General features: G+C 43.3%; 1 protein-coding gene across 1 annotated transcript; it reads right to left on the bottom strand.

The window, feature by feature from the left end:
* Positions 1-34,418: 34,418 nt before the first annotated feature.
* On the bottom strand, positions 34,419-115,509 carry LOC126484708 (G-protein coupled receptor dmsr-1-like; the record flags this gene model as incomplete). Its single annotated transcript, XM_050108304.1, has 3 exons — positions 34,419-34,835; positions 48,483-48,714; positions 115,145-115,509. Coding segments are annotated over 3 exons (1,014 nt in total), but the record flags the coding sequence as incomplete, so codon positions are not given.
* Positions 115,510-144,179: the final 28,670 nt, after the last annotated feature.

Genomic DNA, 144,179 nt, shown 5'->3' with positions numbered 1-144,179 from the left:
TACGCACTGCAAATAAATTTTGGCTTTTGCGTTACAGGCAATTGCGGTATAAATTCAAAAGCAAATAGTTGTATCCAAGTTAATTCTAGTTTCTTCGTTATAGGCAATGCTGTTGTAAATACAAAAATAAATTGTCGCATCTGGTTCAAAGCTAGCTTCTGCATTACAGGCAATAGCGGTGAAAGCATAAAAACAAATTGTCGTATACAGCTCAAAGCGTGTACCTGTGTTCTGTCATTATTAAATTCCTTAGATTTTCTTACAAATGCAAATTGCTCGAAATCTACGTTCTCGTCACTCAGTTTGATAACACGTTCAGGTTTGTGTGTGAATCTGTTCGTCTGTGTCGTTTCGGATTTCAAGTTGCGTAGCTTTTCAGATTTTAAGTCGCGTGGCTTTTCGGATTTTAAGTCGCGTAGTTGCTGTAAATTGCTCACATTATACACGCTGCGTAAGTCTGACAAATGTTCATAAAGTGGCGTCTGTTGTGGTATGTTATTAACTGAAATGTTTTTCATCTCTGTTACTTCTTGTTGTAAATTTGACAACTTCCTACGTAACGTGTTGTTAGATGAATCGATCTCATTAATTGTCTGCTGTAAATTTTGAAATTCAGGTGTTTGGATAAATGAAACCGGTGCAGTATCGTCTAATTTATTGTCGTTAGTATTTTCGATAACATCAATACGACTGGCCAATTCATCACATTTTTCAGTCAGTATTTTAACCGTATCATCGGTTTTAGAATCAGACGCATTAATCTGTTTTTGCAACTTACGCGTAGTTTCGCTCAGTTTTTTTACATCAGCTTTGATGACATCGCAATCCTGTGTTAGTTCTAATTGTTCGAATCTGTCTGTCATTGTTTGAATATTTACTGTGTGTGTATCTGTTTTTGATTTAAGATCAGAAATTTCATCCCGTAATTCCGCGTTCAATTGTTCTATGGTATTAATTTTGTCGGACACTGTAGTAATATTATTGTCTACATACGTTTTTGCTTTCGCGAACATTTTACGTTTGTCCTCTTGTCTTTGTGCAGTGATTGTTTCCATGACTTGTCGTTTTACTTTGTTTTGATCTTGAATAAATCTGCGGAAACGCGTATCACTGTTCTGTATGTGCTGATTAAAGCGCTCGTTAATCTGAGTATTCTGCAGTTCGAATTTCGCGTCTATCTTTGCGTCCATTGTGCGCGAAAGTTCTACCGTCATTACTTTAAACTCGTTCCGTAATTGTGCAGCTTTTTCAGAGCATTGTTTAGCGACTCTGCTAATTTCGTCTCTGAGTGTGTCTGTTGCGGCTGTTTGCATTTCTCTTAATTCCTGCGCAACAGACTTAATTTCTTCGCTATTTTTTTTTGAACAAGCCTCAATTTCCACGCGCAACTGTTCCTTAGTGTCATGGCACTGCGCGGCAACGTCTCTAATTTGTTCACTAAGCTGTCTGGAATTGTCGTCTAATTTTTTATTAAGTTGTTTGAGATTTTCGTCATTATTGTCTAGTTTCTCATTAATTTTATTAAATTTTTTATCCTGTTCACTAAATTGTTGTTTGAAATCTTTACTACTATTGTCTTGTTTTTCAAGAATTTGTAGCAACAATGCCTTAAGTGGATCCGACACAAAATTAGCATTTCTATTCTCTGTGGTGTTTAATGGTGGATCTGGAATTGTCTCGTTTTGCGTGACCATTTGGTCATTCTGCAATTTATAACAAGGTTTGCCAGTTAAACACACACTGTCAGTCCCTATTTCGGAATTAAATAAATCCGTCGTACCTTCACTACACTGACCATTTTCATTAGACAAATTTGTCTGTTCGTCACGTGAATTTAGTAAACCGGTTGTGTTAAGCTGGGCAGCGCTCATTACAATAGAGCGTTCCGCGTCATCAATTGTCGTCAAATTAACAGACGAGACAATTGGGTTCGTTTGTTCATCATTAAGGTAAAAGTCATCACTAGTGGTTGGAATGCATTGATTGTCAGTGAACGCAGGATTGTCATCATTACACTGCGTGTCACAATTACTATCGGTCACGTTGTTTAAGTCGGTAATTTCATTCACAATACTTTGCGATACACTATTCATAGTCTTTCGCGGCATTTTTGCAATAGTCACAATTATTCACAAAACAAATAAGCACAATGCAAAAGCAACACACAAATACAACAGAGCAACGAATTGCCGTTGACCTGTAGAAAGAAAGTCACAAGTTAATAAAAGCGTAGCGTTAAAAATCCTAATTATATCTAAGCAAATAAGAGCAGATATCTGACTGTCGCTCAAAAGACTCTCAACGAAATACGATCCTGGACTGGGTGTCGCCAAGTGTAACCTCCCCACAAAAATTTTGTAAGACAATATTTAACAGAAAAGGAGCCAAGTGGCAATATCGTCCCCTCAGAAATATTTAAATAAAAAAATATAATAATAAGTGGGACCCAAGAATAACCTCCCTGCAATCAAATGTACTGACAAAGGCAACAAAAATGTGAAAATCGCAATCTGACTCAAGTATAAGTTCTTCATAAAAAATTTAAGTCCATTCACTGACAAGAAAATTCAATTAAACCGAAATATCGGTCTTTGGCCCTGTCTAAAACAATCAGAATTAAAGTCTTACCTCATTGTAACTGGTAGTCAAATTTCTGCTCTTATTCTTGCGCACGGCTTGGAGGAACTGCATTGCAAATAATAATATTCCTTTTTTTTGTGATCTTACTGAAATTTTTCTTTAAGGGAAGTGGAACGAAATAGTTACTTCAATTAAATAAAAAATTTTTGTAAAATTGCTTTTGAAATCAAAATTATTATTGGGGGCATTTGTTGAAAATTAATTACAATAAATAAACTTTACATTATCCGATGATTATCTTAATTAACAGTATACCTCAATCAGCATCTTGACCAGTGTTGCCGACAGACTACATCACACAACCGCACTGGGCTGCTACCACTGACCGACCGCTCTTCATGACGACTACTAGCGTACTGCACGCCACTGAACAGAGCTACTGCTCGCGACCACTACTGACAGAGTACTGCCCTCAACTAGACAGAGCTACAGACTCGCAACGACTGACTGACAGACTGAGAACCGCTCGCAACACTCGCGCGGTCAAGCGCATACTCTCTGGTCACAGATGCTACAATGCCTCGCCATCGCTGCTATGTTACATACGTGTTTCAACACCTATGGGTTTGAAACAAAATGCGGAGGACTGCAAAGAAAACAATTATTGTTTGATGTATATTCAAGGTGTTGCGTTTGAAAATTTTATTTCGCCTTCGCTCCAGGACATCGCTAAGGAGCAAAACGAGGATCCAATCTAGAAGGACATTAAGAAGTGGAGGAGGAAGGAAAGCGTAGCGATTAGACAGTATTACTTAGTTCGCAATGATATTCTTTTTAAACGAAAATCGGACGACAACTCTGTTTGGTTAGTTTGCATTCCTAATGAGTGGGTTAATAAATTGATTTGGTATACACATTTCAGTTATGCACACTTTGGTCCCAGAAAATGCTTTTATAAATTACGAGAAAGTTGCTACTACAGTAATATGGAAAAACGTATTCGATCTGTTCTTGCCAAAAGCAAATAATGTCAAAAGGCTAAGCCGCCAACTATTTCTCACAGAGCACCGTTGTTTCCTATCATTCCAGCGATATTAAAGGAGATGGCTGCAGTCGATTTGTTCGGTCCAGTGGTTCGTTCTACTAATGGTTTTGCGTACATTTTGGTAGCAGTGGAATTGACATCTAAATATGTGTGTTTTACACCTTTAGGCAAAGCAACAGCTCGTTCAGTATCTAATGCTTTCATCAAACATTTTCTTAAAGAAGTGGGTCATGTTGATAAGGTTATATCAGATAACAGATCACAGTTTCGCTCTAAAATTTGGCTTCATACTCTACGGCGTAGTAAGATTACACCAATTTTCATTTCACTTTTTCACACTCAATCTAACACTTCAGAGAGATGGATGAAGGAAATCAGTAAATTGTGTCGTCTTTATTGTCATCAGAATCACAGAATGTGGGATCAGTAGCTTCATATTTTTCAAAACATTCTGAATGGACTCCCTAATGATTCCACTTCTTTACCGCCTTTATTGATATTAAAAAATAAAGCACCGACAAATCGCATTTCATAAATCGTTCCTTTTCCGCCTTCACGGAAACTGCGGCATTCTGAAGTTGTCAGCCTAGCTCTACAAAATATTGCATCTACGGCTGCTAGAAGAGAGATGTCAGCTAAACGTCCTGGTCATTTAAAAACCTTGTCAGTTGGTCAAAAGGTGTTAATTAAGTCTCACCATTTGTCTCACAAAGGAAAAGGCTTGTGTCGCAAATTTTTTCTGCTTTATAACGGTCAATATAGAGTTCGCAAAATCATTCATGACAACACTGTCGAAGTAGAAACTCTTAAATCTCGGCGTTCTAAGGGAATACGTCATATATCGAACGTAAAAATTTTTGTGGAATGATATAATTTTGAAAAACTAACAGGTATACGTAGACACACAGAGAATGCAAGGATACCGCGCCGTGTTCCGGCGGCGGCACATATTCAAAGCAACAGTCAAGTCTGCGCGCCGCACAAGGCAGTCGTTGACCGCAAACAATTACTTCCTACGTCACGCGTACGTACAGCTGATCGAGCGTTCACTGCGAATGCACTGACAGCCGTAAACAAATACACAGTTTAATTTCTCTGATTAAATTCAATATAAAGCTATAGTAACTTGACAAATTGTTATTAACGTTCAGTTTTTTTCAGGATACAGTTGTATAAAATATTTAAGAACTTCAGGTAAATTCTGTGTGTGTCCGACGTTAAGAAGACTTGCTATCGAGAAAATTTCAGGAAGAATGTAATTTCGAAGAAGAAAGTAATAAACGAAAAAGGTAACTATTAATTGAGTTTATTTTTCAGGCAACATATTTCCATTTAGGTACGTACTTTAGACGTAATTTGCTGCTCGCGATTACGTGATTTATACTTTGTGTTAACTGATTTTGACAATGATTGATTAATGAACAGGGTTGATACTTATGTATATTATGCATCGCTTGGCTGCACTGCTTTTTCACTGATGTCACTTTTTTTTATTATGTGCCTGCTATGCTTATTTATTTAAGTTATAATAGTCACCTGATTAGTTGTGCTGATATGGTTATGTATGTAAGTTGTACTTTGTGATTTATCTGCTTGCGACTTCATGTTTACTTATTAAGATTACATATGAACATTTATTTGCTTATGCTGATATGATGCTAATGACCTGTTTATTATGTAAGATATATGTTTGCTACTTCGCGTATGGATTGCATATTTACATATTTCTGTTTTGCTGTCATAACTACTCTTTAATTTGATATACAGAAATGCTGATATACGATGTACGAACATGGAGTTTAGGTCCCACTATGGTATTAATTATAGATTGTTCGCTTGGCACAGCCTCGTTATAGGGATTGTGCTACATCCACTTGTTAACATTCTGTTCTCTACTGGCATATTTACGCGCTGTTGCATTTTTGCTTACGCTCAGTGCCTTATATTTTAAGATAAGAAAATGAACTGCTATAATTCTACGAACAACATTGGTACAAGAAACTTCACTGAAGCCACATGAGCTGGAGGTTTTATGGAAGCTGTATAAATTTATGGTAATAGGAAGGAAGCTAAGGATATGACGTACCAAAACTAGGTTTAGACCATTGACAGTTATTACACTGCATTCTTCGTGAGCAATTGAAATAGCAAGTGACACTTGACACAAGAAATACTCCACATGTTTGCTTTTGTTTTGCCATGATTCTTGAAGTGGTGTACACACTGTGAAATATTACGATCATTCATACTCCGTACTCGTACTTACTTACTGAAAGTTATTCAAACTAAAGGCTGTTAGAGGTCATGTATGCATTTCTTTTATTTAATGATGGACAAGGTAACCAAGATGTATTTTATAATTCATAATGAGTAGAAGATTTGGGTCAGATGGATCACACAGAGGTTGTGTGTGGACATTGTGTCTTCAGGTTGTATGGGATGATGAATTGAAGTTTGCACTAGGATTTTATCTGTACTTGTTCGAGGAGATTGACTAGAGGAAAGAGTTGTTATGAAAGTGAAATGATATTGGCGATGAGGTTTATATGTATTGACGTATTGAAGAGGTATTATTGAGGTACTGAGATGGTGCAAAGTTGATGATTATTGGAGTTATGGTGGACAAGAAGTAAGGTAAATGATATTGATGATGAGGTTTATATGTATCGACGTAAGAGGTATTATTGAAGTATTAAGATTATGTGATGCTGATGATTATTGGAGTTTTGGTGATTAAGAGGTAAAGGAAGTGAGGAGCATATTTTTTTTGTTGGTTTATATGGAACAAGGAGGATGAAGATGGCAGACTAGAACACTCAAGTGGAAGGAAGATTGTCTACACACACACTGTTAAATCAGTAAGCAGTATATACTGTTTTTTTGGAGAGAGGAAGTATTTGCATATCTTGGCACACTGACAGTTGTTCAGCAACTGGACATTTGATTTGGCTTGGCAAACATTGGTCTTGACATGATGACTATGACATTCACTAACTATTATTGACTGTTATACACTGCTGCCACTACTACTTGATACACATGTTGAACATCAAATTTTTGACAGAATTGCATTTAAACAGTTAACACTATTCAATTAGAAAGATGAGTGAGTGTGTTTTGTGTGTTTTCCTTTCTTAATCCCAAATAATTGGTACCGACTTACCTCCTAAATACTATTTTACTTGTTTGTTGTGGCCTGCACTGACACCCACAAATATTATAGGTTTACTGATATTTGTGTATTTGTAATAGTTAATAAGACAATTTTCAGATATCATTTGTGTGTTTATTATAATTTGTATGTTTAGTGTAAGAGCATTGATAATAATTTTGTAAACGCAATTGTGTGTGCATTCAAACTGTTGTTCGTGCTTGCACATATCATCATTGATGGGTGCCATTTGGAAATGTTTAATTTCTGCTGATAAACTCTGAAGAGCTGTCTGATTAGTGATAGTGAATCTGATGTACTGTTACCTGCACTTGTTCAACATGACGGGTGCCACTTGGAAATGTTTAATTTCTGCTGATAAACTCTGATGAACTGTGTGATTAGTGATAGTGAATATTATGGACTGTTACCTGCAGTTGTTCAGCATGATGGGTGCCACTTGGAAATATTTAATTTCTGCTGATAAACTCCGATGAACTGTCAGATTAGTGATAGTGAATATTATGGACTGTTACCTGTAGTTGTTCAACATGATAGGTGCCACTTGGAAATCTTTAATTTCTGCTGATAAACTCTGATGAACTGTCAGATTAGTGATAGTGAATATTATGGACAGTTACCTGCACTTGTTCAACATGATGGGTGCCACTTGGAAATGTTTAATTTCTGCTGATAAACTCTGATGAACTGTCTGATTAGTGATAGTGAATATTATGGACTGTTACCTGCACTTCTTCAACATGATGGGTGCCACTTAGAAATTAATTTCTGCCAATGAACTCTGATGAACTGTTTAATTATTGATAGTGAATATTATGGACTGTTTACCTGCACCTGTTCAACATTGCTGGGAGCCACTGATGGAATGGCTACTACTGATGATGTCACTTGTTGCTGTCTGCACCTGTTCAACATGGCTGGGTGCCATTTATGGATCTGCTTCTACTGAAATAATATCACTTGGTGTCTGCACCTGTTCAACATTGCTGTGTGCCACTGATGGAACTGCTTCTACCGAAATGATGTCACTTGTTGCTGTCTGCACCTGTTTAACATTGCTGGGTGCCACTGATGGAACTGCTTCTACTGAGATAATGTCACTTGTTGGTGTCTGCACCAGCTCGCCATTTCAGGGTGATACTGCTGGAGCTGTTTAAATACTGCTGATGAAATGTTATGAGACTGCTATTTGCACCTGTTGACCATTGCTGGGTGCTACTGTTGGAACTGTCAATTACTCTGAAGAGTGCTACTTCTTTATTGAACTATTGAAAAGATTTTATGTGAATATTTGTATAAACTGATTTTTTGTGTATTTACTGTTTATGAAATGTTATGAGACTCTTACCTATACCTATTCGCCATTGCTGGTGCCATTGATTGAATGATACTTGTCTAAACTATTATGTAAAATCACATGTATGCAAGCATTTGTATTCCTTACTGTATTTTATATATTAGGTTATTGAAGGGTCATTGCAAAGCCTAAATTTATTTAGTTATGTGATATTTACTTATTAATATTATCTTTTATTTTTGTCTGTATTTTGTGGACGAATTTGGTGGTATTTTCACCACCAATGCTGGCAAAAATACCATCAAATTCTAGCCTGTGGAGGAGGGGCATGTGAAAGGTGGCTACACTGAGTCACAGCGCTAGAGATTGCGCCAAAGAGTATTTTTCCGCCGCCTCCACTGGGGCACTAGTAGGTCAGAGGTTGTCGTGGGCAGAGCTTGTTGAGAGGATGTCGATAGCAGTACTAGTTGAGGGCATGTCGTGTTCAGTTGCTCTGTTGGGCGAGATAGTAGATGCTGTTCGATTGGGCATGTTGTAATGATCACAATGTATTTTTAGTCAATATATACGAAAGTAAAAAAAATTTTTTTTTATTTCAAATTTCCTAAATAACAATGCCTCTAGGACACAGGTTCAGTCAACAAAGTATCTGGCTTGTGTTCATGTTTTAGACTGTAATTCTGGTTTCTATGTGCAATTATAATATTTCCGGTTTTTTTAATTACTTCACTGTAAATGGTGTTTAAAATATCTTGTCGTATTGAGGAAGAACCGAGCCAGATACGTGTACGTTGAGTCACACTTCCACACACAGAATAGTTACATTTGTGCTTTGTTGTTTCGTAGCTTTTATAGTTGCCGGCGACTTCATTAATCAATTGGGTTAACGGAAATTTCCTGTCACTCTTTATTGTTATTCAATGCAGTCAGATTGCGTACTACTACTACTCAGGGCCAACCGGTTACGAGACCTCGTAACCGGACATACAGCTACTAAAATTATTTGCATTTTATTTAATTAAGCCCCTATACAAGTGTATTGCGCAGATATGGTTCAGCCATAACCTGGGTGGTGCTTTTAGAATGAAAAGAGCACTTCTCCGCGAAAAGCAAAGATCCCATGTTCCAAGCTCACCCAAGCACATAGTTTTAATCTGCCATGAAGATTCATATCAGCGCACACTCCGCTGCAGAGTGGAAGTTTCACTCAGGGAACCTTAGCACACATTGAATCACATTTATTCGAGTTCAGCTACATACAAAACAACCGTTTATCTTAACAGTGAAAAAGGTCTGTGATTTTTCAGCGTAGAACAGAAAGAAACATTATCTAGAGGAAATCCACTTTGAGGTACACTGGAATACTATCTGAGAGGATTTACATAACAAAGTTCTATCATGCACTGCTAAAGCCATATGCTACATAATCGTCAACGGAAATATAGCAACCAACGAAAAATAATATGACATTCACCTGAGCACAAATTTCCCACGTGAAACTTTTGGTCTCGTTAATGCGTTAACTCCGAGGATAAGCCGCGAAACCGCATCTGAGATCTGGTCTTATGTCCGAGGGACACTTGCAGTCATAGATCGCACAAATCCAAATAATATTGACAATAATGCAAATGGTAAAGGCGCAAAAGCTGTGGGATACGCAATCCTAAAATATCGAAGCAATTCGGATTTTTTCATCCGTTATGAGTTTTAAGCCCTCAGATATTTTGGTCTTACGTAAAATCAGTATGGGGTTCGAAATTCTCTATTCTTTCATTGAATTACTATATCGGCACCGAAACGGAACATGACAGAGAGAAGACCAAAATACTGTATTCAGTCTTCCGAAATTGTTTCACCGCGGAAAATTGTAACACGGTCCCTCCTTTCAATCACTGTACGAACGCCGAAACGCAAGACATTCGATAACCGATCACGGAACAGAAAAACAATTGCAATCGTTTAGTAGTAGAAAGTGACCACGACGGCATGAGAAACCTACAAGATTATACAAAGACTATGCGAAAGAACTTGCTCCTCTTCTAGCAGCAGTTTATCGTAGTTACTGGAGTAACAAAGGGTTCAAGCGACTGGAAAAGAGAGCAGGTCATTACGGTTTTCAAGAATGGAAGTAGGACACAAACACATAGTTATAGGGCTATGTAGTTGACATTAGTCTGTTGTAGAATTGTGTAACATGTTTTATGCTCAAGAATTGTGACGTTTTTGGAGAACGAAAATTTCCTGTATAAAAATCAACATGGGTTCCGCAAACAGCGAAAATCAACTAGCTCTCTTCCTCCGTGAAATTTATATCGCTGTAGACAATGGCGCTCTGGTTGATGCCTTGTTCGGCATTTGATACCGTCTGGCATTATCGTTTAGCTAAAAAACTCGAGCTTACCGAGCATTGGACCAGACTTGCGAATAGCTGCAACACTTTCTTGTAGGTAGAACTCAACAGGTCGCTCTTAACGGAACAAGATCGACAAATGCTAATGTAATTTCCGGAGCACCTTAAGGAAGTGTGATAGGACCGTTGCTGTTTACTATATATATAAATGGTCAAGCAGAAAGGCTTTTAAGATTGATACGGCTGTCTGTAAAGAAGTAATAACGCCTTAAGGCAGTAGCTATTTGCAGGATTACCTGCAGTGGATTGACTAATGGTGCAGGCTCTGATGGTTGACCCTGAACTTAAATGTAACATTTTGCGGATACAGAGAAAAAGAAATTCACAACTGGACAACTACACTATTGATAACAAATTACTGGAAATAGTATCTAGTGTAAAATATCTTGGAGTAACTACTCAGCGTTACCTTAAGTGAAATGACCACGTAAAACAAAAAGTAGAAAAGAAGGCGCGAGACTGAGATTCATTGGAAGAATCTTAAGGAAGTGTAGCTCATCCACAAGGAAGTGGTATGCAAGGCGCTTCTTCGACAGATTATTGACTGCTGTTCATCGACTTGAGATCCTAGAAGAGATGCAGACTTTCCAAGATACGAATCCAATGGAGAGCGGCGCGTTTCGTCACGGGATCGTTTAGTAGGCGCGAGAGCACTACAGAGATGCTCAGCAAGCTCCAGCGGCAGACGTTACAAGAGAGTCGTTGTGTATCACGTAGTTTACTGTTGAAATTTAGAGAGAGAAGTTCCAGAGACGAGTCGGATAATATAGTACATCCTCCCGCATACATCTCGCGAAATGACCACGACGAGAAAATGGAAGAGGGAATGGGAGATTTGTTCATGATACCAGAAGTACCCTCCGCCATACACCGCTGCAGGGGTTGCAGAGAATGATGTAGACGTTGACTGGACACGCGGCTATTCACTTAATTCACCTTCCGTCAGCCGTTTCCAACGACTGTTGCTCATACATAAAATTAGAACGTCAAACAATGAGACGTCGTAAAATCTTTTGCAGAACTGTGTAGCCATTGACTAAACAGAACAACCACACCACCATACTAAGAAGAAGAGAAAGAGGAAGGAGGAGGGCAAGAAAGGGAGAAGAAGGAAAAATAACGAGGTTGCAATAATGGTCGGTTTAGAACGAGGTATTCCAAAGTGTCAAGCTTTCATTTAGTTGATGAAGGGAACTCCAAATACCTCATAAGGCAAAATTTGTATTATTCTTCCAAATGTTAATTTTTTGTTGTAATAGCAATATGCACAATAGTTTGTAAAATTATTGCTAGTGAATTTCGTTTGCAAAAAGAGGGAAAACCTATGCAATCAGTTAAAACGTCGCCTTCGGTCCAGACCCCAGCTTTCGTCATGCCGACCTTCTCCGCTTTCGGCTCTCGAAGAAACACAGGCTGCCAGTCCTCCACAGACCTGCAGACATTTAAATTAAATTTCCCGCAGCAGAGTTCAAGCTCTCACAGACGCGAAGGATGGGCGCAGGTCGTAAAATTGTTCACCAATAAGTGTCTGGATACTTTAGTTCACACAATGTAGTTCCTACATATATGGCTACATAGGCAGATAACAGTGAAACATGTATTTGTACACAGGTGTGACAATAATCATGGAATACCTCCTGATATCGTGTCGGACCTTGCGCTTGGCTTAGTTAGCAACTCGACACAGCGCGGGCTCTACAAGTCGTTGAAAGTCCCCTGCACAAGTACTAAGCCATGCTGCCTCTGTAGCCGTCCATAACTGCGAAAGTGTTGCCGGTTCAGGATTTTGAGAACGAACTGACCTCTTGATTATGTGTCATAGATGACCGATGGGATTCATGTTGGGCGATCCGCGTGGCCGAATCATTCGCTCGATATGTCCAGAATGTTCTTCAAACAACACGCAATCAATTATGGCCCGATGATGTGGACCGTTGGTATCCGTAAAAATTCCATCATTGTTTGGGAAAATGAAGTCCATGAATGGCTGCACGTGGTGTCCAAGTAGCCGAACATAACTATTTCCTGTCAATGATCGGTTCAGTTGGACCAGACGACCCAGTCCATTTCATGTAAACACAGCCCACACCATTATGGAACCACCATCAGCTTGCACAGTGCCTTGTTGACATCTTGGGTCCATCGCTTCGTGGGATCTGCGCCACACTCGAACCCTACCACCAACTCTTACCAACTGAAATCAAGACTCATCCGACAAGATCACATTTTTCCAGTAGCAAAGGGTCCAACCGATATGACTCAAAGAGAGACGTTGCTATAAGCAACAGCACTCGCGTCGGTCGTCTGCTGGCGTAGCCCATTAACGCCAGATTTCGCTGCACTGCTCTAATGGAGACATTCGTCGTACGCCCCACATCGAATTTTGCGGTTTATTCATGCACTGCTGCTTGTCTCATAGCTCTGACAACTCTACGCAAATGCAGCTGCTCTCAGTCGTTAATTGAAGGTCGTCGGCACGTGCGTTGTCCGTGGTGAGAGATAATGCCTGGAGTTTGGTATTTCTGGAACACTCTTGACACTGTGCATCTCATCCAAATTAATTCGCTAAGGGTTTCGGGAACAGAATATGCCATGCCTCTAACTCCAACTACTATTCCGCGTTCAACGTCTGTTAATTCCCGGCAGCAACACTTTCGCATGAATCACCTGAGCATAAATAAAATCTCCGTCAATGCGCTACCCTTTTATATCTCGTGAGCGCGATTCTACCGCCATCTGTATACGTGCTTATCGCCATCCCACGATTTTTGTCGCCGCAGGGTAGATGAAGGCGAGGTAAACGTACAATGACGTCATAATGCAGCGCTGTTCCCACGCGGAACGCAGTGCAGAGCACGGAGCGCCTGACTGGCGGTTTTCGCACGGCGCGGGATACGCAGACATTTGTCGCCGGGCCGTAAATACCTCGCTTGCCGCACCCTGCCGCTCCGGGAGCTCGTCTGACGTGACGCGGCTGTAAACGAGTTATAAACGCTGTTTGGACACACCGGCAGCCGCCCGCCTCAAAATAGTTCCCGCAGTCTAAATTATGAGTCCGTTCTCGAAGCTATCAAAATCCACGCCCGCGTGCGTGATGCGCCTGTCGGGAAAAATGATGCCTTTACATCCTTTCTGCAGCATATACGTTTATTTGGTTCACGCTTTTGTTACTTCTGATGCGCCATTAATGCCCCGAGACTTGAGGAAATGGTTACACAGCTCGCAAGGATGTAGCTCTTCGTGAGGCGGCAAAGTGGCCTGCACATACTCACTATCACTATTAAGCCACAATGTTGTCTCCTTCTACGTGAGGTGTATTGAAAAACACTACTGGCCATTAAAATTGCTACACCACGAAGATGACGTGCTACAGACGCGCAATTTAACCGACAGGATGAAGATGTGATATGCAAATGATTATCTTTTCAGAGCATTCACACAAGGTTGGCACCTGTGGCGACACCTACAACGTGCTGACATGAGGAAATTTTCCGATCGATTTCTCATACACAAACAGCAGTTGACCGGCGTTGCTTGGTGGAACGTTGTTGTGATACCTCGGGTAAGGAGGAGAAATATGCACCATCACCTTTCCGACTTTGATAAAGGTCGGATTGTGGCCAATCGCGACTGCAATTAATCGTATCGGCACTTTGCTACTCAAGTTAGTCCAGATCAAATTACTGTTAGCAGAATATGGAATCGGTGGGTTCAGGAGGGTAATACGGAACGCCGTGCTGGATCCCAACGGCCTCGTATCACTAGCAGTCGAGACGACAGGCATCTTATCCGCATGGCTGTAACGGATCGTCCAGCCACGTCTCGATCCCTGAGTCAACAGATGGGGACGTTTGCAAGACAACAACCATCTGCACGAACTGTTCGACGACGTTTGAAGCAGCATGGGCTATCATCTCAGAGGCCATGGCTGCGGTTACCCTTGATGCTGCATCGCAGACAGGAGCGCCTGCGATGGTGTACTCAACGACGAACCTAGGTGCACGAATGGCAAAACGTCATTTTTTCGGATGAATCCAGGTTCCGTTTACAGCATCATGATGGTCGCATCCGTGTTTGGCGACATGGCGGTGAACGCACATTGGAAGCGTGTATTCGTCATCGCCATACTGGAGCATCACCCGGCGTGATGGCGACTGCTGCCCTGGCCACACATTCTCCAGATTTCTCACTAATTGAAAACGTCTGGTCAATGCTGGCAGAGCAACTGGCTCGTCACAATACGCCATTCACAACTCTTGATGAACTGTGGTATCGTGTTGAAGCTGAATGGGCAGCTGTACATGTACACGTCATCCAAGCTCTGTTTGGTTCAATATCCAGGCGTATCAAGGTCGTTATTACTGCCAGAGGTGGTTGGTCTGGGTTCTGATTTGTCAGGATCTATGCACCCAAATTGCGTGAAAATGTATCCACATGTCAATTCTAGTATAATGTATTTGTCCAATGAATACCCGTTTATCATCTGCATTTCTTCTCGTTGTAGCAATTTTAATGGCCAGTAGTGTAAGAGTAATGCTAACAGCACGCGCTGGAAGTCTCTGTATTCAAAAACCCGCCTCCACAACAGACCTTGCTGATACACACTTGTGTGATGGCGCTTGACTTGGAGGGGTACCTGGTTCGAATCTTGTGATGGCTGACGTTTTCAAGTCCGTTATTTCCTTAGCAAGGGGGCGCTATTTTTTGTTACGCCAATATTCTATAGAAACTCCCAATTTGCAGTATCTTGTGCAGTCAGGTTATATGGCACTGCTGACAGGCATTCACCTGTCGAAAGCAAACTCTAACCTCTTGTTTGGCAGCTATTCGAAAGCCTTAAATATGTGAAGATATCGGATTTCCCCCTCTCCCTGCAATTTAATTGTCAACTGATACATAAAAGTACTTGCACTCCTCATTGTGTGACCTAAAATCGACAAACAAGAGTTGAGGCCCAACCGTCGCATACCACAGAGGATAAGCACCACTGTACAAGAAAATACAAAACCTTCACAATTAGAGGGCTAAACAGAGCATCCCCGGCCTCCAAGCCAACAATTCGATACCATTCTTTCTATTGATATCTCTGTAATATAGGGTGATTTTCCCCCCATGTACAAACTCTAGTGATTGGTCGATGAGAGGAAACTGGACCCCCTGCTCCGATATATCGACCAGGGAAGACACAATTGAGATGCCTGCAGACGTTAAAGGTGAAGTGGGCTGGAGTACCATCATGCAGCAGCCACATAACGCTTCGAATCTTCAATGGAATGCTTTCCAACAGGGGATGCGAAGTCACCCGCAGGAAACGCCGATATTTCCGGCCTGTTTGGCGGCTTGAAGAAAGACTGGTCACAAAATATGGTCGCCAATTACCCTGGCCCACACGCTCCGACTGGACCGTTGCTGATGATTCGTTGTCACCATACCATGGGAGTTCTGTGTACTATCCCAAATGTGAAGATACCACTCTGCATAAAGTTGGCCTCATCTGTGAATAGGATGGATGAGACGAATCTCGGAATCGTGGTTTCCTGGTGAAGAGGCCAGTGACAAAACTGGTCCCAGCGTGGAAAGTCTGTCTGTATTGAGCCTTGCACATGCTGTAAGTGATAAGAACGTTCCACACGGTCATCTGGCTTACCCTGTACTGGCTGGCCAACTGCCTGGTACTGACACGGTGCTCGCCTGCCACAGTGTTAATCACATTTTCCACCAAGTCTGGTGTCTAAACATTTCGGGAATGTCGTTCATGTTTTCCCATTTGCTGAAGCGACCGTGTCCTAGAAAAACGGCGAAACACTGCTGCAAACATTGAATGCTGTGGTTGTTGTTGGCGGGGACAGGTCTCCTGATACAAACATGCTACTCGCCGCCCATTGCCATTTTCCTTTCCGTAAGTAAACACCATCACGGCAAGCCCTCGATCCGAATACGGAAGGAACCATTGTGTACAATGCTGTATCACATCAAATTCAAGGTGACCCAGCAAGAAAAGTGAATCAGACACAACGTTAGTAATTACTATGACAGAAGATGGCGCTAGGGCATGGCGTATGAGGTCCGTACCACCCTGTAGGAGGAAACTATGCATGCTGTAACTGTAGCTGCGTGGTGAAGCGCGTGTTAGATCTAAGTCTCTGTAACAATGTATGACTGAAAAAATGATCTCTGTCATGGAAAGCATGCATTTGCGGACACCATTAGATCTTTTTAGTTCTGTATCCTCTCATTGATCAATCCACAGAGTTTGTACGCGGTGGAAAAGAATCACTCTACATACACTGTCAGATAAAAGATATCCGGATACCCCTAATAAATCCACAATTAACCACTAAATGTCACAAGATGCGCTACCCACCATTTAAAACGTGGTGTGGTATATTGTGTTGTCAGTAGGGAAGTCGTAATAGAAGTATGGGTCGCTCAGGAGAGTCAGTGTCTCCTAGTCTTTGAATATCGTCTGAGAAAGAGATCTATCAGGGACATTTCCGTCCTAAAGCCACCCAAGCCCATTGATTGTGAAATCACTGTGAAACGCGAACGAAAACGAACAATCACAACAAAACCAACGCCCGGCATACCTCACGTACTCGAAAACAGTGACCGCTCAACAGTCCGGACGGTGATTCTACAAAATCGTACGAAACCAGTGGGAGAAATCTACTCGTGAATTCCAAACTGCTACCAGTAGTCCAACTAGCACAGTGGCTGTGCGTATGGGGTTAAGAACAGCAGGGTGCAACGGCCGAGAAGTTTCACATAAGAAACACATTTCTTTAGTCAAGCAACACCTGAGATGGTATAAAGAGTGACGCAGCTGGAGGGTGGATTACTGGAAACGTGTGACCTGGACTGATGAATTACGCTACGTATATCTGGTTATAGTTCGCTGGAAGGATTTGGATCTGACGACTGTCTAGAGATAATTACCTACCATCGTGTGCAATGCCAACCCAGGGGGTCATATTACGTACGGTATGGGAGTGTTTTTCAACTTTAGGCTCTGATCTCCATCTTGGACTTAAGAAAACGCTAAATACGGAAGAGTATGAACACATTTTAGAGCAATGTGTCATCCCCACAGTATAGCAACACTTAGGAGGCGATTGTTGTTTGCGTCAGCATGATAAGGCACTCTGTCACGAAGGAACATCTGTGTGGCTATGGCTTGTCGACAATAACATTACTGAGAAGGACTGGCCCTCCCAGAGTCCCAACCACAAGGGAATGGAACACCTTTGGATGAGTTGGAACGTCGATCTAGCTGCAATTTCCAGCGTCCAACATCACTACTTTCTCTGGTCTTCGGCTCTTGAGGCAGAATATGTTGCCATTCCTCCATAGACTCTCCGACGACTTATTAGATTTTTTCCGTAGCGGAACTGAAGCCGTCTAAAAGGCGAAGAGAGGACCCATCCCGTATTAATGTCCACTAACAGGTGTCTGGGTACTTTTGAACACTCAGCGTAACCACAATCATAAGATGCGCTGCGTACCAACTGGGTGGAGGGAAGACGCAACGAAAGAGTCATTAGTGAGAAATTTTTTGGAGGCCTACCCCACCCCAACTGAGTTAGGCCCTGGTAAGTGTGTAGTGGCACACAGAGTTATTACTGGTATACCGAGTTAGAAAAGCTTGTATAGGTACCATCGTTTCTCAAGTGCTTTTGATGAATATTTTGATTTAGCAGCACTGCATTTATCCGAATATTTTGTGATATGATGATAATTTTTTATTCCTTATGAGTCTGGAACATTAAGATAAGATCATAAGTGGTAATTATCTATACAGCGAGATTCAGTACATGTACCAGATATGTTTAGCCGTACTTGATATTTCATTCGATGATGGTTTCCTGTGAATAAACAAAGTATTTTACAACACAGACCAGTCTTTGTATAAGATATTTGTAAGCCTGATCTGACAAGTTGTCGATTTTTACATTTTCTTAAATACTGTATTCTGATGGTACCCTAATTTAGTTGTCTGGATGAAGCTATGCGTCTGTCCTTTTATGTACACAAATGATTATGCAAGTGGTGGTCTCAGGATCTATATAACATGAGTAAATCATGTGAAAGGCGTTTTGTTTGCTCTACGACTGAGCCAGCGTGGGTAAACAGTGAGGACAAATATGAACATGATATGAAATTAAGATTCCATCAGGGTCATATATTGACTCTATATGATGTACATGGCGAATACAAGGTCAATTCATATGTCACAATACATATTTTCCCTCCTTTTTCCTTGCTGTTTCCTACCCTTGATCTATCCCATGCATGTGTGAGTGTACTTCTTTTGCAATCAGTGTACTTGACTTTGATCTTGAGAATAAGTTTAGTGGTTGTCAGTGTGTGAAAGAATAACACCATGTCCAATAGCACTGACCGTTACGTTGCATAACTGCCAGTGTGTGAAAGAATAAGACCATGTCTATAATGGTTATGTTGATGTATTTTGGTGCTATCAGGAGAATTGCAGCTAATTTGTTGTTTGAAGTGAATTAAAGTGAGCGCTGTTGGTCGATCAACGATGAAGCTTCCACCTTTCTCCACTCATGCGACAATAGGATTTATGGCACTGGCATTCAAACCTCTTTGCACAAGAGCTAAATCTAACATTGTGAGGCGGCACCTTGGACTACATATGTGCTGATCTTATCATTAATTGGTAACTACATAGATTTGTGTGTTATGTGCCCACAATAGTTTAGCGGCAGTGAAAGTGCAATAATTTGGTCGACGGCCTCCAAGTACTGAGAGTTATTGGGAAAATTTCATGTCGACTTTTCTCTGTTTCAGAATGCTGCCACGCTTAACCACTCCAAATTTATGACACTGTATTTGCCTGGCGAAGTGGTGTTGTGTCGCCTAAGTACCAAGGTTAATTGTGCTTAAGGCTATATTTAAATGCATTAAGCAATATGAGGCACGATCACAAATTTTACTAAATGTTTTTAATATCACTTTTCTTCTACTCGTTGCGTTGTATTACAACAGCTTAAATTTAATTTCATGTTTCGTGCTACAAGCAAGTACCACATTTGATGATGATCGTATCTGTGATGCATATTCATCAACCCATGTTGCATGTCAAAACTTACACCATAGCAGATAATCTGTATGTATTGTGAGTGCCCATGTGTTGCCAGTACTCGAGGACAAACTAGAAGGCAATGAGTCTCTCATATCCTCGTACCCCACAATGGCTGCGCTATTTACTTCGTCTGCCTCTGTGGTTAGTGGCCACCTTTATTCAGTTTGTGGGCGAATTCGCCAACATCAATTAAAATTGAGCACATCTTAAAATATTACTGTCTTTGTAAGTAATTTTGTTTCTTACTAAGAAGGGCAAGTACACTCTTGAGAAATTCTTAACTTTAGTTGACCTTTTCGTATTCTGCTGATAGCTGCTAGATGCATATTACTATAAAAAAAGGTCGAGGACTGCGAGCTGCACCAGTGTTTGATATGGGCTGCAGTATAGTGATCTCTTATATAATGCCCATGTATCACTTTAAGTTTGGGAGGAGACTAATGGGTACTTATTTTACAGGGTGTGAGAGCCCACATTGCGTTTGTCACTTGTATATGTGCAAAGGAGCTGAGGGACAAAAGAAGTTTAACCACAAGAGTAGTAGTAACACAAGAGTTTTACTTAGAGGCAACTGTTAGTAAAGAACTTGGACGTGGATGTGAGTGTAATAATACTGTTTCTTTCTTTCTTACTGCCTGTAAGTTTGATGGCGAACGTATCCTTTTCAAAGGTATTAAAAAGGTGTAGAGATTGGTAATAAAAGATATGACATATTGACTTGCATAATTTATACATGACATTTTCAATTTTCTACACTGGTAAAGTGGAAGCAAGTTGTGAAGTAACTGACGAGATGTATCTTACATGTTTTGAGTGTTTTCTATCTGTTTCTCCCCAAAGTGATGCAAGTGTGATCTGATATAAGCTATGTAATGAATGAAATTTTCAGTTCACCAATTTCTGGTTTTCAGCTGTATAATGAATGTTTCCATGTACTAAAGTTAATATGATGATGCATTTACACTTTTTCTTCCTTTGTGGTAGACCTGCCATGGTGACTCGTATACTACTACTTCTGCATACTGTCTTTGGCCATGTATCTGTTCATTCTTTTTTGTTTCGTCTGTTCCCAAGATAATTTTGTTTTGTTTTCCTATTTTTAATTACAGCTGGTCAGAGCTTTCAACATCTTTTTATATGTTACTTTAGTTATGTGCTGAAATTGTGGGCAGAAACATGTTGTATCTTCTCACATTGTTTGTGTTATGTTAGATATAGTTCCTGCAGCTGTGGGTATTTCATCTTTTACTGTATTGTCCTTGTTTATAGGTAATGAGGATGAGTATGTCCTACAAGGGTGCTTAGGATGTGCGATTATGTTAATAACCTTATTTGTGAAATTAGTTTTATGTGAATTCTCTACACTGAGTGTAAGCTGAACAAAATATCAGGCACACGATTTGGTACAGAGCAAATGATATTCCATATTGTAGTAACATTACTTTCATTCTCAGATACAGTGAAGGAGAAGCACTCATTTTAAGTGTAAGAGTATGGGGTGTGGGAACATAATAACATGATTTTCAGGCATATGTTGAGTGATGGAGCTTTTCCCAATGTAGAACATGTACAACTGTGTGATCCTTAATTGTTCATCAGACTTCTTCACTAGATGTAGCTGATTTACATACATATGAATTTCTATCTATGTATATCTTGCTATTTTTTCTCATCAGCTAAAGATTTATAGAACTGAAAAGCTTAAAGCCTGTATCAAGTGATACAACATTCTGTGTGTGCATTCAGCAGAAATCGATTTACTGGGTGCAGAATTTGCATTAACAACAGTGTAGAGTATTGATGTAATCAGAGGAATTGGTTTGTGACATAAAGTTTGTATGTGACCCAAAGTTTGGTCTTCTGAAGGGTGGTCAGTCATGAAGGAAGTATCTTGTTCAGAACTGGTCAGTCAGTTGAATTAAAAACAATGAGGACGAAATTGTACTGTGAAATCAAGAGATCACATAAGATGTTAAGTATGTTGTATGTATGTTAATGTAACCAAAACAAATAAACTGAATTCTGCTGAAGTGTTTGTTTCGCTTTTGTAAGACATTTATCATCAAAACACACACACACACACACACATACGAGGTGCAACAATAAAGTAATGAGATTGATTTTCTTTGCAAGATAAGGCCACCCTGCAGGCTTGCATAGGCACAATATCTTTGACCTTGGTCTACAAGCTGCTTCTAGTCCAAGGAGCACATCGATGCAACTGCTCAGTCGTGAGTTGTGCTTTTAATAAGTTAACATGTGTTTGTGTGTCTCTCGTCATGGAATTGGGACTCCATAATATTGCGCAAAGGAATGCCATTTCTTTTTGCGTTAAATTGGGTGAAAACTCGACGACAACTTACAGTAAGCTACAGAAAGCTTTTGGAGAGGAGGTTATGTCAAGAGCTCAAGTTTTTCATTGGCATAAAAGTTTAGTGAAGGGAGAATGAATGTTGCAGATGAAGACCACGGTGGATGACCATCAATTTCACAGATGGATGTCAACTTGGACAGAGTGCGTGAGCTCGTACGATCTGATCGAAGACTATCAGTGAAAATGATTGCAGAAGAACTGAACATCAATTGATAAATGGTTCATCTAATAATGTCTGAATAACTTGGTATGAGCAAGATATGTGCAAAAACGGTCCTCAAAAATCTCACACCACAACAGCGAGAAAAGGAAAAATATGGCAGACGATCTGTTAGAGCAAACGGAAATCAATCCAGAATTGTTGAGCTATGTTATCACTGGTGATGAAAGTTACTTTCTGTTTTTTTTCCAGTACGATCTAGAGGCAAAACGCAAGAATTCGCAATTGTGCTCAAAGGGATCACCCAGACCAAAAAAAAGCTCACATGTCAAAGTCAAAAGTGAAATTCATGCATGTATGCTTCTTTGATTCCAAGAAAATTGTTCATAAAGACAAACAGTTAACCAATATTACTACAAAGGAATTTTAGAAAGATTTAATAAAAGAGTTCTACGTGTCCATGCCAACATAGCTGATAATTGGATTCTGCATCACGATAATGCGCCATCCCATACTGCTCTGTCAGTACAGCAATTTTTAACCTCAAAACAAATATCATTACTACCATAGCCACTTTATTCACCAGATATTGCTCCTTCGACTTTTTTCTATTTCCAATAGTCAAAACGGCGGTCAAGGGACACCATTTTCAAACAACGTGTCCTAAAGGCTGTGACGGGGGTCTTGGAGGGTATTACAGAAAATTAAAAAATATCACCATCAGTGGCAGAAGCGCTGGAGAAAGTGTGTGTAATCAGAAGCGAACCACTTTGAAGGAGACAACACGAAACTTGACCAAAACGGTAAGCAATATTTTTTTTCACAACGTTCTCATTACTTTAATGTCGCACCATAAGCCAGAACGACATCCAGCACTGCAACCATATAACCATAGCCATGACTGTTTGTCATGTCTGCCACCGAGGATCCTCATCAAGGACAATAAAGTTCTGTTCCGCCTGCAACACTGCCATCTGACAACCTCACAATACCACAGCCACAGATCCAATTGTTCAAGGAACATCCTCCGAAGCCCCTTCCATGTGTCACTGACTGTGCAGAATGTCTGTAAATCATGTGATGAACGTAATAATTTCCTCTCATTCGATAACAAACTACTACCCAACAGTTAACAGATTAGATGATCATGTGTGTAAGTAACACATTGAGGAAGAAAAGTACAGAAATTTCTGCTATCCGCTGGATCAGTTTCAAGAAACAGTATTTGTGTTCTCTACAAGACGAGAAACTATAATTGCTATTGTATTTATGTACCCTTTCACAATCTCAGGACTATAACTTGTATTATACACAAGTTTCTTCTTTCTGTGTGACCATGGGATCAATGGATGTATTTCAATAACTTTCTCCATATCTGTTTTGAATAAAAATTAATCCATATAAAAATCTATACAACTTACACAATTTTTGATCATTTATAGGAGTGTGTTCAGTGTTTACCCCAAAAATTATCTGTGGGGAAGAGGCCATGTCATTTTACTCTGTCTAGCATATTGTTTTTAATAAATCAAATAGCTGTTCGAAATAACACTGGAAAATTCACATGAATTCATAGTTGATTATTTGGATATTAGACTACCAATCCATTACTGGATACAATAGACGATAGCTAAGTATTGTGTTTGTTATTTGTATGCAGGGAAGGTTAGTCAATGAGTTGGGAATGTCTTATGCTGGCCGCATGGCAAGGAACGCTCCAAAACTGGTCTAACTCCAGGAGAAACGTAATGAAAGTAGTTCGTTAAAAGGTTAACTTCCAGATGAATCGTTCTTCCACAAGTTAGGATCTGCAAGTGTGTTACAGTGATGCTCTATACCAGATGGTCGATTACTTATGGTGTTACAGTCGTTGTCTAGTCTCGTTAAGGCATGTCTGCTAGGTTATGCTTCGGAGGTAGTCAATACATACCGATTAAAAACCAGGTAGTTTGTATGTCAGACCCATTGAATGAGGAGCATTGTGGTTATGCATTCTTATTTTGTCAGGCTTTCCGTTTGCTGTTCAGGTTCTGATCATACTCTTCGATTCCAAACAGTTACTGAGGACGACTGGTGTGGTGACTGGCTTTAAGGTTATTTTCTGAGGGTCAGTCTCAAGTTGCGAGCTGCATGAATCATGGAGAGCCTGCAGCATACATTTTACAGATTGTCATAATATTTATGTGCAGTATTTTCAGTTCTTACCTTCACATGTACTCGGACTTACCTAACACTGCTAAGACAGGTAGACAACTGTCGATGTAAGTGCAACAATATGAGTTGTTCACTTTTTGTTTAAAGGTTTCAGAGCTCTCTGATGTACATGGAAAATTTCTTTCCTTAATGCTTTCATAAATGTTGGGCCAGTATGCTGCATGTTCACTTACCAGAAGTGTAAGCCTAATGTATCATGTGTTATTGCTTTTTAAATCTTTAATAACCAAAAATTTAATTATAGTCTCTAAGATTTATCTACATTGCGGAATCACTTATGAATGCTATGTCCAAAATACTATTGCATACTTGCTTTTATATTCAATTGCCAATCTTAATTTAATTCTAACATGAACCTGTCACTGATTTCTGTATCCAACAATCAACATTGCTCTGTCTGAAGCAAATCTGGAATCAGCAGAAACTTTTTCAAAACACCAAACGGTAGGTACCTTTCCTTTTCTTTGTATGTTTCACAGTTTAGAAGACGGGTTTTGAGATTGCTTATCAGGTTATGTTGCAGTGATTGTTATTTATAATTGTATTTTCGGTTTGGTGTGGATAGTTGTTAGGCAATCGGTTGTGTCATGTTGCTCATTACGCATTCACCAAATCAGATTATGAAATTTATAGAACTAACTGAGATCTTAAATTTTACTCAATTATTCGTTTAATCCCCATTTGTTTTCCTTGTGCAACACTTTTTAGTCTTGAATACGTTTTAGATATGTGATCAGATAGTGATCGAAAATGTTTTCGCGCCAAAAGCTGCTGTCCGAAGAAAAATATTTTGTGGACATTTTTCTGATGATCTGCTTCATCAGTCAGGCCACATAAAAAAGTTTAGGCCGTTTACAAGCCCAGTAGAGTTTTCGGACAACTGTCACCTACGTCTGATCTTTTATACAGTGCACTGCAAGTGGGAACAGAAGGCTGAAAGAGAACGATGCCATGTCATTAACCAGTAACCAAGCAATAGAAAAACTTTCGCATCCTTTACTGCAAATCAACACATACTATCTCTTTCAACGTAACAGCATAACGTTCGTAAGGGATGTCTGTTTTAACAAACAGAAAAATAATAGAATTAAATCTTCGGGTATAACCGACGCGTAATGAGCAAGTGTGGAACGGAATATTGGATACAAGACAACACAACAAGAGGAGGAAAATAAGAGTGCATTATTCGCACACAGGAAAATGTATGCGCAAAATACTTTTGTCTGAAGGTGGGTGTGTTCATCATATCTCACACATTGTTCGCCCCAGGAGATAATATAAAATAAAAGAGAAACCTCTAATCAAATGTATTGTTCTCATTTGGTTTGTGTATTTACACACTATTATGTTGTACAGACATTCGACTGGAACGCCTCGATTCCCAACAATTAGCAAAATAAAAACGCTCTGACGCCTACTCTTAACCATAACTTCCAACACTGCATGAGACAGCATTCTTACCTAGTAAATGCCGCACTGTTTCTGGCCTCAACAGAGGTAACAAAGGAACATGACAAGGTCACTCCAACCAGATCCTTGCCATGTTAATTAACGGAGCATTACGTGCTCTGAAACACACCATAATAAAACATTTTGAGGTAAAGTAAGAAGGTAATAAACGATTCAAATAGAAGTAAGTATGACTATTAGATGAAGGACTCGAGCTAGGTTCCCACGGGGCGTAAGCACGAATGTGTGCCACACTTTCGTGCTTGATTTCGTGCCATGACAGGAGTGAAACCATCAGTCGTGGGGCGTGGACAGTTCACACGGAGTAGAGTGTCAACGAAAGCGCGATTCAGTTGATCGCGCGAAGCCGGCCATGAACGAGGTCCTTATCGAGAGTTGTGCTGTGGTGAGTTCGGTTTTTGCTATTGTTTTGGCACAAAGAATGAATCGGTTGGTGGAACCTCAAGAAAAACGGAAGAAAACGCGATAGTGGGTCAGGAACTGGATACGTCAAAGAACATCGAGGGCACATAATTTGGTTGACATGGAACTAAGAAACCATTACAACGAAGATTTCAAAAACTTATTACGAATGTATCAGGTGCAGTTTGACTACCTTTTGGAACGCGTTTCACCTCTGATTTCAAAATCAGATACTAATATGGGAAAAGCAGTAAAAGGAAAAATTAAACTTAAAGTAACTTTACGCTATTTAGCCACAGGGGACTCTTTTAAAAGTCTGGAATACTTATTTCGTGTTCCAAAGAACGCAATTAGTAAATTTATACCTGAAACCTGCGAAGCGGTCCACAAGGCACTTACGGAATACATAGAGGTAATTACAATAACATATAGTATACAACTTTTTCCTTTATTATTTTATTTGAATTTTCAACTTAGTAATGTACGAGTATTCTAGGTCTATGTATTTAAGGAATAGAAGGAAACAATAATACGGAAACGGATGATCAGCATAATAATATTGATCATTAAAAATGTTACCAGCATATAAAGAAAGCAATCGTTTGAGTAATAAAATTAGATCGACCTATAAATTTGTAAATAAATAGTTATCTGAGAAATCAGCACACATATTTGATTCTCTCTCACTTGGTAGTGTTGATTGGTTGGAGGGAGTTGGTGATGGGCACATCGCATTTGTTATTTGTGACGTAATCGACTCTTGAAGCCTCATGGCAACTGGAGGCCCAATATTGCGTAGCATTGACGCAACATACTTTCCGAAATAGTCGTAAGAATCCCCTTGGTTCATTACAGCAGCACGATTTGAAATAGCTTGTAATTTCTCAATCACACATGAAAAAAACCGATTTGGGAGTCGTGCAGAACTTTCTCGCCGATTTTTAATGATGAAGGCTGCGATAGAGTTGAAGGCACTTTTCGTTTTGGTACTGCCCTGGGTGTCTCAGTTTCTGCTGGAATCTGTGATGTGCTTGGCATGGTCTCGTTGAGATCGTGAACAGCAGTTAAATCTACAGATAGGGATTGTGGCTTCTCCAGTTGTGATTGTTCATTTGTGTTTATTGGTAACAGCTGCAATCAAAACATAAATTTTGTCTCAGGGCCGGCAACTTCTGATGAAGGGAAAAATATAAAGTATGGGTTTACAGAACGATGGAACTTTCCAGGCTGTGCGGGAGCTCTGGACGGAAAACACATTGTCATTCGTGCCCCTCCCGCTACTGGATTTGATTATTACAATTACAAAAGTAGCTTCAGTATTGTATTGCTAGCTTTACCTGATTCCGATTATTGTTTCCTGTTTGTTGATGTAGAAGCTAAAGGAAGAAATTCTGATGGTGGTATATTTCAAAACAGGTCACTGTACAACGCTTTGGAGACAAATTCCCTTGCAATGCTAAGTGATTTTGTTGTTGTAGGGGATGATGCGTTTCCGCTAGACTTATCTGACGAAACCTTACAGTCGGCGTAACACGTCTCGACAGGAAATAATCTACAACTATCGAGTTTCAAGAGCTCGAAGAGTTGTAGAAAATACTTTCGGCATACTTGTGAGTAAATTTAGAGTATTTGAAAAACCAATATATTTAAAAACACAGCCGGTCGACGAAGTAGTACTAGAATGCTGCTCGTTGCACAACTGGCTGCGGAAAACGAATCCCGCCTACATCTCACGAGGCTTAATTGACTTCGAGCATGACAACCATCGTATTTTCCCTGGATCGTGGCATGAAGAGGAAATTACTGGCCTACAGAACCTTCCGCAGACTGCTAACAGACATCCACATCGACAGACACAACAAATTCGGGATAAGTACCGTGATTACTTTAATAATGAAGGCGCTGTGCCCTGGCAAAATGTACTACTCGGCGACGTCCCAAATACAGAACCGTAGAACACATCAGCGTCAGTATTGTGCTCAGTTATTTTGTACATGGTTGTCTTCAATTAGTAAGTATCACAAAGTAAATGCATTGCTAGATATATTTTATCATATGAATGTATTGTCACAGTGCTAGATACTGTTTTATTAAAAGAAGTTGGTACAGTTCCTATGATATACCTACTATTCTGTATAATTATAAAAATTGTTGTAATAATGTAAATTTAAGGAACAATTTTGAAATGTATAAAACTTCAAATATGGAAACAAATTTTTATTTCACTTACCAGACTTGATAGTGTGGGTCGTTGCTGAATGAAAGGGCGAATGAAAGAGTTCATCTTGTCAAACCAGAAGATTTTTGGTTTGTAAACCTCGTCAGTGCCAGCTCCAGACCGTTCGTTTTCGATTATTTTCTTCAGTTCCTGACAATACGAACTCCCAAAGTTTTTAAATTTCACAATTAATTCTTTCGGTCCGAATCCTGGAATTTGGAGCGCATCACTAATTCTTTTGGCAGCAGCCATTCTTGCATCTCGGTCTCTGTATTCTTCTCTGCTTACATCATACAAGACCTGCTCAGCAGCGTAAAGTTCCAGAAATTCTAAAGTTTCACTGTCTTGCAACTTGATCACACGGCCTTTAATGGCACTAGTTGCCACCTTGTTGTTCGTAGCACTAGATGTTGTAATCTGACACAGCCACAGACGAGGCAAACTCACGTCTGAAAATCAAACACGTTTGATATGAAGCGTGAGCCCCCACGCCTGCCCGTGACGTCACACTCAAACTTCTGTCTCTTAGTTCACACGAGTAGTGTTCCACGACGGCATGTCTCAGACTAGCATGTCACGCCCCGTGGAAACGCGGCTTAACTCGGAGTAAGACACCCCACTTGACCGATAGTCACAGATTGTGCTCATTCGTCTTGCTGCACACAGTTTAGGTAGTATCTTCGGCCAAACAGGAAAGCCAGAGAAAGTGCGAGAAATAAGTGACTAGCTCCCTCTCTCTGCTCACACATGCAAACAATACATGTGACTTGTATTAAAATAGATACAAAACCTGAAACGTCTCGTGAATTTCTGATTTTACACTGTTACGACTCAGCCTCATACAACATGAAAAATTCAATAAGTTTTTTCTTTAAAGGAAAGACAGTCTGGTTTCAACTTGGCTGCATTTTGGCAGAAATAAATTAATAGACACATGTTTATGGCATTTAAAATAGATAAATAATTTTATTGTATTTTTGGGGGATGGGGAGAACAATATTTGCAAGTTATTCACCATAAGTTAAAAATTGGTAATTCCTAGAAAAGCAAGGGGTTTTAGTTTACATGACAAAATTTTACGTTCGTCAGGGTTTCAGTTAAAGAATCTGGACATAACAGTTACTTATTACTATGTTTCACATTTACATTAATCCTTGCATCATATATTTTGAATCTTTGCGAAAAAGGAATTTGCGTTGATTTTTTATGTGTTTGACAACATTTCATAGAAACTACATTTGCAAAAAGTTGCTTATACTTCTACAGATCTATGTGCTACATAAAAAAAACTAAGTTTGGTTCTGACTTAAACGTGCACAACAGTATCAGATACTTCTTAATTCACCTTAAAGACAGCAGTTTGCATTGAAACTTGAAAGGATGATGAGGACAATATGGGTTCAACATGGATACATTTTAGTAAAACTGTCTACACCCTGTCTATTGACGCCATTTACAATCCTAAACTATGACCCTTTTGGAAAACTCTCAGTTGATAATATACAAAATAAATATTTATGCTTATGGTACACGAAAATATATACATTATGTTGTACCTCTTGTTTATTTACATGTAAAATTATGTTAAAACTTTCATTTCGTAGTTATAAATATGTTGACACATGACCAGTACAAGTAACTAAATTGCTATGTACAACTTGAGTCATTGTAGAACGGTAACACTGCTCACGCTTTCAAACTTGGGCTCTAAGCTGGAAGCGTCAGAGGTTACATACTATGGCTAGCTACAAATCTGATCAACTTGTCAAAATGTAGATGCAGCACCAACCTGTCAAATATTGTTAACATTTTCATTTTAATTTTACTCTAGGCTACTGACCAGTCCTTGTTCTAACTATAAAATATTTACTGAAGTAGTTGAAGGTGAGATAGAGAAAGCAAAGGCATAAGTTTGGGTGAAACCAGTAGTACTAATCACGTCCTTATCTATGTTTGATGTTCAAGATGTTGTTATATATAGGCTGAAGAAAGAAACAAACAATGGGCGCAATGCAAGCCACTTGTTAGTACAAAAATTTCTGTTTTCCTGAGTCAGAAAAATTTTGCTAAGCCTATGCTTAACTTGCTAATGGAGTTCAACATTGATAGTGTTACAATATTCACTGTACATATTGAGCTTCCTGTGAAAAGAGAATTTAATCTTACAGACTGTTATACTGTTAGGGGAGTTAGGTTGGGAAACGCCAGAATACATCTATAAGAAGATGGGAGAAATTCTGACGATACATTGTATTCATTGTCTTTCATAGGTGTATTGTACGCCATAACATTGTTGGACATCAAACTACCATGTTTTGACAGGTAAGGAATGGGTACAGTTAAATTTACTCGGACCGCTCTAATACTGCATAGACAACACACACAGATGTGCTTACAAAGTACCATGCAGTTAATGACAACATAACTACGAGAATCAGTCAACATTTTAAGAGTATGTACAAGCTCTATCTGATATTGTATTGCTGTAAAATAGTTCAAAATTCTGTAGCCGCTAAGATTTATTTATTCTACAGAAATTTCAACCGGGGAAAGAATGTGACGCCAGCCGAGGTGGCTGAGCGGTTCTAGGCGCTACAGTCTGGAACCGCGCGATCGCTATGGTCGTAGGTTCGAATCCTGCCTCGGGCATGGAGGTGTGTCATCTCCTTAGGTTAGTTAGGTTTAAGTAGTTCTAATGCCTATGGGACTGATGACCTCAGAAGTTAAGTCCCATAGTGCTCAGAAACATTTGCGCCAAGAAAGTGACACTGGAAAGAAATCAGGAAAAAGTTATAACTGGTGTGGTACAGAATAAGAGTCATAAGACCAATGATGAGAATCCGCACACAGAAATTAAGATGCAGAATGTAAAGATGGTGAAAGTGATTGGAGAAAGCAAAATATAAATTATAAAAAAATGGTTTGAATGGCTCTGAGCACTATCGGAGTTAATATCTATGGTCATCAGTCCCCTAGAACTTAAAACTACTTAAACCTAACTAACCTAAGGACATCACACAACACCCAGTCATCAGGAGGCAGAGAAAACCCCTGACCCCGCCAGGAATCGAACCCTGGAATCCGGGCGCAGGAAGCGATAACGTTACCGCACGAGCACGAGCTGCGGACAATTGCAAAAGTAAAACCGAACAGTGAATAAGAAGCATAAATTACTCACACAGAATGCACTATAGTTAAATTCCCAAAAATGAAATATATGTGTTAACAAAGATGATGATGATTGTTTGAACTATGATGGAACGTTAGAAGCCATATTGACAACACCAATAAGTAGCAGTAGTATAACAGCATACAGAGTCTAATACGAGTTCAAGAGGGTAAAAAGTGAATTGGGTAGCACATATAAGTTTAGTATGGCTTCACAGTATGCTGGAGTCCTTTAATGTCAGTTTCTGATAAAAGATTTTAGGCCTGGTCTTAAGGGAAACCTGTGTCCTGTCACTCACTTCGAAACAGTATAATCTAATGCCACCGCTTAGTTCCTCAAAAGTGACTGGTTGTCGACATTTGGAGATTTAACATTAAATTATATTTTAACTAAAGTTCAGTCTTGATCACAACATTTTTGTCCCAATAACATAGGTGACCGGTTTCGGTTATTTTTACATAACCATTTTCAGACTTGTGAATAAATTTTAGAAAATACTAGAAACCAATCTTTAAATAAAATGAAAGTGTGTAATAACGACAATATTTTTAACAAGATAAAATAAAATAAATTATACCCATGGGTTCCTTGGAGGATGGTAGGCGGAGCTCTCCTCAGCTGCTAAGAAGTCAACTGGTGGTTATGAGTGCTGAGCACGACCTTAAATATGCAGAGGCTCCGCCTACTTCCCGTCACACTACTTCACAACTGCCAATCAGCGTTCATAATATGACGCTATCGTCAAAGTATAAAAATACGAAATACACTAGTAACATAAGCATTCAATAATCATGCGGAGGGGACAGTAGAGTCGAATTTACAAGTTCTTCATAATGCAAATAAAGGCTTACTTATGAATATCTCAGAGGAAATCGCGATATATGCTCATTTGAAAACCAAATCATCAATGCTGCTCAATGAGCAATTAGATTTTAGCGAAAAAATATTTTTACGACCTTTTTGATGAAATTTTATAATGAAGATGCACTACTCTTTTGTTTTAAGGTTAGTTTTATACCCATGGAAAAAGCTATGTATGAAAAATATGCTATACAATATATAAAATTTTTATTAAATTGAAATTGATTATTATAAAAACTATTAGGTCGATGAGTTCTAAATATTTAATCAGTGGTCTCATCAGTTATTCAGACATACATAATGCGGAACGTACTCTTGGCTGCTGCCCTACTGCTATAAAGAATGTTGCTATGAAAACTACAGTTAAAGTAAGACGATTCTGCAACATCCAACAAAGATGCAATTGTGATGTAGCCGACGCGGTATAATCGATATATACCACAACTCCAAGGACTTTCACATCTTTGATGTAACTGACACTATAATAGTATTAATATTGCCCATAGAGGGCACAGCTATTACACATCGTAGTTTACCGTTTTTATCTAAAATATAAATTAGTTTTACACATAGTAACTATCTGTTAATCAGACATTTTAAATGAACTAAATTTATGTTACTAGGGTATTTCGTATTTAGATACTTTGACGATAGCGTCATATTATGAGCGCTGATTGGCAGTTGTGAAGTAGTGTGACAGGAAGTAGGCGGAGCCTCTGCATATTTAAGGTCGTGCTCAGCACTCATAACCATCAGTTGACTTCGTAGCAGCTGAGGAGAGCTCCGCTTACCATCCTTCAAGGAAGCCATGGGTATAATTAATTTTATTTTATCTTGTTAAAAATTTTGTCGTCATTACACACTATCATTTTATTTAAAGATTGGTTTCTAGTACTTTTTTAAAATTTATTCACAGGTCTGAAGATGGTTATGTAAAAATAACCGAAACGGGTCACCAGTGTTATTGAAACATAAGTGTTGTAATCAAGACTGAACTTTATTTAAAATACAATAATCTATTGATCACTGTATACCAAAAATTTTTACCAAAATTGACATAAAATTCTGCAATGAAATTTTCACTCTACAGCGGAGTGTACGCTGATATGAAACTTCCTGGCAGATTAAAACTGTGTGCCGGACCGAGACTCAAACTCGGGACCTTTCCCTTTCGCGGGCAAGTGCTCTACCGACTGAGCTACCCGAGCACGACTCACGCCCCGCCCTCACAGCTTTACTTCTGCCAGTACCTCGTCTCCCACCTTCCAAACTATACAGAAGCTCTCCTGCGAACCTTGCAGAACTAGCATTCCTGAAAGAAGAAACATCCCCCAGGCTGTGGCTAAGCCATGTCTCCGCAATATCCTTTCTTTCAGGAGTGCTAGTTCTGCAAGGTTCGCAGGAGAGCTTCTGTATAGTTTGGAAGGTAGGAGACGAGGTACTGCCAGAAGTAAAGCTGTGGCGACGGGCCGTGAGTCGTGTTCGGGTAGCTCAGTCGGTAGAACACTTGCCCGCGAAAGGCAAAGGTCACGAGTTCGAGTCTCGGAGCGGCACACAGTTTCAATCTGCCAGGAACTTTCTTAACATGAAATGTTCACTGAGATGTGTCAAAAGGAGTTGTGTCACTCTTACATCGAAAGCATTTGTACTTGTGCTTGAAAACTGTTAACAATTACAGTCACATAGTAATATATGTACATTGTTTTTATGATAGAAAAGATCAGTCTTTTGACGTTCTTGTGGAAATCGCTGAACTGTCAGCCACACAAACATCCCCGACTGCGGTCTGTCCCCACGCGACGCAGCGCGCGGGTGCTTGGACGAGCGAGCCGCGGCTCGCCTCAGAGGGCGTGCTCGGCGCAGGTGGCCCTGCTGGTGGGGGCGTACTGGCTGTCCGAGGAGTCGGCGGCGGCGAGCGCGAGCCCGGCCGCCCCGCGCCATCATACGCACGTGGACTGCGTCAGCGAGGCGGGCGGCGGCTTGCGCTTGCTGAGCAGCAGCGCGGGGCAGAACAGCTGCGAGAAGGAGGTGCGGAACTGCCGGCTCATGGCGCAGTACAGCACGAAGTTGACGGCGCCGTTGGTGAGCGCCAGCATGTCCATCACCTCGCTGAACAGCTTGTAGCAGCCGAGGAAGAAGCACGGCCGCAGCAGCACGCTGAGCAGCCCGAGCACGCCGCTGGGCACCTCGGTGGCCAGGAACAGCAGCAGCACGGCCACCAGCATGCGCGTGGTGCGGTGCGCGCGCCGCGAACGGCCCGTCAGCGCCGCGTGCTGCCGCCCGTTGCGCAGCAGCGTGCGCACCAGCCACGCGATCAGCAGAGACAGCGCCGCGCACGGGATCAGCCGCAGCACCACCTGCGGCAGGAGAGTGGCGCCGGCGTCAGCTGCTGAGCCCCACCACCGAGGTGGTCTACCGACAGGTGTCCGGCAGTCTGCATTTAAGTCGGCGAAAGAAGATCCCCGACAGTTACAATGTGTGATCAAAAGTATCCGGACATCGCTAACAACATACGTTTTTCCTATTACGTGCATTCTTTTGGTGTGCGTACTGTAAGACCTTCAGTACACACACCATCAGATTATTTGACTTGTCGCTCTAGCGAAGGAGGCGAGTGTCAGCAATATCTCTCGTGGTCTTATCGTGGCGTGTTTATCTTCTGCCGTTAGGTCAGACGATAGAAATGCCACTTGACGCCTAGAGTAGCAGATTGACGGTGACCAACTTTAAACAGAACTTGATTAACTTTCACACACATTTATTAAAACAATAACAAGCATAAAAATTACTTAACTTGGTTCTCGATGCTATTTACAATTGGCAATATGAAGTTCCTTTGGTATTTGTACGTTAATCTTATTCTCACATATATCTCTGATACTTGACAGAAGTGTCTATATAGTTATCTTCATGGCGATGCACAGGAATATGGTAATCTTATTAGGCGCAGACTGAAACTTGACTTTAGACTGGTACAGACAAATGTAGAACTGGTACAGACTAATGCAGACTGGTACAGATTGGTGCAGACAAATGCAGACTAACTAATCGGAGGTCTGTACACTCGTTATAATACCTCGCCCTTTCATGTATCACTGAGCAAGTGTGATCCGTGAGGAAAAAAGGTTCTATGTAAGCAGCAATCTCACTGGCTGCGTTACATATCAATACGCGGATCGGCGGAAGCAGAATTTGGTCCGTCTCTGTGGCAGCGCCATCTCATAGTGTGGAGACGTACAAGCGCTGCCCCTGCGCTGTTCTGCTTACTGAGGCGTGCTCTAGTGGGAAAGTTGTGTACACGCTGACTACGTGGAACTATGTACACAACAATTCTGCGCCACCTACTGTCACGTACTCCATATCAGTGACCTCAATAGTCATTACACATCGTGAGACAGAACAATGGGTCGCTGTGCGAAACTCACGGTCAGGTGATTTGGTGTCACTTCTGTCAAACGTCTCTACGCGAGATTTCCACATCCCTAGGCCTATTGATTCCGATACGACGGTAAACTGGTACCGTAAAGAGACACATACAGCACAAAAGTGTACAAGCCGACCTTGTCTGTTGACTGACAGAGTTCTAATCAAATAACCCTGAGCGCTATGGGACCTAGTCCCCTAGAAATTAGAACTACTTAAACCTAACTAACCTAAGAACATCACACACCTACATGCCCGAAGCAGGATTCGAATCTCCCACCGTAGCGGTCGCTCGGTTTCAGACTGTGGCGCCTAGAACCGCTCGGCCAGACTGACAGAGTCTGCCGACAGTTAAAGAGGGCTGTAATGGGCAATAGTTAGACATCTATCCAGACCATCACACAGGAATTCCAAACTGCATCAGGATCCACTGCAAGTACTATGACACTTAGGCGGGAGTTTGCTCGTGTATCATGTCGTTTCTGGAAACCCAGAATCTACTCTGTAGGAATCAACATGGATTCCGGAAACAGCGATCGTGTGAGACCCAACTCGCTTTATTTGTTCATGAGACCCAGAAAATATTAGATATTTGCTCCGAGGTAGATGCCATTTTACTTGACTTCCGGAAGGCATTCGTTACAGTTCTGCACTGTCGTCTGATAAACAAAGTAAGAGCCTACGGAATATCAGATCAGCTGTGTGGCTGGATTGAAGAGCTTTTATCAAACAGAACACAGCATGTTGTTCTCAATGGAGAGACGTCTACAGACGATAAAGTAACCTCTGGCGTGCCACGGCGGAGTGTTATGGACCATTGCTTTTCACAATATATACAACTGACTTAGTAGATGGTGTCGGAAGTTCCATGCGGCTTTCCGCGGATGATGCTGTAGTATACAGAGAGAAGATGCATCATTAGAAAATTGCAGCAAAATGCAGGAAGATCTGCAGCGGATAGGCACTTGGCGCAGAGAGTGGCAACTGACTTTTAACATAGACAAATGTAATGTATTGCGAATACATAGAAAGAAGGATCCTTTATTGTATGATTATATGATAGCGGAACAAACACTGGTAGCAGTTAGTTACTTCTGTAAAATATCTGGCAGTATGCGTACGGAACGATTTGAAGTGGAATGATCATATAAAATCAATTGTTGGTAAGGCGGGTGCCAGGTTGAGATTCATTGGGAGAGTCCCTAGAAAATGTAGTCCATCAAGAAAGGAGGTGGCTTACAAAACATTCGTTCGACCTACACTTGAGTATTCCTCATCACTGTTGGGATCCGTACCAGATCGGGTGGACGGAGGAGATAGAAAAGATCCAAAGAAGAGCGGCGCATCACACGGTTATTTGGTAAGCGTGATAACGTTACGGAGATGTTTATCAAACTCAAGTAGCAGACTTTGCAAGAGAGGCGCTCTGCATCGCGGTGTAGCTTGCTGTCCAGGTTTCGAGAGGGTGCGTTTCTTGATGAGCTATCGAATATATTGCTCCCCCCTACTTCCGAGGAGATCACGAATGTAAAATTAGATAGATTCGAGTGCTCACGGAGGCTTTCCGGCACTCGTTCTTCCCGCGAACCATACGCGACTGGAACAGGAAAGGGAGTTAATGACAGTGGCACGTAGTGTGCCCTCCGCCACACACCGTTGGGTGGCTCGCGTGAGAAAACTTGGATTTCATGGTCGAGCGGCTGCTCATAAGCCACACATGACGCCAAATGAAGCCTAGTTCGGTGTAAGAAGCGTGAACATTGGACGACTGAACAGTGGAAAAACTTTGTGTGGAGCGACGAATCACGGTACACAATGTGCAGATCCGATGGCAGGGTGTGGGTATGGCGAATGCCCAGTGAACGTCATCTGCCAGCATGTGTAGTGCGATGACTAAAATTCGGATGTGGTGGTCGTGTTTGTCACGGAGGGGATTTGCAAACCCCTGTTGTTTTGTGTGGCACTATCACAGCAGTGGCCTACATTGAGGTTTTAAGCACATTCTTGCTTCCAACTGTTGAAGAGCAATTCAGGAATGGCGACTGCATCTTTCAACACGATCGAGCACCTGTTCATAATGTACGGTCTGTGCGGAGTGGGTCTACGACAGTAACATACCTCTAATGGACTGGCCTGCACAGAGTTCTGACCTGAATCCTATAGAACACCTTTGAGATGTTTTAGAACGCCGACTTCCTGCCAGGCCTCACCGACCACAATTGACACTCCTCCTCAGTGCAGCACTCCACGAAAAATGGGCTCACATTCCCCAAGAAACTTTCCAGCACTTGATTGAACGTATGCCGGTGAGAGTTGAAGCTGACATCCGGCTAAAGGTGGGCCAACACCTCATTGATTCCCAGCATTACCGATGGAGGGCCCCCTGAACTTGTAAGTCATTTTGAGCCAGGTGTCCGGAATCTTCTGATCACATGGAGTGCATTCGAAGTGTTGCAGTTACTTCGCGAATTACGTCAACGAATCACATAACACTGTTTTACAAACTTTGCTCACTGTTTTGCCCAGCTCTGTAGACCACTATTGTTTTCGCCTGCAGAATAAGAATAAGCTTTGCAGTGGCAAGTTGGTAACGGCAGGGGAAGATCTTTCGCTGACGCTTCTACAGGAATCGGCATCGACAGCAGCATGGACAGTATCAGCCGCATAGCGACCTGTGACAGTTGTTATGTCAACCACTGAACTGTAGTGCAGTGACTCCAACAGTACATACTATTGGGTCCGTACTCAGTGATCGGCCAGAGGATTATGACCAGCAACCTACTATCGATGTAAGCAGTTCAAGGTCATAGTAATGCCATCTGGTGGGGGAATGACTGCTAGTCAGATACTCACACAGAGTGCATGTAATATCAGAGAGCATGCTGTCCCTGTGGAGAATGGGGACAGTGCACGATCTATTTGAGTTTGACTGAGGGCAGATTTTGAAGGCCCAGATGCTCAGGACTTGTCAGATGTTCAAGAAGTGCTGTGGTGAAAGTCTTCAATATGAGGCGAAACCAAGGTGAAACCACTTCCAGACGTGGTGGGGTTGGGACAGCCACCACTCACGACAGATGTCAGATTTTGTTGTCTGGGCAGATTAGTAAAACAGGACAGGCGGCGAGCTGTGGTGGAACTGAGATCCGATTTTAATGCTGGGCAGAGTGCAACTGTGTCTGAACACACATTGCACGAAACACTCCTAACGATGAGCCTCCACAGCTGACGTACCATGCAAGTGCCAACATTAAAACATAACATCAGCGACTACGACTGAAATGGGCATGTGAACATTGACAATGAACTTGGGTGCAGTGGCAGAGTATTGTCTGCTCTGATGAATCCTGATACACTGTTCATCATGATAACTGGAGCGCGCCAGTCCGTCGTCTTGCATGGGAACGGCTCCTTGACACATGTGTGTGGGCTGGAGACAAACTGGCAGTGACTCCATTATGCTCTGGGGAACACACACATGGGTATCCATGAGTCCAGTGGAGCCCGTGCAAGACACTACAAAGGCTAAGAAGTCATTATCAAACACTGGTTCTGATTTTACAAAACATTGCCCCTAATTGGCTCATCTGCAAAACAAATATCACACAAGATATTAGTGGGAGAAAAGACTGACAAACCATATTGCTGGAATTTATCCTGATCAGTTGCTCACAGCAGAGATTTCTGTACAGTGTGAGTCACTAACTATTCCCATTTGAAATAACCCCAAATGTATCATAGCAGCTGAAAAATTTGTGGCACAAATGTTGGTTGGGACAATGGGAGCCATAATACGACGTTGGCTTTTGTTGGAACGTGGGGCCATGTCAGAGAAATGAAGTTCAACTTTGTTTTTTTAAATGGGATGCTACAGTTTGGTACTTATTTTCTGATAGCAGCTATCGAGACGAATCCAATGATATGCAACAGTAAAGTCTTTTAAGGTGAACGAAGATCACAATGGTGGCATGAACGTCCATCTACAATGTGTTAAAAGGGATGACCACTGGTATCAATGCAGGGCTGCGATCTTCTTACCATGGATTGAGTGGTACTCCGTATCACTTATTGAAGTATATGTTCTGACAATTGTCTCACATATATCGTGCTGATAGTAAATAATCGCCGAATACGGCGTATCCATCTAACGTGGCATTGACATGTGAACACAATTGGATGGTTTCGCAATAGAACACTAATAGGAACGATAAGACTAGTATCGTCGGATCAAGCTAATGTCAATGCTGCATTCCTTCGAAGAACAAAACGATATGCTTCTCATTTACGGAGAATGCCAACGAAATTAATTGAGATCTGGAGACTTATACACTGAAAGATATCCTCCACGGACTCTCCCTACACAGAGTACATCTAAACATGTGTATGATAAATTGAGAACAACTGGATCTTTAACGCATCTGAAACATATCCGGCAAAGGGAAGTTACTAACGAGGAAACGGAAATTGGTACTCTTGCCACTGTGGTTCAAGATCCTTGTGTTAGTTCGTGTAAAACCGCAAGGGAATACGGCATGAACCAGAGTAGTGTTGTTACTGTTCTGCATCGCCATAAATATCATCCTTACCACATCAGTCTCCACGAAGAATTTAATTCTGCCGATGGTCTCAATTTCAGATTCAGAGGGATGAAACATGCATTTATTTGATTTTAATTAATAATGAGGGTACATTCAAGAACCATGGAAATGTTAATTTGCATAACATGCATTATTGGGCAACTGGAAATCCATGTTGACTGCGGGAAGTTGCACACCAAAACCGTGGTCGGTGAATGTACTGTGTTGGATTCTGGAGGACAGAATTATAGGCCCCTATCTCATCGAAGGAAGTTTTAATGGTAGGAAGTACACCACATTCGTGCCAGAAACATTAGGTCTTTTATCGGAAGAAATGTCTTTAGGAACAAGGAACAGAATGTGGTATCAACACGATGGGTGTTCGGCACATTTTTCGCTGATGGCTAGAAATGACTTCCAGAGACAATTCCCAGATCGTTGGATTGGACGCGGAGGAGATGTGTCGTGGCCAGCTTGTTCGCCAGACTTGGAGCCTCTGTATTCTTTCTTGTGCGAATTCGTAAAGTACGTTGATTATAAAGACGTCCCAACTACGCCTGAAGATATGCGAGAGAGAATGGTCAGAGCATGTGCTTCGATAAATGACGAAGTGATACGGAATACCACTCAATCTATGATAATAAGATTGCAGCACTGCATTGATACCAATGGTCATTACTTCGAACACCTTCTATAAATGGACGTTCATGCCACCTTTGTGATCTTCGTTGACCTTCAAAGACCTTCGGCCTTAGTGAATTGAAATTTTCTTGTTTGCGCCAGTGTTCAGCATACGTCTACATGGGATGTCTACAATTCTTACTGACCATCCTGTTCGTTTAGTTCTACCACAAAAAGGAATAAAAGAAAAGCATCCATGTTTATTGCTACTTCCATCACAGACTTTTTTATTCACCGAGATGTGTACGGTAGGCAAACATTATGCAGTGACATTGTGTCTTATTTATGGAACTAAAGCCCCCTCTCTCAGGTCACTATGGGAAAGTGTGAATTTGGATTCGAAGCTCAAGTAATTTTACAACTTCAGATTAAGAAATTGCTAATCCTAGGTAGCATAAATTTTTTACCTTTTCTTTACTCTTTTGACATAAGTGTGAAAAATATATTTAGCTATGCGGATGCTCAAATTCACTCTATAGCAAAATATACTGCTGTCCCTCATTTTTATTATGTTCACGCTACGTATTTATTACGAACAAGTTTATTTTTAAATGTGCAATACTTTAATTTTCTGTATATATGTGGTATCTATATTAAATGATACACGAGGGGGAGGGAGCGGATAGTAAATCGTTAATCGTAGAGTCAAACAGAGTGTGTGAGAAAATGTTCAAATGGGTATGAATCCCTTAGGGACCTAACTGCTGAGATCATCGGTCACTAGACTTCCACACTACTTACACTAACGTAAACTAATTAATTCTGAGAACAACACACACTCATGCCCGAAGCAGGACTCGAACCTGTGGCGGGAGGGGCCGTGCAATGCGCGGCATGGCGCCTCGAACCACGCGGCCACTCCGCGCGGCGGAGTGTGAAGGAGTTTACGTGAATGCAAAGGTATTCGAAGTAGCGGAACAGCGCAATATCAAGCCGCGATGCAAGCTAATCCAAGTACAGACGAATCCTGAAATTTAAAATACTGTGTACTCTTGATACTACCATGAACACCGCACAATGTATATTGAAACAAGTATGTTCTGTAGCAGCGATGGCGAGGCATGACAGAATCTCTGACCAGAGAGTTATTTATCGTTGCTAGTCTGCGCTTGACCGCGCGAGAGTTTAGTTCTGTTGCGAGGCAGTTGTTGTACGTAGCGAGTCGCGAGAACATGTAGTTAGTCAGTGCTAGTAGCGCGCGAGACACAGTCGGAGTCGTGTGTGAGGAGTCGGCGGGCGTCGACATGGGCCTCTGGTCAAGATTCAGGACGAGGTATATTTTTTAAATAAGGTAATGAAGCAGCATTGCGCTCATCTGATAATGTAATGCATCTTAAGTGTAATTAATTTGTTCAAGAATCGCCCCAATAAGAATTTTGTTTTCAAACCAAGCATTTTAACAAAACAAACATTTTATTGAAAAAAATTTCCCATGCATTTCCTTAAAGAAAAAATTAACTTAAGTTCAAAGAATTTTTGCGATGCATTTCCTCCAAGCTATGGCGAAAAATAAGAGCAGATGCAATTTTACTGAGGTAATAACAGGGCCTAAGATCGACATTTCGGTCTATTTGCGTTTTCATTGTCACTGAGATTTCATTATCATTGAATTGTCTTACATTTTTGTGGGCAGCTTACACATGGCTCAGATTGCTATTTTTCATTTATTGTCATTGTCATTAAATTCCACTGCTGGGAGGTTACACTTAGCTCTATGTCCATTAGCATTTGAATAAGATTACTTATAAAATTTTGCGGGGAGGTTACAATGTTTTAGACTGTTTCAAATAATGTGAGCCTCGTGAAATGCTATAGGTTAACTGACAATGCTCACCGAGGTAAGTCGGATTGTTGCTTGGCTAGAATGAATTCTCTGATGCAACGTAAAGGGAAAAGTGACGCGTTTTAAATTACTTATTTGCCTGCTCATACGGTTTCGTGCCAGATGAGACAGGAAAAGTGATTCAAATCCGTACACTGTATTTTTTATTACACGTGCTTTTACAGTATGTACCATTTTGTGAAATGTCGGTCCTCCACCATTATGTTCTTGCTCCGACCACTCGGAATGAGCGAGTTGTTTCTCATCTGTGCAAGGTCTAAGTAAAATGAGAATTTTAGATCTAACAGCAGTACGACGACGTTCTAGAACTTGTCATGTTGTAGCTTTCTCGGAGCCTTGAGTGAACTTACTTATTTTGATGGATGATATTAGGATTTGACTGCTTATTTTACAGAAGTGTTCATTTTATTTCGCGTTATTTTTTGAGATTTTTTAGTAACTGTAAACATGAATTTTATAGTAACATTGATACCTAAACAACGTTGTGCATCTCGCAAGAGATTAAATGTTACTTCATTTAGGTTCATTCACTGTCAAAATACTTTCTCCAGATAGGCTCTGGTAACAGAGCTTCAAGTTTAATCTCTTTCGAGCCAGTTTCGTAACACCAATAACGTCAGTTCTGCTTGCGTGGTTGTCCCTCTGCAGAATGACATAGACATTCACCTCTCACTTCACACGTTTCTCTTGAACGACTCTGACAAGCCACTACTCTGTTTGCTTTCTGAGTCACGTGTCAGACTGTAGCGTTGGGAAGAGTACCTCACGCATCCGTACAGTAAATAATAACAGAAAATGTGTAGCCACATGTTGCCTTGTAGAGGCTGGAGGCCGGTTGACAACCAAGTGATTTGCGGAATAGTAAGTAAGGTTCCATTATCACTGCTTAAAACATTTATTATTACGGCAAAAGATTTCCATTTTCAAGTACGCGTGCATACAAAGTATGACAATTACAATGTGTTATAGTTCTACAGGAATTTTGGACTTAATTTTTGTAAATGAAGAATTTCGAGAGCTATTGAGGTATAACAGAAACTGCAGTCGTAATTTTCATTATCACGAATTAACTCAAACAACTATGTTGTAATTAACTATTATATTTATAAGTTAAGTAAGAAGGACCCTAGCGTCTACGTTGTGCTGGCTTATATATAACATCTGGTGTGACTAGGGTGACCATACGTCCTGATTAATCGGGATTGTCCCGTTTTTTGAGGCTAAAAAATTTGTCCCGACTTATTTTTTAAAACAAGCAATTTGTCCCGATTTTGAAGGATTATTTTCAGACATTTACAAAGTGGTTAAAATATTTTCTGAGTGTCGAAATATAAACTATCAATTGAAACTGACATTCCGTACATTGGTACTCCCTGATATTATACAGCTTAAGCACTATAATTGTTGCGTACTCTTATTTTCTTTGCTTTTGCTTGCCATTGTTGTCAGCACTCAGTATCAGTTTCGTGAAGTGCTAGCACGTCATGGCGATGCCGAAACGAAAATCAATGTTTTCGAAAGAGCTACAGAGGAAATTTCCTTGTTTCACTGCTACAGACAATGACTGTTCAGCAAAATGTAACGTATGTAACTGTGCTGTATCCGCGTCTCATGGTGGTGCTGCAGATCTCAAGCATCATATGGAATCAGAGAAACACAGGAAGAATCTTCGATCGGCAGGCTCCTCGCAAAAAATGACGAGACATTTTGTAACTTCAAATACACAGGAAGAGAAAAACGTAGCTGCAGCAGAAGGAACCTTGTCATCCCATGTTGTTAAACACCACCAAAGCTATCGTTCTAATAATGACTGCAGTGTTCAACCAAACAAACAAAAATTTCCTGATTCTAAGATTGCAGAAAATGTTTCGTGTGGAAGAACAAAGTGTGAAGCAATTATCAACAATGTTATAGCTCCGCATTCCCAGAAACAGGTAATAGCTGCTGTAAACGGTGCAAAATACTTTTCATTATCCACTGATGCTAGCAACCATGTCCATTAGAAAATTTTTCCTCTGATAGTTCAGTATTTTTCTGTAAGTGAGGGTGGACTGCAGACAAAATTGCTTGAACTTGATGAATTGCAGAAGGAAAAGTCCGAAACCATTTCCAATCATCTTTCTCATGTTATACAGTCATTCAGTATCGTCTCAAAGTGTGTTGCATTTGGTGCAGATAATACTAACTGTAATTTTGCGGCGTTAATGGAGAAAGAGGGTAATAATGTTTTCACACATCTGAAAGAAAAATTAAAAAACTCTAACATTGTTGGCATTGGTTGTCCAGCACATGTTGTTCATAACACACTTCAAAGTGCTTGTGATGTTTTACCTGTTGACATGGACTGCATTGTCATGAAGTTGTATAACCATTTTCATATTTTTTCTATTCGTCTTGCAGAACTCCCTGTATTCTATGAATTTGTTGGTGTCACAAAAATTTACTTTCCTTTTCCAAAACACGGTGGCTTTCATTGTTTTCAGCCATACAAAGGATCTTGAAAATGTTTGAACCTTTGAAATCTTACTTTTTGTCACAGTCTAACTCAAAATGTCCTGCAACCTTAAAGAGTTTTTTCAGTGATCCTATAAATTAACGTTATTTACTTTTTGTACATTCACAAATGAGTGTTTTCCAACAATCCATTCTGAGCATTGAGAAACAGAATAATTCCATATGTGAAGTATTAGCAGTCTTAAATAATGCTTTGACAAGTCTAAATTCAAGGAAACATGAACGTTTTGTACCACTAAGTGTAAAAAAAAAAAAAAAAAAAAAAAAAAAAACTGCTGAATGATTGTGATGACCAGTCTGTTAAGAAATTTGACATAGCGGTATGAACGTTTTATGATGCTTCAGTAGACTGTTTATCCTCATGGTTACAGGGAATAGCTGAGTTTTCTGTATTCTCATGGATGATGCTCACAGAACCACCAGAATGGTCAATAGTTGAAAATACTTTAATGTGGCTAATTGAAAAGGGCATTCTAGTAAATGACAGCCTCTTATTTGATGAAATAGTTCATATACAGTCGTTTGTAAAGCAACAAGTGGAAACAGACAGTGAGCAATGGACTCAGTTGATGCCACATGAAAAATGATGTAGGTTTTTCAGGTCTTGCCAGTGTAATGAACAGTTCAGAGAATCGCTTAATATAGCGCAGTACTTCTTTTCACTCCCTGCCCACAATGCAAATGTTGAGTTTTCAGCTTACTATCGTCACAGTGGATAGATGAGAGACATAAATTTATGGTGAGGAGCGTTAAGTGTATTATACTGACCTGTTTAAACTTCAGTAAATACAGTTGCACTGACTTCCGTTCATACCTATTAGGCAAACCTAAGTTGCTGAATGAAATTTCATCTTCGAAGAAATATGATTGCAGTGTGGAATCCACAAAACCGTAAATTCCTTGTGTTCACTAACAACTTTTTTTGTAGTGATTGTTACTGTATGTCTTTCTACATTCTGTGTTATAAATGTTACATTTCTAAATAAGTAAATTTCTGAAAACTTGAAATGTACTTCTTTCCAGTCTTTCCATTCTTTGTTTGGTTTTGTACACACACACACACACACACACACACACACACAAATATCAGTGAAGGCTATATTTGCAGAGGAAGAAGAAATGTTAGCATTGATATTTAACGAGAAATAAAAATTGTCCCACTTTTTGGCTAAGAAAATGTATGAAAGTCCCAGTTTTGACTGAATAAAATATGATCACCCTAGGTGTGACTTATCCGGTGACTGTTTTAGCTAGATTTCACGTGCCGGCCGCAGTGGCCGTGCGGTTCTAGGCGCTTCAGTTTAGAACCACGTGACCGCTACGGTCGCAGGTTCGAATCCTACCTCGGGCTTCGATGTGTGTGATGTCCTTAGGTTAGTTAGGTTTGAGTAGTTCTAAGTTCTAGGGGGCTGATGACCACAGTTGTTAAGTCCCATAGTGCTCAGAGCCATTTGAACCATTTAAATTTCATGTGAAATTCTGAAATATCGATTTTACGTAGATTTTGCGCTGGTATATACAGTGTGGCGAAATATTTTGATATAATATTTCCTGTTATTTTTGACTTTTGTATTTACATACTAACAGATTATGGTCAGAGGTGATTCTGTCTTTAGGTATCGCAATCTGTGTATCCTATCTTTGGTTTTGTACTGCTGTCAACATTTTTCTGACATATAAATAATATCTGGTGTGACTGTTCTTGCTACATTTCGTATGAAATTCGAGAAATTTCGGTGTCACGTTGATTTTATGGTGTTAGGTTTCATACAGCAGGGCGTGACATTTTAGTGTAAGTCGCAAATATTTAGCGTAATTTATGACAGTTGACACCACAGATGCTTTACATTTATGTGAGAACAGACTTTGGTCAGAGATGTTGATGTCTTTAGGTATCTCTGGCATGTGTATAATACCCACGGTTCCGCTTCCAACCTATATCGATTAAGTCAGTTAAGTTATTTAAATAATTTCTTTATTTGAAACCGGTATGTTCATTAAGAATTTCCTTCGGAAAGTTTTGTGTGTATATATATCTCAAGTTGTTATATAATAGTCACGTCTAATCCTTTCGGCGTTTTATCTAAATCTGTTTCGATGTTTTGTACTGAGGTGTTTTCGGTTTTTAGAAGTAGATAGAAACTTGATTGGTTGTTTTCACTGACTCTTACGTGTTCACGGAATCGTGTGAAGAAATTACGTCCCGTCTGCCCGACGTAGAAGCTATTACAGTTATTATTTTTGTAAATTCCTGGTTCAGATTAGTGGGAATTTCTGATTGTTGCGAAGTGTAGCTTCGTTTTAAATTGCTCTTATCGCGAAAAGCTAATTTAATTATTGAAATAGCTAACACTTTGCAAACGACTATACAGTGATCTATTGTCATGTGATGCGCGAATGGTGTTACAGCCTCTGATTATGTTCTGGTCTGTTACATAAAAGCACGTTTTTCAGCATTCTTCAGTAGTACATGGCAACGCTCACATAGCAACTCATGCAACGTAAAATATGTCGTATACATTACAACTGCTGGCACCTGGCCCTGTGATTCATCAAATAAGAGCGCTGCAAGACATATATCTAGAATCAACACAGTAAAAACACGTAAAAAAATGGTTGAAATGGTTCTGAGCACTTTGGGACTGAGGTCATCAGTCCCCTAGAACTTAGAACTGCTTGAACCTAACTAACCTAACACATCCATGCCCGAGGCAAGTTTCGAACCTGCGACCGCAGCGGTCGCGCAGTTCCAGACTGGAGCGCCTAGAACCGCTCGGCCACTGCGCCCGGCCCTACAGCACGTAAAGAAAGAGCTCACAGGCTGAATCCACATAGCGCGAAAAGCCAACAATTTCCTTTCAAATGATTTATCACTTGATAATGACCGAGAGAAATCCACCACTTGACGCTGATGATGCAAAAGTTTACTGAAAATTTCTCGGCTGTTAGGTAGCTAGAGGTGTGCTCACCGAGTAGAGCCAGAAGCTGGCGTGGTAGAGCAGCTTATCGTCCTTCTCGGCGGCGTCGCTGAGCCCCACGTGGTAAAGAGTGAGGTTGCCCGAGTGCTGGCGCACCCTGGTCTCCCGAATCTCGAAGACCGCTATGGGTGGGCTGCACGCCAGCACCGGCACCGTGTAGCACAGTGCGATGGCCACGTGACAGCGCTGCAGCGTGCACAGCTTGCGGGCCTGCTCCGGGTACCTGCGGCACACAGTGGATGTCCAACCTCGGCACATGGTACAGAGTGAGGGGCGTGGACTCTGCTAGTGTGGGACGAATCCCACCCTGACAGCGTGTAGAACAGCGCGTGGCCACATAGCAGTAGCACAGTTTGCAGGCACGCTTCATGTATCTTAGGGGCAAAGCTGATGTCAGACTTCGTCATATGGCAGATTGCAGCGTCAGAGCTAGGGATACATGCGTATAACACGTGCGACCTAACCAGCAGTACTAAGCTGAAACTGAGCCTCTGATACAAAACGTTCACTTCAACAATGGGCTTTGATCCCCTCCATGCCTATTCAATACTCAACTTGAACATCTGTGGTCGCCTTGTGCAGCCTCATTTTACCTCCTTCCTCCTTTTGGTCTGTGCTGACTGCTCCCCTCCGCTTCGCATGGATCAGACTTGAAATTCTCTCTCTGACACCCCACTTCAATAAAACGTCAAGCAGTTACGAAATTCCACATTACCAACGAACTGTTACAGGGTATGTCATATGTCTACCTCTACATCTACATGGATGCTCTGCAAATAACATTTAATTGCCTGGCAAAGGGTTCATCGAACCACCTTCACAGTTCTCTATTATTCCAATCCCGTACAGGGCGCGGAAAGAACGAACACCTATATTTTTCCGTACGACCACTGGCTTGCCTTGTTTTATCATGCTGATCGCCTCTCCCCATGTAGGTCACCGTCAACAAAATATTTTCGCATTTAAAGGGGAAAGTTGGTGACTGGAATTTCGTGAGACTATTCCGCCGCAACGAAAAACGCCTATCTTTTAATGAAATCCACCCAAATCCTGTATCATATCAGTGACACTCTCTCCTCTATTTCGCTATAATACAAAACGTGCTGCCCTTCTTTCAACTTTTTCGATGTATTCCGTCAAACCTATCTGGTAAGGTTCCCACACTGCACGGCATTATTCTAAAAGAGGACGGACAAGCGTAGTGTCTACTTAGTAGATGTTACATTTTCTAAGTGTCCTGCCAATAAACGCTGTTTTTGGTTAGCCTTCCCCACAACATGTGTCCCTTCCAATTTAATTTGTTCGTAATTGTAATCTCTAGATGTTTAGTGGAATTTACGGGCTTCAGATTTGGCTGATTTATCGTGTAACCGAAGTTTAACGGATTCCTTTTAGCACTCAAGTGGACGACCTCACACATATTTAGGGTCAATTGCCAGTCTTCGCACGATACATATATCTTTTCTAAATCGTTTTGAAATTTGTTTTGATCTTCTGATGACTATCAGTCGATAAACGACAGCGTCATCTGCAAACAATCTAATAGGGCTGTTCAGATAGTCTCCCAAATCGTTTATATACCAGGGTTGGAACTTTAATAGTGGCGACTATTTATTTACAGCTCGTAAAAAATATATACTGGCTTCAAAGTTTTATGATCTTTAGAGTAGTCACCAGCATTGTGTATAACCCTTTGCCAGCGATGTAGAAGTCGTATGATCCTCTTAGCAGTGTTGACAGTTCGAGAGAGGAGGGGGAGGAGATTAGTGTTTAACGTCCCGTCGACAACGAGGTCATTAGAGACGGAGTGCAAGCTCGGGGGAGGGAAGGATGGGGAAGGAAATCGGCCGTGCCCTTTCAAAGGAACCATCCCGGCATTTGCCTGAAGCGATTTAGGGAAATCACGGAAAACCTAAATCAGGATGGCCGGAGACGAGATTGAACCGTCATCCTCCCGAATGCGAGTCCAGTGTGCTAACCACTGCGCCACCTCGCTCGGTTTGACAGTTCGAGCGGCGCGGTGTATTGCCCGGCGAAATTGTAGCAGTTCTGAAGTGAATGCCGTAACTGTTTTCTTCAGTTTGGAAATCGCGTTGAACTCACGAGGACTTAAGTCAGGGGAGTGCAGTAGGTGGTATAGCACTTAGCAGCCCCATGAGTCCACCAAATCAGTAACAGCTCCACTGTATGTGCCTGAGTATTTTCCTGAAAAATGATGGTCAGGTCCTGCAGAAAGTGTCATAACTTCTGATTCTATGCTGTTCATTTTGGAACACGGCCCGATACCAACTTAGAGACAGAAGTGATGACACTTTCTGCAAGACCTGACCGTCATTTTGCATGGCAATACTGAAGCACATACAGTGCAACCTGTTACTGATTTGTTTGACTGATGGGGCTGCTAAGTGCTATACCAGCAACTGCACTCCCCTGACTTAAGCCCTCATGAGTTCAACTCGATTTCTAAACTGAAGGAAACACTTCATGCCTTCGCTTCAGAACTGCTACAAATTTGTCGGGCAATAGACCGCGCCGCTCGAACTGTCAACGCAACTTGCACTGCTAAGAGTATCCTACAACTTCCACATCGCTGGCAACGGGTCATACACAATGTTGGTGACTACTTTGAAGGTCGGTAAGACTTTGAAACACGTATCTATTTTGTACGAGCTGTAAATAAGTAGTTGCCACTATTAAAGTTGCAACCCTCGTAGATAAGGAACAGCGAATGGCCTGTAAATGTATTTTCGGTAAATCAGTTCTGTTTTACTCGATAGTTTTCCGTCAATTACTACGAACTGTTACATCTTTGGCAGGAAATCACGAATACAGTCACATAACTGAGACGATATTCCACAAGCACGTAATTTCACTACAAGCCACTTGTGCGATACAGTGTCAAAAGCCTTCAGGATATCCAGTAATAGGGAATCATTCTTAAATCCCATTCAATAGCGCTCAACACTTCCTGCGAGTAAAGAGGTAATTGTGTTACAAGAACGATTTTTCCTAAATTCATGTTGACTGTGTGTCAATAGACTGTTTCTTTTCTTTTTTCGACGTAATTCATAATCTGCGAACACAATATATGTTCCAAAATCCTGCTGCAAATCGACGTTAATGATATGGGCCTGTAAGTTAGTGGATTATTCCTACTACCTTTCTTGAATATTGGTGTGACCTGTGCAGCTTTCCAGTCTTTGGATACGGATATTCCGTCGAGCGAACGGTTGTATATGATTGTTAAGTATGGAGCTATAGCATCAGCATACTCTGAAAGGAACCTAATTGGTAAACAGCCTTGACCAGAAGACTTGCTTTTATTAAATAATTTAAGTTGCTTCACTACTCCAAGTGTATTTATTTCTACGTTACTCATATTGGCAGCTGTTCTTGATTCGAATTTGGGAGTATTTACTTCGTCTTATTTTGTTATGGCATTTCGGAAGGCTGTGTTTAGTAACTCGGCTTTAGCAGCACTGTATTCGGTGGGATCTCCATTGCCATCGCACAGAGAAGGCATTGATTGTGTCTTGCAGCTAGCGTACTTGACATACATCCAGAATCTCTTTGGATTTTCTGCCAGGTTTTGAGACAGTTTCGTTGTGAAAACTAGTATAAGCTTCTAGCACTGAAGTCAGCGCTATATTTCGAGCTTCTCTAAAGGATCGCCAATCTCGGGGATTTTACGGCTGTTTAAATTTTGCATGTTTGTTTCTTCTTTTCTGCAGCAGTGTTCTAACTCGTTTTGTGTACCAAGGAGGATCCGTTCCGTCGTTTGTTAATTTATATGTTGTAAATCCCTCATTGGTTGCCGATACTATTACTTTGAATTCAGGCCACATCTGGCCTACAGTTATAATGTTAACATGGAAGGAGTGGACATGGTCTCTCAAGAAGGCGTCAAGTGAATTTTTATCTGCTTTTTTGAATAGATATATTTTTCGTTTATTTATGGAAGGTTTGTGGGTTACAATATTCAGTCGCGCTACGACAACCCTGTATTCACTAATACCTGTACCCGTTTTGATGTTCGTTATTAACTTAGGATTATTTGTTGCTAATAGCTCAAGTGTGTTTTCACAACCTTTTACTATTCGCTTCGGCTCATGAACAAACTATTCGAAATAATTTTCAGAGAATGCGTACTAACAGTTTGTGAGATAACTGCGACTTTTTGGTTAACAACCAACACTGTCTTCGCTGAGCATAAATGTCATCCCACTTAGGTAAAGGTAACAGTATTGTTCCTAATGAGACAATGGATACTCCAGGTTGGAATAATAATAAATATATAAGGGATTGGATAAATTTCTACTCACCGTAAAGATGACCCACTGGGTTGCTGCCAGGCACTTCAAAAAGAGTGACACGCATACAGCTACAGGCCAAAGCGTTCCTCAGCAAAGATAACATACACACATTCACACAAGCAAGCACACCTCACCTACATTTGGCCGTCAACGGCAGCTGCTCCAACTGGCATGTGACTCATACGAATAGCAATCTCGTATGGGGGTGAGGAAGGGGAATGCATAACAGGGTATAGGTTGGGGGAAGGAAGAGTGGTGCATGGTAGCGTGTGAAGGGAGTAGGGACTGCCAGATGCAGCGTCAGGAGGTGGTGTGTGTGTTGGGGGGGGGCGGGGGGGGGAGAGGGGGAATGGAAAAATAGGAGAGCAGAAATGGAGAGGAGAGGAAAAGGAGAGTGGAAAAGGAGAGGACAGGAAAAGGAGAGGGGTAGAAAAGGAGGGAGGAGGAAAGGGAAAGAACAGACAGGTAAATTGGCAGAGGATGGCACACAATGAGGATTAATTGTGGTAAGTTCTATGGACCAAACAGCTGAGGTCATCGTTTCCTAGGCTAACACACTACCTAATCTAACTAACATACGCTAAGGACAATACACACTTCATACGAAATATATGATTTTGGTGGCAGATTGTCACAAAGGCTTCCACAAATGCAGGTTCCTTAAATACAACGAATGACATGATAACAAAACTTGCCCCCTTCATAATGTTCCTATTCAAGTACCCTTAACACCTCTGCTACATGTTACCATCAATTACCATCATGGCAACACGTCTCTGAAGTCCTTGTATTTCTACAACCGCGACTACTTGTCAGGGACACCGACCACTGGACCAGTACTGGAGTAAAGTACGTTAATTCCTTTATCAACGTAACTCAGATTCCAAGATTGCTTTCAGTATATCTAAATCTTAAATTACCCTTTTGCATGTTCGTCTCATTACGTATCGTTAATTTTGATTTACCCCTAAATATGAATAGCGTTGCCAGGTTTCACTGACGTTATACTCAGATACAATTGTGTTCTTTCACTTTTGTCACGGGCACTACCTTGCACGTCCTCACAGCCGTTCATTACGCCAACTGTTAAGTTCATGGGAAGTCTTTCTGCACTTACTTAGGACCGTTCAACTATACCAAGGTCAGTGTAACAACGTCACTGAGGGTTGATTGTTTACACAACAATTGCCATAGGAACAACCAACCAGACAACCAACTTCATCGCGCCTTCTGTCTGGTTCGCCGTTGACACATCGCTCTGCCGACGACAATTGCAATCTCTGCAACTGTTGTGAATCGTTTTAATCATATGCTTTCTCGTCTGGAGGCCCTGAGAATTGTCAGTTAAAATTTGTTGTAATGTAGAGGCGAGTTGTAATATAGAGGCCAGCTGACGTTGCAAGGCACCAACAGAATATTTCAATTTCCCACACAGCCAACATCGATCAGTTCTAATTAAAATGGGAATAAGCGTCCCTCTGATCAGGTTCTGTCCCCATCTAAAATGTAATTTTGACAAATGCATAGGCTGGATTCCACCCACTATCGAAAGCTACCAAAGGTTCACAAGAGCAGTAACAGCAGAACAGGAGAGAAGACCATGCCCAGAGAATTCGGCGAGGAATACATACCAGGATGAAATGCTCAGTGTGAAGAAATATTCAAGGTGTTCCACCAAAGAGGGGACGGAGAGGTAGCTGATGATCTCCTACGCACACAGGACATGTCTCGACGTGATAAACGGACAATACTTCAAAAGTTAGCAGAGAAGGCTGGTTACTTTTAAAGAAACGACACGGGAGGATTTCAAATTCAAATGGCTCTGAGCACTATTGGACTTAACTTCTGAGGTCATCTATCCCCTAGAACTCAGAACTACTCAAACCTAACTAACCTAAGGACATCACACACATCCATGCCCAGGGCAGGATTCGAACCTGCGACCTTAGCGGTCGCGCGGTAGGAGACTGTAGAGCCTAGAACCGCTCGGCCACCCCGGCCGGCCGTAAGGATTCATGGGGTGAAGTCGCATTGCACTCAGATAGGATTGCGAAGCACGTTGTGATTAATTGAAGAATCCCAGGGGACAAAACAGGCCTATCCCAGGTCAAACAAGAATTCATGGATTTGAAGACATCTAGCTTCGACCGTACCGTATTTGCCTAATCATTTAGTATCGAGGAAATAACAATGGCTCTCTAAGAAGTTAAAGGGGAAAAATCACCAAAGTCTGATGGGCTTTCCTCCTGAATTGTGGTAAATATGCCAAAAACAACCAAAATGAGTGGCAGAGTTCTTCATTGATATCATGATGATAGGGAGAATCCCAAACATACTGAAAACATCTAACATCACCGCTATCTTTAAGCGTTGAGAACTAGAAACTGACCGAAAAGCTACTGCTCAATAGCGTTTCTTAGTTCAATATACACACTTCATTAAAGAGTCTTTAAAGAGTTGTCTCCAAAAAATGTAGGTTACAATACCTTAGAAAATTCCGAATGAACAAGCTGGTTTTCGACCGCAAAGAAACTATACAGACCACATAATGTCACTCACGACCTACATAGAAACAGGCTTTTGAAAGAAATTGAAAATATCAACTGCATTTACGTATTCTTTCAGCAGCTAATATTACAGTATGGAGACAAGTTAGTCTCTATAAACTCATTCAGATAATCCCATATAGAAAAGCAATGTAACTTATTAATAGCACACTTGCTGGTCATACTGAGCAACAGGGTAAACTCTTTAAGGATACTAAATATGGACTACTGTCCCCGACCAACTCCTGTTTAATCTGTAATTCTTCGATATGCCTGAAACTAGATCTCCCAAGTTTGGATACATCGATGACTGGGTGCAGGCAGTGGAACATCGAAACTCCGAAAAAGACGGAAGTCATCTTAACATATGATCTGGCGATAATGGGAACATACATTCGGATATGGAGACTGAAACAAAACCCCATCAATAGCGCGGCCAATAGATAGCTCCAGGTCTATTTTGGTGAGAGTAGTTGAACACCACCAACACCCAAATTATCTAGGGTTCGTATTGGACAGGACACTGTCATACGAGGAGTGTCTGGAAAACAAATCTGCGGTGATACCATCTAGGAACAACATCCTCCGTAAGCTGTACGGAACAACCTGGGACTTCGCTGCTGAAAATCTGCACACTTCAGCAATTGGGCTAGTATACTCTGCCGTGGAATATGGTGGGCCTGTATGTCTGAGTAGTGCAGTAGCACGCAGGACTAAACAGCACAAACAGAATTATTTGTGGTATACTAAGATCAACCCCCGTGGAATGGCTGTCCATATTGCGCCACAATCGCCCCTTGGACTTCGGAGGAAATCAACGCTACTCTGTGAATTTTAACGTATACAACCCGCAAGTCCCTATCCATCAAGATGCGATTATTCCAGAAACAAACCGGCTTCGATTAAAAACCGTCCATGTAAATAACCATGAAAAAAAGTCTCAGGTCAACGTAACAGACTCATGGAAACTGGACAGAAGCTTGCCCTTCACATTGCCTGAACATGCCCTACGTTGGAAAGAAACACCGTGCCTTCCACCATTCACGCAGGTCATGCACAACGTTTAACAGAATATGTACCAATCATGGCGTAAGCGCGGTCTCTGTCTAGGAGTTAAGGTTCCATCTCCAAAATCCGATTGTGGAGAAGCCAGGCAATCCGTTTGTTACAGAATGTCCCAGTAGGACCTATCGTGGCGCTTCCGACGATTTCCTAATGGCAACTAACGACACAATTGATTTAATTAAAAATATAGATGTCTGTTTGTAAATGATATGTATTACTGTTTATATTAGATTTTAAAATGTGTTTAAAAACTCTTTATAAGCCATAAAATAATGTCTTTAGTTAATATTGAAAGTGAGCAACAAAATGATAAGGCTTTATAATTCGGCAAGGTGAACTCAGTATTATGGGTTAACGGAAGACATGCGAAAGATCTCAGTACTGAATTGCCACAGCTGCTGCTTCTGTGCACATATTCTCAGTCATTGGTCCAGGCCTATCTTACTTTCCTGACTCATAATAGACGACATTTATTTGCGAGACCGACTTGGACCATGGTATAGGCCGATGCGCAGGGACCATTTTTCGTCCAAAGAGCTGGGCGAGTTCACTCGTTTGTTCAGAAGGGGAGGACGATAAGTGTTTTTCACATTTCGAACAGTCAGTGATGACAGAATCGACGCCACGCCCTGCAATCTTTCTCAAACGATTGTACAGAAACTATTCGGCGAAAAATTTACGCAGCGCTTTACTTATAAGATTGTATGTCAGGTTAATTATCATGTGATCATTATTTCGTTAATGGTCACAGAACAGTGATATTTTCGTGGAAGTAACACACTGCGCGAAAATCGAAAAAGTTTGCAATGGAAAATAGGGGTAGGTATGAGTTTGCGTCTGGTGGATATCACATAATATATTGCTGCGTATGAAATTTAGCTAATATAATGAATTTTTCTTTAGACGTGGTTAGAGGTCTACATCTGTCACAAATCTCGAGAAAATTGATTTGACATAGAGCTCTCATTTGCGATTGCACCGCGCCAGCGATAAAGCAAGATCGAAATATCTGCAACTTCTACATTCCTCATATTTCATAAACGGCTTGAGATATCGAAATTAGATTTTGGCAAATGATAAAACACGTAGAGGAGAGTATTTTACCGTATGGTTTTACGCAAAACTTCATTATCTACCGTGTTATTACACTAACTGCAGACTTTTCCGATGAAAGAATGTAATTTTTAAGAGTAATCGATTGCTGGTGAAACGAGAAATGCTACAGGGTTTGGGGCAACATGAGTGAAATCATTACACGTTTATTTTGTACCGAAGATGTCCTTTTTCGTAAGATGCTGACCGTACTTTCCCTCAGTTCCTCATTTAATAAACATAATAAACCACTTTTTCAGAATTTCCCTCGCAGTTGCATCTGCACAGCATGTTAGCGAGGCCAGACTGCGTAAGCTCCACTGAGTTTTGGCAATGGAAGCGAATTTGAACATGGCAGCAAGAGAAATGTTTAGGTTTTACTAAAAATTCCCCACTCGCAACACTGTAAGCTACAAATGATTAACGAACCAGGCGAAAATAAATCGCTGCATTTTCGGCGGAATTTGTTTTAGATACTAACCATAGAAGAGGTGACAGATCTTTTTGAATGGTCACCATGCAAGTGTGGGCGTGGGGAGTCCCGCTTAATATTTACCAAAAATGTGAGTGTAGGCTTCAGTTCTGAACGGAATTTCCCCTACAGCGCTCTGAGCGATCCCCACCACTATCGCTCTCCCCACACTTCCCCCACCGAGCGAGGTGACGTAGTGGTTAGACACTGGACTCGCATTCGGGAGGACGACGGCCATCCTGATTTAGATTTTCCGTGATTTCCCTAAATCGCTCCAGGCAAATGCCGGGATGGTTCCTTTCAAAGGGCACGGCCGACTCCCTTCCCCGTCCTTCCCTAATCCGATGAGACCGATGACCACGCTGTCTGGTCTCCTTCCCCAAACGAACCAACCAACCAACCAACACTTCCCCAGCCGACTACCTGTAGCGACCAAGACATTTAGCGCGCTATATTGGCAGTGTTGCACAGCACCTACTTAGTAAACTCCGCTATCAGAACTAGGATGCAGCTACAGTATCTTAACAGCTACACTTCCACAACAGTACAGTCAAAGTGCGCACTTAACAATGCAAACAATTCACCGGTGGGCAAATGTGAAGAACTCGATTAGCACACTGAGCCTGACGAATATAATACTTCTCTTGTATGACATTCTATGACATGAGGATTAGGGTTGAAATGAATCCACGCACTACGTACTGCAGACCATCCCACGCCTGAAGTACGTAATTTTATTCGGTACTGTTTTCTTGTAGAACAATCCTTCGATGATGGATGAGGCTTTGTTACTTAATTACAAGTTTTTGATAGAGTAACGAGTAATTATCTGTGTCGTCAGAGTAATTAATGCTCAGTTCGTTATAGAAATTGCTCCGGCGATAATGAGCGGTTTCTGTCCGCGCAAAACTCGAGCGGCTACAGAAATTTAGTACTTGCACCGCTTGCAAACAGAATAATCATTACCGAAATGAATAATTCTTTCTGTACTCTTGTGAGCACTGTAATGACGGCTCCTGAGGGATTGTTAGCCGGTGTGCACCCCGAAACCTTTTGTGTGGCGAACACTGCTGTTATCAACTGGGATATTCGAATACACCCTCGTAGGTTTAAAGTTCAGTCGGTTACTGAAGAGTGCGGCGCTAGTTCAGCTAGTAAGACCACAGTCTGCAGAAGGAAAATTTTTCGGGATCGACGACGGCCAGAAACAGAAATGTGAGATATCACATACGAGAACCTTGGAAACAGTGAAATTCATTCTTTTTAAACATAAAGGGGTTGCCAGATACTGTACTGTAAAATACAACTGCGTAGAAAGTTCCTTGATAAAAAGTAAAGGGGACTGTAGCTCGCTGTAAACGTAATACTATACAATGTTCTGTGCCTAGTAATTTAACAAATTATTTTGCATTTCACATCAAACACATACCCTTCTCAATAGTATTTCATAGTTCCTAAGTGGGAAATTATGGCGACATGTGAATTACATTTTTGAGACTCTCGGAATATAATAACCAGAAAATTACATGAGTTAAGGCGTGGCGAAACAGTGCAATTTCACCTTTAAATCTGTAAAAACTCTGGATACGCGGAACTAAACTGCACTAATCAGACAGGATTCGAACACACATGTTTAGCACATGTCTTTTTTATCATTTACAGTGCAAAATTTTGTCGGCTGTACGAAAGTTTGATTTTGTCCTTTATGTAAGACGCAGTGACATTCTCCTGTTTTAAAATTCCATTGTTGTTTCGGTACACGAGAAAAGTTCGGCCTGTTCATCCTAGAGCAAATAATTCGATGGCTGAGTGATATCGCTTACGCGAATCTTATCTCGATAAATGCCCTATTTATTAAGTCCAACTGATGACAACATTATTTTAGAACGTCATCGGTGTTTCCTGTCTCCAGAAATGTAGAACTATATCATCTACATCACCTAGTTTTGTAAAATACATAAGCACAAGGAACTATTTAACATCCTTACTGGACTCTGTTGCGACTGTATGCAGAAACTGAGAGTGGCCATAAGACAGTTTGAAGGTGGGACCGGGAGGAGGGAGGGGGGGGGCAGTATTTTCAATATTTCTGAAGACGAATGGTGACCTGTAAGTAGCCATAAAAAAGATCCAGTTCCAACCCTGTTGAAAACCTGCATAATGCCTACATTTAAATCTATTTCTTTAAAGGAAAACGCCTAATTACATTAAATTTTTCGCTTCCCCTAAGAGGGGAGTGGAGGGGCGCCTCTCTTTGACCCTGGGTATGGGCGTTGTAGCAGGAGGTGTAGTCTGTGATGAACTGTACTGCAGTAGAACCCCTGCCGTCCGCCCTCGGCTGCTTCTGTTGATATGACTGTGCTCGATCAGAACTTGCTCAGGCAGCTGGAAGTACTGCAACTATGCAGGTTTTTCAAATTTCTACTGATGGAATTAAAGGACTCAGTGTGAAACTTAATCTGTCTCAAACAGTTTCTTCAGGATCATCAGAACACAACACAATATGCTGGAATAGTGTGTGCAGTTTTTGGAAATTCTTACATAATCTGTGCAATGAAGCGTGCATGACACAATTGGAAATGGCCTGGAAAATGTGATGAAATTCTGTACACACAGGACAGAATTAAAAAGAAAATACTTATCATATTTCATAGCGATTAAAAAGTGAAATGTTAATGTTAAGTTTATCTTATTTGCTAAATAATGTCATATTTTCATCTCTCTGCTGGCAGGAAATTTTTTCCAACAATACGTACCAAGGAACATGAGACATGTAACATTGAGTCACGCACTTTTTTCAATACATTACAATACTTTATATGGTATAAATATTTTTAGACATCTGTAACTATGTCATCTGAGTGCCAACCTAATATGCATTTTCTGTGATAAAAACCAGATTCACACACCTAATAGTTTGAAGACACTTTTGACCTAAAATGTACGTTAACCATAGGATGTCTCGAATTTGAAACACGAGTCACAATAAAAATTACATTCTTGTTCTTTAATTTTAATGCTCTTCCATGCTTAAATATAAATTTTAGATCTTCGACTGAACAACACAGTGTATAATGATTTACAAAACAAAATATAGGTTTATAGACCGGTAAAAAGTCGACATCACAAAACACCTATTTCAGCATGTAATATCCGTCACCATGGAATCTCACTTGCAGTGAAGAAAGAAGCACAAAATTTTTGCGTAAGTTGCTAAATGTGATCCGTCGAAGCAAGCTTGATATCTATTATCGGCCCGAAGACTAAAATATAATTTGATCTTCTTGGCACAGTACAATATCATTTCAAGAGTGATCCGTCTCGAAAACAGCATGCGCTCACTGTGTTGCCTTACTGGTAAGTGGAACTTCCCTTTTTTCTGCCGTTTTAATATTATATTGCCAACAACACCTGTTTTTACAAAGTTGCATCTAATTAGTAATTTAAAAAAAGTCTTATGTTGTGCGTATCTTCTTCCTTTTCATTTTTACTCACATTCTTGTTTACAGTTGGTCACATCATTTGTTTAGTTTTCCTCAGGGTCGTTCGTTCTTAGAGTAACTTTCTTCGTAACGATGTATTCAGAGTCTGAACCTTAACTGACAGATATCCACTCCATGTATTACTAGCATCGGGGATTGCGGTCGCAGCAAGTCAACGTTACCCTGTCAGTAATTTAACAATACGCCAGAATGCTTGTACGACTCCAACTTCGACAATCAGTTTCTGAACAGGTGAAATGGTCCAGGGGATCTACTGAAAGCCCAGTCCGATGGCTAGATTTAATTGAAATGAATTTTTTGTTTTGAGGACATTTAAAATCGTTGATGTATTCGACAACGGTACCTATTGTCGAAGTTATGACAGAGTACAAAGAAAATGGATTTGGTCACATACGGAACATACCGGGAGTTTTTCACATCGCACTGTAAAATGAGCAGTAAGCATGGAATACAGACTCATAAGATGCATGGAAGCAGCAAGTGGCCAATTAAAGTATTTCTTGACAATCTTTAGGTATTTATTTATGGTTTCAGATTTTAAGAATGTTTTGGACATAAGGTTTAAGATAATCCATATCATTAATATACTGCACTAGAACAGTGGATCAAAAACAGAAACTTGCGGCATGCTGTACTTTGCAGCAGTACGGCACAACATTTTCTCTTTCTCCTAAAGGCGTGATTTGTGACACCAACACTACAACATGAACTGCCAGCATTGGCCCTCTTACCACACTAACAATGAGATGACAGATGTTTGTTGCTAAGATTTGGCTACTCGTGTGTTGCGTTTGCGTAAAAGGCGTTTTCTTCTTGCTCTAGCCCTTACCCCTCTGACAGCGGACATCTCGTCTCCAGCGTTGCCAGCTTGGAGGGATAAGTATTTGAGGGCGAACCGCAGGGAGCAGTATGCTTTGAAAGGAATTTTTAGGGGCTTCTCGAGTATACGTAATGGATATCAGTTAATAGTTATTTAGTCCTAGCTACCATTGAAATATTTCTTTCTTGATTTTTTGTTGTCAGCCCTTCGTTAATAAAGAACAGTGCAGTGAAGCTTGCGAATTGAGGTCTGAAAACGTTTCATGTGTAAGTGTGTATATATTAAGTGAATATGGCATCCAAAGGCAAGAAGTGTTTTCAGAGATACATAAAGACGTAGGAATCCGATAACTTGCTGAAAGGTAGGTTTATCTCCAATTTGTTTGACTTTACTTGCATAGCCGAACAGTGACGATGTTTGCATAGCTTGTTCTGTAGCCCACATGCTACGGTTTGCATCTTAATATGTCACATGGAAATTAATACTTACCATTTAGTAAACACTAAAGCCTACAACATTAAAAATTAACATTTTTCCACTGTGGGATTTAGGAACGAATGTATGAACACGTCGCTTGACATGTGGAGGTTTAAAAGGAAATGTCATTCAAAATAAATGCTAATTACTGCTTTCAATGTGTTTAACACGTGTGTAAGTAGGCTCTTTAGGTTTTTATGTTGGTAACGCCACGTAGCGCTCTATATGAAAATCACTGAAACGTGCTGTGTGAAGGCTGTGGTTGTTTTGCATTGTTGGAGTATATGCTATTGTAGTGTTTGGCAGTTGGCTGTTAACAGCGCGTAGCGTTACGCAGTTGGAGGTGAGCCGCGAGCAGTATGGATGTGAGGTACGTGATTCATGAAAAGTATAGGTTATTGTTAGTCAGGGCCATCCTTTTGTAGGGATTATTGAAAGATTGCGTTGCGCTAAAAATATTGTGTGTCAGTTTAGTGATGATCAGAATATGTAAAGAGAGAAATGTCTAAGTACGTTCAGTTTTGCTCAGCTGTTTGAAAATCAAATAATGTAAGAGGTTTATCAGCACAGTAGTGTGTGTGTGTGTGGTTTGAGGTTTTCGGGCGCTAAACAGCGTGGTCATCAGCTCCCAAACGCATAGAAACAGGAACACATGCGGAGAAGCGACGAAGACGGACAGCGAACAAGGAGAACGGCTAAAAGACACAGAGCTGACGCAGTTCCAAATCCTCACATACAGAGGCAAAACAAGAGGAGAAGAAACGCACTAAAAAAGGAAAGGAAACACAAGGAAAAGAGAACAGAAATCGAAGTGAAACAAGCAGGTAATCGTGACTGGTGGACCTCTTACCTAAAACCTGGGTGAGCCAGTCACCCAGCAGCACATTAAAATCCTCTCCCTAAAATCCGAGGCAACAAATTGGACAGGACACAAAACCGTAAAACCTTAACCACAGTCGTTGCGTCGTCTTGCAAAATAGAGGGTAAATCCGGTGGCAAGGAAACCACCGCCCTCTGGTCAGAGAATGAAGGACAGTCAATTAAAATGTGGCGGACAGTAATCTGGACGCCACAAGCACTGCAGATTGGGGGGTCCTCCCACCAGAGTGCGGAGGCGAGTGAGGAGAACCCCATCCCGCCTGGATGACTGGTAGGACGTACGCCATGGCCGCGTGGTGGCCTTGACCAGACGCAGCTTATTTTCACTCACTGCCAGCCACTCCTCTTCCCATTGACGCATATATTTTTGGCAGCCACATCCGCCAGTTCGTTTCCCCTAATACCCACGTGCCCCGGCACCCAGCAGAAAGAAGCCTCCTTCCCCTGCCGTTGCAGGTGGAGTAGGGCATCATGGATGTCCTGGACGACCGTAACCGCTCGGTACAAGTGTTGCATGGTCTGAGGGGCATTCAGGGAGTCAGCACAGATGAGAAACATAAGACTGGGAACACATCTCATCTGCTCCTATGGCCACAAGATCGCAAACAATTCGTCATCAAAGATGGTAAACGCCACGGGAAGCCGTAACTTGACTACTCGATCAGGGAAAACAACAGCACAACCAACAGAGTCCTCCTGTTTAGAGCCATCCGTAAATACTGGTACATGCTGGTTTAAAATATCGTAAAATAAGGAGGTAAAAACAAACGCAGGAGTGCAGCTCCTCCGGTACTCTGACAAGTCTAAAAGGACGCTGGGCCTCTGGAGCAACCAGGGAGGCAGGCGGGTAAAACCCTGGAGTTGGAGTGCCACACGCACCACACCAAGGGACTCAAGAAAATGCTTGGCAAGAGTCCCAAATGGTCTCGTTGCCCTTGGACGACTGGAAAAGAGACGTTCCATAGGCGGTCGGGCAACGGTAGGTTACGCAGGGGAGGTAGGACAGGCGAGGAATTGACACACCCGTCGCACCATGAGCATTTTTCGCCGGATGGCAAGCGGCGGTTCCCCTGCCTCGGCACATAGGCTGTGGATGGGACTTGTACGGAAGGCACCAGTGACCAGCCTGATAACCTCATGATGTATTGCGTCAAGAATCTTCAGGTACGAAGGCCTCGCTGACCCATACACGGTGCATCCATAGTCAAGACGCGACCGGATGAAAGCCCTATAAAACTGCAGCAGACGCGTCCGATCTGCTCCCCAGGACCGATGGCTTAGACACTTCAAAATATTCAGTGCCTTCAGGGCCCGCACCTTGAGGTGCGGCAACCACAACAACTTGGAATCAAAAGTGAGGCCCAGGATCCTCACAGTGTCTCTAAAAGGAAGAATGGTGTCCCTCAGACGCAATTCAGAGGAGGTAAAAAGACGTCGAGAACGATTAAAATGAATACACACACATTTGTCTGCAGTAAAGGCAAAACCCGTCTTCGCAGTCCATGCCCCTAATCGCTTTATCGTAAGCTGCAGTTGCCGACTAGCAGTGACAAGACCGGAGGAAGAACAGAAAACAGCAAAATCGTCCATAAACAAGGAGCACTGGGCAGGACTCTGGATAGTGGACATGATACTGTTAATGGCGGCGGCAAAGAGGATGGCACTTAAAACACTTCCCTGAGGAACACCATTCTCCTGCACGATCAAATCTGATAGCACATTACCAACCCGATATCGAAAGAGGCGGCGGGGAAGAAAGGACCGAATGAAGATGGGGAGATGGCCACGAAAGCCCCACTGAAGGAGATGATGGAGGATAAGGCGGCGCCAAGTAGTGTCATACGCCTTATTAATGTCAGAGAATACACCTAGACAATGCTGGTTACGCAGGAAGGCCTGCCGGATGGCTGCCTCAAGCAGGGTCAAGTTGTCTATAGTTGAACGACATCTCCGAAAGCCACACTGAGAGTGGCTAAGGAGCTGCCTGATCTCGAGCAGCCAAACCAGGCGACGGTTGACCATACGTTCCAATGTCTTCCCGACACAGCTCGTCAAAGCAGTACTCCCATAACTACTGGGATGCATTCAGTCCTTCCCCAGTTTGAGGAGGGGAATCAAAATCGCCTCCCTCCTCGAGTCAGGGAACGTGACGGATGACCATATCATACTAAAACAATTCAGGAGAACTTCCTTGGAGATCAGCAACAAGTGCTGCAGCATGCTGTACCGGATTTGATCATGACCGGGTGTAGTATCATGAGCCACAGTCAGCGCCGAATCCAGTTCCCACATTGTGAAGGGGCAGTTGTAGGGTTCAGAATTTGGAGACCGGAAGTCCAAGTGACCCCGCTCGATGGCAGTGCGGTAGCGGCAGAAATCTGGATCACAGTTAATAGTGGCAGTAGATTCCGCAAAATGCACGGCCAGTGTCTGGGCAATGTCTCTCGCCGCTGTGAGGAGACATCCCTGATGCAGCAATGCTGTGACGGGTAGTTGGCTGCGTTTCCCGGAAATCCTCCTGATGGCTTCCCATACTTTCGTAGAACTAGTGGAGTGGGAGATGGAGTTGAAGAACGATTGCCATGACCGTCGTTTGCTCTCTTTAATCACTCGCCGCGCCTTGGCCCTTGCCACCCGAAAGGCAGCAAGATTGTCAGCTGAGGGACTTTTGAAGCGGCGCATAGCTGCACGGTGGGCTCGGATGGCTGAGCGGCACTCAGTGGTCCACAAAGGGACAGGACGCCTATGGGGTGACCTGACGACCGTGGGATCGACAATTCAGCAACATGGGAGATCACGGCTGTAACATGGTCGACCCATTCGTGGACGCTGGCATGGTGTTCCAAAACAGCCAAATGGCTGAAAAGTGTCCAGTCAGCTCTGCAGAGGTGCCACCTGGGCGGCACTGGTAATGCCACAGCCTCATCCAGGAGGCGAATCCAAAGGGGGAAGTGGTCACTAGAATGGAGGTCAGCAACAACCTCCCACAGAGCAGAATCCGTGAGTGCTGGAGAGCAAAAGGAAGGGTCAATAGCTGACGACGACCCAGAAGCAGTACAGAAATGAGTGGGAGCACCACAGTTGAGGATGCACAGTTCATTGGACGTCGTGAGGCTTTCCAGAACACGACCCCTGAGGCAAGTAGTCATAGAGCCCCATAAGACATTATGAGCATTTAAGTCCCCCAGAAGGAGAAATGGGCGGGGGAGTTGGCTAATAAGGTCTGTGACAGCCTCAGAGTATATTGCATCCTGATACATGGTATAGCCCAGTAAATAAGGAGCGTCAGTGGCCCGAAACTGTGTCTCTTGGAGACATAAGCACAAGGGGCACTCTCGTACAGGGAGTTGTAATTCGGCCACATGCGTCCTGAACCCATTCAGGTTCCACTGTAATATGGGAGCCAGCGATCAGGGTGGCTGAACTTTCAACCTGCCTCTGTGCCTTGGAGGAGAGCCCGTACTGGCCGGAGATTTATTCCTGAGGGGAGAAGATCGCGCCCGGTCGACATCATTGTCCATCAGCTCCGATGGCGACCCAAGGGAGTTGTCAGACAGTACTATGGCCTCGTCATCAGACCGACCCTGACTAGCCTCCTCAGGTGGCAAAACGTTCACCTTCGGCGTCTTTGTCTTGGGGGACTTAGAATACAGAACCTTATCAACAGTTGGAGCTTAACTCGCCTGGGCAGAAGGCGCCATATGGGGAGGGGCAGGAAGTACCCCAATGTCGGCAACCATGGACTTGTGCGATGTTGTGGGGAGAGTGGCAGGTTGCAAAACAACCGCAGCAGCACAAGTGCACTGGCAAACGCAGGTATTAGTGCTGACACCAGCAACCTCCGTTTGTGTGGCAACAGTGGCCAACTGTACTGGTTTTGCAGAGCAGAAGCGAAAGATGTTGTAAACACAGGAGGCTGCATGGCCATAAAGAGCTTCTAGACCTCACCACAGAGGATGCACTTAGATGTTTTGATCTCCTGTATCTTCCATTCCTCAAGATACATGGGGCAGACCTGGCTCCAGACAGGGTGACTCCCAGAGCAATTCACGCACTTCACAGGCGATGAACAATCGGCTCCTTCATGGGCAGGCTGACCACATTTACCACAAGTGGCTATCCCATTGCACCCCAACTTAGTATTCCCAAAGCGCCGACATTTAAAACAGAGCATTGGGCTGGGGAAATATGGTCGTACTGGCAAATGTTAGAAACCCGCTTTAACATGCTCTGGGAGTCTCGACCAATTGAACGTGAGAAAAACGAGTCGGATTTGGCTAGGTCCCGATCGACTCGTTTCATAATATGCTGCACGTCAACAATACCTTCGTCAGCCCACTCGGAATTCAACTCGTCTTTGGGGATATCCACCAAGTCCCCACACGTCACAACACCCTTACTATAGTTCAAAGTGGAGTGGAGTTCGGTCTCGATAGCGTACTCTCCGAGACAGGTTGCTTTCCGAAGAGAAATGACTTGATGGGAACTAGAAGTCTCAAATAACAGAGTCTCATTGCGCAGTCGCTTCAAAGATTACAGTGTTCCTGCAGTTCCCTCAAGACCCTTGTGGATGTAAAAGGGAGAAACCCTCTCAAAGCTACCCTCCTTCCGTTTGACGATCAAAAACACATTCTGGTTATCAGCATGTGCTCTGTTACGACAGTCTGATAAATCTCTTGTAACACCAGGCGCTGGAGGACTCGCAGCACGAAGTCGCTTTTTCGATGGGGTGTGTTTTCCTACCAGTGGCCCACTCAATCCACTGGTAGGGGGAAATGTAGAGGTCGAAGGGTCCATTGCGGTCCCACAAGCAGCTAGGGAACTAAAGGTCCGCTCAGACAGAGCCCCGCGTGCCTGAGTAAGCTTTATACAACTGGGGTGCGGCAGGTGCCCCAGAGGTTACCCGCTTGCGACTGTTCCATCCCAACAGCCATGCATCTTATAGGCGTGCAGCACACCGTAAGATTGAGGTTTTTTTTATAGAGGTTGACCTTCCTCGCAATCCAGGCGGTCAAGCCAAGATTACCATTCCCCGCAGCACACAACATTCCACTGCCCCGCCATACAGTGGTCGCTGAAGCATGTCGGGGGGTTACGGTGACAGGAGACTGGCAGCGCTGACCAGTCCCCAGCTCAGGACCCCGGGGTCGCCAAGCCTGCACTCAGCAAATGAATGCTGAACCCCTGGGGGCATCAGCACAGTAAATCATTAAGTTTTCTAAGAAGACCTTTCATATGTCGACCCTTAGCTGAGGATACCTCACTGGAATCTTCTGATTTTTTTCTTGTAGTTTGTGTAATTAGTGTGACTATTGTTTATTGTTAGCGCATGATTATACAGACAATTTCCTTTGTAGTTGTAGTTTTTCATTGTTGCACAGTAAAACAGTTGTGGCATGCATATAGATTTGCACCAAGTATTTCGCAGCAGCGCTTGCAATTAACGAGATATTATTTTCAATGCTATGTTGATGCGTTTTCTTGTTTTGCTCTTCTAATTGTGATTTTCTGCGTTATCATGTGAAATATTGTGGCAATAATGGCGTGTGAAAAACGTAATACTCGGCTCCAAAGTAAAATGAGAAATGACAGTGAAGACGAAAGCAGTGTATTAGCGCCTCCGTATAATGATTTAACTAATGTTCAAACTAGTAATTTGGTAATTGTGCATAGGGAAATGGAGCGGGCTACAAATAATGGTGCAGACAGGTAAACAATTAGTGAACAGGGTCGCCATATGAAACGTCCCCTTAGAAAACTTAATTAATTACTGTGCAGACAAACCTCTTACGTTATTTGATTTTCAAACAGCTGAGCAAAACAGGACGTACTCAGACATTTCTCTCTTTACTTATTCTGATCATCACTAAACTGACACACAATATTTTTATCGCAACGTAATCTGACTTTCAATAATCCCTACAAAAGAATGGCCCTGACTAACAATAACCTAAACCTTTCATGAATCACTTACCTCACAGAAATCTTCGTTACTCGAGCTACTGCAATACAGCGAGCGCCAATACTGCCAGCTAAATAAAGGATTCTAACTACTGAAGTTACTCCTGATTTAGGTTTTCCGTGATTTCCCTAAATCGCTCCAGGCAAATGCCGGGATGGTTCCTGTGAGAGGGCATGGCCGACTTCCTTCCCCCTCCTTCCTTAATCCGATGAGACTGATGACCTTGCTGTCTGGTCCTTGCCCAAACAACCAACCACTTCATGACCTCCAGTGTTACAAATTTACTCTCTCTGATGGGCAAACGTCCAGATCATCCGCTCTCAAAACTCCGCCATCTCTCTCCCCACATCCACCACTGCTGGCGGCTCACCTCCAACTGCGCAACGCTACGCGCTGTTAACAGCCAACTGCCCAACACTACAATAGCGTACACTCCAACAATGCAAACCAGCCACAGACTGCACAAAGCAGTCAGTGATTTTCATATAAAGCGCTACGTGGCGTTGCCAATATGAAAATCTAAACAGCCTACTTACACATGTTGTGCATGGATTACTATTAATTAGTTACTGACGTCTCGTGCCCATTCCTTTTAAGTCTGGTTAGCCTCCGACTAGTCTCGTCAAGAACGTAGCGCCTTTTGCAAATATTGCCATTCTACTCTTAAAGATAGTGAAAAGGTTCTGCTAGATCATGAAAAAATTAAAAAGCATGAAGAAAAACATAAAATGGAAGAAAACAAGAAAATCATGCCAAAAAAAAAAAAATGAACACGACAGAATTCAACAACTTTGTAAAAAGGGAAAAATTAAAAGTTGCTGTTTATGTTCTCCAACATAACTGTTGTGTAAATCACCTAGGGTAAATGCTGCTACCGTAGGGTCCAAACATTCAGCACACAAAATGTACCATGACCATTCAGAGTGTAATCAGTGCTACTGTGAAGGAGGATTTAATCATAGAATTGTAAATTCTCCGTACTCTTCAATAATTGATGAGAACACAAATGTAAGGACTCTAAAGCAGCTTTTCATTGTGCCAAGGCACCGGCCAACAAGGCCATACGATCATTTCCATTTTTTTACCTCCCTGTTTTGAATAAATGCATTATTACTACATTTTATTGGTCCTGAAATTAACTGCTTTCGATGCTCACATCACTTACACGTCCTAAATTCTCAGACTGAGAGGTAAGGGTTAAAGTTGAAAATTTGATAGGATTCTGGATGGATGGTAGGAGTCCATAGCCCTGTTTCTGCGTTATTGAAAGAAACAGTTCCTTACTTGATTGTTGTTAGTTCCGCTTGTCATTCTTTTGATCTCTGTGCGGAAAAAGCTGCATCAGGTATCCCATGCCCATTGGAATTCCTTATTAGAAAACACACATTTGGATTTCTTACAATCCTAAGAGACTGGGTCAAAATAAACAGCTGTATAAAACTAGGAATAATAACTGCAATCGTAAGAAAAATTAAAGGACTCTATGGCAAACGTTGGCTAGCAGTAGGTAGTATGTAGTATTCAAGTGTTAAGTTCTCTCGCTAAAAGTGACTACAAATGCCACATGGCTGAACAGTTTTCCAACAAACTGGACTGACGAGAATATAAAATCCTATTGATGTTGTTCAGGAATAAATTAAAATTTACATGAAGAATTAATTTGCTTTTCAAAGTGAAATTATCGAGGTGGAGACAGTCTTGGAAGAAGTCTTCCTGTGTTTCAGATTTTTACCGAGAAAGGCTGTTGTTCCATTCAGTTACAAAAAGTAATGGGTGACGAACTCTCAAATTCTGAAAATCCGCTAATGTGTACTTAGGTCTCGTACTTGGATTAGGAACTTCAAACTATGATACAAGTTCTTAGGCCAGAACATGACAGCGAGAGATGCAAAAATGATCCAATAGAATTTTGTAGGGAACTTTAGAAGCTATTGCCAGAAAATATAGCAGTTTTACAAAAGATAAGTATACTTCCCCCTTCCACTCCAGCTTCCCAGCACAGACAAAATATTCTTCCACTTGTCTTCAGGTATAGAAACACGAAGATAACTGATGAAAGAGATGACATAATCTTAGAACGGGATGCCTCACCAAATAAAGCGTGGAAAAGCATTTCAGACACTATAGCTTTCTGGGCAGAGGCTCTGCAAGAGACAGATTTTGCTGGTAAAGCCCATTTTGAGTGCAATATTGGCAATTTTGTAGATGGGTTACTAACCTTGCCCATATCAAATACAACATTTGAACGTGCATTTTCAGTATTTTCTTGCATAAAAAATGAACTCAGGTACAGGCTCAGTGTAGAGTTTTATAGTAAAAGCTTTGCTAACAAAGGGGGAAACGATATGCTGTACTCGTTTTGAACCATCCTCCAAAAAGGTGAGGAAGTTCAATTTATCCATGAACGACCACAGACAAAGAGAATTAAACAAAGAGGACTTACAATTTCTGGGAGACCTAGGAGACTGTTGGAGACAACCAGCTTCTTTTGTGAGCTATGTGAAGAGAAATTGCTTTGTAAGTAGTTTAAAATATCATTAAAATCCTTGTTGCATGAATAATACATGATCGGAATATTGTGTGTGCTTTCGGAATGCTGGGAAATGATACTCGAAACACCGCACATCTTTCAGAAAGAATACCACCAAGCAATTCTGTTGACATGTTCACCGCAGTATACAACATTCTAATTCTTTGTTGAAGTTTACAAATTTGTGGTGTAGTTGCTATCATAGTCTCAATTCAAGCCGCTACAATAAATTCGCGCTCTTAGAAAGAGCCAGTGAGTTACAGTTTGCGTGTGTGTGTGTGTGTGTGTGTGTGTGTGTGTGTGTGTGTGTGTGTGTGTGTGTGTGTGTGTGTATGTGTGTGTTTTATATCCTTGGGTATTATCACAGGTATTATTCCACATGGCCGGAGCCAAAACCGTTAAATTGCATTACCTTGATTCAATACTGGGAACTTCAAAATTCGCACGTGGAACCTTACTTATTCTATATGGGTTATATCTAAAATTTAACACAAACACGGTCGAAGATGCTCGTAAACAATGTAGAATCACTCGCAAAAGCATCATCCAAATGCCAATTCTGTGTAATGATTCAAAAACAGTGGCAGATCGTGACAGTTTCTGAAAAAATTGCAATTCACAGCGCGCCGCCTAAAGTGTTAACAGTTATTTAAATGGCACCAAACACCCTCCCCATGCGGTCCCCCCGCCCCACCACCACCACCAGAAAAAAGATACAAATACTGCCAGAACAGCCATTTAGTTTGGTAAATTATGTAAGGAATTCTAGCCCGCTTTAGGCAGATTTCAAATACGCTATAGAGGGAAATTGTGCTTCAGCGTTGGTAACACTGCTTGTGATATAACCAAAGTTGCTACTCACAGTGTAATACATCTGTATGGAGTGAGCATCCGGATGCGCAGAACGAGAATCCTCACAGCAAAATGTCCTGCAGCTCCAATCAAGTGTTTTGGGACGGCTCGTTTTAGCCCTTCTTTTATTACTTCGCTGATATACACGGATCACCTTCAGAACTACCTTGAAACTGTATGCGTGTTCTATAGGCATCTTTTAGCTTTTTGACACGAAGTTAGCTGAAAGATTTCAAATTAAAGAAGTGAGGAGCAAGCGTCATATGTTTTTCCGCCACACTATCGTTGCTCAGGTAACTCTTTATTTGCGTTTTTTTCGGTTACGGGAAGATGTGTAATCGAAAAATATATTTTTACGTTTTCTATTGTACATTTTCATGTTGTCAAATCTTTGTTAAATGAAATAAGCTAATCAGACCACCAGTTTATCCACTAATATTTTCAGTTTTTGAGTCTTTGCTCATCTGTCAGGAAACTAGAATGCCAAAACCACAGCATGTATGAAACCGTCTCATCCAGAGGTATTTGGATGCACACAGTGGTTTGAGAAGGTGCATAATTTGGAGGAAATTATTCAGGTGGGTAAAATATTATCATCATATGAACGTAGCACGACTATGTAGACGTTGATTCGTAGTTTACTCAGACACACTTACAAATTTGTGTAGCACTTGTCTCGTAAGCATACGTTCAAAAAGCCGCAGAAGTTAACGCTACAATACAAGACATCGTAATGCCGTGTTTCGATATTTTTCCGACAATAAAGTGCCTGATATCAATATGACATTAACAATCATCCATTTGTTGCACATACCAATTAAATATAAGTGGTCCTCCTTTCAAATAGTTCTTTCTACATCTGATGCAACAACAATGCACCATAGCTATTACTAATACCCAAACGTGAAGAAATGTGTATAACACAAGGGGAATGCGTGTAGTATTCAGTTTTTCCTATTACCACAAAATGTAGACAAGCAGCTTCTACATCTATATTTGCATCCACGTCTACATATATACTCCGCAAAATATTTCGAGTAGATTTCCCCACCATGTTATAGTTCTGGGTGGAGATTTTAATTTGCCGGATATACACTGAGAGACTCAAACGTTCATAACGCGTGGCAGGGACAAAGAATACAGTTAAATTTTCTTAAGAGCTTTATCTGAAAACTACCTTGAGCAGTTAAACAGAGAACCGACTCGTGGCGATAGCATATTAGACCTTCTGGTGACAAACAGACCCGAGCTATTTGAAACAGTTAATGCAGAACAGGGAATCAGCGATCATAAAGCGGTTACGGCATCGATGATTTCAGCCGTAAATAGAAATATTAAAAAAGGTAGGAAGATTTTTCTGTTTAGCAAAAGTGACAAAAAGCAGATTACAGAGTACCTGACGGCTCAACATAAAAGTTTTGTCTCAAGTACAGATAGTGTTGAGGATCAGTGGACAAAGTTCAAAATCATCGTACAATATGCGTTAGATGAGTATGTGCCAAGGAAGATCGTAAGAGATGGAAAAGAGCCACCGTGGTACAAACGAGTTAGAAAACTGCTGCGGAAGCAAAGGGAACTTCACAGCAAACATAAACATAGCCAAAGCTTTGCAGACAAACAAAAATTACGCGAAGTGAAATGTAGTGTGAGGAGGGCTATGCGAGAGGCGTTCAATGAATTCGAAAGTAACGTTCTATGTATTGACTTGGCAGAAAATCCTAAGAAAATTTGGTATCATGTCAAAGCGGTAGGTGGATCAAAACAAAATGTCCAGACACTCTGTGACTAAAATGGTACTGAAACAGACATTTAGTATTTCGGCCTTTAGTCTGTCATCCTCTTTTTCCAAAGCTGTTTCACAGAGGAAGACTGCACTGTAGTTCCTTCTCTAGATTATTGCACAGATGACAAAACGATAGATGTCGAAATAGACGACAGATTAAAATCGCTCAAAAGAGGAAAGGCCGCTGGACCTGATGGGATTCCAGTTCGATTTTACACAGAGTACGCGAAGGAACTTGCCCCCTTCTTGCAGCGGTGTACCGTAGGTCTCTAGAAGAGCGTAGCGTTCCAAAGGATTGGAAAAGGGCACAGGTTATCCCCGTTTTCAAGAAGGGACGTCGAACAGATGTGCAGAACTATAGACTTATATCTCTAACGTTGATCAGTTGTAGAATTTTGGAACACGTATTATGTTCGAGTATAATGACTTTTCTGGAGACTAGAAATCTACTTTGTAGAAATCAGCATGGTTTTCGGAAAAGACGGTCATGTGAAACCCAGCTCGCGCTATTCGTCCACGAGACTCAGAGGGCCATAGACACGGGTTCACAGGTAGATGTCGTGTTTCTTGACTTCCGCAAGGCGTTCGATACAGTTCCCCACAGTCGTTTAATGATCAAAGTACGAGGTGCATTCAAGTTCTAAGGCCTCCGATTTTCTTTCTAATTAACTACTCACCCGAAATCGATGAGACTGGCGTTACTTCTCGACGTAATAGCCCTGCAGACGTACACATTTTTCACAACGCTGACGCCATGATTCCATGGCAGCGGCGAAGGCTTCTTTAGGAGTCTGTTTTGAGCACTGGATAATCGCTGAGGCAATAGCAGCACGGCTGGTGAATGTGCGGCCACGGAGAGTGTCTTTCATTGTTGGAAAAAGCCAAAAGTCACTAGGAGCCAGGTCAGGTGAGTAGGAAGCATGAGGAATCACTTCAAAGTTGTTATCACGAAGAAACTGTTGCGTAACGTTAGCTCGATGTGCGGGTGCGTTGTCTTGGTGAAACAGCACACGCGCAGCCCTTCCCGGACGTTTTTGTGCAGTGCAGGAAGGAATTTGTTCTTCAAAACATTTTCGTAGGATGCACCTGTTACCGTAGTGCCCTTTGGAACGCAATGGGTGAGGATTACGCCCTCTCTGTCCCAGAACATAGACACCATCATTTTTTCATCACTAGCGGTTACTCGAAATTTTTTTGGTGGCGGTGAATCTGTGTGCTTCCATTGAGCTGACTGGCGCTTTGTTTCTGGATTGAAAAATGGAATCCACGTCTCATCCATTGTCACAACCGATGAAAAGAAAGTCCCATTCATGCTGTCGTTGCACGTCAACATTGCTTGGCAACATGCCACACGGGCAGCCACGTGGTCGTCCGTCAGCATTCGTGGCACCCACCTGGATGACACTTTTCGCATTTTCAGGTCGTCATGCAGCATTGTGTGCACAGAACCCACAGAAATGCCAACTCTGGAGGCGATCTGTTCAACAGTCGTTCGGCGATCCCCCAAAACAATTCTCTCCACTTTCTCGATCATGTCGTTAGATCGGCTTGTGCGAGTCCGAGGTTGTTTTGGTTTGTTCTCACACTATGTTCTGCCCTCATTTAACTGTTGCACCCACGAACGCACTTTCGACACATCCATAACTCCATCACCACATGTCTCCTTCAACTGTCGATGAATTTCAATTGGTTTCACACCACACGAATTCAGAAAACGAATGATTGCACGCTGTTCAAGTAAGGAAAACGTCGCCATTTTAAGTATTTAAAACAGTTCTCATTCTCGCCGCTGGCGGTAAAATTCCATCTGCCGTACGGTGCTGCCATCTCTGGGACGTATTGACAATGAACGCGGCCTCATTTTAAAACAATGCACATGTTTCTATCTCTTTCCAGTCCAGAGAAAAAAAATTAGAGGCCTTAGAACTTGAATGCACCTCGTAAGAGCATATGGACTGTCAGACCAATTGTGTGATTGGATAGAAGAGTTCCTAGATAACAGAACGCAGCATGTCATTCTCAATGGAGAGAAGTCTTCCGAAGTAGAGTGATTTCAGGTGTGCCGCAGGGGAGCTTCATAGGACCGTTGCTATTCACAATACACATAAATGACCTTGTGGATGACATCGGAAGTTCACTGTGGCTTTTTGCAGATGATGCTGTGGTGTATCGAGAGGTTGTAACAATGGAAAATTGCACTGAAATGCAGGAGGATCTGCAGCAAATTGACGCATGGTGCAGGGAATGGCAATTGAATCTCAATGTAGACAAGTGTAATGTGCTGCGAATACATAGAAAGATAGACCCCTTAGCATTTAGCTACAAAATAGCAGGTCAGCAACTGGAAGCAGTTAATTCCATAAATTATCTGGGAGTACGCACTAAGAGTGATTCTGTGGTGTCACCGCCAGACACCACACTTGCTAGGTGGTAGATTAAATCGGCCGCGGTCCATTTAGTACATGTCGGACCCGCGTGTCGCCACTGTGTAATCGCAGACCTAGCGCCACCACAAGGCAGGTCTCGTGATACGAACAAGCACTCGCCCCAGTTGTACGGACGACCTAGCTAGCGACTAGATGTACGAAGCCTTTCTCTCTCATTAGCCGAGAGACAGAATAGCCTTCAGCTAAGTTAATGGCTACGAACTAGCAAGGCGCCATTAGCCTTACAGTGATTGTAATTAAAGTCTCCTGTGTATAGTCAAGAGCGATGTACCACAATGATTGATTAAAGATAAGTATTAATCCAGCTACGTACTTTTCTTCATAGCATTAATTACGTAGCCTGTTCCAGACTTGACGCCCGTCGGCGTGTGTGCACGCGTGCCTATCCTACCGGCTACTTCAAGTGGCGTAACAGTCTCGTTACGTCACTACAGATTCAAAATGGAATGATCATATAAAGTTGATCGTCGGTAAAGCAGATGCCAGACTGAGATTCATTGGAAGACTCCTAAGGAAATGCAATCCGAAAACAAAGAAAGTAGGTTACAGTACGCTTGTTCGCCCACTGCTTGAATACTGCCCAGCAGTGTGGGATCCGTGCCAGATAGGGTTGATAGAAGAGATAGAGAAGATCCAACGGAGAGCAGCCCGCTTCGTTACAGGATCATTTAGTAATCGCAAAACTGTTACGGAGATGATAGATAAACTCCAGTGGAAACTCTGCAAGAGAGACGCTCAGTAGCTCGGTACGGGCTTTTGTTAAAGTTTCGAGAACATACCTTCATCGAAGAGTCAAGCAGTATATTGCTCCCTCCTACGTATATCTCGCGAAGAGACCATGAGGATAAAATCAGAGAGATTAGAGCCAACACAGAAGCATACCGACAATCCTTCTTTCCACGAACAATACGAGACTGGAATAGAAGGGAGAACAGATAGAGGTACTCAGGGTACCCTCCGCTGCACACCGTCAGGTGGCTTGCGGAGTATGGATGTAGATGTAGATGTAGTGTGTACCATCATCTGTCATTTACTTTCCTGTTCCACTCCAAATAGGCCGAGGAGAAAACCACTGCCCATGTGCCTCCGTATGAGCCCTAATTTCTCGTATCTTATCTTCGTGGCCCTTACGGACAAGGTATGTCGGCGGCAGTAGAATCGTCCGGCAATCAGTTTCAAATTTCCATTCATTAAAATTCTTCAATAGTGTTTTTTTCGAAAAGAACGTCACCTTGCCTCCAATGATTCCCACGTTTCTCGAAGCATCTTCGTAACACTTACGTGTTGTTCGAATCTACCAGTAAGAAAGCTAGCAGCCCGTCTCTGAATTACTTCGATGTCTTCTTTTAATCCGACGTGGTACGGATCCCAAACACTCGAGCAGCAGTCAAGAACAAATGGAACCAGCGTCCTATATGCGGTCTCCTTTACAGATGAACCACACTTTCCTAAACTTCTCCCAATACACAGAAGCCGACCATTCGCCTTCCCTACCTCAATTCCCATATGCTCGTTCCACATCATACGGCTTTGCAACGTTATGCCCAGATATTTAATCGACTTGACTGAGTCAAGCAGGACTTTAGTAATACTGTATTCGAAAATTACAGGTTTGATCTTCCTACTGATCCGTATTAATTTACATTTTTCCATATTTAGGGCAAGCTGCCATTCTTGACACCAACTGGAAATATTGTCTAAGTCGTCTCCTAGCTTCCTACAGTCACTCAACGTCGACACCTTACGGTATACCACGGTATTATCAGCAAACAACTGCAAACTGCTGTCCGCTCTCTCCACCAAATCATTTATGTACGTTGGGAACAATAGCGGTCGTATCATACTTCCCTGGGGCACTCTTGACAATACCTTTGTCTCTGATGAACATTCACCGTCGGGAAAAGCATACTGGGTTCTATTACTTAAGAAGTCTTCGAGCCACTCACAAATCTGTGAACTTATTCCCTATGCTCGTACCTTCGTTAACAGCCTGCAATGGGGCACCGTGTCAAATGCTTTCCGGAAATCTAGAAATATGGAATCTGCCTGTTGCCCTTCATCCACAGTTCTCAGTATATTATGTAAGAAAAGGAGAACCTGAGTTTCGCTCGAGCGACGCTTTCCAAACCCATGCTGATTTGTGCACATAAGCACAAGTCTCAAGGAAGTTTATTATATGTTAAGGATTCTGCAGCATTTACCTTTCTTGTATACTGGACTCTGCTGCGCTTTTTTACAATCGTTTGGGACTTAGCCCTGAGTGAGAGATTCAAGACAAATGCAAGCTAGGTAAGATTCAAGTGGCTCTAAGCACTACGTGACTTAACATCTGGTGTCGTAGAATACTCTTTGCAAACTCGAACTGGGATTCCATCCGGACCAAGTGATGCATTCAAATCCATCAGCTGTCTTTCTACGCCAGGTATGCTTATTACTATGTCGTCCGTACGAGAGTCTGTCCTATGGTCAGCTGATGGTATGTGTGTACGGTTCTCCTGTGTGAAAGATTTTTTGGATGTGAAATTTAAAACTTCGGATTTCGTTTGTTATCTTTAACTGCCGCATCAGTCTGGTCAACAGAGGACTGAATGGAAGCCTTATACCCGCATAGTATCGTCCAGAAGCCACGTGACTTACCTAATTTTATACTGAGAACACGCGAAGTAATCTATGCTCGCTCCATAGACATGAATACCCTATGCTGCTACCAGAGCACACTGTGTGAGAGACTGCTATAGGACTGCTGACAGCGATTTTGCCAGTGTCAAACGTACCGCCCCTTAAAATACGTCGCCACTGTTGCCGCTGGCATTCAACAACGTCGCCGCCCGAACACCTCAGTTTGGCCGTATTTTGCCGTCCAGACAGAAATCCGACTACGGCGTGGTAAACACGGGACCAGAGTGGCGGGCGGCGGGGCAGGTCAAACTGTGGGGCCTCCGCGTTGGAGTTGGCGGGAACCTCGTAGCGAGGTTGACAGGCTCTGGATTAAGTTGCACCTGAGTTTCCGTTCCATGGGTATTCCGTCCTTGGCTTTTTACGCGCGGTGACACGGCGCTACAGAAGAAGCTGGCCGTGCTATTTCGAGCGAGGATGTTAACAAGCAGAGGCGATCTGAATACCGCCGGGGGATACACAGGGGAGAAATAACGCCACGGGCGACACAGCCGCCAGCATAAATGTCGCCTGGCGGCGACGTTAACGAGAGATTAGAGGTAGCGCTGCTGCTGCTAAGAATTTCACCTTGCAATAATTTCGTGTGCTAACGACCTAGTGTGGCATTCAGCAGGCGAACAACGAGAAAACAAACAGTAGCGCGGGACCCAGATATAGCTCCTGTGGCGCAACCAGCGGCAGCTGAAGAAAGACCGCAGGAGGTGCGGCGCGAATTTCCTGCGAAAATGAGGAGACTGTAGAATGTCAGAGTCAAGTTCCCTTATCACTGTCATTACCACGTCCTTCTCAGAAGCGTCACGAGTAAGGAAAGTGCGTCAACTCGAAGAGACATAACCGAAATAGAAATGATTTTAAAATTCAGAGAACTGTATGTTGTACCACTCGGCACAGTCATTTATCTTTTGAACTCTGCATACGAACAGTCTCGTGTTTGCAGGTTAACGACTCTAAAAACTGCAGAATCGTAAATACTTGAGGGAACAACATCATGTAATAGACAATTATGACCAGGAAATCCACTGCTACCATAAAACAGATATTATTCATCAAAAATCGGAGCGTTTGTTGGAAACAAGCCATGGTATAACATGCAGTACTTACAGAGTCATAATTCACACAGAAGATGATGCTGTGTGATCGTACTTTCTTCCTTTATTCCTCACGAAAATTTAACGTGAAGTTTCAAAAATGGTTCAAATGGCTCTGAGCACTATGGGACTTAACATCTGAAGTCATCAGTCCCCTAGAACTTACTTAAACCTAACTAACCTAAAGACATCACACACATCCATGCCCGAGACAGGATTCGAACCTCCGACCGTAGCGGTCGTGCGGTTCCAGACTGAAGAGCCTAGAACCACTCGGCCGCTCTGGCCGGCTGAAGTTTCAAGAAAGTGGCAAAAACACAGTGGATTAGTATACATTTGACAACGGCAATACGTGGACATTATATATCGTGGCAGTTGCATGGGGAAATATGGACAACCTTGCGACACTGCCCTGTCTTCGTCTGTCGAAATTGCGCCGGTCAAGCATTATGGCAGTGACCAGACTTTCATAGCTTTCTCAATGCTCGGAAAGCTACAAAGCCCGTTTTAAAAGACACACTAGAAAATGTACTCCTACTTATATTTATTATTATTAAAAATGTACTGAAACGTTATTCCATGTAATTATAAACGAAAAACATAGAAATTCAATAAAAATCAATTTTTAGTGCCACTATAAGGCTGCCATTTACAAGAATGCGGCTCCTCTGCCGTCTATTTTTGTTATCATCTACTACGCTGTACAAAAAATGGTTCAAATGCCTATGAGCACTATGGGACTCAACATCTATGGTCATGAGTCCCCTAGAACTCAGAACTACTTAAACCTAACTAACCTAAGGATATCACACAACACCCAGTCATCACGAGGCAGAGAAAATCCCTGACCCCGCCGGGAATCGAACCCGGGAACCCGGGCGTGGGATACTACGCTGTATCACGGTATAAGTGTATATATATATATATATATATATATATATATATATATATGTGTGTGTGTGTGAGTGTGGAGGCACTTTATCACGGGTTAATTATATATTTTTATTTTTATAATAATATTTTATAATTTGGGACGGGCTGGCTTTAAATATTGTGGGCTAGCATGAGACTTTTTGTTAACTTATACCGCGATAACACTCGTAAGGACATCGGCTGCCCCGAAGTACGTGTGATATAATATTTTTTAAACACAACGCTCGACTCACCGCCTTCTAACAAATAGTTCGCGTCAGCGCTGCTATTTAGAAAAGAAAATCTGCGTATACTTACGCAAACCGTAATTATTAATATGGGTTTCAGGGACTACTGGTTATTTATGTACCAAACTACACTAAAACTAACTGAGATATTGCGGAATGTAATGATTTTCAATATTTCTTGTTAATTGTTTGCAAGGCAAAACTGGAGAGAATCTCATCTGCCGTTAGGCAGCCAAAATGAAACATACTGAACTCCTTCAGTGCTGTGAATTTTGGTAATTGAAATCTATCACTAATGTCTTTAACTTTGAAATCAATGAAAGATCAAAATTGAGAAGTCAGCCGGCCGAAGTGGCCGCGTGGTTCTGGCGCTGCAGTCTGGAACCACGAGACCGCTACGGTCGCGGGTTCGAATCCTGCCTCGGCCATGGATGTGTGTGATGTCGTTAGGTTTAACTAGTTCTAAGTTCTAGGGGACTAATGACCTCAGCAGTTGAGTCCCATAGTGCTCAGAGCCATTTGAACCATTTGAGAAGTCACTCGCATTTACGTTTAATAACATGAATCGTCAGCGTAATGGCCGACTAAATCCTGCTAGGGGAGATGAGCTCTCTGCACTACGAAGTTCTGTAAAAACTTTGTTAATTATAATTAATGGTTGCAATCATGAGAAGTGACAAGTAAGTGAATAATACACACTTTCCAATAACAATTTATATTGTATTTTTCCAAAATACAGATACAACTTACGTTAATTATCAGACAGCACTACAATGGCGGCCTACCGCTAGACGAAACAAAACAGGAGAGCTTTCAATAAAGCAATCGTCTCTGGTCATGTTAATTTTCATTACACAGATAAAAAGAATGTTGTTTTACTTTTATATCACATTGATGTTTGTGATTTTTGGTGGTATAATTTAACTTTTTTCATCTTTCTTATACATAGCGCACACATATACAGTTTTGAAATAATTTATAATCCACAAGTCGCACAACAAAAACTTCCTTTCCCTTTCTCCAAATGTCCACTTATGTGACTTACCGTCACAGCTGCAGGGTTGACTGTAAAGCATCTCAACAGAGAAATCATCGGTGGCGGTATTGCCTGGCACGTCGTTATTCCCCTGATCTCCGCTACGTGCCTCAACTTCTCCTCCTGTTTCTATTATCAAACGCAATGTCAGAAATGACCCTCCGGTGTATTTATCGTCCCGAAAATCAAATTCTTCGTCGTTTGACCGATCCTCACATATCTTTCAGTAACCTGTCGCAGGAGTATCTCCATCGTCGTGTAGTTGGCCGACAATCAAGATTTCCCCTTGAAAGAGTTAAATGACCCGGGCGTAACAGAGGAACAGAGAGCCGTTGGCGGTGTTAATTACGTCGCTGTGAGCACAGGAAAACGCGGGAGGGGGAGGGGGGAGGTGGGGTGGCTTGTTTGGTACACATTGTTACGGGGCTCGTTATCGCCTACTGTGGGCGGTACTTAAGCGATAGTGCAAGTCGGCTCGCGAGCTGATAGCGGGTATCCGCCGCTACCGGATCAACACGCGCAAACAGTTTGTGCAACACCGCGCGCCTAAATCACCGTGCAGGGAGCTGGTTAACACTGTACTTAGCGCCGGCAGCTTATCAACGCGTGCATAGAGCGTCTGACAATGCGCAGGGCGTGGGAAACACGGCGACCGAGGCCTATGTCAAACAGAGCAGCCAGGCCGTTAACACCTTGTGATGTAGCAGGGCTTTGCCAGTGTGTGTGTGTGTGAGAGAGAGAGAGAGAGAGAGAGAGAGAGAGAGAGAGAGAGCGAGAGAGAACTTTGTTTTTAAAGGAATCTGAGATAAGGCCGTAAGGAACAGACCGCGGGACGAAAAAAATGCGTGCCTCACCACTGTTTCATATAACTGAAATTCCACCCAAATATGTAAACAACCATGTATGACCAGCACATAATAGAACGAGGGGGTCCGACAGCCGATCAGTTCCAGTCTTTCCACCAGAAAGGAGGTACAAGGCTCGTGTTTTCTGTAGTTCAACCATGCCTAGATGGTCAGTACAATGGTTCGATCGCGTGCGCATTGCTACTTTGTGCCAGGAGGGCTCTCAACAAGGGTAGTGTCCATACGTCTCGGAGTGAACCAAAGCAATGTATTTCGGAAATGGAGGAGATACGGAGAGACAGGAACATTCCATGACATGCGTCGCTCAGGCCGCCCGAGGGGTGCTATTGCGGTGGATGATGCCTCGGAGAAAACCTGACAGCTATGCCACCATGTTGAATAATGCATTTCGTGAGCCCCAGGACGTCGTGTTACGACTCAAACAGTGCGCAACTTCGCTCTCGACATCCATGGCGAGGTCCATCTTTGCAGCCACGACACCACGCAGCGCGGTAAAGGTGGGCCCAACAACATGCCGAATGGACCGCTCAGGATGGGCATCGCTTTCTCTTCACTGACGAGTGTCGCATATGCCTTCAACCAGACAATCGTCGGAGACGTGGTTGGAGGCAACCCGGTCAGGCTGATCGCCTTGGACACACTGTCCAGCGATTGCAGCAGCAAGGTGGAGGTTCCCTGCAGTTTTGGGGTGGTATTATGTGGGGCCGACGTACGCCGCTAGTGGTCATGGAAGGAGCTGTAACGGCTGTACTATGCGTGAATGCCATCCTCCGACCGATAGTGCATCCATATCGGCAGCATATTGGTGAGGCACTCGTCTTCATGGATGACAATTCGCGTCCCCATCGTGCACATCTTGTGAATGACTTCCTTCAGGATAACGACATAGCTCCACTAGAGTAGCCTGCATGTTCTCCAGACATGGACCATATCGAACACGCCTGGGATGGATTGAAAAGGTCTGTTTATGGACGATGTGATCCACTAACCACTCTGAGGGATCTACGCCTAATCGTCGTTGAGGAGTGGGACAATCTGGACCAAAAGTGCCTTGATGAACTTGTAAATAATATGCCTCGACGAATACAGGCATGCATCAATGCAAGAGGACGTGCTACTGGGTATTACAGGTACCGGTGTATACAGCAATCTGGACCACCACCACTGAAGGGCTCGCTGTATGGTGGTGCAATGTGCGATGTGTGGTTTTCATGAGCAATAAAAACGGTGGAAACGATGTTTATGCTGATCTATATTCCAATTTTCTATAAGGTTCTGGAACTCTTGGAACCGAGATTATGCAAAACTTTTATTGATGTGTGTAGTTTATCATCCACACAGACCCGAAAATAGAAGACAGATAAGCCCGAGAATTATCGTACTATCAGCATCACATCTCAGGCATCCGAGTTGTTGGTCTCAATAACTTATGAAAGACTACTAAATGACGTCGAGGATCTACTAGATGACGATCCATTTGGTCGTAAGAAAATGCGAGGGCACCAGAGAGGCACTTCCCCCGTTCAGCATGATAATATCAGTAACTAATTATAAAAATGAAGATCCTTTGATACCTCTGTCGGCGTATAAAGAAAGTGTCCGAAAGCGAGAAGTTGTGTCATGAGGAAAAGAAATATTCGCTCTAGATACACAACGTGTACAGGAACAAAGGGGATACAATAAAGTCGTAAGCCACGGATGCAGTATTTTCTCTCTACTGTTCAACTTATACGTTGCAGAGATTATGAAGTAAGTGATAGAGGAGGGGGAGTTAAAACTCAGGCAAAATGATATGAGTAAAGCAGATTTCGTATAACGTTGTTATCCCTACTTAATGTGAGGAAGATTTACTGGAGCTTTTGTATCGGACGAATTGTCTATTGGAAACGTATACCTCTTGAGAGTAAAAAAATGGTTCAAATGGCTCTGAGCACTATGGGACTTAACAGCTGTGGTCATCAGTCCCCTAGAACTTAGAACTACTTAAACCTAACTAACCTAAGGACATCACACACATCCATGCCCGAGGCAGAATTCGAACCTGCGACCGTAGCAGTCGCGCGGTTCCGGACTGCGTGCCTAGAACCGCGAGACCACCGCGGCCGGCATGTTGAGAGTAAACCGAATAAAGGAAGAAGTATGAAGTAACAGCGATGCAATTTTTGTCTAAATTAACATAAAAATAGGGAACCGCGTAGTAGAAGAAGTTAAGGAATTCTGCCATCTTAGAAAATAACATGTTAAGGTTTTGACAAGCGACTATAACACTAGGAAATACGCAAGACTCCTCGTCAATAGAACTCCACTATTATCAAATTTAGGTCTTTATTTTCGAAAGAAATTTCGAAGAATGTTTGTCTGCAGCACAGAATAATACGGATGTGAATCAAAGGCAGTAGCAAAACTGGAAAAGAAGAAAATCTATGGAGAGGTATTGAAATTCCTGTGATTAATAATGTTAGTCGACTAGCATGCGCGAAAGCATCGCGGAGAAGAGAAGCCCATCCCATTCGAGTGGTAGATGCGGTAAGAAAGGCATTATCATCACATAGTGGTTTTCTGTTATCATTCCGAGAGCGTACGCTCCAACTGTATTTAATTAACAATTTACTTCCTCATAAATAAATCTCACTGCGTAAACTATGGATGTAACATGAGAGAGATATGATCTCATATGATGTTCTCCCTGAGCACAGTTCGCGGACTGGAACAGGAATCTGGGGAAGTAACAGCTGTACACGAAAAATACTGCATTAAATAAAAGAAAAACATCATCAGTGACAGATTTAATATACACTGAAGCGCCAGAGAAACTAGTTTAGGCATGCATATTTAAATAGAGAGATACGTAAACAGGCAGAATACGGTTCTGCAGTTGGCAGCGCCTATATGAGACGAAAAGTGTGTGACGCTGTTGTTAGACTGGTCACTGCTGCTACAACGGCAGGTTATCGAGATTTAAGTGAATTAGAACTTGGTGTTATAGTAGGCGCACGAGCGGTGGGACACAGCATCTCCGAGGTGGCGATGAAGTGGAGATTTTCCCGTACGACAGTTTCACGACTGTACCGTGAATATCAGGAATCTCGTAAAACTACAAATCTCCGACATCGCTGCGACATGAAAAAGGTCCTGCAAGAACGAAACCAAGGATGACTGAAGAGAATACTTCAACCTTTCAGCATATTGCTGCAGATTTCAATGATGGGCCATCAACAAGTGACAGCGTGCGAATCATTCAACGAAACATCATCGACACAGGCTTTGGCATCCAAAGGCCCATTTCTGTACACTTGGTAACTGCTCGAACGCGAGTGGCCGTGCGGTTAAAGGCGCTGCAGTCTGGAACCGCAAGACCGTTACGGTCGCAGGTTCGAATCCTGCCTCGGGCATGGATGTTTGTGATGTCCTTAGGTTAGTTAGGTTTAACTACACTCCTGGAAATGGAAAAAGGGACACATTGATACCGGTGTGTCAGACCCACCATACTTGCACCGGACACTGCGAGAGGGCTGTACAAGCAATGATCACACGCACGGCACAGCGGACACACCAGGAACCGCGGTGTTGGCCGTCGAATGGCGCTAGCTGCGCAGCATTTGTGCACCGCCGCCGTCAGTGTCAGCCAGTTTGCCGTGGCATACGGAGCTCCATCGCAGTCTTTAACACTGGTAGCATGCCGCGACAGCGTGGACGTGAACCGTATGTGCAGTTGACGGACTTTGAGCGAGGGCGTATAGTGGGCATGCGGGAGGCCGGGTGGACGTACCGCCGAATTGCTCAACACGTGGGGCGTGAGGTCTCCACAGTACATCGATGTTGTCGCCAGTGGTCGGCGGCAGGTGCACGTGCCCGTCGACCTGAGACCGGACCGCAGCGACGCACGGATGCACGCCAAGACCGTAGGATTCTACGCAGTGCCGTAGGGGACCGCACCGCCACTTCCCAGCAAATTAGGGACACTGTTGCTCCTGGGGTATCGGCGAGGACCATTCGCAACCGTCTCCATGAAGCTGGGCTACGGTCCCGCACACCGTTAGGCCGTCTTCCGCTCACGCCCCAACATCGTGCAGCCCGCCTCCAGTGGTGTCGCGACAGGCGTGAATGGAGGGACGAATGGAGACGTGTCGTCTTCAGCGATGAGAGTCGCTTCTGCCTTGGTGCCAATGATGGTCGTATGCGTGTTTGGCGCCGTGCAGGTGAGCGCCACAATCAGGACTGCATACGACCGAGGCACACAGGGCCAACACCCGGCATCATGGTGTGGGGAGCGATCTCCTATACTGGCCGTACACCACTGGTGATCGTCGAGGGGAGACTGAATAGTGCACGGTACATCCAAACCGTCATCGAACCCATCGTTCTACCATTCCTAGACCGGCAAGGGATCTTGCTGTTCCAACAGGACAATGCACGTCCGCATGTATCCCGTGCCACCCAACGTTCTCTAGAAGGTGTAAGTCAACTACCCTGGCCAGCAAGATCTCCGGATCTGTCCCCCATTGAGCAAGTTTGGGACTGGATGAAGCGTCGTCTCACGCGGTCTGCACGTCCAGCACGAACGCTGGTCCAACTGAGGCGCCAGGTGGAAATGGCATGGCAAGCCGTTCCACAGGACTACATTCAGCATCTCTACGATCGTCTCCATGGGAGAATAGCAGCCTGCATTGCTGCGAAAGGTGGATATACACTGTACTAGTGCCGACGTTGTGCATGCTCTGTTGCCTGTGTCTATGTGCCTGTGGTTCTGTCAGTGTGATCATGTGATGTATCTGACCCCAGGAATGTGTCAATAAAGTTTCCCCTTCCTGGGACAACGAACTCACGGTGTTCTTATTTCAATTTCCAGGAGTGTAGTTCTAAGGTATAGTGGACTAATGACCTCAGCAGTTGAGTCCCATAGTGCTCAGAGCCATTTTGCTCGAACGCGACACAAAGATTTACGCCCCGCCTGGGCCCGTCAACACCGACAATGGACTGTTGATGACTGGAAACATGTTGCCTTGTTGGACGAGTCTTGTTTCAAATTGTATTGAGCAGATGGATCTGTGCGGATACAGAGACAACCGCACGAATCCATATGCTCCACATGTCAGTGGGGGACTATTGAAGCTGGTGGAGGCTCTGCGATGGAGTGGAGCGTGTCCAATTGGAGTGGTATGGGACCCCTGATACGTCTAGATACGACTCCGACAGGTGACACATATGAAATCAACCTTTATGATCACCTGCATCCGTTCACGTTCGTCGTGCATTCCGAGGGACTTGGGCAATTCCAGCAGGAAATGGGACTCCCCAGGCATCCTGAATTACTACACAGTGGCTCCAGGACATCTTCTGAGCTTAAACATTTCTGCTGCTCCCCCTCGTACTCTTACGGATTTACGGACAGCCCTGCAGTATTCATGGTTTCATTCCCTCCAGTAATTGAGCCGTGCGTGGCTCGTGTTCGTGCCATTTCTTATTTTACTTCTTGTTTTACCGTACTGCCACCTCGTTACGTTAAATTTGAATTACTAGTGTTACTGAGTTGCTGACTTGCCTGTCTGTGAGCGATAGCATCAGCGCTTATCGATATAGGCCCTGCCACATTTTTGCTGGACTGCTGTTACTTCAAAGTCGTGTGTGTTGTTAGTTAGTTCGGATCTGGCAGTGTTGAAGTTGGCACGCGGCACAAGTTCAGTCGGGGCGCGGCAGCAATGAGGTCCGAACCGACATGACTCGCCCGACGGTTGCCGACACACTTAATTGGAGTGGGGAGACTTTGGTTGGTCGTCGATCGGTCGTGTTGCCGGACGACGTGTATTTCGTCGGCGATCGCTTATGAGTTGGCTGTGTGTGCCGACACGTGATTCGTCGCAGTTATTGTACAGTCACTGACGTTACCGTTGTCTAGTTCTTCGTGCAAGTGTTCGTGGTCCCTGTTATTGTACAGTCACTGCCGTTAGCATTGTCTAGTTCTTCGTGCAAGTGTTCGTGAAACTGTGTGTAGTTTGTGCGATTTTGATTGACACATTATTTTAAATGTTGTCAGCGTACTGGCTCTGAGGAGTCGGTCGGTTGGCGTGGAGCATTGAGGAATTCTCGGCGGGGCGTAATTTGGCCGGGGCCCGTTGGCGGTCTCTACGCGGTTTCGGAGAGTGTGGCGCTGTTCCCATTGCTACGAATTGTGTTGCTCACCGACCCCGGACATGTAAGTTGAGTTTTGATTTAACCTACCAGCAAGTCAAGGCTGTTCACAGTGTGCCGTTCGGAGTTCGTTGTCGGCTGTTTGGATATTCCTGCGAGCATCAACGTGGTTTTCAAGTGGTCCTAGCCACCCTACGGTGGAGTTTCACTGTATTTTGTTATTTGAATTGAAGTGCACCAGCGGAATCTTCTGCCTTGTTCCGGTTACCTGGCCTGGGCGTTGATGTAAATTTCAGGCAGTGTAGTTTCCTTACCGTGTTGTTGCTGCCGAGCACGGTGTGTAGTTTGACAGCTCCGTGTATGATTAGTTGTGGGCACCAATATCTTCCATGTTGTTCCGTCGAACTCCCTGTTGTGCCCTGGTCGGGTGAAGTGGAAGTTACCTTGTCGGTGGGTCTTCAGACTGTCGGTCGGTTGGATTGTGGGGACGTGAACGGTTGGCCCGACTGCCTGTCTCACCTAAGCGACGGTTATTGTTTGAATTACAGGCCGACGCTCGAACATGTGGGCGCCCTCGTGTGTACTGCCTTATTTTGTTAAATTTGTTCTTGTTGTTGGTACTTGTATGGGTTCTAGCCGGTTTTCTGTTTTAAATTAGAGTTGCTTTACTCTTAAGGCCTTCAGCCTAGTTTAAGGTAGTGTTTCACGTAAGCTCTTTGGCGTTAAAAAAAATTAATTTTTAAGTCTTCGGCCTTCAGTCGATTTGCATTGTTTCTTCAACCTATTGAATTTTTAAGTCTTTGACCTTCAGCCGGTTTGACTTTCAGTTGTTTGCTCTTAAGGCCTCCATCCTAAATTAAAGAACTGTTTCACGGAAGGACTTTGGTATTTAAAAAATAAATAATGTTTTGGAGTCTTGAGTGTTCGGCCTTCAGCCGTTTTGAATTTAACTTGTTCACATCAGCCTAAGTAAAGAACTTTCTTAAGGTAAGGCTTGCCTTTTAAATTTCGGATTATGCTTGCGTTTTAAGTTATTTGCCTCCAGCCGTTTTTAAATTAAAGTGGCTTTCAGCCGGTAATTAAGTCCCAAAGATTAAAGCTATGTGTTTAAAAAAATTTTTTTGGTCTCTTTTAATGTTTGATCAAATAATAAAAGTTACATGTTCAAGTGTAGCTGACAGACCCTTATTTTGGCCCCTTTCCACAATTTATTCTATCAGTCCTGTCCTGCGGGTTATGCAGGGCATTTCAGTACTACTTCAGACAGTGTCCACGCCACGTCGTGTTGCGGCATTTCTGTGTACTCGTCGGGCCCCTAAACGGTATTATGCAGGTGTAACGGTTTTTTTGGCTCTTAAATGTAATTCTCCGTAATGTCTCAAGTTCCTCTGATGAAACTCTATCAATTAATTCAAAGATAGCAGCCCTACTGAAAGACGTGAACTTCATGCACCATTCAGTGCTCGTATTTCATATTCTGGTATTCGGTAATATAATAATTCAGACTCTGTTAATAATTTCTATGGGTTGCCTAATTTATTTGACGATGTTTGCAGTTTGTCTGACACTGATCTGTGAGAGGAGCTTGGGGCCAGGAATTTTCTTCATTTATGGGCGAGAGCAGCAGTCTTCCTAGCAGCCACGATGGCTTCCCGTTTCCCATCCTTTTTCCGATCTCCAGGGTAGCCCGTGGTGTCATTGGAAAGTCCAGTAGTGGCCAAGGTTTCTCCTGTCCTCCGTTCCCCGACCTGCCTTACCGACCTTGGAACTGCTGTTCCTGCTCGATTTTCACGTCGCGAGGTCACCTCCCTGTGACATTCTGGCCCTCTTATTGGCCAGTTCAGGTGCGCGCCCGTTTTTCTCGGGTGGGCGCCAACCGCCCTCCGCGGGTGGATAGTGGACAAGGGGGCAGTAGTCAGTTCTAGTGTGACCGTGCCTGATGCTGGGGGTGCTGGTTCCAGAAGATGAAGTTCCGGTAAGCATGAGCGCCGACGTGCACTGTAGATTCGCGCCCTGCGGCCCTGAGGGAACCTTATAGGTCATTTTACTGATGTGCGTTGCTTAAATTACGGTTTACGCAATTTCCTCGGGTTATATGACTGTGGGTTTTTCGTGTACAGTTGGACATAGTGTGCGCGATGTGATAGTCACAGTAGCTTGCAATGCGACACTAAAGTGTATAATTTCATGGTCACTTTTCCACTTCGTCCGGCAATAGCTCTTTCAGTTCTCCCGTGCAAAATTTGGCTCAGAATTTAGGTCTCCCTAGCTTGAAAACTTGTGCCCATTTCATTGTACAATTGTTCAATATTCAACTGTTAAATAAATGAGTCCTTTAGTCTTTACATTCTCCCTTTCATTACGTGAAAACACCCTTAGCGTAACAGTAGAATAATGCAGAACTATTCTCATGATAACAGTTGCAATAAGGTCGTGCAGGTCTCGCGTCTTTAATGATAGGATAAAGACTCAATATTGCGCGCTTGGCACGACCATTGCACGCATGATACTGATAATAGTATTAATAATTTTCAATTGTCCCCCTTTGATAAATTGGGAATTGTTCACGGCTCAATGTGGGTACGTCAGCACTAAATCCACTTGATGTGGTGGTAGTAGTGGCCTCTGTTTTACCTTGCTGGTTAAAAAAAATATCAAAATTACGGCCCCTACAGCAAGAGATAGTAACCTGAAAAAAACGAGCCACTGCTTTTACTACCTAATAGCAAAAAGGTTTATTTTGCAAATGTGACAAACGAAACACAATTTGAACACATTTGTTTCATAATTAATTGTACAAATATATTTATTAAGTGGTGCTTATCGCATCTCCCCATTATGACCCCTGTCTTCCTTAATGTAATCGGTACTGGCCATGTTGACCGGAAGAGTGACCCAGATTAGCCACAAACGGAGGTAGTCAACTTCAGAGCGCATACAAATGAAAGCTACGCGTAGCGAGCATTTGCAGCTAAGAACGTACAGTGGGTACCCCAAAACACTGCACTGTGCAGACACGTGTGCTGCTGTCCGTATGTGCGGCTCGCTATTTGCCAGCTGCACCACGGCCTCCAGGTGGCCGTATCCATTAGCGCAACAGGCACCAAACAGAGCAGCTGCTACCAGGAATGGCGGGGCGTTCGCCCATTCCGGAGAGATATGTTACACCTTCCGTGCACGCCATGATTACATTCCCTGCATTCGGCACCCAGAAAGTCAGTGTGGTGTTCAGGGCGCAGATGCACCGCGATTGTCAATGCCACGACCTGAGGATTGATCAAGTAAATGAGTTCCGTGTGGTTTACTGTCACATAGCGTGGGACAGCACATTGGACTACACCTACTTTCGTTTAGCCTTTCTAGTGTAGGTACACTGAAAGCTACTGAAATGGCAACGCCATAGAGGCAGCGTACCGAAAGCTTCAAACAGACTTTAAGTGTAGTAAAGGTTTGGATATGCAAATGGTCAGCATTTCAGGGCGAGTACAAAAGAGCAGGTGGGATTAAAGCCATCTACATTATATGCAGTGTGTTTCAGCTGCCACTATAGATATCTGGTTTTCATAAACCACGTGCGTGATGTTCATATTCTCTTGCTCTCTACGCGAAAAATATTCGTCCTACAGAAAAAAAATGAGCAGGACCTATCTGTAGGAAATTTGATGTAGTTGAATTTTGTACTGGGATACGTTTACTCTAGTGGCCACAGTTGTTTGTTTATTTACAAAATGGTTCAAATGGCTCTGAGTACTATGGGACTTAACATCTGAGGTCATCAGTCCCTAGAACTTAGAACTACTTAAATCGAACTAACCTAAGGACATCACACACATCCATGCCCGAGGCAGGATTCGAACCTGCGACCGTAGCGGTCGCGCGGTTCCAGACTGTAGCGCCAAGCACCGCTCGGCCACACCGGCCGGCTTGTTTATTTACAACGTGTTCCATTACACTACTTGTAACATCCCAGGCAGGTCCGGAGTCCCAAAGCACCTACTGCACACCGACCATCCCAGGGCCTCGAAACGGCATCAAGAAGGCGCTGAGCAGAGGGCCAAAGCAAATCACGGTCAGCGCCACACCTCCAGCAAGACAGGGTTCACCGCTCCCTGTCAACACTGACTTAACTAGCCGCCCATCGCAGGGGGGCCTAGTTAACCGCAGTCTTCGAGAGCATTATTTCTGAGTAATAGGAAGACGTTACTCAGCCTGCGTTCTGCAAGCAGTAATAGCCAATACATGTAGGAGCCAAAGGAATTTCCGTGTTGCTTATTCCCTTAGTAGAAAGAAACGTTTCTGCCGATCAGCGCCCGTGGTTATTAATTAAAACGTCATCGGTCACGGGTTCGAAACCAGCCACCCTTTATATTTTTGAATAATAATCAGCATTTGCGGCCGAAGATTTCCGGCATAAGAAGTCACCCCTATTCTGCCAACACCCTTCTCAAAGAGGGCGGGGGAGCGGACAGAGGTTCAGGACACAGTCTTGTACTTGGAATGGGAAACTGACCCCAAAGGTGGAAGAGTCACCAATGATCAACGGCATGAGGATGCAGATGGCAATGGAAACCACTGCATTAAAGACACATTAAGTTAGTCACAGGACGTGTGACCAGGAATTGAAAAAGTGTCATGGAGATTTCTCCATTGGCAAAAGATTCCGGAATAGTTCCCCGTTCGGATCTCCGGGAGGGGACTCCCAAGGAGGAGGTGACCATGAGAAAAAGATTGAAGAATCAACGGAAGGATAACGTTCTACGAGTCGGGGCGTGGAATGTCAGAAGCTTGAACTTGGTAGGGAAGCTTGAAAATCTGAAAAGGGAAGTGCATAGGTTCAATCTAGGTATAGTATGAGTCAGTGAGGAGAAATGGAAAGAAGACAAGGATTTCTGACCAGATGAGTATAGGGTAATATCAACAGAAGCAGAAAATGGTATAAAAGGAGTAAGATTCGTTATGAATAGGAAGATAGGGCAGAAAGTGTGTTATTGTGAACAGTCCAGTGCTAGGGCAGTTTTTATTAGAATCGACAGCAAAGCAAAATCGATAACGATACTTCAGGAATATATGATGACGTCCCAAGCTGAAGATGAAGAGACAGAGAAAGTATATGAGGATATTGAATGAGTGATACAGTACCTAAAGGGAAACGAAACTCTAATAGTAATGGGAAACTGGAATGCAGTTGTAGGAGAAGGAGTAGAAGAAAAAGTTCCAGGAAAATATAGGCTTGGGACAAGGAATAAGAGAGAAGAGAGAATAATTGAATTCTGTAATAAATTTCAGCTAGTAATAGGAAATACTCTTCTCAAAAATTACAAGAGGAGGAGGTATACTTGGAAAATGCGGGGTCATACGGGAATATTTCACTTAGATTACATCATGGTCAGACAGATATTATGAAATTAGATACTGGATTTTAAGGCGTACCCAGGAGCAAATGTATACTTAGATCACAATGTAATAGTGATGAAGAGTAGGCTGAAGTTTAAGAGATTAGTCAGGAAGAATCAGTATGCAAGGAAGCTGGATACAGATGTACTAAGGAATGACGAGATACGGTTGAAGTTCTCTAACGATGTAGATACTATGATAAGGAATATTTCAGTAAGCAGTACAGTTGAAGAGGAATGGACATCTCTAAAAAGAGCAATCAAAGCAGATGGAAAGAAAAACATTGGTACAAAGAAGGTAGCTGCTAAGAAACCATGGGTAGCAGAAGAAATACTTCAGTTGATCGATGAAAGAAGGAAGCACAAAAAAGTTCAGGGAAATTCAGGATTACAGAAATACAAGTCGCTGAGAAATGAAATGATTGGGAAGTGCAGGGAAGCTAAAACGAAATGGCTACGTGGAAAATATGAAGAGATCGAAGAAGAAATGATTGTCGGAAGGACTGACTCAGCATGTAGGAAAGTCAAAACAACTTTCGGTGAAATTAAAAGCAAGTCTGATAACACTGAGAGAGCAACAGGAGTTCCACTGTTAAATGGCTCTGAGCACTATGGGACTTAACATCTATGGTCATCAGTCCCCTAGAACTTAGAACTACTTAAACCTAACTAACCTAAGGACAGCACACAACACCCAGCCATCACGAGGCAGAGAAAATCCCTGACCCCGCCGGGAATCGAACCGGGGAACCCGGGCGTGGGAAGCGAGAACGCTACCGCACGACCACGAGATGCGGGCACTGTTAAATGCAGAGGAGAGACCAGATAGGTGTAAAGAGTACATTGAAGGGCTGTATGAGGGGAAGATTTGTCTCAGGTGGCAGAAGAAGAAACATGAATCGATTTAGAATAGATGAGGATCCAGTATTAGAAAAAAATGGCTCTGAGCACTATGGGACTCAACTGCTGTGGTCATCAGTCCCCTAGAACTGAGAACTACTTAAACCTAACCAACCTAAGGACATCACACACACCCATGCCCGAGGCAGGATTCGAACCTGCGACCGTAGCAGCAGCGCAGCTCCGGACTGGAGCGCCTAGAACCGCACGGCCACCGCGGCCGGCGATCCAGTATTAGAATCACAATTTAAGAGAGCTTTGGGGCACGTAAGATCAAATAAGACAAAGGGAATAGATAACATTCCATCAGAACTTCCAAGGTCATGGGGGGGGGGGGGGGGGGGGAACAGGCAACAAAACGGCTACTCACGATGGTGTGTAGAATGTATGAGTCTGGCGACATACCATTCGACTTTCGGAACAATATCAACCACACAATTCCGAAGACAGCAAAAGCTAACAGGTGCGAGAATTATCGCACAATCAGCTTAACGGGCGTTTGTTTTACAATCCCAGGCCGACCCTTGGAAACTTTTGAGCGCCGTTCCTTGTGTGTTACATAGTAAGTTCCTTTAGGATTTAGTTATTTGGTTGATGTGTGGCCTTCAGCCGAGTGTCAATATCCCTTAAATTAATGTACTTGTCTTGCCCTTAGGGCATGAGATTGTTATTAATTTATGTGGGGCCTTCAGCCGAATATGTTTTAAGATAAGGTCTCCTGACTTTGATTGAAATTCTTCTTATTGCTAAATATGCGGCCTCCAGCCAAGTTTCATTAAAATTAAATTGCTAAGGCCTTCAGCCTGTTTAGATTGAAGATTTAGAAAATATTCTTTGGTGAAGCCTCCAGAAGAACCCTGTATTTCAATTTCTTGCTTGGAGCTTGTGTCTTGGATTTTGAGTGTGGCCTTCAGCCGATCTAAAGTTAATCAAAGGAGGTCGATTAAAGTTTTAAATGTTTTGCATCCTTGTTGTAATATTGTGTGTTGATGAATAAAGTTTGTATGTTGAGTGCAACTGACAGCAACCCTTTTTTGGCCCCTATCCACAACCTAATCCCCTCTATCCTGCTAGACAAGTTGCTGGCAAGAATAAGATACAGAAGAATGGAAAAGAAAATTGAGGTAGTGTAAGATGACGATCAGTTTGGTTTTAGGAAAGGTAAAGGCATCAGAGAGGTAAGTCTGACATTGCGGTTCATAATGGAAGAAAAACTAAAGAACAATCAGGATTTGTGGACCTGGAAGAAGCGTTTCACAATATAAAATGGTGCAAGATGTTCGAAATTCTGAGAAACATAGAGGTAAGCTATGGGGAGACACGAGAAATATGCAATATATTAGATTATGGTTGTAGGGCGCAAAGCAGTATACAGTATATGCAAGAGTCAAGAGAGACTAATAGGAGTGGACGACCAAGAACAAAGTGCTCGGATTAAAACAGGTCTAAGACATGGATGTAGTCTTTCACCCCTATTGTTCAATTTGTACATCAAAGAAGCAGTGATGGAAATAAAAGAAAGGTTCAGAATTAAAATTCAAGGTGAAAGGATATCAGTGATACGATTCACTGATGACATTGTTATTCTGAGTGAAAGGGAAGAAGAATTACATTAGCTACTGAATGGAATAAACAGTCAAATGAGTGCAGATTATGGGCTGAGAGTAAATCGAAGAAAGACGAGAGTAATGAGAAGTAACAGTAATGAGGACAGCGAGAAACTTGACATCAGTATTGATGGTCACGATTTAAATGAAGTTGCGGAATTCTGTTACCTAGGCAGCAAAGTAACCAATGACCGACAGAGCAAGGAGGACATCAAAAGCAGACTAACACTGGCAAAAATGGCATTCCTGGCCAAGAGAAGTTTGCTGTTATTATGTGAGGAAGATATGTCTGAGAAAGTACATTTGGAGCAGAGCATTGCATGGTAGCGAATCGTGGACTGTGGGAACATCGGAACAGAAGAGAATCAAAGCATTTGAGATGTGGTGCTACACAATAATGTTGAAAATTAGATGGACTGATAGGGTTCGGATCGGAGAGGAAAGGAATATGTGGAAAACACTGACAAGGGAAGAGGCAGGATGATAGGACCTGTTAAGAGATCAGGGAATGACTTCATTGGTAATAGAGGGAGCTGTAGAGACCAAAAGCTGTAGTGAAAAGCAGAGATAGGAATACATTCAGCAAATAGTTGAAGACGAATGTTGCAAGTGCGGCTCTGAGGTGAAGAGGTTGGCACAGGAGAGATATTCGTGGCGGACAGCATCAAACCAGCCAGAAGACTGATGACCCAAAAAAAATTAATCTGTAAGTTTAATATACAAACCCTTTTCAGATTGCCGATACCTGCTATAGCAGTTTCTCTCCTTCCTTGTTTGTGTCGGTGCTGACTTCCACAGTAGCGGACACAACAATTGGCAATGAGAATTCCAGAACAAACGCTACCTTTGCTCTACGCCGCTCCGTGACAGTGCGTCACTATGTCTCTCTTTTGTTTCGGAAGCCCATTTCTACTATTTGCGTATAACTGTATCTATAACTTTGCTGCGGTGCTCTCCTCATTCAAATGAACCCGCTTGCTACACCATCGGCGCCTAATCCTCCGGATGCTTCTGGCTTTGAAATAATGAAGTTTATAGAGTTTCAGAACCACGAAACGTTGATGACGGTAGTCCCTTATTAACACACAAGCCGCTGCAGCAGAAACACCGCCCCTACAGCCAGCTACAACCATGGCACTGTCTTCGTGCATTCCATCGTTCCACACCTTCGATGAACAACAATACGAATGGAACGAGTACTACGCTCAGTTCGACACTCACTGTGCTACACATAAAGTGCAGAGTGCGGTGAAACTTTGTTACTTCTTGTCAACGGCCATCACAGGAGTTTACCCCTTTGCTCGGAAGTTATTCCTTGCAAGTTTTTGAGAATTCAGTTCCCGTCCTCTCTACGTATTACGAGGATCAGTTAGAGGTAGCTCGTTACAAGTTCTTTGAATTATTGTAACGGAAAGAACAGATATAACGTCAGTGGTTCACTGACCTTCAGGATTTGAAACGACAAGGTTGTTTACATTGTATCTGTAGACTGTCCTAAAGTGACGCAGTTATTCATGGTGCAATTACGTACAATGTGCCAGATAATAGGATTCGTGAACAATTTCTTAAACATTCTGATCCAACTTTGAAACAAGTGTTGCAAATTATTCAACATCAGGGCTTATGTGATAGAGGCGTGGAAAGCTTTGAGGTAGCTCTCATTTGCAGTGTAACACAAAGACACAAACAGCTACGGCCTTGCGACTGACGACTGTGCGCAAACAGGCCACCGCGCCCTGTCAGAGTAAACAATTAGTGTGCTTGCATGTGTCTGCTGTGAAATCATGTCGCCGCTGCTTTTCCACACATAAAAGATAAAAGTGCCATTCGCGGAGCTTCACTTTCTTTGCATGTGGGAAACCAGGTTATGTACACACCGCGTGTTTGCAACATAAAAAGAAATTTACCCATGCTCACATTCGTAAACACACAGGAACTTCTTAATCAGTGAATGTACACTGAAGCGTCAACGACACTGGTGTAGGCATGTGTATTCATATAAAGAGATATGTAAACAGGTAGAATCGGTGCCGCAACCAACAATGCCTACATGCACTAACAAGTGTCTGGCGCAGTTGTTAGATCGGTTATTCCTGCTGCAACGGCAGGTTATCAAGATTTATGTTACTTTGAACGTGTATTACAGTCGGCGCACGAGAGATGGGACACAGGATCTCCGAGGTATCAATGAAGTGGGGAGTTTCCCGTACGGCCGTTTAGGAGTGTACCGTGAATATTAAGAATTTGGGTAAAACATCATATCTCCGACATCGCTGCAGCCGGAAAAAGATACTGCAAGAACGGGTCCAACGACGACTGAAGAGAATCGTTTGACGTGACGGAAGTGCAATTCTCAGAAAATTGCTGCAGATTTCAATGTTGGGCCTTAACAAGTGTCAGCGTGAAAACAATTCAACGAAACATCATCGATATAGGCTTTGGGATCCAAAGCCCATTTGTGTATCCTTAATAACTGAACCACGCAAAGCTTTACGCCTCGCCTGGGCCCCTCAACACCGACATTTGACTGTTTATGACTGGAAACATGTTGGTTGGTCAGACGAGTCTCGTTTCAAATTCTATTGAGCGCATGGACGTGTACGGCTATGGAGACAACTGCATGAACCCATATGCCCTGAATGCGAGCAGGGGACTGTTTAAGCTGGTGGAGGCTCTGTAATGGTGTGGGGTGTGTGCTGTTGGAGAGATATGGGACCCCTGATACGTCTAGATACGACTCTGATAGGTGATACGTAGGTACGCACCCTGTCTCATCACCTGCATCCATTAATGTCCATTGTGCATACCGAGGCACTTCGACAATTGCAGCAGGACACTGCCCCACCCTAAGCGTACAGAAATGCTACAGAGTGGCTCAAGGAACACCCGTTCGAGATTAAATACTTCCACTGGCCACCAAACTCCCAAGACATGAACATTATTGTGCATATTTGGGATGCCTTGCAACGTGCTGTTCAGAAGAGATCTCCACCCCCGCGTACTCTTACGGATCTATGGACAGCACTGCAGGATTCATGGTGTCAATTCCCTACAGCACTGCTTTAGACATCAGTCGAGTCCATGCCACGAAGTATTGCGGTACTTCTGCGTGCTCGTGGAGCCCTACACGATATTAGGCAGGTGTACCAGTTTCTTTGGCACTTCAGTGTAGTTGTTTCTAAACTGGCTACTGGTACTAGTAATGATCAAATTCACAATGTGTCTTTACCCCGCCGATCTGTTGTACAACGACAGTCAGGCAAACTGTTTGCTAGCTTAGTGGTAGCTGGATGGTGTGTGTCACTTCAGTTACACACTGGCGCTTCCGTATATAGAGTTGGACTCGCCACAATTGACAAAATTGAGCACGCAACTTGCTGAGTGTAACTGTCAGAACATGCTAGTGCATGTTACATGTAGTTTGACTGCCACATTCCAGTCTCACACCAGAACAGTCACATTTACAATTTTGCGCTCGAGAGACCGAGAAAATATTTTTGGGTTAAGTTCTTTTGATTTGTTTGATATTCGTATTCAGGACAACGTACTTTCTGTTTATGCTTTCAACCAAAAAAGACAGCGTTACTGCCGGCCGGTCTGGCCGTGCGGTTCTAGGCGCTTCAGTCCGGAACCGCGTGACCGCTACGGTCGCAGGTTCGAATCCTGCCTCGGGCATGGATGTGTGTGAAGTCCTTAGGTTAGATAGGTTTAAGTAGTTCTAGATTCTAGGGGACTGATGACCACAGATGTTACGTCCCATAGTGGTCAGAGCCATTTAAACCATTTTTTTTTAACAGCGTTACTCAACTGAATGTAGAGTTTCCTGATTTAGTGTCTGACGGACTTGGCAGAGTACGTAACGTTGTAGCGTGCGTTACAATGAAGTACAATGCGCAACGTAAGTTTTTTCGGGTGTGTCCCGTCCCTCATGCATTTGGAGACGATGTTGCAAGGGAACTTAAAGAACGGCAAAACAGTGGAGTTATTATCCGGGCTAGTCAGTGGGCTTCTCTCTTAGTCACTTTACCAAAGACTTCTGGACAATTTCGTCTTTGCGATGACTTTAAATCCACTGTGAATCAACAAACCATAATCGATACATATCCGTAGCCTCACCGTGAGGAATTAATGACAGGCTTGGTGCAGGCCGCTATTTTTCAACAACTGACTTAAGTGATGTGTATCTGTAATTCCGCTAGATGAGGAGTGTCTAAAATTGTTTCTGGTCAACACACATTTAAGGTTGTTCACATTTTTGCACTTACCCTTCGGCATCGTTGCCACGCCTGCCATATTCGAACGCTTCATATAACAGCTTACTGCAAAAGTTCCCTTCTGTTCAAATTACTTGGACGATTTTGTGGAGTCAGAAAGTGTACCGATGAAACATATTAGTAACCTTCGTATGATTTTTCAAGGGCTTTGAGCTGCAGGTTCGTAGTGTCACCTGGACAAATGTGCCTTTTTTCAGACTGAAATTCGGTACATATTCTGCCCGCGGAACGTAACATAGTCTGTTCTCGGGATATTGACATATTATATTCTGTTTGTATTCAAGGAGCCCAGATCGCGGCTCTGCATCATTTGCGCCGGAAGAATGTGCTTTTTTGGTCCAAAGAGTGCCGGAATGCATTCTAGAAAATTTCTTGTTGAGTGACAAATGTCTTTGTTCATTTCGATCCCGTTAAGCCTGTGGTTTTGGAGGTAGACGTTTCTTCTTACAGAATCGGAGCTGTGCTGTCGCACATATTTGGTTCGCAGGACAGGCCGATTGCTTTCACTTCCAAATTATTGACCAAGACTCAATGTTAGTATTCGCAAATCTAGAAGAAGCGCTCGTTATTATCTATGGCGCGACCATGTTTCACCAATATCTGCTTGGTCGGAAGTTTTACCTAGTGACGTACCATAAATCACTTCAGTCTTGGTTTGCCGGCCGCTGTGGCCGAGCAGTTATAGCCGCTTCACTTTGGAACCGCCCTGTTGCTATGGTCGCAGATTCGAATCGTGCTTCGGGCATGAATTGGTGTGATGTCCTTGGGTTAGTTAGGTTTAAATAATTCTAAGTGTAGGGGAGTTATGACCTCAGATGCTGAAGTCCCATACTGCTCAGAGCCATTTGAACCATTTGAAGTCTTGGTTTCGTCCGTCCAAATATGTTCCGCCAAGTACGGCTCAGAACCTGCAACGGTAGGCGTTGTTATTGGGACAGTATGAGTACGAAATACTGTACCGGCACATGTCGAAGCATGCAAATGCTGACGCCCTTTTTCGCCTTCCTGTTGGTCCTGATTCTGAATTCGATGCTACTGCCGCATTATGTTGACAGATCTATGTGTAGGACACTGAACTTCCACAGTCTTTTCCACTGCACTACAGGAAAATTTCACAGGCCGCAGAAGCAAACCTTGAACCTTTTGTTGTACTACATCTGCACTACTTACCTCCTTCAGTGAATTCTTTCGAGCACCGATGGTTTGATCGTCGGCATGGGCTCTCCATCCAGCACAGCGTGATTTTGTTGCAAACAGACTCTGGAGAATCGCGTGTGCTTATTCCTAAAGTGTTCCAAAATGATGTTTTGTGATTGCTCCACCAAGGACATTAGGGAAATGTACGCATAATCAGTTAGTGCGTGGACACACAGTATTTGATCGGCCATAGCCGCACACATTGAACAAATGACGTCACAGTGTCGCGCTTGTGCTGAGAATCTGTTGACCCATCCGGAAATGATTTCAGATTGGCCAAAGTCTCCATCGCCGAGGCGGCGAGTGCATATTCACTTTGCTGGTCCCTTTTGGAACACTCGTTCGTTTATTGTTGCAGATTCTTTTAGCAAATATCCGTTTGAAGTGCCCATGAACTCGACTATATCGCCAAGTACCATTCAGGCTTTGTCATCTATTTTTTGCTTGGAGGGTTTGCCTGAAGTTTCGGTTGCAGACATTGGCCACTGTTTACGGCTCTGGAATTTGAACAGTTTTGTACAGCCAATGGTATCACTCACCTTACCAGTGCTCCGTTTTATCCTCAATTGAATGGAGAAGCCGAACGATTTGTGTTCTCTTTCCAGCAACAGATCAACAACTATGTGCCTCCCACACACGAGAGTAAGCGCTGCGGCTCTTCCGTTCCCACTAATTTTCTCTCGACTGGTAGGGAGGAGGGGGTGATGGGTAGGGCGTCCTGTGGTGGTGGCATTGTGCGCTAGCTCAGTAGATCTCTGGACATCAAGGCGAGCACACACGCAAAAATTTTCCAACAAACTATACTTCAAATCTGCAGTGGTGTAATTGAGTGACTAGGACATGTAGTTGCTGGACAGGGTAATAGTTGCACCTTCCACACCAACAGCTCACCACAGACAGCGATTGTCCTGAAAATTTCTTTTCGATGGGGAGGGGGATGTGGGAGGAGAGGAAGGCTCGGGAATTTCCCATGAGGGAGAGGGTTAATTAATTGATCAACTTAATTAATTTTTCAAATAATTTGCAGGCAAAAGTGAGCTTGGCGAGGGGCAGGGGGATTGGGGATTTCCCAGAGAAGTTGGGGTCAGGGAAGAGGATGTGGATTTTTCAGAAGAACATATTTTCCCCAGGGGACTCATAAATCAACCCCCTAGGAGGTCATAAACCAATGAGCATAACAACATTTGAAGGGGAGGGGGAAAGGGTCATAAATCAATCAAGTTTGCCAGGAATGTATTTAGCCCACACTAAGGAAATGCCCTTGTACTCTCTCTGCCCCACTACCTATGTTTGTGTTGTATGATGATGATGATGATGATTATGATTATGATGATGATGAGAGAATGGAGAGGGTGAAACCCATTGCTGGCGCATAGCCTAGTTCTCGCGAATAGCAACGATGCAGCCAATCTTAATGCCCCCATCCGACAGAGAAGTCACCATCAACAATGTCACATCCCCTCACTTCTTGAGACACTATGGATTGGTTTGATTTTTAAACCACGGCAGTGGCGCAAAAGCCGGCAATCAGGAACTTTACACCACCATCTCTTCTCCACTTACAGGCCCAATACTAGTACTGAATTTTTTTTTTTTTCATCACCAGCATTCGAACCGGCTAACCTCCTGAACAGAGCGTCAGTGCACAAGCTTCCGTCAGTAAACATTCATATTGTTGTTGTTGATCTCATTTTGCTCATTTGCATCTGTTCGGGGTGAATCACGCATGGCACCCGTTCATTGTCGATACCGTCACTCTGTTTCTTTTTTGATTACAGACTGCAGCTATCCCTCTGTCTGAACACGCTGACCTACCGTGCCGGCTGTGAACTCGACTACGTAAGCGAGCTGTATCGGCCACGATTTTCGAGGTATTTAAGCAAAACGAACATTGATCTCCAAACGAATCTCCACCCCCACATTCAACTGTCACCAGTCAGGATCTACATTGCGTCCTGTTTCGTAGCGTAACCCTTACAATCACAATAGTTTCGTAGTCGTGACAAATACAACGAAGAAATTTTTTATTTTGTGCTATTAAATTCCACGATGTTGTTAGGTAGAATTTCCACAAATGTCACTCATACAGTTTGTAAGTGATCGACTAAGGCAATGGCATAATAATGCCGGCCAACAAAGACCAAAAAAGGTCGAATGTGGAAGTAGTTCGCGCATGTGCAAATTTTTGTATAGTGATAGGAAGCAGCACCGTGCAGTGAGTGTGTGAGTGTGGGTGCGTCTGGAGGTCCCTTTTTTACGTTTTTCTTGAATAACTTTAAAACTACCGCCTTTAGCGAAAACTTATCCAAGCACAAAATTTAACAACATTAAATTTCTACAGAAAGGTCATGTTTATTTTTTCTGTACGACTAATAGTTTTCCCGTAGCGAGCGATAGAATATGGAGATCTGGCCTGTGGTTACTGAAGGTAGGATGTAACACGACATCGGTAGTGGCAGCTGCAACGCTCTATATACAGGGTGTTACAAAAAGGTACGGCCAAACTTTCAGGAAACATTCCTCACACACAAAGAAAGAAAATATGCTATGTGGACATGTGTCCGGAAACGCTTACTTTCCATGTTAGAGCTCATTTTATTACTTCTCTTCAAATCACATAAATCATGGAATGGAAACACACAGCAACAGAATGTATCAGTGTGACTTCAAACACTTTGTTACAGGAAATGTTCAAAATGTCCTCCGTTAGCGAGGATACATGCATCCACCCTCCGTCGCATGGAATCCCTGATGCGCTGATGCAGCCCTGGAGAATGGCGTATTGTATCACAGCCGTTCACAATACTAGCACGAAGAGTCTCTACATTTGGTACCGGGGTTGCGTAGACAAGAGCTTTCAAAGGCCCCCATAAATGGAAGTCAAGAGTGTTGAGGTCAGGAGAGCTTTCAAGGAATTGGTCCGTCTCTACCAATCCATCGGTCACCGAATCTGTTGTTGAGAAGCGTACGAACACTTCGACTGAAATGTGCAGGAGTTCCATCGTGCATGAACCACATGTTGTGTCGTACTTGTAAAGGCACATGTTCTAGCAGCACAGGTAGAGTATCCCGTATGAAATCATGGCGGTGAATCGAGGAAGTACAGTACATACTGACGAAACTAAAATGAGCTCTAACATGGAAATTAAGCGTTTCCGGACACATGTCCACATAACATCTTTTCTTTATTTGTGAGTGAGGAATATTTCCTGAAAGTTTGGCCGTACCTTTTTGTAACACCCTGTATAAATGACACAGCGGATATCTCATTGAGAAATCGAGTTGGAAATTGTTGTTTATTAGTGAGAAGAAAGAGTTAGGTCTCATGTTAGAGGGCGAGAAGACCACCAGCAAGTGCCGGAATTCGACTGTGACAGAATCTTTGCTTATCGTGAAAGAGACGTATCATTTCGCAATGCTGATGTCCACGACGGTGGGGGTCTAACGACTATCAGGAATATAAGAAGTGGATAACCTCAGGAGAACTATTTTCAATGCCATACAGTATCCCAGTTGTTCCACATGATTAGCGCAGAAGAGGACAGACAGGTTTTCCACTGGGCCATGCAGGACCGTAAGTCTACATACGATGAACCAAGGACTAAGCTGATTCGCAGCAAGGACAAGCAGGAGCTTTTAAACATTGCTGTACTGCTAAAGGGAAATATGTGGTCTCCTAACTAGCCGGCCGAAGTGGCCGTGCGGTTAAAGGCGCTGCAGTCTGGAACCGCAAGACCGCTACGGTCGCAGGTTCGAATCCTGCCTCGGGCATGGATGTTTGTGATGTCCTTATGTTAGTTGGGTTTAACTAGTTCTAAGTTCTAGGGGACTAATGACCTCAGCAGTTGAGTCCCATAGTGCTCAGAGCCATTTGAACCACTTTTTCTCCTAACTGTTTATGTTCTTCTTCATTTTCTTTTGTCTGCGTCCCACACTGGTGCACAGTCGACATGGTTATTAACGCATTTGGCAAGGTTAGTTTAACGGGTCGCTGGTTGCCCTTCCTGTTGCCACACCATTACCTCGGACGGAATGTATGGAAGTGACCGAAATTTTTCTAATTATTTTTCAAATCGTGTAACTCAGGTGGCACTTGGATACCTGTCCATTAGGCATCTAGTGGGATGTAGGAAACCGCCTAAAAACCGCTTCCAGGTTGGCTTGCGTACCAGCCTTCTCGCCCTCCAATGGGTGGATTCAGTCCACTTCTGGCGCACCACCCCATCTGGGAAGCGGTGCGACAACACGCACGGCTATTCGGACATCTCCACAGTTAAGTTGGAGTTCGTCCAACGTCACTACACTGCAAGCAGTTGGGGGATCCCACCATTGACTGTCATATGTCAAGTGGACATTGGAGTCGAATTTGGCTGCGTAGACTGTCCGGCATACGACACACCGTTTCGTGTTGGGGTATTTTGTTACTACAGGATACTGTTCTTGTTTCCATTGTAGGACGAGATAGATCTGCTTGCCCTCGACAAAGGTGGAAGCAGGAAAGAAGTGTATATCTGAGTTCCAAGCGAAAACGCCCAAGGTAGAAAAACAGTGCCATGATGTTTTGCAGTGACACCAGGAACTTGAGAGAGGCTGTCACTAAAGCAGTAAGTCCTTGAGGCTGTGGGGCAGCGATGCCTTAACCGTAAATTTGGCATAAAGGAGAGGGCCATCGCTCTGTCACAAGCGTTTACTAGACTTAGTACTCCCATGTCCGATTCACGTCGAACTTTGAACAAGATAACTGTGCTAACGAAGCAGCCAAGAATCGCCATAATGCACCAGGGCCTTGGGTTCGTAAATAAAAGAGTCTATGCACCGTCAGGACGTGCGACACTAGGTAGATACTGGCCTAGCGTACCTGGAGGATGTTCGAAGTGTCGTGATCTGCTAACCCTTCTCTAATTTGGTGCAGAAGGCGCCTATAATTATGCGTCGTCATATGGTGTATGGTGTAAGATGTATATCGCATCTCATCTGGTTGCAGACGCGTAAGAAGGTGACACTGTCAGATAATGATCCCTTCCCAATTTGTACGACTGCTGACTTTTCGAGGTTAATGCGGCTAACCGAGACGGACTCATACGTCTTGATCCATTCTGTGGAGGTTCTCAAATCATCACCACCATGGAGTACCAGCATAAAGTCTGCTGCATATGTGGTGCATATGAAGGTGGCAGTGTCGAGCAGTATCCTAGTGAGTCGATGGCATAGGCCACTAACAAGCGCTCCAAGGCCAACACATAATATATCAAAGGGCAGGCTTGGCACACTGAGCGGTGAATATGGATGGCCGCTATTTAATGACTGGATTGTTAATGAGGATACTCTGTAATGCATCAATTAGGAGGCACATCATCACTTCGATAAAGCGTTCTGGGTATCTGATGCTTCAGAGAACTTCTGTCAAGAATGAGAGGTCAACTTAGTCAAATGCTTGACTTAAGTCTATGAAAACCAGCACACCTTGTATGAGCTGAACCTTTGTGTTATTAACCTAGTGAACATTTTCATTTCACTCTTCAGCAGCTTCAAGAACTGGTAACCATGGATACAGGACCCACCATTCGGTTTATGAATAGTCACTATCAGTCCTTCAGGAAGCTAACAGGAAGTGGTACTTTTGGAGACATCAGTTCTTGGCATATTTCAATCTAACACAGCATCAACAGCTGCTTGAAGGCTCGATAAAACTTCAATTGGAGGCCATATGGCAATGGGTTCTTGATGGCCAAACGTCTGTTGACGGCATCAGACACTTCGTCCTCTGAAATCTCCCCTGTCAAGACCGCCTCCAATGATTGTGTTATGAGGGCTTGATCAACCCTGAGACTTCGGTAATGACTGCCGGATCCAGTTGCTGCACTGAATACAGTCGAGCATAATGCTCATGACAACCTTTGGCTGTATCCCATTGTTTGTTGAGACGTCTACCACCTTCATATCGGTAAAGTGGACCAGCACTCATCGCCACCTTCTGTGCTCCGTGATTATGTGATACATTAAAAGCTATTCTGTGAGCAATCGGTCTTGCACATGTTCATGTTCATGTGCTGTGGCTCCTTCCAAACGGAGGCGTGCGAGAGAAACCATCTTTCATTAGGCATGTTTTACTGAGGCCTGTCTGTCCAGCGACGGAAGTCATTGTGAACATTCTCAGAGGATGGTAAAACAAAAGTCGCTTCACTGGTTCACAGGCGTTGCGTCGGATAATGTTGTGGAACGTACACAATATTTAGACGAGACAGTTACTCGTCATCATGAGGTGTTTCAATGGCTCTGACTCGCTACAAAAGGGCTGGCGCCAAAGGTTGAGCCTACAATGTTATTGTAAACGAATCACAGAACATGGCGACACCCAGTGCCTCCTGACGGACTAACAGGCCAGGAAGATAGCACTGGATGTCGCCATGCTGTATGAGTCGTCTACAATTTAGCCTCAACCCTTGGGATCTGCGCTTTTCAAGCGAGTCAGCGTATACACTACTGGCCATTAAAATTGCTACACCACCAAGGTGACGTGCTACAGACGCGAAGATTCTGTGATATGCAAATGATTAGCTTTTCAGAACATTCACACAAGGTTGGCACCGGTGGCGACACCTACAACGTGCTGACATGAGGAAAGTTTCAAATCGATTTCTCATACACAAACAACAGTTGACCGGCGTTGCCTGGTGAAACGTTGTTGTGATGCCTCGTGTAAGGAGGAGAAATGCGTACCATCGAATTGTAGCCTATCACGATTGCGGTTTATCGTATCGCGACACTGCTGCTCGTGTTGGTCGAGATCCAGTGACTGTTAGCAGAATATGGAATAGGTGGGTTCAGGAGGGTAATATGGAACGCTGCGCTGGATCCCAACGGCCTCGTATCACTAGCAGTCGAGATGACAGGAATCTTATCCACATGGCTGTAACGAATAGTGCAGCCACGTCTCGATCCCTGAGTCGACAGATGTGGTCCTTTGCAAGGCAACAACCATCTGCACGAACAGTTCGACGACGTTTGCAGAAGTATGGACTATCAGCTCGGAGGCCACGGTTGCGGTTATCCATGACGCTGCATCACAGACAGGAGCGCCTGCGATGGTGTATTCAACGACGAACCTGGGTGCACGAATGGCAAAACGTCATTTTTTCGGATGAAGCCAGGTTCTGTTTACAGCATCATGATGGTCGCATCCGTGTTCATCATGATGAACGCGCATTGGAAGCGTGTATTCGTCATCACGATAGTAGTGTATCGCCCAGTGTGATGGTATGGGGTGCCATTAGTTACACGTCTTGGTCACCTCTTGTTCGCATTGACGCCACTCTGAACAGTGGACGTTACATTCCAGATGTGTTACAACCGTGGCTCTGCCCTTCATGATCCCTGCGAAACCCTGCATTTCAGCAGGATAATGCACGACCGCATATTGCAGGTGGTGTATGGGCCTTTCTGGATACAGAAAATGTTCGACTACTGCCCTGGCCAGCACATTCTCGAGATCTCTCACCAATTGGAAACGTCTGGTCAATGGTGGCCGAAAAACTGGCTCGTCACAATACGTCAATCACTACTCTTGATGAACTGTGGTATCGTGTTGAAGCTGCGTAGCAGCTGTACCTGTACGTACCATTCAACCTCTGTTTGACTCAATGCCCAGGTGTATCAAGGCCGTCATTACGGCCAGAGGTGGTTGTTCTGGGAACTGATTTCTCAGGATCTATGCACCCAAATTGCGTGGAAATGTAATCACATGTCAGTTCTAGTATAATATATTTGTCCAATGAATACCCGTTTATCATCTGCATTTCTTCTTAGTGTAGCAAGTGTAATGGCCAGTAGTGTACATTGCTGAGAACAAAGTAAAGTGGTAGTCTGACCTATAAGAGTTAATTTTTCTTGTTAATATTTATGTTCTTTAAATGGGTAACACCAGTGTGCAATGTGACACCAAGCACTGTAGTCACGTTATGGAAATAAAAAAATGTTGAAGATTATTACAAGAATAAATACCAAAAAGATGGATATCATGTGAGGAATGTAATAAGTGATACCAAGTAGTGTGTATTGGCTAGTAATTGCAGAAATACGTCAGTAAACACCTGAATATGACGAGAAGCTGCCCCGTAGAAATACTGTGCAGCTTCCTCAGCATTTTCCGAAAGGACATCCGTGAACGAATGAAGCAGTTACTACGTCGGAAAAGTCTTAAACAGCACAAAATAAAAGTCGAATATGTGTCTGCGCCACGCAGATGCTTCTCTACCATACATCATCGCCCGAGGGTTGGTTTTATGCAGTGAGTCCCTCATCTTAGGCCTGCGGGGTAAAGTCCATGGCAGCGGACGCACTTATTCCATACATTTTCCACAGCTACATGACAGACTATAGAGGACAAGTGGATGGTGGTGAGCTCCCATGGGCTCCTACTGCACTGTACTCTGACGGGGACGGAGGGCTATGATGCAGACGTAGGGCAACAGATCCGAAAAAAAAGCTGTTGGCCATAGTTCCCCATCAGGTATCGCCATCTGTAGTGACATAAATCCGGTGGTGTCTGCTGGGCGAATGATTGGTGAATTTAGCATAGCCATGTCTATCCCTGTGGATGCGGCGCCATGTTTCCATCAGTTGAAGATTACGAATGAGAATGTCAAACTCAGCTCATGGGGAATATCGCAGGAGCCATTCCGTAGGCGCTTGTGTGCAAATGCAGTTCATGTCAATCACCAGATCGTCTAGCTGACAGTGGCAGAGCAGCACAATATCCTCTGCAAAAAATCTGGAGAGTTTCGGCCGTCAGCCTGTAACGGAAGGAAGATAGACATTAGTGAGTAAGTTCACTGTGGCGGCCATGCGTGTGAATTGGGGAGATATCGAACGTCACTGGCTACCAAGACCTGTCTAATTAGGACGGCGACTCCGCTACCGTTGGGCGAAGCATGGGAGACATGAGTCGTGTAATTGAAGAGGTCAGGAAAACGGGCTACGTGGACCTGTTGGAGGAGAGACATGTCGATGTCCACAGCATTAGGCATTTCTTGCAACATGGAGAATTTATGACACGTTCTGACAGTGTTGAGGTTGATTTTTGCCAATCGAAAAGTTTGTTGCCTTGTCTCTACCACTGGTGGTGTCGTCATGGACGACGATAGAAAGGGATACCTTCGCCTAAACGCCACTGACTCACTGCCATTCACTTGGTCGCTGGGGCAGTAAGTGCTCATTCTGTATCGTCCTTATCTTGCTTCCTCAATTTTGTCGCCAAGTCACATTCAACGTCTTTTGCCCTTGGACCATAAGTAGTTAGCTGCTGTTGTGCAGAAGTTCCAAATGTCTGATCCCATATCTCTTTCCTACGGGCAGCTCATGGAGGGTCAGCTTTCCTTGGTATCATAGTCAGCAGGTCTGGAGGAGAAGAATAGACCTCGTCTTGAGTGTAGAAGATGTCTTGTCGGCCCGCCGCCATGGCGGGCGCATCGACTATGCCATGCACAACCCCGTGACATTCCTGTTCTATTGGGTGGTTTATTCATCCGTTGGAGATGTCATCACTACTTTGAAGTGGTTGAGGAGGAGGACTATCGACCCCACAGGTGGCACCAATTCTCCAATCAGTGCCTGTGACAGCCGACATTGACATGTCATGACTTTCCTGGCTGCAGCCACAACACATGCATAGCTGGCCAATGTACATCACTATCGCACAGCAAATGCTGATGCTGCGTTACGATGGAACATGTTTTGTCAGTTCGATTTTTATTTGTCGGACACCATTGTACACCTCATAAGTCTCATATATCGACGACATTTCTCGACCACATATCCGATCACGTTTTAGTACGGACAGAAAGCTGCATTTACGACGTCACCTTGCATCAGGGTGTTCGAACTTAAGCGAATCGCGAATTTCTTCGCCACAGTTGTGCACACCTCGAAATTTATTTCCTCGACGTAAATAATGGTGGCCGTAATTGAGAAGTGCATGCCCACAGTGCCCAGGCAATCCAAACATAAATCGTCTCGTAGGAATAGTTCAACCACATACGCACGTGGTTTGGCGTTATGCGGTTGAAAAGTGATTTCCATCGTTGCATTTCTATAGTAGTGCGCCATATTTAGAACGACTCGCAACTGTCAACAGGTAAACAACTGCCTGTGCCAAGCTCCGCTGGCGGGACGCAAACGAGACTTGTGTACTAAGCAGATGTGGGGATAACACAGCTGCACTGACTAGCTTTGTCAGTGCCCTCACTAACAGGAACTTCAATTCATGTCTTCAGCCCATTTTCCCTTCTTAAATCGTCAGTATAGTAGCGGTTAGCCCATCTGCCTAGGAAGCAGGAGATACTGGTTCAAGTCTCAGCCGTGCTAAAAATTTTAATTCATTTCTTTAGCCTGTGTCCTTAGCGAAGATAAAGTTTAGAGAATAATTTATTATACCCAAGATCGCTCAAAAATGGCAATGCTCACATTACTGCCTTCAGTAATTCATTGCCTACTTCTCTTGTATTGTGTGATCGTATGATGCGTACCTCATTGTCAGACATTGTAAGACGAACGGTGTTCAACATGCTTAATTGGAATTGTTATGTATCCGGACGAAGTTGTTGGAGAATTTATTACATCTGAAGATTCCAATCAAAGGCTGAAACTTGCGATGTGAATGCTATAATTTTAAATCTAGGCCACAGATGTCTGGAGAACAAAGGACTGTCAGAAAGGTAACAGTTTTTATGGATTCCCAGAAGGCTGCAACAGAGACGAGACCTGGGCCTGCGTACAGCATCAGAATGGACGAATCCATGACTGGAGGATCCGAGGGCAATGAACGTTGCTGCATCATGCTTGTCATTGTCATACAGGTTGAACACCTCGAGTGATGGTGTGGACTGCCAGTTGTCACTGAATACGATCACTCCTTGTTCCCATAGGTGGCAATTTTGACAGCGTGAATTAAACCTATGACGTTTTAAGGCCAGTGGTCTGCGTCCTGCCTTCGAGATCTCCATGACGTTAGCTTTCAACAATATAACCAAGATAGTAGAACCATATATGTCCTGTTCCATTATGAACTTAGACAGAGGGTATTCTCTAGCCAGAGTGTTCTACCAGTCTCTGACCCACTGGAAACATCTGATCATGGAGTACCGAGATTTGAAAGCAAACAATTCGATTCACGGACTCTTGTCGCAGAGTCAAAACAACATGGAATGACGCACCCATACCTCTTATCCACACCCAGTTAGAATCGATCCGCAGCTCGAGGTGATCCGCTGTTGCCCCCAGAGCTGCCAGATCACTGTGCTAAGCATCGCATCGTATCTGCCTAGGAAGACCTATCAATACAATTATGCACTCTGAGATACAGGTAGCTCACATATTAATGTTCTCTCAGTACTGTGGAATCACGTGACCACCGGGCACCGTCCAAGTCGTGGAGGGCAGTGGTCATGATGCTTTGGCTTAGCAGCGTATGTTGAAAACTAATAGTATCGTCATGATTTAACACAGTGACAATGGACACTTCTTTTAAGCACACTATCTCTGGGCAGATATCTAAGAAGCGAGAGATGTGGCGGATAGTGGTGGGCTCACCTGATGGAGATGTACCTCCAGACAGCGAGGGTGAGCGTGAGGCAGACGTTGACGGAGTGCAGCATGAGCGAGAGGTGGGCGTGCACCAGCAGCATGGCGGCCCAGCCGTACGGGTAATCGCGCTGCTCGGGCAGCACGACGTACAGGTAGGCGGCGACGGGCACGTACTCGAGCATCAGCAGCATGTCGGCGACGGCGAGCGCCGTCAGCAGGCGGTTGATGGGCGCGGCGGCCAGCTCGCGCCGCGTCAGCACCGCCACGTTGAGCGCGTTAGCCGCCGTGCCGAGCGCGCATACCAGCAGCGCACAGTAGCCGTGCGCGCGCCGGTACACCAGCAGCGCCTCGCGCAGCGCGCCGCCGCACTCGCTGCACTCGCTGCCGTCGCCGCGCGCGGTCCCGCCGCCGGCCAGCGCCACCGTCCTGCGGGCCGTCGACAAATATCCTTAGGTGAAACTAAACTATGGGGTTGGGTTGGGTTGTTTTGGGGGAAGAGACCAAACTGCGAGGTCATCGGACTCATCGGTTTAGGGAAGGACGGGGAAGGAAGTCGGCCGTGCCCTTTCAAAGGAACCACCCCGGCATTTGCCTGGAGCGATTTAGGGAAATCACGGGAAACCTAAATCAGGATGGCCGGACGCGACTGAACTATGCTCTGCCTGAACAGGCCATGGAGGCCCAACGATACCGACTAGTTGCTGTGAGTAGTGGAGCAACAAGGACGTCGCCCCAAAGTGGGTCATCCCAGGGCCGGTGTCGCCCCAAGGCAGGCGTCACCCCAAATCCAAGATGACGGCCGTGACGCAGGTACGTGACGTCACGTGACATCAGCTGATGATGCGATTGACGTCAGCTGATGATGCGAGGACCATTATCCTAAAATGGCGGGAAAATAGGTAAATTGGGGTACCTCCACTAAACTAACTCACCCTATCCTAGGAACTCGCGACAAGTTTGAATTTTTGGCGGGAAGGTAGGTCAATTGGGCTGGCTATACTAACCTAAGAAAATGGTGGGAAAGAAGGGCTACCTCCACTAACATCTTCCTAGGAACTAGACTTAAGTCACGTGACATCGCGTACTCGCTTCACGGACGCCATCTTGGATTTGGGGTGATGCCAGCCTTGGGACGACGCTGGCCCGAGGGTGACCTACTTTGGGGCGACGTCTTTGTTACTCCACTACTGCCATGTTATCACAGGCCACAGACCTAACTGGGTGCAGATATGGAGGGGCATGCGGTCATCACACAGGTCTCCTGGCCGTATGTCAGTTTAGGAGACCAGAGCCACTACTTCTCGAACAAGTAGCTCCTCAGTGTCCCTAACAAGGACTGAGTGCACCACATGTGCCGACAGAGCTTGGCAGATAGGATGTTCACACATCCAAATGCTAGAGCAGCCCGACAGCTCGTAACTTCGGTGACTGACGGGAACGGATGTCACCAAAGCGGCAAGCTGTTGGCTCCATACGTAGAAAGCTGGCAGAATTCACTGTGTTCCACTCAACACGCATTTGCTATGTTGCTTACAAAACATAGCAACCATTTTAGAACATCGGTCAAATGTTTGGAGCCCATATGACATACGAATTTTGAACATGTACGAAGAAGGTAAATGAGAATGGTCACACTTGTGATTCGCCGATATCCCTGCTTAGCCGAGTGGTAACGTGTTTGCCTATCACGCAGCGGGTTTGGATTCGATTCCCGGTTGAGTTGGAGATTTCCTCTGGTCGTGGACAGGGTGCTGTGTTCTCCTCATCATCATCACAGTAGTCACATGTCTGATTCGCCCATCCCCCGCCGTAACCGAGTGGTAACGTGTTGGCCTACCATGCAGTGGGCTTGGGTTTGATTCCCGGTTGGAGATTTTCTCTGCTCGTGGACAGGCTGTTGTGTTCTCCTCATCATCATCATCACTGCCACTCAAGTCGTCCAGCGCGGCGTCACCTGAAGGCAGACTTGCAACCCTGCGGCCGAACTTCCTGTAATGGTCGTCCTGACCAGCAGTGCCACATGATCTTTCTTTTTCTTTTTTTTCTGATTCGCCCACTGAAGTGCATCACGAAAATTCTGAATACCTCAAACGGTGTACTCTACATCAGTGGTTCCCAACCTTTCTTAGACCATTATCCCTGTGCGCAGTCAGACATCAGCTAGTACTCCCCCCTCTCCCAGGCCCCTTTTCTCGTCCACATTATCACCAAGTAGCATTTGGTTTGTATGTGTGTGCGTGTGTGTGTGTGTGTGTGTGTGTGTTTGTGTGTGTGTGTGTGTGTGTGTGTGTGTCTGTGTGTGTCTGTGTGACGGAGTGGGGTGTTAGAATTAATGACTAAGGAATCGCAAATGCTACCCACAACTCCTCAGATAAGACGGATAACTATCCAAAGTGAGGGAAGACAGCTGCTACAAAACGTTCTTCCCCCGTATTACTCCTCCCAATTGCGCCACTTGCTTGACCTGCACACTGCAACCCCATTTAAAATGTGTGTACTATACTTACTGTTTGTAAATCACTTGATGGCTGCACTCCTTACTTCTGAAATGGCAGAAATTGGGAGACTTCAGGCTGTTAATACTTTGTGCCTCAGCACAGCTACTACTAGTAATACCAATAATAATAATACTGTGCGCAGCACTCTAGTAGCCCTTACGTAGTCACTGCTCTGTCGTGCTGTTACTTAATTCATTTATCGGTTTCGAAGCGAGTAAGGAAGCAATTTCTGGACTACTAGAGGGACTATTCGCAACTTGGAAAAGACATTTTCCTGAGATATTTAGCATTTGTTACGTACTGGGTGTTCAGAAAGTCACTATGCAGTGCCTTGTTGCGGTGTGCTTAGTAATGACTGATAAGATTGTCAATTAACAATACAACGTTTTCCATTCTTTAACATACTTAACCATATTTGACGAGGTATTTGTATTTGTTCGCAAGTCCACTTTGATTGAAGACCAATGACTTGTCCAACATCATTATGATCCAGGTCATTATGCTGACGATTGAACAAAGAGTGTTTCTTCCGGAGCATTTGTCCCGCAATGGTGACAATTTATCTCATAACTAGAAGCTGAATTTGCAACGAGGTTCCCTGGAGTGAAGATGCCTAACCGCAATGCTGTGCGGGGCCTCACCACCAAGTTTCGAAAGACCAGAAGCGTTCATAATGCTCCAAAATCAGGCAGGTCGTCCACATCCACATATGAAGAGAGGGTAGCTGAGCTGCAAGACATGATGCTGCCGAGTCCAAAGAAGTCGATCAGACGACTAGCTCAGCAAGCCCACGTGTCCGTGGGTTCCGCTCGCAAAATTCTCCGGAGTTCTCCGTCCATGTGTCAGTAAAAAATGTCGGTCGTGCGTGAACTGAGACACACCGATCGCCCGGCGCGTGTGAACTTCTGCTACTGGTTTCTGTCCTTCCTGCAAGACAATGGTGACAGAATTCTTGAGACAACGTTTTTCATGTATGACAAATGTTTCATCCCTCCGGTTACGTGAATAGCTAGAATATTCGTGTGCGGACTACGGAGAATCAGAATGAATTTAAGGTGTCCCCATAGCTTGATCAAAATGTTGAGTCCGGTGCGCCGTGACTCGTAAACGCATCATTGAGCCAATCTTTATTCCGGGCATCGTTAATGCAGAACGGTAACGCACCTGTATCCTGGAGCCCTCCCTACGTGACGTGAGTGAGAATGCCTGGTTCCAACAGGATGGAGCAACTGTACATATCGCCCACAAGACGATGAACTTTTTAAAGGACATCTGTGGTGACCGCATCATCTCTCGAAGACTTGGGCCTCCGCGTTCACCTGACTTGGCTCCACCGGACTACTTTCTATGCGATACGTTGAAGGGAAAGGCCTATGAAGGCAATCCACACGCCATACAAGAACTCCAAGCTGCACTGACACGTCACATTCGGAACATCATTCGCGATGTTCTGCACAACTTCTTCAAGAACATGCAGAAACGTGTGAAACTGTGTCTTCACGTTCGAGGGGATCACTTTAAGAATCTTACGAGTTCCATGACTTTAATATAACAAGATATGAACCGCATAGTTACTCACTGAACGCCCGTACTGGACGAAGCACCAAATATGTGAGTAGTGGGTTGAGTATATGAGGATTCTGTAGCCTCCACCGCATTAATGCTACTAATTGAAATTTCATTTTACCCCTCAAGAGGTAATTATCCCCAGATTCGGAACGGAACCACTGCTCTAGGTGGTGGATTCCAGCTACACCGAGACACACATAGGTCATACATTGACACTGTGTAACACACATTTCATTTGCAAATGGTCACGTTGGAATGTTGTGCCGAGTAGCCACAATTTGTGCACAGTTCACCAAGAGGCAGCACTAGTCACTATCATGCATGAGTGTCGCCACCACTTTAAGTTGGTAAAATGGCGTTAAAAGGTCGGTTGGCACTAGAACAGAAAGTGAAGACTGTGTCGTTTTGCAGGGAAATGATGAGTGGCGCAGATACTCAGCGACATTTTTGTGTTCATTTTCGTATGACGTGGGCCCCCGTAGACAGGCTACAGGCTGATGGCAGTATCTAGCAGCAAAAACAACCTCGTGCCAACAATATCCATACTGGACAGAATGTTGGAGGCTGCAAGTGTAGCTTTGACACGAAGTCGTAGGAAATCCACGAGGTGAGTTTCAGCTGAATTGGACATCCCACATGTTTCTCTTTAGAGAATATTTCATGCTGACGTGAAATTATTCTCATACAAAATGACAGTATTGCACAAACTGACGGAAAATGACAAGGTACAGTGATTACAGTTTTCAGCTTCGGTTCTAGCAAATGATGTTGCCGTCATTCATAACACATTGTTCTCCAATGAGGTAGCATCACCAGGCCAAATATCAGATTTTGGGCACGAGAAGCTGCTGATATTGTTTATGAGACTGAAAATTATGCAGAACAGGTGAGTCTATAGGGCGTCATTTCCTTCATGGAATCATTGGGGCAACCTTTTTCATGATCACCACTAATAGAGCATGCTATATGGACATGGTGCGTAACTACTTTGTTCCACAGCTTTAAGCTGTAGGTTTACCATGGTGACACAATGGCTCATGCAAGATGGAGCTCGTCCTCACGGAGCACACTTTAAAAAAATGACGTGTTTCGCGTATGAAATGCTACATAAACAATTTTCAGCGTGAGACATTTTACGCACCATCCCGTATCACATGAAGTCCCTTTGTAAACTACTAGTAGAAATCAATTTTGGGAAAAATTTAGCTTCGAGATGGGCCGAATTTAAAATCTGAATTTTCCGACCTTTCACCAAGAAAGAAGAACCAACCCACGCATCTTTCTGAAGGGTTTTCGTGGAACCTTACCTGTGGCTTGGGACTACATAAGAACGATGCATTTTGTATTTGCAGGGAAGTGCTTTGCAGAGGGAATTGTTGAATGTAGACAGTCGTGTGAGTCCTAGTCCTATGAGAGGTTTGAAAGACATTTTAGGTCGAAATATTGGCCTTAGAGTATGCATAAAAGACAAAAGTTGTTGTTTCTGGGTTCAGGTGTGTACAGAAAGACATGAGACAGTCTTAGGAATTTCATCTCATTCAGGCAAACTATTTAGAGGATGGTCTTTACGAACCGCATCTGACTGAAGTGGTAATCAGTAGGTTGCTTACAGCCGTGAGAGAAACAATGATTGGAAGAGCTTGGAATAGTGAGCAGCAACTACCAAGATTTCTAGGCCAACTTATTTTTTTCAATATGTACAAGGCATTTGGAATACTAAAGGAGAACAGTCTGATCAGCAAATGAATCCCTGGTGAAGAAGGGAGGGCAGTGCCTACCAAGCTAGTTATGGATGGGTCATACACAACCAACAGTCTGCTAACAAGAATCAGCTTGGAAAGAACATGTGGTGCCGTAACAGAAATGAGGGGCACAAAAATTACAGTTACAATGGTAATAGCAGTAACGGGAGGGGATATAAAAGAATCGATCCATTTCGGAGCACTCAAGGGATGTGGCAAAAACCAAGAGACACTAATAGATCTTGGAAGGAACCAGTTGCTGCAGAAAGTGTGAGAACTAGCGACGATGATGTATCCAGTGAAGTATTAGCGGAAGGTTGATCTCAATGCAATGTCCTAGAAATCTCCATATCCTGTATCTTTCAGTGTTAGAGAGCAGTGAAGAAGGGCAATCGTGAGATTTGGCTAGTACTAGATACGAGAACACTAAACCAAATTAGTGAAGTAGAGACAGAGAGACCATTAAATACTGAGGAGTTATTCTCAAAATTTACGGGGCTTCAGACACCTTTCTATGATGGATCCCACTGAGTTACTGCCAAGTGCCCTTAATAGATGAATCAGGAATGCACACTGCCTATTTATTTGACGGAAAAATCATAACTTTAAGATTCTACCCTATTACTTAAAGGAACTCAGAGTCGATACTATATCTAAGCAAAGCAATTGGGGCAGACTATGCAAAAATAGTGTTACATGTGAGTAACTTATAAGCTGCAACTAACACATGGGAAGATCACATCAGTGCTCTGGATTTTGTGCTTAAGTGATCTGTAGAAAAGAAAATCTCTGTTGAGTTGACATAGGGTAGTTTCGATTATGTAAGATTAAATTTCTTGGGATATTTTGCAACTAGTTGGTGTTCAACCAAACTAAACACAATGTGTGGCAGGTGTGAAGTGCCCATTCCTGAAGATGATAAAACAACTGAGAGCTTTTCTGGATGAGTAGGCTATTGTCGAGGTTTTCTTCAGAACAAAATAGGAATGTGTGATATAACTTTTGAAGACAATAGCACTTAGTGGAACGGAGGTGGTTCACCTATGGTTGATGACAGCACTCGCTCGAGGAGGAAGGAGGAAGCCAAGGCCAGGAGATAGTTCACAAACGGGCGAGCCGGGCGAGCGGGGGGGGGGGGGGGGGCGGAGGCAGGGGAGAGGAAGACGATAATGTAGGCTAAGTGTCTACTGACCCGCGAAAGGACGCAGCAAGATACAGCTTGTAGCAGTTAGTTGTGGCCCGAGGAATTGGTCAGTGACTGCGATGGGAGAAATTGGAATGAGGACCATTATATTACTCGACAAGGTTATCCCAGTGATAATCTCCTGTGCTCGGTCATTTTTAACTGAGAATGCATAATCACTGATAGTGCAGTCCTTGAAGCTATGCTCGAGAAAGCAAGTGCTGTTTGACATGTGCTATTATTTTCGGACTTCCATGTGTCCCAGCGCTCCCCATTCTGGTTGCCTGGGCACTGTTCCTGTATACACTCGTGCCTGCGATGAACTGTACCAAGCGATTAACCGTTTTTTAAATCATTATTCACTAAGGAGGCTTTATGCACAATTTTTTCTTTGAAATTTGTAATTTTATATAATTCCTCTGTTTTAGAGCTCAAACTGGTTGCTTAAGGGGGGTAGGAGTCAAACGGGCCGACTTGGAGCAGGAGAAGCACCACAGGACATTTTAATTTCCACAGTCTATACTTTTACAAATAAATTCATTACACTTAGTCAGCATGACCAGGAAGGAGTAAGAATTCACAATCATAGCAGTGGAAGTTCTAAAACATAACGAAGTAATTTTTTTAACTGTGAAATTTCATAATTTTTTTCACTTAATGATGGCAGCATTTGTTGTTATAAGTACACATTTCATCATAAGTTATAGAGATTCTGCGATGAATTTTGCACAGCATACAAACCATACTTAAAGGTGTATGAAACTCTACAATGTTCCCAATCTATTAAAAACTGGGGTAAAAATTGAGGTAATTAACTATAAAATTTGTGTTTTTTCTGAACATGAAGTTTAAAATATAACAGTTCACTCGTTTTTTCATAAATTATATTAATTCTAGAGTTTCATACACCTGTGAGTATCGGATGTATGCTGCGCAAAATTCTTCGAAGAATCTCCCTAACTTATGAAGAAAAGTGTACCTATAGCAACAAATGCAGCCATTAGTAAGTGCAAAAACGATGAAATTTCGCACGTAAAAAAAATTATTTTGCTGTATTTTCGAACTTACACTGCAATGAGTGTGATTCCTGAATCCTTCCTGGTGATGCTGACAAAATTGTAAGAGTATAGATACTGGAAATTAAAACGTTCTGAGATGCCTGTCCTGCTCCAAGTCGGCCCGTTTGACGTCCTACCCCTCTTAAGTTATGTGTAGTTGGCAGTTAAATGTTTGGCAAGCTGTACCTGTGTGGTATTTTGCTGCAGGCAGCAGTGACCGTTCTAGTGTCGGGCACGGAGCCAATGTTTTGGACGACTGTTAACTAGCTTGACAATTTCAATGTTGCACTTGTGGCAGCCACAAACTGACTGTACGTTTTGTTGAGTATAGTCCACCAGACGCAGTAAGGTGAAACTGATGTAGATTTCAGACGGTCTTCGGGCGGTTTGTTGCGAGTGATAGTCTAGACACCATGTAATTGTTCTAAAATCATGTGCGATAAGTTTATGGCGAGCGTACGCCTTATGTTTCCTATATTCGAATTCGTTTAATTTTTGAAGGGATTGGTGGCCGACATCAGTTTACTTATTTTTCTGCATTTGTATTTTTTATCGTCGAAGAGGCTTCAAAATGGTTCAAATGGCTCTGAGCACAATGGGACTTAACATCTGTGGTCATCAGTCCCCTAGAACTTAGAACTACTTAAACCTAACTAACCTAAGGACATCACACACATCCATGCCCGAGGCAGGATTCGAACCTGCGACCGAAGCAGTCGCGCGGTTCCGGACTGAGCGCCTAGAACCGCGAGACCACCGCGGCCGGCGAAGAGGCTTATGCTCACTTTATTTTTCACATGGTGATATTCGTATAATATTTGAAAGGGGCTAGTGCCTACTTTATCTTTTTACATTTAGCTTTGTACAATATTTATATTTAAAGTTTCTTCGACATCTGCAGAACCTATTGATCGCTTATCTTTGCTATATTCCAGTACCTTATGACACTAAGCGATTAGCTCTCGATCTTTATTCATTATATTTCTTATCTTGCGTTTCAATGTAAGGAAAGACTAATGGTCGTAATTAGTCTTTGGTAATCTCGCTGTTATCGTCTGTGTTAATTCAGTAAATGATTTGCAAGAAACTTTGAGCATCAATTGCCAACATTTTAAAGAAGTCATCTGGCATGAAATGTTTACTAATCGCTGAAATTGTGTATGTAGGTTATTGTTGCATAGTAAATGTGTCTATGTGTTAAAATTAGTTCACTGACTGATCTCTTACAACACGAGGATACAGGTATCATGCTCCACAAAAGGAGCAAGTAAATGTATCACCTTGAATATGGGTTGACGAAAACATGTGAACGGGAGGTTGAAAATTAAAAGAAGTTCTGCCGAACTCGAAATCTTTCTGTTTTGATCTTTCAAAAGAATTGTATATGAATGCTGATGCTTCAGTTTATGGAATAACATATGAAACCTATCAGACTGAGGACAGAGATAACCAAATATTACAAAGTACGATAGCTTCTCTCAGTGGACTACTCACTCTTTGTAACTGGAGATATTTGTGCACATGGACAGAAACACTCTTTATAACTGGAGGTAATTGTGCACACGGACAGAAACGCTAGCAGTGGTAGGGATTTGTAATAAAAGTAGTCATTCATACCAATCAGCAAGCCATTGTCATGTTTTTGCAAGAGTTTAATCTCAAAATTCCATTGTAAGAGGGGATAAGAATCACTATGCACTAACTTGTCTTCCAGTCAGAATGCGAGATAATACCGTTTTATTAGATATAGATAATTAGATACAAGCATATTTTTGAAGGGCATTTTGAGTGCAATAAGGAAATAAAATAATTAATTAGAAAAATCAAAGATAAATTAGAGGAAGACCTCTTTATTTGGAAAGTATAAAGAAGCAAGCCAGAAGTACATGAAGACTCATTTACGAAGGATAAATTCAAATTACATGAACGAGTGTTGTTCAGGAGTTAGGGCTATAGGATCTATCAGTGGGAGCTATGCAGCCCAGCCTTAACCAATCATGTACACTCTGGGTATGCCTATTTCGGTACACACAAATGTTTTAACTATTTGAGGAAACATTATTACTTTATAGTGATGAATGGTAGTGTGCAAAAAATTATTCAGACGTATAAGCTTTCGGCAGAGTGATGTGAAAGACTCACAAAATGAGTATCTCTGTTATTCAGTTGTACCAAGAAACTTGTAAGACTTTGCAGCAGTTGTTCTGTAGGGACCATTACCATGGATACAAAGAAGAGTATAGTTTTGTTTGATAGCACTAGACGTCTGGTTATAGCTTACCAAACTAGAAGGCCTGTACGTTCCTGGCCGGCCGGTGTGGCCGTGCGGTTCTAGGCGCTTCAGTCTTGAATCGCGTGACCGCTACGGTCGCAGGTTCGAATCCTGCCTCGGGCATGGATGTATGTGATGTCCTTAGTTAGGTTTAATTAGTTCTAAGTTCTAGGCGACTGAAGACCTTAGAAGTTAAGTCGCATAGTGCTCAGAGCCATTTTCTACGTTCCTCGCAATATGTGGCCGAGAATTGTCCTGTTGAAATGTGGTCTGTGGAGATGCCTGAAGCAGGGGGACTACCTCAGGCTCCACAACCTTCCTTAGGTACCGGTTGCTGTTCAAAGTGCTCGCAGTACGTACGTGCTGTAACGAATGGCGCCCCAAACCGTCACTCCTGGTGTTTGTCCGCTATGCCGCTCTACAATGCAGCCCTCAAGGTTGCGCTCACCACGATACCGCCGGACATATATGCGGCCATCACTGTAGGACACGTTGAAGCGGGACTCATCCGAAAAGATTACATGTTGCCACTCAGCACCCCAGTGACTGTGTTCACGTGGCCATTGCAGTCGGAGAAGCTTGTGGTTCCTGGACGTGGAAGCCGACGTAATGGCTTGCGTGCAACCAGTCCAACCTTCAGCAAACGGCGACGAACCGTCGATGCAGACAAGTTCACACTTGTTGCAGAGCTCCTGCGACGAGCCAACACTGAGGATGGCGCTGTGCGGTCCGTAATGGGCGTGCGGACAAGATGACGTGCTGTGGTCATGTTCTGTGATCCAGTTCCCGCTCGTCGCTGCGTACGCCCTTCCTCAATCCACTGCTTCCATTCACGCATCAATGCCGGAGCAGTATGCCCTGTGTGAGCCGAAATGTCACGGTATTACAACCCCGTTTCCGAGAGACTGATCATTCTGCCCCGGTCGAACTCGCTCACATGCCGATATGGCTGCTTTTGATGTCGACGAGGCATACTACCACTCACTGTATTGTTACCACCTTGAGTGACACCTCTGTACCGACTATCCTAGGCGCAACACCGACCCAATCGGACGTACACGAGAGGGCTCAACTCGGCCTACATGTATCCCATGCCGCTGCAAAACGTATCACGTATTGCTTGCACACCCGTCGCCACTTCCACCAAGTGTGCTGCTATTCGGGTAATTCCTTCTCAGTGTTGCACTTTTCACAAACGGCAGTGTATATATAATTGTTAGACCAATGGGAAAAACAACAGAGATGAATGTTTGCCAAAGTGGGCAAGTCAGGGAATTTATTGTTAGACAATGGTCCACATTTTATGGATGAAATATTTCCGGAATTCTTGTGGGATAAGGAAATAAAGCGAATCTTGATTTTATAATTCCACCCACAGGGAAATCCATCTGAACAAGTAAGGCGACAGTTGATTTGATTGTTTTGAACAGTTTTGACAGTTGATTTGATTGTTTTGAACCTAGAGTGGTAAGAGATACGTATTGTGGTCATGGAATTTGAAGAATTTTAAACCAGTGACATTATAATACGATTTTTTAGACTTTCCCTGAGATTCGTTATCTTCTTGTAGAACTGGCTGTACTACCACTGCTCTGCACCTACCAAACACAATATTTCGCTATCTTGTGCCTTCATCAGGTCTCTTGAGATTCAGGAAACACCTGGTGAAGACGCTAAGCTACGACGTCGAAATATCGCCCAGGGAAGGTGCGGACCACAAGCAGTACACACAATTCTACGAGATATCTATGTCATGACAGTTCAAGGATATCACCTAAAGAAGCCGTTGGAGAAGACAAGGACAACATAAGTTAATTGGCTGAATGAGGAGAGAGTAGACATGACTAGAATCACCATATTTGTTAACAACAATTTTAAATGTAGAGCAGAGTGATACCAACGTAAGCAAAACTAGGCACTTCGTGTACTGAGTTTCAATGGTTTTCAGAAATTACTGCAACCAGTCGCCTTTTATGTAGATGTATTTTATTTAACCATGACCGGTTTCGAGCTGCCTAGCAACTCATCATCAGATGGTATATACATTTAGTGCTTTTTTGTACCCATTGTGTGGGTGGTTGAGTATCTGTGGAGATAAATCTTTCTGCAGGTATATATATATCTCTTTTAGGACGTATTTTTGAAACCATTGTGTCTTGTTTTTCACAATTTCACAAGTTAAAACTTTCACTAGATGTATATTACTTTTATGAGGCACTGTTGGAAACATATATCTTGTTTTTCGTAAACATCGCTGAACACACAAATACATCTACATAAAAGGCGATTGGTTGCAGTAATTTCTGAAAACCTTTTCACACCACAGTCGCAGTGTTCCACATCCACAATGGATAAAAGTCTGAGTTTCAATGTCGGTGAAAGACTTCACATGAGTATACATAAACGAAGTGACGTAACTGGCTAATGAAAGAAAAAGGTTTCTATTTGTATGTAGGGCCTTCTCTAGTTTCAGAAGTGTGGCACTGAAGTACATTTGTGATAAAACATCAAATTTCTGGAAAAATATTAAGTTCGCACAACATACAGGATTTGTGTAAAGGAGTACTGGCATAAGAAATTAATGTTGCAACACCTTAACTTAATGAGATAGCGAATGACAAGAGGACTTCCGCAGTTAAGATGGTTTGTGAGAGAGGAAGCCTTTATCGCAGAGGTAAAATGGGAACAGACAGTTGTTATGGAAAATATTGTGGGATAAAATAGTTTTAACTTAAGATTGAAGAAGTGCTGTTAGTCTTATTTTGTAAGAAGTAGAGAAAGAATACTGTATTCAGTGCGTGCGTGTGTGTGTGTGTGTGTGTGTGTGTGTGTGTGTGTGTGCGTGTGTATGGGCGCGCGCGCGCGCGCGCGCGCTTGTATGCGATCATTCATTTCACGATAGGGTAAAGTGTTGTACTTTGTAAGACTTTTGAGACTTTCCTACCACCCCTGTAATAGAAGTTCAACATATTTTCTCATTTCGTTTTGAAATGATGGCATTCACTTTATGAGTGCTCAGTCTTCTTATGAAAATGCAAGAAATAGCCGTAAAAGTAAGTTATTTTTCCAAATGTGAAGAACTGTTCCATGGTACGACATGGTCGTATGCTAAAGGAAACCTGAAGGATACAGTCCAAGATCTGGAGACCCTATAGGGTGGGCCTACAGTGAATGCCTCTAGTACAGTTCAATCCCACTTCAATGGACGATGAGCCGGCCGATTTGGACGAGCAGTCCTAGGCGCTACAGTCTGGAACCGCGCGACCGCTACGGTCGCAGGTTCGAATCCTGCCTCGGGCATGGATGTGTGTGATGTCCTTAGGTTAGTTAGGTTTAAGTCGTTCTAAGTTCAAGGGGACTGATTACCTGAGCAGTTCGGTCCCATAGTGCTCAGAGCCATTTGAACAATCAATGGACGATGACACATCCAACTTTCCTGTAGAAAGGAAAGGGCAGGAAAGAATACCCAAACTCCTATAGAGAAATGAGTCTGAGGATCATTACCTTTAAACTCATCTACAAACTGCTATTAGAGCGCACTGTACAAGGACTATGGTCTAATATCCCAGCTAATCGACACAGCTTCACTCGAGACAGATCAACACCATACGCTGCTCACGAAGTCATTCAAGAAATAACGACTCTAGTGAAATCTACTACTCTACAGTAGAAGATCTTCATAGACTGCTGTAAAGCTTTCGACTGCACCATGCACAGTAAAGTTCAACTGTTAGAGTGGGTTGCCTGCAACCAGGAGCAGGGGCAATGACGTTGTCAGTGGCATCATCATCCTTATGGCTCTCTTCTCCCCCTATCTCCAACCAAAGTCTATTTGTTAATAATAATTAATACCCTTATCTAGCAGTTTAGCCGCTCCGTTCTAGAACACCATGCCATGCTTCGTGAAGCTCGCCCCCCCCCCCCCATCAGAGGTTCTAGTCCTCCGTCGGGCATGGGTGTGTGTGTTGTCATTAGCGTTAGTTAAAGTTAGCTGAAGTAGTGTGTAAGCCTATGGACCAGTGACCTCAGCAGTTTGGTCCTACCCGGTATTCACCGGATAATGCCGATATGGTATGCAACTCCTCATATGACCGTGGCCGCCACGTCAAGAACGGGAGTGCTCCACACGTCTGCTTAACACTACAGCAGACTATATCCCTGGACTGATAGAGAAAATCTGCACACCGTTAAATCACGTCCGACCCAGTGCCTGTCACAAAAGACGTTCAATCGTCCAGTGAGGGGGTATACCATCACACCATAAATCTGTCATAAGTGGTGATTCTTTTGTGGGTAACTGTTTCTAAAAGTTTAAGCGCCAAACACATCTCTCCCCACCACCCTTTCTTTCTGGACCAAACAGAAACATGCATTCGCCTATTGTCACGTCTCCGAAACTAGCGTAGGTGACTCCATTCTCAGCTAGGCGGCCTCTCAGGGGGAACGAAGACTGGTAATGAAATAATCCCTGCAAATATATACGACATTACTATAAGCCTCGTGTGATATGTAATTCGACTGATGCATAAAATTCCGAGGACAGACGCTGCCAGCTAACACATTGTTATACTTGCTACGAAAAATTTTCTGGGCATTAATAATGAGGATCCCTCGAACATGAGCAGGACTGAAGCAACAGACACAGTACCCCCCCCCCCCCCCCCCCTCAACTACACTCATCCATACCAGGTATGCTGAGGAAAAAAATTTAGACACCAAATACAAACCTACTGCCAGATCGATGTTAGGCTGGATTTTCCGGGCATGTAAATCTTGCAATATTACTAGAAGCTACGTAAATGGGTGCCGAAATAATTATGAACGACTTTGCCACACGGAAACGACACAAAGAAATTATCACAGAGTCATAGACGGGCTCGCAGATGTCATAATACTATAAAATGCGACATTAAAGACCGAGCACCATGCACAGAAAAATAATTCAGCAATGACCAATTACCAACGTAATTCAAAAACATGAACAGCGCACACACAATGATAGAAAAGAAAAACGGGTCCAACGAACATGATAACAGTGCAATTAGCACCATGATTCTGACTAGAAGATCTGTATCTTCTAATCAAACTGCGTGCCAATGGAGTATCGCCTCAGTTGTGCGACTGGATTCGTAATTTCCTGACAGGAATGTCACAGTTCATAGTAATAGACGGAAAGTCATCGAGTAAAACAAAAGTAATATGCAGCGTCCTGCAAGGAAGTGTTATAGGCCCTCTATTGTTCCTGATCTATATTAACGACATAGGAGACAATCTGAGTAGCCGTCTTAGATTGATTAAGATGATGCTGTCATTTACCGTCTTGTAAAGTCATCAGATGATCAAAACGACTTGCAAAATGATTTAGATGAAATATCTGTATGGTGCGAAAACTGGCAATTGACCCGGAGTAAAGAAAAGCGCGAAGTTATTCACATGAGTACTAAAAGAAATCAGCTAAATTTCGATCACACGATAAGTCACACAAATCTGAGGGCTGTAAATTCAACTAAATACTTATGGATTACAATTACAAATAATGTAAATTGGAACGATCACATAGATAATATTGTGGATAGTCAAACCAAAGACTGCGATTCATTAACAGAACACTTAGAAGGTGCAACAGGTCTACCAAAGAGACTGCTTATACTACGCTTGTCCGCCCTATTCTGGAGTACTGCTAAACGGTGTGGGATCCGCATCAGATGGGACTGATGGATGACATCGAAAAAGTACAAAAAAGGGCAGCTCGTTTTGTATTATCGCGAAATAGGGGAGACTGTGTCACAGACATGATACGTGAATTCGAGTGGCAATCATTAAAACAAAGGCGTTTTCCGATGCGACGGGATCTTCTCATGAAATTTCGATCTCCAGTTCTCTCCTCCAATTGCGAAAACATTCTGTTGGCACCCACCTACATAGGGAGAAATGATCATCACGATAAAATAAGAGATATCAGGGCACGCACGGAAAAATTTAAGGGTTCGTTTTTCCAGCGTGCCATTCGAGAGTGGAACGGTAGAGAGACAGCATGAAGGTGGTTCATTGAACCCTCTTCCAGCCACTTTATTGTGAATACCAGACTAATCACGTAAATGTAGAAGTAGATCTCTGTCGATACAGGACCGCGGCTCCTACACAAGCCACTGTGATCCTGCAGACAGCCCTGGGAATTATGATCAAACTTCGGTCGTGCAACACCTCTCTCACACGTCCCAGAGGAAGAGCCATAAATGTTCAAATGCTCAAATGTGTGTGAAATCCTATGGGATTTAACTGCTGAGGTCATCAGTCTCTAAGCTTACACACTACTTAACCTAAATTATCCTAAGGACAAGCACACACACCCATGCCCGAGGGAGGACTCCGCCGGGACAGTCCATGACTGCAGCGCCTTAGACCGCTCGGCTAATCCTGCGCGGCTGAGGAAGAGCCATCTTATTGGCTCCAAGTAAGGTTGGGAAAAATCGTATGCAAACTGAGAGAAACGAGGAAACAATGAGGAATAAAGGTCCAGAATTGTTGTCTAACTGCTCTCGTCTTATAACTAGCACAGCCTCTGTTGGAATACTGCAGTTGACACATTAGCCAAGGACCGCCAACGAGCCACCAGTATTAGCGAAAGCCACTGACTGATAACTTGTGACAGTGTGCACCACCTGGTGAAGACGCATAACAGCCAGAGCTACCAAACTGTACTAAAATTAATTTATATTACATACTTGTGAACTACTGCATACAGCCTTGTTAACAGAAAAGGAGTAATTTAGCAGTAAAACACTCTATACTTCGCGTCGTTACAGTAATATATGCAGATGTCGCTCTCAGGGGGTGAGTATAGTGTGCCCAAATTACCGTGTCCAGTAGATGCAGAGACGGCAGGGCAGGTGTGGGGAGAGTGGTAGTGGTGGGGGCTGTGGGCAGGCGCTGTAGGGGAAATGCTGAGCGCTGGAGGGGAAGTGCCGTTCTAAACTGAAGCCTTCTGTCACTTTTCTGTAAATATTAAGTGGGGCCCCTTCATGCCCACACTCACATGGTGACCATTGAAAAAGACTTGTTTCCTCTTCTTTGGCTAGAATATAAAAAGAATTCCACCGAAAATGCAGCGCTGTATTTTCGTCTCGTTTGTTAACCATTTGTAACCTTCAGAGAAGTGTCACAAGGGGGGAATTTTGCGAGAAACCTACACATTTCTCTTGCTGTCAAGTTACAATTTGCTTCTTTTGCCAAGACTCAGCGGAGTTTACACAGCCGCATCTTACTAACAAGTTGTGCAGACGCAATTGCGACTGAATTCTGAAACAGTGGTTTGTTAAGTTTCTTAAGTGAGGAGCTGAGGAAGAGTAAAGTCAGTATCTTACGAAGAAGCACATTCTTGGTACAAAATAAACGTGTTATGACTTCACTTGGTTGTTCCAAAATCCACAACAAAATGGTTCAAATGGCTCTCAGCACTATGGGACTTAACTTCTGAGGTCATCAACCCCTAGTACTTAGAAACACTTAAGCTTAACTAACCTAAGGACATCACACACATCCATGCGCGAGGCAGGATTCGAACCTGCGACCGTAGCGGTCGCGCGATTGCAGACTGTACTGCCTACAACCGCTCGGCCACTCCGGCTGGCGAGATCCACAACATTTCTTGTTTCACCAGCTATAGATAGCCCATAAAGAGTACATTCTTTCATCAGAAACGTCTGTAGTCAGTGGAATAACACGCTATATAACGACGTTTTGGATAGATACTCTTCTCTTTGCGCGCTATCGTTTGCCAAAATCTCATTTCGATATCTCAAATGGCTTATGAAATGTAAGGAATGTTGTGGATATTTTACTCTGTCTTTATTGCAGGCGTGATGTGATTGTAAATGAGTACACTTCGTCAAATCCATTTTCTTGAGATTGGTGACAGGGACGTCCACCCACGTCTAAATAAAAATTCAATATGTTAGCAACATACTGTGTAATATGCACCAAACGCAAAATCAAAGCGACCCCTATTTTTCATTGCGAACTTTTTCAAATTTCGCACAGTGTCTTACTTCCACGTAAATATCACGATAGCTACGACCATTAACGAAATGATGGGCACATCGTAATGAAGTTGACATATAAAGCTACAAGCAAAGCAAAAATAAATTTTTTCAGTGAATAGTTTCTGTAAAATCGTTTGAGAAGGACTTGATGCCGTACACGTCGGTTTTGTCATCGCTGACCGACCGAAAGGTGGCAGTCGCTTGTCGGCCTCTCATTTTGAACAAACGAACGAACCAACTCCCCAACGCTTTGGGTGAAGAATGGTCACTGCGCAGCGGTGCCTGTGTCCTGTGCGAATTATAATGCTAGCTCCGATGAAATATATCATGACATCGTTTCTGATTATGACACCTTATGTTGTTATGTTTTCAACTATATGAGTACATGTTGTGACAGACTGTAGTTGTAATGGATTATTCGGTAATGACAGAATGCAATACCTTGATACTTCGTATGTGAGTCTGTCTCGTGATATGTCGATCGTAAGTACTATATACGTTGTCAGAACGCATCTTTTTATTTAATTCTATCACGATGGCAAACATGACCCAACTTACTGCATATTTTCCCCAGAACGTTATGCTCCTAGTACTGTCCACATTATGAAAGATCACTGTGCTGATAGACTAAGAAACCGTTACTCACGGAAGTATTACGCTCTGAATTAGTGATTTGTCATCGACAACGTTGTGTTGTGGGAGCTCTAACGATATGTGAGAGGCAGATTCGTGGTACGATCCTAATGTCCAACATGTGAAGATATTACTGTAATCACTACAAGTGTGGAGTGTTTTTGCTACTAAAATAATGCTTTTTCTATTAGTGAGGCGGTATGCAGTAGCTCACAGGCGTGTAATACAAACTACTTTCGGCACGTTTTTATTAATCCGGCTGTTACGGGTTTTCGCCAGGTGGCGCACACTGTCCTTATCAGTCGCTGGCTTCTGCTGATACCTGCGGCGCGTGGGAGGCCCTGGGCCACTGTGTCAACTGCACTATAGCAGCAGAGGCTGTGCTGGTTACAAGACGAGAGCCTTTGGAAAACAATTCTGGACCGTTACTCCTCGGTGTTTCCCTACTTCTCTAAGTTTGCATATGATTTTTCCCGCCTTTACTCTACTGTCCATTAAAATTGCTACACCAAGAAGGAATGCAGATGATAAATGGGTATTCATTGGACAAATATATAATATTAGAACTGGCATGTGATTACTTTTTCACGCAATTTGGGTGCATAGATCCTAAGAAATCAGTACCCAGAAAAACCACCTATGGCCGTAATAATGGCCTTGATACGCCTGGGCATTGAGTCAGAGCTAGGATGGCGTGTACATGTACAGCTGCCCATGCAGCTTCAACACGATACCACAGTTCATCAAGAGTAGTGACTGGCGTATTGTGACGAGCCAGTTGCTCGGCCACCATTGACCAGACGTTTTCAATTGGTGAGAGATCTGGAGAATGTGCGGGCCAGGGCAGCAGTCGAAAATTTCTGTATCCAGGAAGGCCCGTAGAGGACCTGCAACATGTGGTCGTGCATTATCCTGCTGAAATGTAGGGTTTCGCAGGGAACGAATGAAGGGTAGAACCACGGGTCGTAACACATCTGAAGAGTAACGTCCACTGTTCAAACTGCCGTCAATGCGAACAGGAGGTGACAGAGACGTGTAACCAATGGCATCCCATACCATCAAGCCGGGTGATACGCCACTATAGCGATGACGAATACACGCTTCCAATGCTTCCAATGTGCGCTCACCGCGATGTCGCCAAACACGGATGCGACCATCATGAAGCTATAAACAGAACCTGGATTCATCCGAAAAAATCAAATTTTGGCATTCGTGCACCCAGGTCCGTCGTTGAGTACACCATCGCAGGCGCTCCTGTCTGTGATGCAGCGTCAAGGGTAACCGCAGTCATGGTCTCCGAGCTGATAGTCCAACTATTCGTGCATATCGTTGTTGTCTTGCAAACGTCCCCATCTGTTGACTCAGGGATCGAGACGTGACAGCACGATCCGTTACAGCCATGCGGGTAAGATGCCTGTCATCTCAACTGCTAGTGATACGAGGCCGTTGGGATCCAGCACGGCGTTCCGTATTACCTTCCTGAGCCCAGCGATTCCATATTCTGCTGTCATTGGATCTCGACCAACGCGAGCAGCAATGTCGCGATACTATAAACCGCAATCACGATAGGCTACAATCCGACCTTTATCATAGTGGTAAAAGTGATGGTACGCATTTCTCCTCCTTACACGAGGCATCACAACAACCTTTCACCAGGCAACGCCGGTCAACTGCTGTTTTGTGTATAAGAAATCGGTTGGAAACTTTCCTCATGTCAGCACGATGTAGGTGTCGACACCGGCGCCAGCCTTCTGTGAATGGTCTGAAAAGCAAATCATTTGCATATCACAGTATCTTCTTCCTGTCGGTTAAATTTCGCATCTATAGCACGTCATCTTCATAGTGTAGCAATTTTAATGGCCAGTAGTGTACTTGGAGCTCTTCCTCTGCGATGTGCGAGGGAGGTGCTGCACGGACGAAGTTCCATCATTACTTCGAGGGCTGTCTGCAGGCTCACAGTGGCTTGTGCAGAAGTCGTGGACTTGGGACGACAGAGATACACATCTTGTAGTCAGAAATACTGTGCTAATTGGACTGTTATCATATTCGTACGACCTCTTTTTATTTTTGACCACCGTGCGTGTGCTGCTCGTATTTTTGAATCACGTTGGTAAGAGTCTTTTGGTGATTTATTTTTAGGTAGGTAGTGCTCAGTCTCTAAGTTCAAATTTTTCAGGATTGTGAACTCTGCGAGTCTATCTAGGACTTTGTACCCATTTCTGTGTTTCGTTTCCGTGCGGCAAAGTCTATTATGATTATTTCTGAACCAATTACATGTCTTCTAGTGACGTAATATAGTTAGAGTCAGGCACTTCTAGCCTACCGTCGACGTCGTCCTAAAACTGTATTTAGTCGCCCAAGTTTTTACTCGATGTACCTGGTATGGATGACGTGTAGTGGGGTCGGGCACGGGTGGGGGCGGGGAAGGGGACTTATTTTTTTGCATCAGTCTTTCTCACTTTGGAGAGATCCTCATTATTAATCCAGAGAAAATTTTTCGTAGCAATTACAGCAATGTTTTAGCATGCCAGTGTCTGTCTTTGGATTTCTATGGATCGGTCGAGATTACATATCATACGAGGCTCATAGTAATGTGGTATATACTTGCAGGGTATATTCTATTACGAGTCTTCATTCCACCTGGGAGGCAGCACTCCTGGAAATGGAGTCAACCACGCTAGTTTCAAAAGCATGACGGTGGGAGGAAGTATGTTTATGGCTGGTCCAGAAAGATATGGTGGTGGGGAGAGATGTGCTTGACGTACAGGGAGAGTTCTCCGTAATCTAGGTGTGTAGCTTTTTTTGATATTCCCACCTAGGTAGTGGGATCTGTTTGCCGTAACTACCGTTGGCGGGCGATCTCTCGGCTTAGCAGTATTAGGCACCAACCGTAAATTTCTCGGTAATTCCTGTGCTCTGTGTCCTCGATCATCGATTCGCAGCTATGCCCCATCATGTCTTAGTCTGTCTGGGGGCTAGGGGTAGTCTACCCTCCAGTGGATGACTTGATTTACTCTCTCTAGATGTGACCCGCAGATACAGTATCTTTGGTTGGAGGCATCAGAATTTTGCTATGATGTCACGTATCCTAGCAATGTAGTGTCATATTTCTCATACAATATCTTTGGCTTATAGGATTCTATATGGTGTGACTGCTTCTTAACGTGTTCTTTTGTAACACTATGTAATTACACATTGATGCAGACCTAATAATTACACATATAGTGTAGTACTAGTTACACATATATCGGGGCCAAAACTGTGAGAATCATGACGTCGACGGAGCTGGAGAATATGAGCTGTAGGAAACAACGGAGATGGCGACACGATTCTATAGGTGTGCCATTGCTATATATAGAGATCCCCTTCCCCGAACGGCACAAAACAAGCCAAAAAAAATTAGGCAAGGTCACAACATACATCGAAATAGTAACGGGACAGAATTATGGTTAGATTATGAATTACAGTACAAATAAGAACCGCAAAGTACACATGTCTGCTAACTTAGAGGGGTATCGTAACGTAATAGTGATGAACGAAAGGATGAAGGCAAAGGGTGAACAATGAAATGGAAAACTGAAAACTTAGAACAGAATAAGTCATAGTGCTGAGGCTGTCACCAGTGGTCTAACTAATATAGTGGGACTTAGTTGGCAGGGGGAGCAGGCAGCGGAAGGGTTTACGACTTTAGCTCACCATTCGCATTGTAGTGCGTACGGAAATAGAAACGCTGATGCCATACGATGCACTTCTCAAGCCACTTGAAGAAATCCACGTTCAAAGTTTTAGCCTGCTAAATATCACACGACAGTGCCAGCAAAAGAGCACCGGAAACTGTCTAAGGCGACAGTTCAGAAGTGTAGCATTACTGTGATCCAGAACGTCACTGTTCGGTATTTTCCAATCGAAATGGTATCGCTGCTACAAATCACGTTTCTTAGGAACGGAATAATAACAATAATAATAATCATAGTATTGTAAAAATAAAAGAATAAATGAACTACTAGAAATGTGAATTATTTGGAAAATATTTGGAGGTCGGAAAACTGCGGAAGAATGCAAATTAGACTATACTGATGAAATTTATTGAAACATAGATAACGTATGAGAAGTAATGACAAAAAGAAGACTGGTACTTTTGTCATTTATATCGAATGCAAGGCAGCGGATTAACCGGAAAGGTCTTGAAGTATTTGTGGGATACCTAGTCAACAACAGTTTGGATTCATGAAGTAAAACAGGATTTAGAAAAAAAGTAATGCAAAAGCTCAAGAAACAACCAACTGACTGAGATGTGTTTCGGGAAAAAGTATTGCGTGTGAAAGGATTCAAAAGCATAAGAGTGAAAGAACTGGTGTTAAGTTGTCTGAAGACAGGATCAAATAACATAATGAACAAATGAGAACGTCCTGGAAGAAGAGCACATTGACTGGCACCTGGCTTACCCTAGAAAAAATATAAGAGTAATGATGATACTCGAATAAGTCCATTAACACTACACATGTTGCCTTCAGGTCAAGATTTGCCTTATTTTGTGCTCATATCTGTTTCGATCTCTTCCGGCAGTTTGCTTTATCTCTTCTGACTAGACTCGAACTACATGGTCTTTCATTCTCTTCCTGCGAGATTCCTTTCTTTCTACTCACCAGACTGGAGCATCATGGTTTGAAGAGAGAAAAGAGGTTAACACGAAGAAAATGAAAGAAACATGAGAACAGAGGAAAGTGAATGCCCATCTCCTAGTACCTTAATCTGTCCAAGATGACGTTAGCATCGGAAAATTTGCCATATTAGATCTAGGTAAACTTTAACAGGATGATAAACGGAAGAAGGATAATACGAGTAGAAGTAGCAATACATATGGAAATGAGCATTTGGCGTCATTGGGCGGGAGGCCCCTTGTGGGGCAGGTCCGGTCGCCATTGTGCAGGTCTTGTTACATTCGAGGGCACATTGGGCGACCTGCGCCCCGGATGGGGACGAAACGTTGATGAAGACAACACAACACCCATCCCTGAGCGGAGAAAATTCCCCGAGCTACCCGGCAATCGAACCCGGGCCCGTAGGACGGCAGTCCGTCACGCTAACCACTCAGCTGTCGTGCCGGACAGCAATACGAATAAACAATGTTCAGTTTAACTATCCTTATGAGATGAAAAACAGTGCACATGTATGTACATAGTCAAAAATTGTCAAAGAAGCCCCATACTCAGGGAATGAGGATAAGGGGGTAGAGCAGAAGTACCGAATCCCAGCTCGTAGCAAGCTCCCAGTGCAGGTGGCCTGCCTTAGCCTTCCTCCGACCTGCTGTGAAGTGTCGAGTGTGTATCCCTGCCATGTGGAGGAATGTGATGAGTGTTTGGTGGCAGAGGGTGAAACCCGGCGCTGGCGCACACCCTATGCCTGTCCATTTGGCTTAATCTTCCCATCCGACGGACGGATCACCATCAACAGCGTCACATGTTGTCCGTCACATACTGTCGAAAGGTTTGGTATTTAAACCATGACATTGCTGCAAAGACTGGTGACCAGGAACCTTACACCGCCACTTCTCCTTCTCCCCTTGCCACCTCCGGTATTGGAACCGCACAGCCCTCTATCAGAGCGACCTGGTCTACGAAGGCGGGTCAGGTACAAGATAGATCGTTAAAATTAAGGATTACATTATTAACTCATAGTGTTTGACATTATTTGTTGGCCACACTATTATACGAGGGCATTCAATAAGTAATGTAATACCTTTGTTCTCTGAAAGCATGTTGGTTTTATTCACTATCCTAATACGCCATATTTTTACCCACTGTTCTGTGTAGAAAGCCTCTTTTTTCAACATAAACTCCGTTCAGTGCGATGGCCTTACGCCACGTTATTGTGAGATCCTCTATCTCTGCATTGTAGTGGCCTACCCTGGGCCACCACCTTGCTGCGTCAGTAACCTCCCCATCATCCATGTACAGCATCCCGCAGAGTGCATTCTTCATTGGGCCAAACACGTTATTGGGAGATCCTCTATCTTGGCATTGTACTGGCCTACCCTGGGCCACCACCTTGCTGCGTCAGTAACCTCCCCATCATCCATGTACAGCATCCCGCAGAGTGCATTCTTCATTGGGCCAAACACTTTATTGGGAGATCCTCTATCTCGGCATTGTACTGGCCTACCCTGGGCCACCACCTTGCTGCATCAGTAACCTCCCAATCATCCATGTACAGCATCCCACAGAGTGCATTCTTCATTGGGGCAAACACGTTATTGGGAGATCCTCTATCTCGGCATTGTACTGGCCTACCTTGGGCCACCACCTTGCTGCGTCAGTAACCTCCCCATCATCCATGAAGAGCATCCCGCAGAGTGCATTCTTCATTGGACCAAACACGTTATTGGGAGATCCTCTATCTCGGCATTGTACTGGCCTACACTGGGCCACCACCTTGCTGCGTCAGTAACCTCCCCATCATCCATGTACAGCATCCTGCAGAGTGCATTCTTCATTGGGCCAAACACGTTATTGGGAGATCCTCTATCTCTGCATTGTACTGGCCTACCCTGGGCCACCACCTTGCTGCCTCATTAACCTCCCCATCATCCATGTACAGCATCCCGCAGAGTGCATTCTTCATTGGGGCAAACACGTTATTGGGAGATCCTCTATCTCGGCATTGTACTGGCCTACCTTGGGCCACCACCTTGCTGCGTCAGTAACCTCCCCATCATCCATGAAGAGCATCCCGCAGAGTGCATTCTTCATTGGACCAAACACGTTATTGGGAGATCCTCTATCTCGGCATTGTACTGGCCTACCCTGGGCCACCACCTTGCTGCGTCAGTAACCTCCCCATCATCCATGTACAGCATCCTGCAGAGTGCATTCTTCATTAGGCCAAACACGTTATTGGGAGATCCTCTATCTCGGCATTGTACTGGCCTACCCTGGGCCACCACCTTGCTGCGTCAGTAACCTCCCCATCATCCATGTACAGCATCCTGCAGAGTGCGTTCTTCATTGGGCCAAACACGTTATTGGGAGATCCTCTATCTCGGCATTGTACTGGCCTACCCTGGGCCACCACCTTGCTGCGTCAGTAACCTCCCCATCATCCATGTACAGCATCCCGCAGAGTGCAACCTTCATTGGGCCAAACACGTGGAAGTCGGCAGGTGCGAGATCAGGCCTGTGGGGCAGATGAGGAAGAACAGTCTTATGAGGACTCGTGAGCTCCTCTCGGCGTCGCAGATATCTGTGAGGCCTAGCGTTGTCATGGACAAGAAGAAATTAGGTTGTATTTTTCTGGCGACGAACACGCTGTAGCTGTTCCTTTAGTTTATTGTGGGTATCACAATACACTTTAGTGGTGACCGTTGCACCACGAGAGAGGACATCAAACAGAATAATCTCTTCACAGCCGCAGAGGACTTTCGCCATGACTTTACTGGCTAAGTGTGCGGCTTTGAACTTATTCTTCAGAGGAGAATGCTGTTTTGTTTCCGGTTCGAAACGACGAACCTATGTTGCATCGCCTGTGACGATGTTCGACATACAATTTTAGCGACCAGCCTCGAATCGCACAAACAATTCCGCACAGATTGTCCTTCGAAACTCTTTGAGATCTCCTGTTAGGCGGCGAGGAACCCAGCGGCCACACAAGTTTGAGTACCCCGACTGGTCAATGAACGTGTCAGCACTACCAGTTAAGCAGCGAGCTGTTTGATTGTGATCCGTCGATCACTTCGAATGAGAGTGTTGGTACGTTCCAAAATTGCAGGAGTCACACCAGAGTGCGGCCTGCCGGCAGGTGGAATATCGGACGGGTTTGCGCGACCTGGATGCGATTGATGACAGAGACCTCGCCCAATGATTCACCGTGCTTTTGTTCACTGACAGCTATCCGTAGACGTTCAGCAGGCGCCTATGAATATATGGGATGCTCCGGATTTCCCCCAAACAAACTCTACGACAGCTCTCTGATTGGAGCGCACCTCCGTCACAGGCACTGCACTGAAATCTACGTATAGAGCGGCTACCAGTAGGAACTTCATTAATCTCTAGGGTCTGAAGCGGGAATATTCCACGATTTGGCACAACAAAATCAGCATGTTTTCACCTGAAGTTGGTGGCGACAAAAGATGTGTAGCATTACCTATTGAAAGCCTCTTGTACATTTTAGAATATGATTTACTAGGTATTTTGGATAAGTTATTTGTATTGAGATTTGTATATATGGAACGTCGTATTAGTAATTTCTTTGCAAGCGTTATATCAAAACATGTAACGTACCGGCAATCAATTCTCAGTCAAAGATCAGCTGTAGCTACACATATAGTGCAAGTAAGCATTGTATTGAAAATCAGAACTTAACGAACAATAATAGGCATCCTACTATTTTTGTTTCCTTTGTTATGGGGATGAAATATTTATAAAGAGCGAAAGCTATTTTCCCGCAACAAACTCAGTAAAAAAATATATTTTCCACAATTAGACCTTTTGTCTCTCAAAAAATTGCTTTGAACAAGCCATTTTCCATTACCCAGCCGAGTGTCAACATGAACACCATTTGGTTGAAGATAAAATACTGACGAATCAGCTAATACAGGTAACTGCAATGTAAAGCACAGTTAAGGTAAAAAATCTGTGGGAATGAGGATAACAAAAAGTAATGGTACAACTTTCATTCGCAACCGCTAACCGTAGAATCTCATATATTTCAGGTTTCGGTAAGGTGGTAGTCCAGAAACGATGGTACAGCTATGGTGAACGACTTTTAGGAACGAGTGCTGGCGCAAGAAAAATTTGTGTTCTTCGAAAGGAGGCTAAACACAGACCTATAGGTTACTGAAAATTCTTCTATGAATTTGAAATAGGTCTTTACTTTCTTGACTCACGGCGTTAATTTAGTGTGGCTCACAATGAGGTTCTTCTCTTGGTCACTCTCAAAACATTGCGAGACGTGAAGAAACTTCAATCGTATGAAGGTAGTATACTAAATTTTAACGCGTATTATACACTTTAAAAATAGCTTTTTATGTGGAGTAAATATCGAATACAAGTTTTACTGGGGGAAATAAACTGATCTCAGAGAATATTGTAGTGAGGAATATGTTGTAAAGGAAACGTATTACCGTCTCTATTTCTCTGTTGCTCACGAAAATCATAAAACTACTTGTGACACATTATAGTTTTTTTTCACACACAGAGAAATGTATTCGTCTTATTCAATAACATTCATCAGGTTGTTTAATTACATCACAGCGTTGTCCTAATGAATATAGCCGAATGGGCTATCGATTTTACATGAAGATCCACTCATGTACCCGGTAGTATGATACTGGGTCATGCTCTTCCTCCAAAAAATTTGACCCACTGGAAGTTGAAAGAAATTCGAATCTCAATGGCCAAATGCGATTAAGAACATCTGCTGAGAGGGGCTTCGATTTGCTCTAGAACGCCTGCGATGCCTAAAGGTCATACGTAACAAGAAGCTGTATATCATAAGCAGTTCTGCACGAAACACATCCACCGAGAGCCTTCACAATGAATACCGCCTCGGGACTCTCTCAGAGGTACTAAAAAACCTCGCCACACAAGCGTACAGGACACTCGAACGACACCTTCATTCTTGACCAGGGCAACTACGACCACAACCACAGGTGGAAGCGTAATGGTCCAAAGACGCTCTTTGCTATGGACACGCAGTCTCCTATGACAAGCTAAGGGACACATAGAACACAAGTATCGGCGAACACATGCATCTCAGGCGAGCTGATTGCCACATCCATCTGAAACACAGCCGACCAATAGGCTACAGCAGGGATGCCAATTTGCACACTAAAGACAAACAAAACCCACCAAACCTCACACACTCTGCGGTCGATTTTATGACCAATGTACCACTAACGTGACGACTCTAGCATGTTACAGCTGGCCCAGGAGACCTGTTCCCAGCGTCAACAGTAACTCACGACGGTACAGACTGATGCTCTTTACGACGAACCTAAGCTGTGACACTGGTACCAAGCATTGGAACAATACCCAATAACTAACCATA

Source organism: Schistocerca serialis, chromosome 6 (genome assembly GCF_023864345.2).
Source record: "Schistocerca serialis cubense isolate TAMUIC-IGC-003099 chromosome 6, iqSchSeri2.2, whole genome shotgun sequence".
NCBI lineage: Eukaryota > Metazoa > Arthropoda > Insecta > Orthoptera > Acrididae > Schistocerca > Schistocerca serialis.
The sequence above is the reverse complement of the archived record's forward strand: the minus strand, read 5'-3'. Positions and strand labels throughout refer to the sequence as shown.